The sequence below is a fragment of the Dasypus novemcinctus genome, chromosome 19 (assembly GCF_030445035.2).
Source record: "Dasypus novemcinctus isolate mDasNov1 chromosome 19, mDasNov1.1.hap2, whole genome shotgun sequence".
In the NCBI taxonomy this organism is placed as follows: domain Eukaryota; kingdom Metazoa; phylum Chordata; class Mammalia; order Cingulata; family Dasypodidae; genus Dasypus; species Dasypus novemcinctus.
The window spans coordinates 20,442,699-20,585,696 of NC_080691.1; the positions used below are offsets into that span (position 1 = coordinate 20,442,699).

The 142,998-nt window shown below is 45.6% G+C and overlaps 3 protein-coding genes, 1 long non-coding RNA gene and 1 other non-coding gene across 8 annotated transcripts; 2 read left to right on the forward strand and 3 right to left on the reverse strand.

Moving 5' to 3' along the window:
* Positions 1–4,755: 4,755 nt before the first annotated feature.
* Positions 4,756–43,771, forward strand: TCTN1 (tectonic family member 1). 2 transcript variants are annotated; one of them, XM_058281372.2, is made up of 15 exons: positions 4,756–5,055; positions 19,602–19,722; positions 23,712–23,842; positions 24,921–25,075; positions 27,225–27,312; positions 29,017–29,126; positions 31,316–31,336; positions 35,791–35,928; positions 36,699–36,824; positions 37,218–37,303; positions 37,820–37,960; positions 39,506–39,677; positions 42,040–42,165; positions 42,592–42,736; positions 43,194–43,771. In XM_058281372.2, exons 1-14 carry the CDS (start codon positions 4,845–4,847, stop codon positions 42,733–42,735), a joined length of 1,770 nt encoding a protein of 589 aa, XP_058137355.1. In that variant the 5' UTR covers positions 4,756–4,844; the 3' UTR covers position 42,736; positions 43,194–43,771. The 2 variants fall into 2 exon arrangements, with proteins under 2 accessions (XP_058137355.1, XP_058137354.1); XM_058281371.2 differs by having other exon boundaries at positions 42,592–43,771.
* On the reverse strand, positions 17,954–18,060 carry LOC111761794 (U6 spliceosomal RNA). The gene has a single exon (XR_002795054.1). It is a non-coding gene; the product is annotated as a U6 spliceosomal RNA (small nuclear RNA).
* HVCN1 (hydrogen voltage gated channel 1) lies at positions 43,428–79,213 on the reverse strand. Of its 3 annotated transcripts, none has more exons than XM_058281375.2 (7): positions 79,165–79,213; positions 73,896–73,935; positions 56,302–56,577; positions 52,099–52,203; positions 47,160–47,391; positions 44,525–44,637; positions 43,428–44,142 (listed from the first exon to the last, which is right to left on the reverse strand). In XM_058281375.2, exons 2-7 carry the CDS (start codon positions 73,914–73,916, stop codon positions 44,077–44,079), a joined length of 813 nt encoding a protein of 270 aa, XP_058137358.1. In that variant the 5' UTR covers positions 73,917–73,935; positions 79,165–79,213; the 3' UTR covers positions 43,428–44,076. The 3 variants fall into 3 exon arrangements, with proteins under 3 accessions (XP_058137358.1, XP_058137359.1, XP_071065892.1); XM_058281376.2 differs by lacking the exon at positions 79,165–79,213 and adding an exon at positions 77,336–77,453; XM_071209791.1 differs by lacking the exons at positions 73,896–73,935; positions 79,165–79,213 and adding an exon at positions 62,808–62,898.
* LOC105745149 (uncharacterized) lies at positions 78,627–83,157 on the forward strand. The gene is made up of 2 exons (XR_011646494.1): positions 78,627–78,882; positions 81,717–83,157. It is a non-coding gene; the product is annotated as an uncharacterized lncRNA (long non-coding RNA).
* Positions 83,158–118,412: 35,255 nt separating this feature from the next.
* On the reverse strand, positions 118,413–136,075 carry PPP1CC (protein phosphatase 1 catalytic subunit gamma). Its single transcript, XM_004483010.5, has 8 exons — positions 135,388–136,075; positions 128,276–128,407; positions 127,068–127,298; positions 122,793–122,897; positions 121,134–121,357; positions 120,791–120,925; positions 119,707–119,767; positions 118,413–118,808 (listed from the first exon to the last, which is right to left on the reverse strand). Exons 1-8 carry the CDS (start codon positions 135,440–135,442, stop codon positions 118,738–118,740), a joined length of 1,014 nt encoding a protein of 337 aa, XP_004483067.1. The 5' UTR covers positions 135,443–136,075; the 3' UTR covers positions 118,413–118,737.
* Positions 136,076–142,998: the final 6,923 nt, after the last annotated feature.

The following is a 142,998-nucleotide window of genomic DNA, read 5'->3' on the forward strand; positions in this document are numbered from 1 at the left end:
TTAACTCTCTGAGGAATCCTCAAACTGTTTTCCATTATTTGTAACTGCACTACTTTAGATTCCCACCAACAATGTACAAGAGTTCCTATTCCTCTTCCATTCTGGAAGGTCCCAGGATCATTTCCCAGTGCCATCTAAAGAGAAGACAAGCAGACACAGAAGATGCACAGGAAATGGACACAGACAGCAGACAACGGGGCGGGGGTGGGGCGGGGATAAATAAATCTAAAAAAAAAAAAACAGATCGGATATGGTCAGATGCCCTTACAGAGAGGGTCTTTTGAACATGTTGGAAGTTACATAGCTAGATACTTCTATGGGATAGAAAGGTATCCTGGTCACCATAGGTATGTTTTCTGGATAGACAGAGGCCCACATAGCAGCTAGCAAAATATTAAACTTTCCTTCTGGGGAAGTCCTGCTACTTTCTCAAATATGATGGCAAAAACCTCTGGATTATATAACCCTTGTCTAATAAAAAGAGGCCAATAAGCCAAACCCTTGAACCTAAGGGTTATACTTACAAACCTTATTCTTGAAATAATGAGAGCCTAAGTATAATTAATGCCTAAGAGTTACCTTCTGAAAATCTCCCTGTTACTCAAAGGTGGCCTCTCTCTAAGCCAGACTCTGCAAATAAGCTTACTACCTACCCCCTCTCCCCTGATGTGAGACATGATTTCCAGGGATAAGCCTCCCTGGCACTGAGGGAGATTACCCTGAATGAACCACTGATGCATTTGGAGAAAGATCTTGAGCAAAAGGGGAGAATACTTGGAAGAGGATGTGGCTCAATTGATAGAGAATCTGCCTACCATATAGGAGATCCAGGGTTCAAACCCAGGGCCTCCTGGCCTGTGTGGTGACATGCACAATGCTGCCACATGAAAGGAGTGCCATGCCATGCAGGGATGCCCCTGCATAGGGGTGTCCCATGTGCAAGAAGTGCTCCCTGCAATGAGAGCTGCCCCGTGCAAAAAAAGCAGCAAGATGACACAACAAAAAGAGACACAGATCCCCAGTGCCACTGAGAATGCAAGTGGACACAAAAGAACACACAGGAAGTGGACACAAGAGAGCAGACACCGGGGGGATGTGGGGAAGGGGAGAGAAATAAATAAAAATAAATCTTTTTTAAAAAAGGGGGAAAATACTAAATAAAATAGTTTTTATGGTGAAGAGATTTGAAAATAATTTGGGAGGTTGTAGCAGTTTGATATGGTTATGAATTCCAAAAATAGATTTGGATTATGTTTGTAATCTAGTCTGCACCTGGGTGTGATTAAGTTATGATTAGGGCTTTGATTGGTCCATATCATTAGGGCATTCAGTCCCCATCCCTTGGTGGGTGGGGACTCACAGATAAAAGACATGGCAAAAGACAAAGTTGAGGTGTTTTTTAAACATTTCTCTCCCTGCTCCGGTGTTGTCTGCTCTCTGTGTCCATTCCTGTGTGTTCTTTTGTGTCTGCTTGGCTTCTCGTCAGTGGCACATGGAATCTGTGTCTCTTTTTGTTGCATCATCTTGCTGCATCAGCTCTCCATGTGTGTGGTACCACACCTGGGCAGCTGTGCTTTTTTTGCATGGGGCAGCTCTCCTTATGGGGCACACTCTTTGTGCGTGCGGTTCCCCTATGTGGGGGACACCCCTGCGTGGCACGGCACTCCTTGCGTGCATCAGCACTCTGCGTGGGCCAGCTCACTACAGGGTCAGGAGGCCCTGGCTTTGAACCCTGGACCACCCATGTAGTAGGCAGATGCTCTATCAGTTGAGCCAAATCTGCTTCCCAAGTTGACGGTTTTTGATGTTGGAGTTTTGATGTTAGAATTTGATGCTGAAGTCCTAAGCTGGAGCCCTGGGAAGTAAGCTCACAGAGGAAAGAGAAGCAAGCCCCAGGAAGAGAGGAGCCCTGAACCCAGAGAGAAGCAAGAACCTGGAAGGGAGGAACCCAGGAAGCCTGAACCCTTGCAGATGTCGGCAGCCATTTTGCTCCAACACATGAAAATAAATTTTGTTGAGGGAAGTAACTTATGCTTTATGGCCTGGTATCTGTAAGCTCCTACCCCAAATAAATACCCTTTATGAAAACCAACCAATTTCTGGTATTTTGCCTCAGCACCCCTTTGGCTGACTAATAGAGAATTTGGTACCGAGAGTGGTTTTGTGCTTTTCCAATTACTGAAATGCTGGAATGGTTTTATAAATGGGTAATGGGTATTTCTTGGAGGAATTGTGAGATGCTTCATGGAAAAGGCCTAGATCACTTTGAAGAGACCATTGATAGCAATATGGATGCATAAGAGACTTTTTATGATGCCTTAGAGATAAATGATGAAACTATTATTGGAAATTGGAGGAAAGGCGATCTGTGTTTTAAAGTTGCAGAGAACTTAGCAAGATTAACTCCTGATGTTCTATGGAAGGCAGAATTTGAAAATGGCGAGTCTGGGCATTTAGCTGAAGAAATTTCCAAAGTAAACCTGGAGAAATGTGGCTTGGCTTCTGCTTGCAGCTTATAGCAAAATGCTAGATGAGAGCAATATACTGAGGACTGAAATGTCAGGCTCAAAAAACCAAAGTGATCCTGGAAATTCCAAGCCTCTGGAAATCAAGCTCCCAGAAAAAAGTGCCTCATTGGAGGACTTACCTAAACTTGGAATTTGTAAATCTAGATTAAAGATGCAGTTATCTCGGAAAGACTTCTGGTATTTTGCATCAGGACCCCTTTGGCTGACTAATACAGAGGTCATCCTGGAGGTTTTGGTTACCTAGATCTCAGCCACATTTCACAAACTGCCAGAGTAAACAAAACCTTAAACATAAGTGCTCTTGAGGACTCCAGTCGCCATAGGCAAACCACAGGGCCTCATGAAATCAGCACCACCTCAGTGAGCCCTATCTGAGAATATAAACAAATTTATTTGCCCTATATAACATAGTTATACTCATTTATAAATTCCCTAAGCATGATTCTTTTACTTCTTTTATCTAAACCTATAATTTTCAATTTACCCTGTTAAGTATATTTCTCAGAGACTAAAAGTCTTCAGATTGTCCATATGTCCTTGAGCCCTGAAACCCAGCAGATATGTGGTCAACTCTACTCTCCAGTTCTTCAGGTCTACCCTGGACAACTAACAAAATGACAAGGATGGATCAGCTCCATCCCAAATACAAGGAATATCTTCATCTGCAAGCAAAACAATTCCATTCCTCACCCCTTAATATCTACATGCCTTCTCAGCCTGAAGCAGTTAGAGCAGACATTGCCCCAAACCCCTTAAGTCTGAGGAATGAATAAAAATGGGGGTGGGGTGTGCAGGGGTAGAGAATATAACCACTGACCAAAGCAGATTTGTTAGTGTAGCTATCTTGTGTTTATTGAGCAACTTATAATATTGATATAAATACATTTTTTAAGGTAAAAGAAAAAAAAGAAAGAAACTAGAGCTCTAGAAGTAAATAGTTGTTTTTGTTTTTGTTTTAAAAAAAAACCTCCTGGAACAGAGAGCACACAACAAATAGACACAGAAAGCAGACAGCAAGTGCAAAAGATTACGGGGGAGAAATAAATAAAATAAATCTTAAAAAAAAAGTCCTGGATCTATAATTTAATAGATGAAGGTTTGGAACATATACTTTTTTTTTTTTTAAGGAAAACATTTCATCAGTTATTAAAAGTGGTCTAGAATTTCAGTCAGTTAGTAGAGCAATACTTTGCAGAAATGTGTTTTACACAGTGCAATTATATTTTTTGTTTTTATTTTCAATTATATTATACACTTTCTCTGTAAGGCCATCAGAAAGTCCTAAAAATGGTACTTTGAAGATCTAGTTTTTAATATAAATTTAATAAACTAGGTATATATTGTTTTGGCATTCTTCTAATCGACTTATGTTTCTTTAATAAATATCATTAAGTGTTTAAATTAAGTATTTTGACGTCTAATTCCAAAATATAATGTCAACGGTATAACCAACATTCTTGGGTTCAGGTAGTTCTTCGTAAATAAGTCAGTTTAGAGGGGAAGCGCTTGTTAAATCTCTTGGTCTCGGCAATTTTGTAGAGTTACAGTAGTTGCTTTTTTCCCCTTCTTTATGACTTAAAAATCATTATACTTAATTTTCGTGAGTTTTTTTTTTTTTCCTGTCTGTAAACAAGTTATGTGTTAAGGGACAATCCAATCTATCATAAAAAGTCGGACAGACGTTACTTGGCGACATCCTGCGCCGCTTCTATAACAAAAAAGACACAGCCTGCCACGAGAGCCCCGGATGGTGACGCGATCCTCAGGCTCCTCAACGGACCCACGTTTCGTCAAGTTACAAAAGCGGCTCTCAGATTTCTGCCCGCCCACCGGCTGCGTCAAGACATTTATTAAAAACACTGATTCCTGCCCTATCCCCAGACGTATGCAATCAGAATCCTCTGGGGTGGAACCCAGAAATCCGCCATTTTATAAAGAGGGGCTACGGTCGAATTGGGGAATCAAAACTAGAACCTACAGGGGTCGGGGCCTGCCGGCTTCTCTCTGCCTCTGCTCGCTCCCTCGCGGACCTCAGTCTTTCCTCATCCTAACTCCCGCCGGCCCCGCCTCGCCCCGCCCCGTCCCGTCCCGCCCCGTCCTATTACCCTTGCCCCATGCCCCGCCCCATGCCCCGCCCCGCTCCTTCCCCCGCCCCGCTTCCAGCCTGCCGGCCTCGCCCCGCCCCTCGCCCCCGCCGGCCTCCTGCCAACTCTCGCGGCTTCACCAGTCCTTTCCCGTAATGCTCCGCGCCTGGCCGCCGCGGTTGCCAAGCAACGGACGGTCCACAGCCACCTACCCGAGGGGGTCGCCTGGGTGATGGGGCCACAACGCCTCGGGCCGCTCTTCCTGGTGCTCCTGGCCTGCTGGGACCCCGGGAGCGCCCAGGCCGGTGCGACCTCAGCAGAAGTCATCAGCTCCACCGAGGCAGCCCCCGCGATCCTCGGAGACTCCCGGTCGCCTGGGGTTGTCGGCGCTCGCAGAGCTCCGGATCCCTCCCCTCACCCAAGACCCACCCCAGTCACGGACGGTGGGTACCAAATGCCAGTTCTTGGGCATCCAGAATGATTCAAGTAGGAGGAGGTAACCTCCCTATTACAGGGAGGATGTAATAATAATGATAGCTGACCTTTACTGAACACTTAGGTGTGCCAGACACTGCTCAGTGTTTTGTAGGCATTATTTAATTCTCCTAACAACACTGCGAGGAAGGTATCATTCCCGTTATACAAGTGAAGAAACGGAGGCTCAGAGAGCGTAAGTAGAGCAAAATCAAATCTTTGAAAGTATTTGTGGCGGTCCTGGGCAGTATTAATGCTAAAGGTAATAAATACTGAATGAGGCCTTGCAGCTGAAGATGAAATTTAGTCAAAAGGATGCATTCAACTTTTTACTTATATGAAAGAGTCTCTGGAAATCCAACTTACTAAATGTGACTAAGTCAAGGACCTTGTCTGCAACATGAAAACCCAGGATTCCTCCTGTGTCCCTTGAATGCAGGAAGATACGGGGTAAGGGGTTTTGCCTACTTCTTAGGATTCATATTTAGGGATTATTGACATATTTCTCAGAAAGTGACCCTCTAATCTACATATTTAGTGAAGATTTTATAATCTGATTTGTCATGGATAACTTCAGGGAATGTCTATGACCTTCTGAAATTGAGTGCAACTTTTTGTGAAGATGCATTTTTCTGAGGTTGGGATCCATAGCAGTTAGCAGAGTCTCAACAGGTTTTGTGATATATAAAAAAATTAAAATTTAAATAATCTAACTGTGTGGATTGGAAGTAACCTCAATAAGTTAGCAGTATTTTTTTTAAGAAACAAATCAATTTTTTGTCCTTTTTTAAAAAAAAAATCAATTTTGATACATATTAATAAAGCATACAATTAATCCAAAATATACAATTAATGGTATTAGGTATAGTCACATAGTTGTGCGTTCATCACGTCAATCATTATTAGAACATTTTCATTATATTAATAAGCAAAAAACAAACAAGAAAATTCATCACCTCTCAATATCTCTATATTTCCCCTGCTGTATATAGCTGCTATTTCTGGTTATTCATGCACAATTATTTATTTATTTAGCAGTTTTTTGTTTTTTTTTTAAGATTTATTTTTATTTATTTTTAATTCCCCTTCCCTCCCCCGGTTGTCTGTTTTCTGTGTCTTTTTGCTGCGTCTTGTTTCTTTGTCCGCTTCTGTTGTCGTCAGCCGCACAGGAAGTGTGGGCGGCGCCATTCCTCGGCAGGCTGCTCCCTCCGTCGCGCTGGGCGGCTCTCCTTATGGGTGCACTCCTTGCGCGTGGGGCTCCCCTACGCGGGGGACACCCCTGCGTGGCAGGGCACTCCTTGCGCGCATCAGCACTGCGCATGGGCCAGCTCCACACGGGTCAAGGAGGCCCGGGGCTTGAACCGCGGACCTCCCATGTGGTAGACGGACGCCCTAACCACTGGGCCAAAGTCCATTTCCCCTATTTAGCAGTTTTATTGAGATATATTCACAAACCATATGATCTATCTAAAGTGTGTAATCGTTGACTTTTAGTATAATCACAATGTTGTGCATTCACCATCACAAAAAATTTTAGAATTATTTCATTACTCAAAAAAGAATAACTCCATACCCCTTCCCTAACCCTACATAAGCCCTAATCAAAGATCATTTTTATAAATTTTATATATTTTATATAAATGGAATCATACAATATGCTACACAATATATTTATTTTTCAAAGGTTTATTTTATTATTTATTTCTCTTCCCCCTCCCCTTTGTCTGCTTTCTGTGTCCATTAGCTGTGTGTTCTGTGTCTGCTTGCATTCTCCACAGCACTGGGAATCTGTCACTCTTTTTGTTGCATCATCTTGCTGCTGCGTCAGCTCTCCATGTGTGCGGTGCCACTCCTGGGCGGGCTACACTTTTTTCACAAGGGGTGGCTCAATGCAGGGTGCACTCCTTGTGTGTGGTGCTCCCTTATGTGGGGGATACCCCTGTGTAGCACAGCACTCCTTGTGCACTGCAGTGCTGCGTGTGGGCCAGCTCACCACATGGGCCAGGAGGCCCTGGGTTTGAACCCTGGTCTTCCCATATGGTAGGTGGATGCTCTCAGTTGAGCCACGTCCACTGCCCTACACAATATATTTAGTTCATAGTAACGCAGTCATACAGTATGTGTCCTTTTGTGTCTGGCTTGCTTTATGCAATATAATGTCCTTCAGGTTCATCCATGTTGCCCTCTGCTTTTTGACTTCATTTCTTCTTGCAGCTGCATAATATTCATGGTGTGAATACATCACAGTTTCTTTATCCATTCATCAGTTTATGGACACCTGGGTTGTTCATAATTTTTGGCAATTGTGAATAATGCCGCTATGAACATTGGTGTGTAGATGTCTATTCATGTCACTGCTCTCAGTTCTTCTGGGTATATACCCAGTAGGGGTATTGGAGGATCATGTGGCAAAATTATATTCAGCTTCTTTAGAAACTGCCAACCAGTCCTTCACAGTGGCTGTACCATTCTATATTCCCACCAACAGTGAATAAGTGTTCCTATCTCCACATCCTCTCCAGCACTTGTAGTTCTGTCTTTTTAATAATGGCCATTCTGATAGGTGTGAAATGATATCTCTATGTAGTTTTAATTTGCACTTCCCTAGTCGTTAGTGATATTGAGTATTCATGTATTTTTTTGCCATTTGTATTTCTTCTTTGGACAAATGCCTATTTAAGTCTTTTGCCAATGTTTTTAATTGGTTCGTTTGTCTTCTTATTATTGAATTGTAGCATCTCTTTATATATTCTGTTTATTAAACCCTTATTGGAAATGTGGTTTCCAAATATTTTTTCCCACTGAGTTGGCTGCCTTTTCACCCCTTGACAAAGTCCTGGGAGATACAAAAGTTTTTAAGTGTGACGAGGTACCATTTATCTATTTTTCCTTTTGTTACATGTGCTTTGGGTGTAAGGTCCAAGAAACTACCACCTACTCCAAGATCTTGAAGATGTTTATCTACATTTGTAGGAGGAATAAAAGCGCCCAAGAGCACCCTGTGCACAGCCGACGAGGCATAGCTCATCAGTTGCCGACACGCTGTCTCTAAGGCAACTACACAGCTAAACAAAATGGCTGCTGACCACGAGGTCAGACAGAATGGCAACCAGGCCCTGTCCAGCTACACCAAATCTTCTTCCTCCTCTCCAAGCCCCTTTCCCTTTGTTTAATCCCCACCAATCAGGCAGTATGGCGCGAAAAAGCTCAGCCTACGTGATCAACCTAACCGTCCCCCATAGCTTACCCCTCTCCTTGTTTGGACATATATTCACTCCCACCAATCTAATACGGCCTAGCCCCCCTTTCCTATTGCCCTGAACTATAAATTGCTGTTCCTACATAATAAAGTTAGACTTGGTCCAGAACCCTGTCTCCGGAGTGTGCATAGTCTCCTTATCCGTCCTCACTCCCCCGGGGCCAACTGGTTCGAGCCCACCGGCCTGAGAGATGCCTCAGTCCGGTGAAAAACGGTAGCAGTGTCAAATTGCGACATTTTCTTCTAGTAGTTTTATGGCCTTGGCTTTTATATTTAGGTCTTTGATCCATTTTGAGTTGATTCTTGTATAGGGAGTAAGACAGGGGTCCTTTTTCATTCTTTTGGATTTAGCTACCCACTTCTCCCAGCACCGTTTATTGAAGAGACTGTTTCGTCCCATTAACATTGACTCAATAGATTTGTCAAAAGCCAGTTGACTGGGAAGAGGCTGTGGCTCAATCATTTGGGCTCCCATGTACCATATGGGAGGCCCTGGGTTTGCATCCTGGGGCCTCCTTGTGAAGGCAGGCTGGCCCATGCGCTGCAGAGAGCCACTGGCCTGCAAGCGCTGTGGAGTGCCACCTAGTCTGCAAGTGCTGTGGAGGGCCGACTCAGCAAGGTGACGCAACAGAAAGGGAGATAAGCAAAAACACAGAAGAACATGCATTGAATGGACTTAGAGAGCAGATAGTAAGCAAGCTGCAAGGTGGGGGAAATAAATAAAAATAATAAAAATACAAACACAGAAGAATGCACAGTGAATGGACACAGAAAGCAGACAGCAAGCAAAAAGCTGCAAGGGGGGGGGACGACAAAACCAGTTAACTGTATAGGTTAAGGTTTATTTCTTGGTTCTCAATTTTGTTCCATTGATTGATGTGTCTTTCTTTATGCCAGTACAATGCTGTTTTACCACTGAAGCTTTATAATATGTTTCAAGGTCAGGCAATGAAGTTCCTCCTATGTTGCTCTTCTTTTTTAGAATGCTTTTGGCTATTCAGGTGTACTTTCCCTTCCAAATGAATTTGGCAATTGCCTTTTCTAATTCTGTAAAGTAAGGTGTTGGGATTTTGATTGGTATTGCATTGAATCTGTAAATCAGTTTGGGTAAGATTGACGTCTTCACGATATTTATTCTTCCAATCCATGAACACAGAATGTCTTTGCATTTGTTTAGGTCTTCATTGATTCTTTTAGCATTGTTTTGTAGTTTTCTGCATATAGTTGCTGTACTTCTTTGATTAAATCAATTCCTAGATATTTGGGTCTTTTTGTTGCTATTGAAAAAGGGATTTTCCCCTTAATTTCCTCCTCAGATTGTTCATTACTAGTGTACAAAAACATTACTGATTTTTGCATGTTGATCTTGTATCCTGCCACTTTGCTGAACTCATTTATTAGCTGAAGTAGCTTTGTTGTGGATACTTCAGGATTTTCTAAGTACAGGATCATGTCATCTGCAAACAGTGAGAGTTTTACTTCCCCTTTTCCTGTTTGGATGCCTTTAATTTTTTTTTTTTTCCTCATATCTAATTGCCCCAGCTAGAATTTCTAGTACAATGTTGAATAACAATGGTGACAGTGGGCATCCTTATCTTTTTCCCGATCTTCGAGAGAAAGCCTTCAACCTTTCCCCATTGAGTATGATGTTGACTATGGGTTTTTCATATATGCCTTTTATCATATTGAGGAATTTTCCTTTTATTCCTATCTTATGAAGTGTTTTTATCAAAAACGGATGCTGGATTTTGTCGAATGACTTTTGTATTAGTCAGCTAGAGGGGTGCTGATGCAAAATACCAGAAACTGGTTGGTTTTTATAAAAGGTATTTAGGGTATTTATTTGGGGTAGGAGCTTACAGATACTAGGCTGTAAAGCATAATTTGCTTCCCTCACCAAAGTCTATTTGGAGCAAGATGGCTGCTGATGTCTGTGAGGGTTCAGGCTTCCTGGGTTCCTATGTTCCTGGGGCTTGCTTTTCTCTAGGTTCAAGGTTCCTTCCTTTCTGATGCTGGCTTTTCTTTCTTGACTTCCTGGGTCTTCAGCATCAAACTGTAACATCAAATAATCCCCAACTCTGTTCTTGGTCATGCCTTTTTATCTGTGAGTCCCCACCCACCAAGGGGTGGGGATGCAACACCCTAATCATAACTCAATCATGCCCAGGTACAGATTAGATTACAAGCATAATCCAATATTTCTTTTTGGAATTCATCAATTATATCAAACTGCTACAACTTTTCTGTGTCGATTGAGATGATCATGTGGTTTTTTTCCCTTCAATTTGTTAATGTGCTGTATTACGTTGATTGATTTTATGTTGAATCAGCCTTGCATACCAGGAATAAATCCCACTTGGTCATGATGTATAAGTCGTTTGATGTGCTGTTGGATTTGATTTGCAAATATTTTGTTGAGAAGTTTTGCAACTATGTTCATTAGAGAGATTGATCTATAATTTTCTTTTCTTGTAGTATCTTTACCTGGCTTAGTTATCAGGGTGATGTTGGCTTCATAAAATGTGTTGGGTAATTTTCCCTTTTCAATTTTTTTTAAGAATTTAAACAGGATTGGTGTTTATTTTTTTCAAAATGCTTGGTAGAAATCACCTGTGAAGCCATTTGGTCCTGTATATATAGCTACCCCTGCTCTTTTCTGGTTACTGTTCATGTGGAGTATCTTTTTCCAACATTTCACTTTCAGCCGTTTTGTATCCCTGGGTCTAAGATGAGTTTCTTGTAAGCAGCATGGCTCATGTTATTTTAATCCATTCTGCCACCCTGTATCTTTTTATTGGGAACTTTAATCCGTTCACATTCAATGATATTACTGTAAATGCGCTATTTACTTCCTCAATTTTATTCTTTGTTTTTAATATGTCATATCTTATTTTTGTCTGTCTTTTTACTCTTTTGGTTATCCTTTCTGCTATTCTTTCTTTTCTACTCTCCCCCAAGCCTGTCTCTTTTCTCTTTTTTTTTCAGGTTCTAAGGCTTCCTTTAGTATTTCCAGCAAAGGTGGATTTTTTTTTTTTTTTGGCAAACTCTTAGTTTCTGTCTTTTTTGTGAATGTTTTATACTCACCTTCATATTTGAAGGACAGTTTTGCTTAGATAAAGAATTCTCGGCTGGCAGTTTTTATCTTTCAGTATCCTAATTGTATCATACCATTGTCTTCTCGGCCCTGTGGTTTCTGAAGAGAAATCTGTGCTAAGTCTTATTAGATGTCCCTTGTACATGATTGTTTGCTTCTCTCTTGCTGCTCTGAGAATTTTCTCTCTTTTTTTAAAAAGATTAATTAATTAATTTCTCTTCCCTTCCCTGCCCTCCCCCGGTTGTCTGCTCTATGTGTCCATTCGCTGTGTATTCTTCTGTGTCTGCTTCTATTCTTGTCAGTGGTACACCAAATCTGTGTCTCTCTCTTTTTTTAAAGATTTATTTATTTATTTATTTCTCTCCCCTCCCCCCCTCCACCCCGGTTGTCTGTTCTCTTTGTCTATTTGCTGTGTCTTCTTTGTCAGCTTCTGTTGTTATCAGCGGCACGGGAATCTGTGTTTCTTCTTGTTGCATCATCTTGTGTCAGCTCTTCGTGTGTGTGGCACCATTCCTGGGCAGGCTGCACCTTCTTTCGCGCTGGGCGGCTCTCCTTATGGGGCGCACTCCTTATGTGTGGGGGTCCCCTACACGGGGGACACACCTGCGTGGCATGGCACTCCTTGCGTGCATCAGCCCTGCGCATGAGCTAGCTCTACACAGGTCAAGGAGGCCCTGGGTTTGAACCGCAGATCTCCCATGTGGTAGACGGACACCCTAACCACTGGGCCAAGTCCGCCACCCTGTGTCTCTTTTTGTTGCATCATCTTGCTGCGTCAGCTCTCCGTGTGTGCGGTGCCACTCCTGGGCAACTGCACCTTTTTGCACTGGGCGCTCTCCTTATAGGGCGTACTCCTTGTGCATGGGGCTCCCCTACACGGGGACACCCCTGCATGGTATGGCACTCCTTGCACGCATCAGCGCTGCACGTGGGCCAGCTCATCACACAGGTCAGGAGGCCCTGGGTTTCAACCTTGGACCTCCCATGTGGTAGGCTCTATCCATTGGGCCAAATCCGCTTCCCTCAAATGTGTTTTTGATCTTTGATCTTACCTATTGTGTCTTTCATTCCCATGAGCCTTGCTACTTTTCTGTTCAGGATTTCAAATTCTTCTTTGTGTCTGCTCAATGTCTTCTTGATGTCATTTCTCTTCTAACTGTATTGTCTTTCAACTCGTTAATTTGGTTTTGGAGATTTGTGCATGTCTTGCTGATTAGTTCACCCAAATTCTGCATCCCTTCTGCGTCCTTGATATATTCCTTTTCTTTGGCCATGTCTTCTATTTTCTTAGTATGATCCGTGATTTTTTGCTGGTTATCTAGACATCTGATTAGGATATACTTTAGTGACGGGAGGCTGAGTGTTACTACTGCTCTTTGATTCATGGCTTAACCTGGATTGTTAGGATTGTCCTGCTGGTTGCTCAAAACTGGGCACTGGACCCAGTAATTGGTTGTACGGTTACTTCTTAGGGCCTTAGGGAGGGTGGCTATAGAAGCTAGAAAAAGCCTCTCCTACTTATTTTTTAAATTTTCTTGAGTGCACTTCTTGGTCTTCCAGCAGATGGCTCTCTTTGGCAGTTCTCAGTTCAATGCCTGGTGGGAGTGTATTTGTTGAAATACGACAGGATCAATATGATAGCACTTCCTGACTGGAGGCTTGTAATTCTAACTTTCTCTGAGAGGGTTCTCTAACCTTCTCTGGCAGCCCCCTCCCTTTTCTCAGCTCGGAAATATTTCCACTCCCCTCAGAGTAGTAAACTATCAGCCCCCGTCAGTAGAGGAGGAGATTGGAGTGTCACATATCTTCAGCCCCTTGTCGGCTCCCAAGGCAAGGGCTCCTGGGAAACAGCAGCCCAAATTTGTGGGTCAGAAGCTGAGTCAGCCTTAGCTGTGTCCCTCTCTCCCTTTCCTGATGTGGTAGAGCCTTGAAGCCCCCTTTGTCTGTAGCCGTGGGCCCAGAGGCCTGAGAATTCTAAAGTGTCTTTAGTGTGGGGGATGGTGCCAGCAGCAGTAGCTGCTGATTTTAATTCATAGCTCTGTTGTTGCAATTTCCCTCCTTTGTCCCTCTCTTCTCTGGGTGGTGTTCTGCCTTTGCCTGGTGTCCTAAACCCTAGAAATCTTTTCCTACGCTGTTTTAGCCTGTCCTCTAGCAATTTTTCTGGAGGAGACAAGAGTCCTGTGTCTTTCTAGTCTGCCATTTTCCCAGAAGTCTTTTTTTTTTAAGATTTATTTTATTTATTTCTTCCCACCTCCTTTTTTTTTTTTTTCGCTTACTGTGTCTGTCTTGTTTCTTTAGGAGGCACTGGGAGGCGAAGCCAGCAACTCCAGTGTGGGAGGGAGGTGCTTAATCACTTGAGCCACCTCTGCTCCCTGCTTTGTTGTGTCTGTCATTATGTTTTTACCTCCCCACGTCTCTTGTTGAGTCATCTTGTTGCCTTAGCTTGCCACGCCTAACTGTCATGCCAGCTCACTGTCTTCTATAGAAGGCACTGGGAGCTGATCCAGTGACCTCTCGTGGTAGGCAGCAGCCTAGTCACCTGAGCCACACCTGCTTCTCTCTAATGTGTGGGTGTGTGTGTTTTTTAAGACTTATTTATCTCCCTTTCCCCTCCTCCCGCCCTGCTGTTTTTGCTGTCTGTGTTGTCTTCTCATTTTCTCTCTTCTAGGATTCACCAGGATTAGATCCTGGACACCTCTGATGGGGAGAGAAGTTCCCTGTCAATTGTACTACCTCAGTTCCTGGTTTCTGCTGCACTTCACCTTGACTCTCTCCTTGTCTCTCTTTTGATGTGTCATCATCTTGCTGTGTAACTCACTTGCGCAGGGCACCAGCTCACCATGTAGGCATGCTTTCTCTTCTTCTTTTTCACCAGGAGGCCCCAGGGAATGAACCCAGATCCTCCCATATGGTAGGCGGAAGCTCTGTGGCTTGAGCCATATCGGCTTCCCCCTCTAATGTGTTTTTGATCTCACCTATCATGTCTTTTATTCCCATGAGCTCTGTTACTTTTCTTTTAAGGTTTTCAAATTCTTCTTTGTGCTTGCTCAATGTCTTCTTTTTTTTTTTTAAAGATTTATTTATTTATTTATTTATTTCTTCCCCCTCCCCCAGTTGTCTGCTCTCTGTGTCCATTTGCTGTGTGTTCTTCTGTGACCACTTCTATCCTTATCAGTGGCACCGGGAATCTGTGTTTCTTTTTGTTGCATCATCTTGTTGTGTCTGCGTGTGTGCGGCGCCATTTCTGGGCAGGCTGAACTTTCTTTTGCGCTGGGCGACTCGCCTTATGGGGTGCACTCCTTGTGCGTGGGCTCCCTTACACGGGGGACACCCCTGAGTGGCACAGCACTTCTTGCGTGCATCAGCACTGCCCATGGGCCAACTCCACATGGGTCAAGGAGGCCCGGGGTTTGAACTGTGGACCTCCCATATGGTAGGCGGACACCCTATCCATTGGGCCAAGTCTGCTTCCCTTGTGTACTTTGTTGTTTTTTTAAAGATTTATTTATTTCTCTCCCTTTCCCCCCTGCCCCAGTTTCTGTTCTCTGTGTCTATTTGCTGTGTGTTCTTCTTTGTCTGCTTCTGTTGTTGTCAGTGGCACGGGAATCTGTGTTTCTTTTTGTTGTGTCATCTTGTTGTGTCAGTTCTCCTTGTATGTGGCGCCATTCCTGGGCAGGCTGAACTTTCTTTCGCCTTGGGCGGCTCTCCTTACGGGGCGCACTCCTTGCGTGTGGGGCTCCCCTACGCGGGGACACCCTTGTGTGGCAGGGCACTCCTTGCACGCATCAGCGCTGTGACTGGGCCACCTCCACATGGGTCAGGGAGGCCCAGGGTTTGAACCACGGACCTCCCATGTGGTAGACGGACGCCCTAACCACTGGGCCAAATCCGCTTCCCTCTCAGTGTCTTCTTGATGTCATTTATCTCTTTAGCCATATTGTCTTTCATATGTCTTATTATTTTGATTTTGGATATTTGTATGCATCTCATTAATTAGTTGTCTCAATTCCTGCGTCTCTTTTGGGGCTTTGATATACTCCTTTTCTTGGGCCATGTCTTCTGTTTCCTTAGTATGGCTCCTAATTTTTTGCTGATGTCTAGGCATCTGATTAGGATGGTGAGTTTACTCAGATGCTCAATTTCTCTCTCTCTCATAGGGATTTAGTTACAGGCGGCTGTGTGTTACTGCTGTTTTTTGATTCTTGGTTCAACTTCTGTCATTAGGATTGTGCCTGTTAGTTGCTCAGAACTGGGCTCTGGACCCAGTAATGGGTTCCAGTCCCACTTCCTAAGGCCTTGGAGGGAGAGGCTCTAAATAAGGCAGGAAAAAGCCTCTTACTTATTTACTTTTAATTTCCTCACATGCACTTCCCTGGTCTGCCAGCAGATGGCGCGCTTTGGGGCAGCCCCCTTAGTTCAGTGCCTGGTGTGAGTGTGTTTGTTGCGCCTAGGCCTGGATCCGTGTGATAGAGGTTCCTGCCCGGAGGCTAAGAGCTTTGTAGTTCAGAGGTTCTCCCTCACAGACAGTTCTCCAGTCTTCGCTGGTAGCCCTCTCCTGTTTCTGGGGTAGGAAATACTTCCACTCCCCTCTGTGTCCTCAACAGTCAGTCCCCAGTAGTAGAGAGGGAGGTGGAGAGGGTCTGATCTCTGTCATCCAGAGCCGCCTCCAAGGCAAAGAGTGGCACCTGCCCACCCTGCCCAGAAGGGCTCCTGGGACCCAGCAGGCCAAATTGTGGGTCAGAAGCTGAGTCAGCCTTAGGCTGGGTCCCCCTCTCTTCCCTTTCCTGGGTGGTGGATCCCTGGGGGCCCCTTTGTCTGTAGCCACCAGCCGAGAGGCCTGAGAAGTCTGAGGCGGCTTTAGTGTGCGGCGGGCGCCAGGGGTTGTGAAACTGCCGCCTTTAACTCACGGTTTTGCCGTCGCCTTTCTTTTCCTACGTCCCTCTCTCTTCTGCTCAGTGTCCAGCCTTCCCCTGGTGTCCTAAACCCTAGAAGACTTTTCCCCAGGCCGTTTCTGCCTGTCCTGTAGCTATTTTTCTGCAATAGAAGTGTCCTGTGTCATTCTAGTCTGCCATCTTCCCCGAAGTCTCCGAGTGGTACTTTTCATAAGTTCTTAAGAGAAAAAGATCTTTTCTTAAAGTGGGTAAGACTCAGTGTTAATAACCAGAAAAGTCATCATTGGCTGACATCTTGAGCTCTAGAACCTAACTTCAGTTCCTGAACCATTATTTCTCCAGAGGCCCTCCTTTTAAAAGTATGAGTAGACTAAGAAAAGTACAGTGAAATCTATTTTCTGTTCGAATATACACAAACAAAACTGCTTATATATTTTTTTATTTGTTTTATTTTTTTAGATTTATTTTATTTATTTCTCTCCCCTTCCTACCCCTGCCCCAGTTGTCTGTTCTCTGTGTCCATTTGCTGCGTGTTCTTCTTTTTGTCTGCTTCTGCTGTTGTCAGCGGCACGGGAATCTGTGTTTCTTTTTGTTGCATCATCTTGCTGTGTCAGCTCTCTGTGTGTGTGATGCTATTCCTGGGCAGGCTGCACTTTCTTTCGTTCTGGGCGGCTCTCCTTACGGGGCATACTCCTTGCACATGGGGCTCCCCTACGCGGGGGACACCCCTGCATGGCACAGCACTCCTTGTGCACATCAGCACTGCGCATGGGCCAGCTCCACACGGGTCAAGGAGGCCCGGGGTTTGAACCGCGGACCTCCCATGTGGTAGGCGGATGCCCTATCCATTGGGCCAAGTCTGCTTCCCAAAACTGTTTATATTTAAACCATTAATTTGATGAGCTAGTAAGCAAGTTAAATCAGTGATAAATTGGGACAGAATACAGCAGAGTAGTCAATGTGTGAATTTCTCTAAGGCTTTGGAGCTGGGCTGCCCATGTAAATACTCTATCTGCCAGTGGATTTTGTCCCCAGATGAAGTTATTCCAGAACCATCATTATTAGCACATATGCTCAGGATTGTTTTTCCAGGATGGAGGATGAATTTGTACTACGTTCACCTTTTTAAAGGAGCCCTTTTTACCTGTTATTTTAACTGTCATACTGTGTGGCAGGCACTGTCCTAAGCATTTCACCTGCCATGTAGCTCATTAATCTTCATGACAACCCTGTGATGTGGATACTGTTATCCCCATTTTTCAGGTAGGTGAATTACTGGCTTAATTTAAAGTCGCTTGGCTGGTAAGTGGTGGAGAAGGGGGCCGGCCCCAAGTAGAGAACTGAGCAGCCATTTGCCAAACAGGTTGCAGGCAATGTTGGTGGAAGAGAAGACCTGTAAACGTTCATCCTCAGTCAGCTCAGTTCATTTTACCTATTTGTATGCTGCTCTGCAAGCCAGGCTTGTGGCTGTTGAGAGGGGTGGAAGAGCAGCTGAGTGCTACTTAGGCCCAGCGAGTCGTCAACAAATCCTTGTTGGCTGATTAAGTGTACTCACATCCTAGAGGGAGACCCTTTTTTCCTAAGTGAGATTATTAAACAGTAGTGGTCTTTTTTTTTTTTTTTTTAATCTAGAACACTCCACGAATTTACATGTTATCCTTGCGCAGAGACCGTGCTAATCTTCTCTGTATTGTTCCAATTTTAGTATATGTGCTGCTGAAGCGAGCACCCGTGTAATCTCATAGCTCTTTTCATTTTAAGTTTTGGAAAACAAAGCAGGATTATAATTTTACTCATAAGCCAGGAAAGTTACACCTTCATCTTTGCAATAGCTTGTGCATCACTTTACTAATAATACTGAGGAGTCCTTGGCTAAAGAGAAGCAAGTAATGTGTAAATTTAAGGGGAAAAACTGTGTGTGTGTGTGCCTTTGACTAGGAAAGGAGTGTATTTATTGACAAAACCTTGCACTTCCTCTCACTCATGCACTTTTTTTTTCCATTGTGCCTTTTTTTGGGTACATTTTTTTATAGCTCATTTTTATTGTGAAATAATTCAAACATACAAATGAATCTTTGCATGTACCTTTCACCAGCATTATCAAATCTTAACAGTATACCATATTTGCCTGTGGTCCTTCTTTGAAAAAAGAAACAAAACATTATAGATCAGGTTGAAACCCCCTCATCTTATTTCCTCTCTCCCACCAATAACTCACCATAAATTCAGTATTTATTATTCTCATGCTCTGCTGTGTCTTTAAAAAAGGGGATAAAAACCAGATTATCATTATTAATAAATAAAAGTTTCAAAGTGGGGAGTGTTTCAAAGCATTTGAGCACCTGCCTCCCGCATGGTAGGTTCTGGGTTCAGTTTTCCATACCTCCGAAAGAAGACAAACAATGAGTAAACATCGAGTAAAAACAACGAGCAGGGAGTGGATGTGGCTTAAGCAGTAGAGCACCCACCTCTCACATGAGTGGTCCTGGGTTCAGTTCCTGGTGCTTCCTATAGAAAAAACAACCAGCAATGAGAGAAAAAAACAAACAGAAAAACCCAAAACAACAGTGAGCAGACAATGAACAAAAATAATGAGCAAAAACAATGAGAAAATAGAAGAGGGTGCCATTTGGGGGGCTGGGGGATGTTGTGAAGTGGGGACAAATAAAGCCTTGGTCTAAATTTCTAGGACCTCAAGTCCTAAGATCCTGAATCGGTTTGATTCTTGGCCAATAGCCTGTGAAGACGGGTTCAGCTTCAAGGCTGCAGGTTGCGTATAAGAAGAGGGGCAAGATTGAAAACCCTGTTTCCTGGAAGCCTTATTTGGGTCCAGAGTCTGAAGCAAAGTACCCTGAAGAGGGGACTTGAGATTTGCAGTTTTAAGCGGGTGGTTCTTGTGGTCAGGCAGGTGATTTAGCTGTTGATGTCTATGCCTCTCCTAATTGTCAGCATCCCCTGGAAGGTTTTAAAAAAATACAGATGTCTGGATATCATATTCATCTGAATGAATCAGAGTCCTTGTAGGTAGAGCACAAACGAAAAGAATTTCCCATGTGTGTCACTTTAGCCACTTTGGGGAACCTCTGATGGACGCATGCTCAGAGCCACTAATTTTCATTTCACAAATTTCCCCCAAAGTGCTATAGGAAAAATAAAGTGGACCTTTCATGTGAAATGGGCTTCTGGGGCATTGCAGTGGCGGCAGCAGTCTCTATCTGCTGATGGTGATGCTGGGCATGTCCACCCCCTTCCCCGCTCTCATTCCTGTAGTTGCTGCTCTGTGTGTCTGTGACTTGTCCCCGGCACAGTGTGACGTCAACTGCTGCTGTGATCCTGATTGTGACCCCGCAGATTTCAGTGTTTTCTCTGCCTGCTCAGTTCCAGTTGTCACGTAAGTTTATGACACCTGCAGTTTAGATAAAATTTGACAAAGATATTAATATTTGGGAAAAGAAAGTGATAATTCTCCCCCAGGCAGAAAAACTCAACCCTGATTTCTGAATTTCTGAATTATCATTCAAAGCCATACTGTCTAAACCAACATGTCAGTGAATGTCGGTCTCCTTATTTGGTCCCCTGGTTTAGAAAGTGGTGCTCTCGGGAAAGCAGTTAATAATTTTGTTGAGTTAGTTTTGCTTGCAACAAAAAATGAAGTGTAGAAGTAAACAAAAACTAAAAATCCTAATTGAGTATTAATATTCTAGTTAGGTAAGTTCCAGTTCATAAAAAGGTTTCTTTGTACTTGTTAAACTGTCAATAGTAATTCTGCTATTTAATTTTAAGTTTAGTTGTAAGATTATTGGATTGGTTCCTGTTTTCCCGGTTAGAGGTAGGCTTCTTGAGAGCAAGATTATCTCTCCTGTTTACCTGCAGTGCCTAGCACAGCTCCGACCCTACGGTTGACCCCCATTAAAAATTAGTTGAAGGAATGGATGTGGCTCTAGCAGTTGAGCACCTGCTTCCCACATCGGAGGTCCCAGGTTTGGTGCCTCCTAAAAGCAAAAAACAAACAAGCAAACAAAGGAAAAAAATGAACTCAGGGGAGCCGATGTGGCTCAGTGTTGAGTGCCGGCTTCCCATATAGGAGGTCCGGTACCAAAAAACACAAAACAAATTAGTTAAACGGGGAGTGTGTGTAGCTCAGTGATTTGAGTGCCTGCTTCCCACGTACAAGGTCCTGGGTTCAATTTCCAGTACCTGCTTAAAAAAACAGTTAGTTGAATGGGTAATTGAATTTCTCCCCTCCACCCCTAGTTGACTCTCTAGCTTTTGACTTCCTCTCCCTTTTACTCCTGCCTCTTCCTTGCTTTCTCACTTCTAGGCAGCCACCTTTCTTGATCCCCTTCTAGATGTCAGCATGGGGGTGGGGTATAAAGGTGAATTATATCCTGCCTTCAAAGCTGAGTAGAAGGCAGCTTCCACAGTGAGCACTGGGCTGAGTTGGGTCCTGAAGGACTCGGAGAAGTTGGCCAGCATGGAATCAGGAGCCTTCCAGGGGGTAAGGGTATGGCCTGTTAGCTTCCCTGCTGGGAACTTTGGCCTTTGTCCTGAAATCTGCTGGGGACCCAGGGGAGTGAGCCGATTCTCAGCTGAAGTAAATCTGTGGGAACCGTAGGTCAGAGGGGCCAAGTCTGGTGCCAGGGAGCCAAGTAAGAAGCAACGGTTCATGAGGATGAATGGGCACCTCCCCAAAAGTTGTGCCAGTGGGACTGGAGAAGCACACAGACCTGACAGGCCCAGGCTTGGAGGGCTGACTGACTGACTGTGGGGCAGGCGTGGGGCATCTCATACCTTCCCCATAGCCTCATGGTTGTCGCTTCCACTTTATAAGCTCATACCTCACCTTGTCCCTCTTTTGCTAAAAACCTTTCAGAACCTCGTTACCTACAGACTCTTTAGCCAGGATTCAGATCTGCCTTCACCCTAGAGTCAAGTACATCCTCGACCTTTTTCATACCCTGTTTCCTACTAACCCCAGCCAGCCCCTGGTGCTTTGGATTTCCCAAGCAGGTCAGTGCGTCACCCACCCTCTGCTGATGCCTCCTCGCACTTGGCCTGCATGCCTTCCCTCCGCCTCTGATTCCTACTCAGTATTGGAACTTTTCTTGTAAATACTACTCATGGCCCTGAAAAAATATTCTTTATGTCCACAAGAACAACTGACATCCTATTAGAACCATAGAGAGCGTTGGGAAAGGCAGCTGGTAATAAAATAAATCACTAGCTTCCTTCTGTCTTGGCATTACCCTTCAAAAAATATAATGGAAATAGATTCTGTTCATGCCAACAGAAATATAACATACTTAGAAATAAAGTTAAGCATTCAGAATCTACGTGAAGAAGACTCCAGAATATAGTGAGAGACAGCAAGCATTTGAATAAATGGAGAAACATCCTGTGTATTTGGCTGGAAAGAACCATTATGCAGAGGTACCAATGACTTTATAAAAATGTAACTTATAATAACTGTAATTCTAGTCAGATGGGAGAGGGATGATGATTCTAAAATTTGAATGATTTTAGATTCAAAATGATTCTGAAGTTCATCTGGAGGAGTATACAGATGAGAACAGCCAAGAGGTTATTGAGTAATAATAGCAGAGTACCAGTATTCAAATAGACAGGTAGATCACCAGAAGAGCCTAGAAAGGCCAGATATCAATTGCATGTATTTTTTGGTATTTATATATTTAATCCATGGTAAAGATGTTATTTTTACATCAGTGAAATAAAGGTTGGATTATTCAGTAAATGTAGGATAGTTATTGAAAAACTTTTAAAAAGTTAGGTTATGATGTCATAGCATTACATCAAAATAAATGACAGATGGATTGAAGAGTAGGAGTAAAAAAAAAAAAAAACTTCTCTATGACAAAAAAAAACACCAACACCATAAAATTGAAAGGTAGTAACAAACTGAGAAAACATATTTACAACACATGACACCAAAGAAGTAGATTCATAAAAATAAAAATTCCTACCAATCAATAAGACAACAAAGATTCTAAGAAGAGAAAGGCCAAAAGATATGAACAAAAAATTAACCGAAGAAGAAAAACCAATCATCAGTAAGCATATGGGAGAATGTTTAGCCTCCCTAGTAAATGAGAAAAGTCTAAACGACAATAGTTTTTTTGCCCAGGAGATTGGCAAAGAATGAAAACTGAAGGAAGGGGACCCGTCTTGGCAAGAGCACAGGGAGAAGGACGCTCGTGATACAGTGCTGGTGAGGATGTGCGTGGGACCTTCCTGGAGGGCAGTCTGGCCGTGTGTCTCAGAAGCCTGGCATTATGCACCTGGCTTTTGACTCAGTCATTCCACGTCAGGGCATATATCCTAAGGAGGTAATTGGAGATAGTCATAGAAGGATGTCCTTATAGCCTTCTATGTAATAGGGGGAAATTAGAAACAACCTAATCCAACAGAAGGGAATTGGTTTAACAAATTGGAATAGTTTAATAACCTGGTATGTAGTGAAACCGTTTAGTATAACATTGCAAAAGAATATTTGATGACATGGGGAATATTGGAAAATATAAAGTGAGAAAAGGCTTTAAAACCATATGTACAATCCGCTCCCATTTTTTTTTCCTCCATCTGTTTCTCCATACCATATCTCTTTCTGCCTTCCTTCAAATACAGACTTTAAAACATGAGCAGTGGTTTCATAGGTGTTTTTTATTTGTTTCTTTGTCTTTTCCAGTTTTCTTTTGTAAGCATGTATAACTTCATTCTTAGGAAACAAACTAATAATTTTATTTTAAAACTATTTACTCAGTTTTTAAATTTTCAGTCAATTACTCCATTCTGCTTTTCTGCATCTTCCAAAGATTATATTTGATTCTTCAACCTGTCGAATTGATTGGAGTTCGTTGAGCCTGGCACTGGTTGTAGACTTGATTGTCCATAACTTCTAAGCCCTAAAACTTCTAGATGATTTGACCTTTTCTCATTCTCATAATCCTTTGACAACAAGGATTTTTGGATTCATTCCTGACCTGGTATTTATAAACAATCTGAAGTTCTGCAAAATTTCATATAACTGAATCTAACAGAGTTCACAAGGCCCATTTATATCAAAATTGTACCCTGACCTATATTCCATACCTCACAAGATTTCCTTTAAGGTTATTTTACTAGTCTTAATTTTTTCCATGCTAGGGGAAAAAATTTCAAGTGCCAAAGATTTTTATACTGAATAAACGAAATAAAAATGGATTCAATTCTAACGTCACAGTTTCATAATTATCCTCCCTGTAGCTGTTAAGTACTGTACAGTTAGTACAGTACAAGCATCTGACAGTTTTAAAATAATCTTGCTAAGATTGTGTGCATATGCCTTAAAACTTTGTTGAATCATTCTTGTTTTTTAATTTGCAGGGGTGATAGCCAGTTTTGCAGTCAAAAAGCAGCTATCTATTCTTTGAATTTAACAGCAAATCCACCTCAAAGGGTATTTAAACTCATAGATCAGCTCAATCCATCTATTTTCTGCATTCATATTACAAACTGTAAGTATTTGACATTGACATATTTCGTGAATCTCTGGGAAAAAAATTTATTTTTTAAAGTTCTTTTTGTGGCAAAATTTCCCATTTAGTTAGATTTAAAGCAGCCATTCTTATGGTTTGCCAGGATGGAACTTCTGAGACCATTTCACAGGCAACTTGAAGTTAACCATAGATCTATGGGTACAAACATTTTCTATAAAAATAATTGTGCTTGTGTAGTTGTCTTTTGAAATCTCATACTGGATGATTTCAAAGGTGTTTATAATAGGTAGATATACATAGGAATCTAGATTTACTTATATAATTTTTTTAAACTTTATTTCCTCTTGGTTTAATGGTTGAGAATCAGGTTCAGCCTCTGAACATTACCTGTGGTTTCTATTTCCTTTTTCTCTTTTATTTTTATTAAGAATATTTGCATGAAAACAGGACTTTTATTTTTATCTGAGCATTTCACTCAAATGGGTCTCAAGTACATGTAAGTGTAATCAAGATGCCAAAGAGAAGAGACACTTTTATGGTTTTATCTATTTAACTTCTTTGTCGTCTTTTCAGAATGTGTTTATATTTTAGTTTTGCTCCCTTGTATCTGAAACTTTGGTCATGGGCCACTATTTGCACTATAAAGTAATGTCATTGTCAAGGAACATACCAGGCCGTTGCCTTCTTTTTTCATAGTACTTGATTCTCCAGGGTGTGGAGGCAGCTGCGTGAGGGTAGAAATAGGGTTCTTTCATTCCCTTGGCATCTGGAGAGAGCTTGCTTCCCTTTAGAGGTTTTTGCAGCAGACTCGGCAACCCTTGGCTGGCAGAGGAGGTTGACTGTGGGTGGCTTCTGTTGTGCTGGTCCCTGCTGAGCTCCAGGAGCCACTGCTTCCACGCTGTTAGAGAAGCAGGCTAGTCTGGTGATCCTTTTCATTTAATAAGATTCAGGAAGTCCCGGGGGCCGTGACTACGGAAAAGACCCTTTATTTTTCATATCAGCCTTAGTGCCAGTAAAGACTATTTCTAAAATATTATGTATGTCAAATATAATATACATCTTCTATACTGATTTAAAATACTTTTTCTAAAAACAGATAAACCTGCATTATCCTTTATTAATCCTGAAGTGCCCAATGAAAACAATTTTGATAAATTGATGAAAACATCTGATGGATTTGCATTGAATTCCGAATCAGACGTTTTTTCCACAACCAAACTGGATGCTTCAAATACTTCTGCTAAATATGAGGTGAGCCAAGATGCTGCTGAAGTCCACTCATTCAGTCACAATTGTCCTAACCTTGTAAGTTAATCTTTAAAATATTTTTACCAGCAAAACTGGCTTCCCAAAGACCTAGAATTCATATTATAGACTGAAAAACTTAGTTTGTGTCTATAAATCAAAGATCATGAAAATTAAATTTGAGTAGCTGAATTCTGAATATAGTGTTTTCAGGTCTTTTATTCTGTGGTCAGCTTGAATGCTGTCTCTGTAGAATTCTTTGTTCTTCATCTCAGAAGATGCAGCAAAATGCTTGCTGCCAGGGACATGGAGTGGGTTGGTTGGATGCTTGGCTCTCTTCTCAAAATTATATTTAGTTTTCCACTTTGGGGAGATATGTGCTATATTATATCTTTTCAGTAGTAAACCTTTAAATGTGATATACATTATCTTTGAGTAAACATCCTTTTAACTTTCTTGGAAGCATCTTTTTAAAAGAAGGGTCAAAAGCAACATGTGCTAGTTCAAAAAGTCAAAAGTATAGAGGTACATAATGTGAAAATAGAAATGTCACCAGCCCCAGTTAAACTCCCACTGCAGTTCATGGCAAAGAGGTTGGAGAGAATTCTTACTGATGGTTAAAAGCATGTATAAAAAGATACTTGATAGTATTATTGTATAGAAGTGGGATTTATCTCATTCACATTATTCTGTAAGTTACCTTTCTAAAAATTTTTAAATTTTATTTTTAATTATCTTTTAAAAAAGGTAACGGATCGCAAAAAGCATTACATTAAAAAACATGAGGTTCCCAAATACTCCACTCCCCACCCCCCACTCCCATCAATTTTTTAAATTGTATTTTTTTGAAGATATGTAGATCACAAAAAATGTTATATTCAAAAAATATAAGAGGTTCCCATATATCCCCCACCCTCTCTCAGCCCACTCCTCCCACATTAGCAACCTCTTTCATCAGTGTGACACCTTCATTGCATTTGGTGAATACATTTTGGAGCACTGCTGCACTGCACGGATAATAGTTTACATTGTAGTTTACACTCTCCCCCAGTACATTCAGTGGGTTAAGGCAGGATCTGTAATGCCCAGCATCTGTCCCTGCAGTGTCATTTAGGACAACTCCAAGTCCCGAAAATGCCCCCACATCACATCTCTTGTTCCCTTTCCCTGCCCTCAGCAACTACCATAAGTTACCTTTTAATGCAGTGATAAATCTTGGGCATCTTCCCATGTGGGTATCAGTGTGAGCATTTCCTGAGCATTTTCCATGTTGCAAGTAACACCTCACATAGCCCTGGGGGGAGGCACCATTATCTGCAGGTTGCCTAGGCCCAGGAAAGGAACATTAAAGAGCTAGTAAGTATGGGAGCCCTGTATAACTGATACAAAGCAGTCCTTTCTACATCTATATCATCATTTTTTATTGATCCAGTCCAGTATTAACAGACATTTGGATTATTTCCAGTTGTTTGCTCTTAGAAACCACCCCCAGTGAACATCCTTGTATATATCTATGTCCTTGTATGCTTGTCTGATTAAATGCTTAGGATACATTCCTAGGAAACAGTAGGTCAGAATGAATGGAAATCTTAAATATTGATACTAAATCAACATCCAAAAGATGGCAGTGGTTTAACTGCCATTTCCAGTGAGTGAAAATGCCTGTTTTCCCAAACCCCTGCAGCCACTAGGCATTTGGATAAACTTTGAAATTCAAGAAAATTACCTGTTTGCCCAATAGTTAAAAATTTGTGAATATTGGGGAAGAATTTCATTGCATTTGGTTTTTGGAAAGAAGAAATATCAATTTTAGGATTTTAATGTGTTGTGATCTGTTATTTAAAAAATTCTTGCTAGTGAAAAAATAATTACCTCGACCACCCTGTCCCACAGCCACCCACTTATGGTCTGCTGAGGCCAGCACTTGCATCTGTTTCGCCTTCTGGAGGAATTCCATAATCAAAAAGCCTACAAATACAGTAACTTATATATGCAAAAATACTCACACATCCTGACCAAAAAAAAAAGGGAGGGGGCAGGCAGGTTTGAGCTCCATGCCCCTCCCCAAGTGTGTGGCATGAGGCAGGTGCCCAGCAGTGCTGACGGAATGCCGTTACCACCCCGTCCCAGCTCCTGGTTGTCCTTCTGTTGACAGTACGGGGCTCGCCTGCAGACTCCAGGTTCATTTCTGAGACTTCCTTCTCCCCTCAGCTCCTCTCTCTGCACTGACAACAACCCTGCAGGTAAGCGCGTGGGCATTCTTCCCTCTCCTCAGCCGGGTTCGCTGTTGGCTTAGAGGGACAGGAGTCCTCAGGAAGGGGTTTTCCCATCTCCTCCCGGTGCTCCCTGGAGCTCGGGCTGCTGTCATTTCCATTTCTCAGGGGAGGAAATGGAGAGATGCTCAGTTTCTTGCTGAGGCTCACTCAGGCGGCGGTGGAGCTGGGAGGGAAGCCCTACAGCCGCCCGCAGACCATGTGTGCCTTCTGTCTGCCGCCTCCCAGGGTCCTGCTTCTCCTTTCAAGGGCACCCGCGGACCAGCCCACTGGCTGGTGGAGGGCAGCAGGCATGCTCTCCAGATCCCAAGGTGCCTCACTACGAAGAAGCTATTGAGGTCACAGATGAAAGCTTGTGGCTTAATGAAGACAGTGTTTGATCCATGAAGGCAAATGTATTCTATTGAAAAGACTCGGGAAACGGACTTTGGCCCAGTGGTTAGGGCGTCCGTCTACCACATGGGAGGCCCGCGGTTCAAGCCCCGGGCCTCCTTGACCCGTGTGGAGCTGGCCCATGCGCAGTGCTGATGCGCGCAGGGAGTGCCGCGCCATGCGGGGTGTCCCCCGCGTGGGGGAGCCCCACGCGCAAGGAGTGCACCCATAGGGAGAGCCGCCCAGCGCGAAGGAGGGAGCAGCCTGCCCAGGAATGGCGCCGCCCACACTTCCAGTGCCGCTGACGACAACAGAAGTGGACAAAGAAACAAGAAACAAGACGCAGCAAAAAGACACAGAAAACAGACAACTGGGGGAGGGGAGGGGAATTAAATAAATAAAAAAATAAATTAAAAAAAAAAAAGAAAAGACTCTTAACCCACTCATAGTAGGAACAATGCAAATTAAAACCAAACTGAGGTACCTTTTTCACCTGTTGGCTTGGCAAAGCTCACAAAAATGTTACGGGTCTGTGGTGAAGGCTGTGGGCAAATAGGCACATTTCTGGTGGGACTCTAAAATGATACGGTCTCTGTGAGGGGCAATTTAGCAGCGTCTCTCAAAATTATAAATGAACTGACCTTTTGACCCAGCTGTCCTCCTTCTGGGAGGTGACCCTACAGGAACACCAGCTCAGATACGGAGTAGTCGATTGTGGCACTGTTTGTGATAGCAAAGATGGAGACAACCTCCGGGTCCGTTCCTCGGGAGCTGGTTGAATGAACGATGGCTCATGTAGCATAGAACACCAACTGCCCCTAAAAAGGAGGAAGAAGCGCTTCATGTCCTGAGGCAGACTGAGCTCCAAGTACATCGTTCAGTGACACTCACAAGGGCCAGGGTAGGGGATATGTCATTTGTGCCCCCAGGGGGGGAAATAGATAATTAAAAGTATGCACACCTGTATTCACTTCTCTTTGCAAAGAATATCTCCACAAGGACACACCAGAAACTGGGGTTGGTTGTCTCTGGGGAGGGGAATGGGTGGTAACTGGGGGACAGGAGTTGGAGGGTGACTTTCCTCAAAATCTTCTTGTGCCTTTTGAATTTTGATCCATGTGCATATGTTATTACCTATTTGAAAAAAAGTTTAACTTTATTTTATATATATTGCATATCTGTCTATAGCTTATTTTGCCCTTTTACCTAGAGTACAACTTTTTTTTTTTAGTTCACATCAGACTGCTGAAATTTTCTTCTGTTTTATATTGTTCTTTTTTGGGGGAAATGTTATGATTCCAGCATTTCTGGTGAACCAAGCTGTTACATGTACCAGAAGGATAAATTTGGAACAGTGTAAAGAAATTGAAGCCCTTAGCATGGATTATTACAGCCGCCCTGAAATTTTGAGGGTAAGAATTATTTTGAAGTGAAATTAATTACTTAGGTATGTTTTTTGTTCTTTGTACCTTTTAAAAATATGACAAGTATAGAATTATTTTGGTATATGATTGACACTCAAGTTTAAATTCCTCTTCTTCAGCTTTTTGATATCTGTAATTATTGAGCTCATCACTGAAATTATTCCTATTTTTCTATAGTTAGCTCATATTTTGCTTTCATTCATTTTGGTGGTAACCAGTGTCTACCTCCTGAATTAGAAAAAGCCTTTACAAATAACCAAAAACTTAAGGAATTATAAAAACATATTTAATGTCTGTGACAAAAATAAAAATAATCATACTAGCACCAAGGAAGGGGAGTGGGGAAAAAAAGGGGGGGTGGGAGTGGACGTGGCTCAAGCGATTGAGCACCTGCTTTCCACGTGGGAATCCCAGGTTCCTGGTGCCTCCTAACAACAAAAAAACAAACACCAGGGAAGCGGATGTGGCTCAAGTGATAGAGCTTCCGCCTACCATTTGGGAGGACTGGGGTCCGATCCCTGGGGCCTCCTGGTGAAAAAGAAGAGAAAACGTGTCTACGCAAGTGCCCGCGTGATGATCCAGTGCCCGTGTGAGTGCCCGCATTAGTGCCTGCGTGGTGAGCCGAGTGCCCATGCAGCGAGCCAGTGCCCACGCAAGTGAGTCATGCAGCAAGATGATGACTTATCAAAAGAGAGACGAAGGGGAGTGTCAAGGTGAAGTTCAGCAGAGCCTAGGAACTGAGGTGGTGCAATTGACAGGGACCTTCTCTCCACATCAGAGGTCTCCAGGATCGAATCCCAATGAATCCTAGAGAGAAAATGAGAAGAGAAGACAACACAGACAGCAAAAACAGCAGGGTGGGAGGAGGGGGAGGGGGGAAATAAATAAATCTTTAAAAAAACAAACAACAAACAACAAGCAAACAACTGAATAAAACCACTTAGGGGAGCTGATGTGGCTCAGGGGTTGAGCACCAGCTTCCCGCATACAAGGTCTTGAGTTTAATCCCTGGCTCTGGTTCCAAAAAAAAAAAAGATGACCTCTCTCTCTCAGCAGTTGACCAGAAGAGAAGAAACAGTCTGCTCTCTCATTGGCAGATGAAATGGGCAGCTGGGAAGGCTCGAACCCCAGCTGCTGGAGAAGGGAGTAGAGCTAATGGTAGAAGGGGCCCCTTCTGGTTGCAGTGACCCCTGAAGGAAATAAATGACGAGGCCCCTGGCCCGCTGGGTGGATAAGATGGAGGGTCACAAGAGAGAGGACATTTTTCACATAAAGTTATTGTAAAAGGGCCCTCCTTCCTGATCTACTTTTTTTGGGAGGTGAGGAAAGGATTTTGCATAATAATAATTAACTGTTTTTCATCTGTCGTTCAGTTTTCAGAATCAAGCTTGATCTTCTCCTTTCTCTTTTCCTCTCCCTCTTTTCTCATCAGTCTGTCATCTAGGCCCATAAATTCCTGCAATTAATTTGATTTTTGGAAGTAGCAGTATCCTGAAAGCTGTCCCTCTGGCATCCAGACAGTTCTTTTCCAGCTCAGGTCTCCCCAAACATGAATATGTCTCCCCTTCCCAAAAGCTCTGAATGCCGTAAAAGTGTGTCTTTCTTTTTCATCCGCTCCCTGAGTTGGTTTTCTCGTTTGTTTGCTTTTGTTTTTTTTTTTAAGGAGGCACCAGAGACCGAACCTGGGACCTCCCGTGTGGGAAGCAGGCGCTCACCCCGCTTGAGCCACATCCACTCTGCTAGCAGTGTGTCTTGGATTGGAAAGAGAGGTTGGAGGAAATGGAGACAGAAGTCAGAGAGAGCTCCCGCCATGCCCGGGAGAGGAGCTGTGCCTTGGGTGGAGCCGGGTCTTGCCGTGTTCCGCGCGGCCCCTTGGTGCTCACTCGTTACACGGAAGGAGGGAGGCTTCTTGGGACTCCCTCGGCTGGGTTGGTCTGTTGAGCTTCCAATCTGAAGGAATGATTAGCGAAGGCAAGTGTAAAGGTACCCCTTCCATTATGACATAGATACAAAAATATGCAGAAGGCAAGTCTTGGTTAAGGAGATTCTGTTTTCTTCCCTGCGAGGAAAACCTTTAATGTGCTGAATATACCCTTTACCTCAAGGTCTGAAAAGGCAAATAAAAATGCTTCTCTTTGTTGTACCTAACAATTCTTTTTTTTTTTTATTTGATCTAGGTGCCTAATTCAAGAACAAAGGTAAGAGTATTTCTTAATGGAAAGTAAGGTGGTTTATGGTACAGTGTCTCATTTCTGAGTTCTTTGAAATGAACACATTCGTGATTAGAAGGGTACTTTTGTTGCTAGGAATGAGCAAACGTGAAGCAAAAGCAAAACAGGGCAGCTCTTTAGTGGAAACCCTTTTGTGGTCCCATTGCAGATTTTCAGTCTCCCTCAGTTTTTGTGCTTCCACACTTTTTCCTGTTTAAAGGCCCCAACTGTTTTGATTGACATGGAGGGGAACGGCTTCTGTTTTCAGGATATCGCCTTGGTGGTCAGGAAAGCTAGTGAGCCCCAGGTGCTGTGCAGCCGACGGAGAAGCGAAAAGCATCTTACTCAGGGAATTTGCTCTGTGCAGCCTCCAGAGGTTGACTCGAGGGGAGGTTCTCGTGGAAGCCTGATGGCCCCCAGCCAGGGCGTCTGTCTGGCTGTGGTCAGGAGTCCGAGGTCTCTTGGGTTGTGGATCTGTCAGAGAGAAAAGGAGCGGAGGTCCTGTACTGCTCATTCTAGGAACCGTGTCCTCAGCGGACCTGTGGCTGCCATCCCCACGGAAGGCGACATTCTCCTCAAGCCTGAGGGTTCGGCCTGCCTTGGTTCAGAACCAGCTCTCCTGTGCTTTTCTCTCTGCCCTGTACCCCCCAGGCTCCTTGTTTGTCAGGTGGGCTGGAAAGGGTCTGCCTGGGAGGGCTGGCAGCAGGCTGATGGGAGAAGGCACAGAGGTGCTGTGCAGCGCTGGGCTGAGAAGGTGCTCCCTGAGATGAACTGGAATTTTCCTCCTTAACACTCGGGACATAAGCACGTTTGAGGCAGATAGTTGAAAAAAATAGTAATGTGTCTTTAAAGGGTTTTACCTGTCTGGGCCGAGATTTCCTCATTTGGGAAGGTGCTTTTCAAAATTGTTTCAATTTAGAGCCCCTTTTCAGATGATGTCTCAAGCAGAACGCTCCCTAGTTTGTAACACCGATCGACTGCAGAGCTGTGCTGGAGGGGGCCCTCCACCTGCCAGGCCTCCCCTCACTCTCTTTGGTTCCTCTGGGGTACCCTGGGGTTCCCAGGAACCCAGTTTGAAAGCCACATAATGGACTGGCTCTGAAATCCTTCCACTCATTAGAGAGTGCTTTGATTCTCCCTTCGAAACGTGAAGGCTGTTGGGGCAGCGACCCTGTCTCCCTCGTTTGGGATCTGACCTGGGCCCTGGGACAGCACCCAGTAGGTATTGGGCACCTGAAGGATATGTGTTAAGTCAGTGAATGGCCTGGGTATTGGTTCAGACCTATTAGGAGGAGAGGAATGGTGGGATATTACCGAAAGGCAGGGAGTGGGCTCCAGGCATTGTTCTAAGTGCTGGATGTCTGTAGCAGTTTGATATGGTTATGGATTCCAAAAATAGATATTGGGTTATTCTTGTAATCTGATCTGTACCTGGGCATGATTGAGTTATGATTAGGGCATTGAGTCCCCACCCCTTGGTAGGTGGGACTCACAGATAAAAGGCATGGCGAAGAACAGAGTTGGGGGTTTCTGATGTTGGAGTTTTGATGTTGGAGTTTGATGCTGGAGACTTAATCTGGAGCCCCGGGAAATCAGCATGCAGAGGAAAGAGAAGCCAGCCCCTGGAAGAAAGGAACCTTAAACCCAGAGAAAAGCAAGTCCCAGGAACATAGGAACCCAGGAAGCCTGAACCCTTGTAGCCATCAGCAGCCATCTTGTTCCAAATAGATTTTAGTGAGGGAAGTAACTTATGCTTTATGGACTGGTATCTGTAAGCTCCTACCCCAAATAAATACCCTTTATAAAAACCAGCCAATTTTTGGCATTTTGCATTAGCACCCCTTTAGCTAACTAACACAGCGTCTGAGGCCATTTAACCCCCCTAGCAACCTAGAGGTAGGTCCTGTTCTTGTCACTCTCGGGCAGGTGAGTCACTGAAGGTGAGTTAGCTTGGCCACGGTTACCCAGTTGAGAAGCAGCAGAGCCGAGCCATGAATCCAGGCCGCCTGGCCCCGGAGATGCCCTCTGAACACTGGGCTGGCTGTGTGTGCCCAGCCCCGGACTAGAAGCTTTATACACGTTCTCTCCGTGTCGGGAGGCCATGCAGTGTCAGAGCTGGGTCACACCAGCGCGTGTGCTCTCAAGGACAAGGATAGCAACTGACACTAGGGATTTGGTTTTTTGTTTGTGTTTTAAAAAGCAACTTCCAGGGTCCGCTGGAGGATCACGACTGTAGTCTTCCCATTAGTGAAGTCTGCAGCAGTTGCCCGAGTCATTGTCAGTATCCATGGGCCCATCAGGGATAGAGCAAACTGTGGCCTGAAGTTTAGCTGTGAAGCGTGTCTTGGTTCTTTACTAGTCGGTAGTTGGGGGATGGGATAGAACTGCATAGGCCATCGAGGAAACCAGAACAACCCAACCATGTCCAGCTCGGGACTGCTCCTGGGAGGTGACGATGGACTAGTGCAGTGCTTACCCTTAGGCTGCTGCCACCTGCCCCACGCCCCAGGGAAGGGCTTGTCAAAGGCGGGCATGGAAGGAGCACTTTCCTGGAGCCCAGCGTCACTCCTGCATCGGGAATCAGAAGGTTCAGGTGAACGAATCCAGGGGGATTTGCTGACTTAAGAGCTAGTTGCATAACCCTTAAATGTACCTCTTGGGCACTGGTGCAGCTTGGTAGGCAGAGGGCGTGTGATGATTGGTTCTGCCCTCCTGCCACGCTGGGCACCATGTTTCTTGATCGTGGGAGCAGATGCATAGGGAATACTTGTTTGTAAAATAACAGCTTAAATATTTAGCAATTTTGAATTATGAACCTCATGGTACATGACCAAGGACAAAGTTCAAAGCAATATAAACAAGTAGATGCAAGTTAGATTCTTTCCTAGCTTGTTGGTTTCTAAGAGCTGAAATTCAGAGCAAACGTCAGATATATCTCACTAAACCGAGAGGCCTTGCTCTCTTTACAAGTTCAAGCCATTTACAGGATTGCTTGCTGCTTTGTCACTCTGCCTACAATGGCCATAAATGAAAGATGGTCCTTAAGTAGCATAGGGCGAACCAGAGCTTCCTGATTCTGCTTAAAAGCTTTGTCTATCTTCTGTGTTCTTTTGTCCATAGTCCTCTCACCCAGAAATAACCAGTTTTTAAAAAAGATTTATTTACTTTTCTTTTTCAATTGTTTTAATTCATCTCCCACCCCTTCCCCAGATGGTTCTCTTGTCTGTCTGCTCACTGTTTGCTCACCTTTCTCCAGGAGGCAACAGAAACCAAACCCAGGACCTCCCACATGGGCGGTGACTGCCGAATGGCCTGAGCCACATCTGCTTCCTGCAGGCTGTGGCACCCACTGGCTTTATGGCATCTGCACATTTAGGCTTCTGCTTGTTGCTGCGGGCTGTGGCACCTAGCTCTTTGAGGCAGGTTGTCGTGTCTAGCTCTTGTTGCGGTAGGTGTGGGCATCTAGCTCTCACTGAGGCAGGTTTGGGCATCTGCCCGTCCTCCCCAGGAGGCACCAGGACCCGAACCTGGGACCTCCCATGTGGTAGGTGGGAGCTCAATCACTTGAGCCACATATGCTTCCTAATAACCACTTTTGTTGGGGAATTTGTGTTCTGTATTCAGGGTATGTGTTGAAGTTGTGAATACATTGGGTCAGGTGTATATTCAGGATTTTGGGGGGATATAGGGGATATGTATTTTGGTGCTGTTCGTGGGATGTATATATATAGAGAGAAGCTTTATCTGTAGGGGTTGTGTTTTAGATATGAGAGTATGTGTGTATATGTGTGTTTGATGGTGGAATGGGTTTTTGTGCATATTTTTTGAGATACAATTTACATACCATAAAATTCATCCTTTCAAAGTATACAATTCAATGGCTTTTAATATATGCACAAGATTGTACAATCATCGCTATCTAATTCCAGAATATTTTCATCACTCCAAAAAGAAATCCCATACCCATTAGCAGGCACTCCATTTGCCTCTCCCCTCGGCCCCTGGTAACCACCAACCTACTTCCTGTCTCTATGGATAGGTCTGTTCCGGACATTTCATGTAAATGGAATCAGAATATGTGGCCTTTTGTGTCTGGCTTCTTTCATTTATCCTAATGTTTTCAAGGTTCATCTATACTGTAGCAGGTATCAGAACTTCATTCCTTTTTATGACTGAATAATATTCCATTGTGCAGATACAACCGCACTTTACTTATCCATTCATCAGTTGATGGATATTTGCTTTTTTATTTTTTTCCCCATTTTTTGGCTATTGTGCATAATACTGCTATGAACACTTACATAGAGGTTTTTGTGTGAACATGTTTTCAGAGATAACCACTTTAAAAGTTTTGGTTATATCCTTCCTGAGTGTTTTCCATGTGAATGTATTTACATGTAAGTATCTATACTTTCACACATGTGGAATCATTCACTTTGCAGGTTCCAATCACCGTGCAGACCGTCATCATTCAATCTCTAAATAAAACGCTAACCCAACTAGAGGATGCTCATGTCATTTTGCAGCCTGTTCTTAACAATTCTGGAAATTTTAAAGTCTGCACTAATGTTGTTCTTGAGGTAGGTACCCACCATGGCTTTGAAAGCTCGATCTGGGGAGGGGATGTGGCTCGAGTGGTTGAGCGCCTACTTCCCACGTAGGAGGTCCCGGGTTTGGTCCCTGGTGTCTCTTTAAAAAAACCCAAAAACAAACAACAAGCAAACAAATGAGAAAACCAACTCAGGGGAGCCAATGTGGCTCAGTGGTTGAGTGCTGGCTTCCTACATTCGAGGTCCCGGTTCAGGCCCTGGTTTGGTACCTCAAAAAAAAAAGCTCCATCCGCTTGAGGCAGACTCAGGCTGCAGGTGCTGAGGGGGTAGTTACACACCCTCCGGGGCGGGTCCTGGCCCATCCTGTGGCTTGTGCTTTTCTCGGCTTGGCCTCTGGCTGGCTTTTATGTTGCTTCATCAGAGGATGGTGCTTGTCCCTGGAGCAGCCATGTCATTTTCCTCTACCAATTAGTGACTTAAAAGAGTATGTCAAAATGTCATTTGCTGTTGCTTTTGTTTAACATGTTTCCTCTGCAGAGAGAGGCTAATTGCATGCAGCTTGGGCCAGCTGGTTGGGAACCCTGTAACTGGGTCCTCAGAGGCTCAGATGCCCTGGAGAGTAAACGGGGGGTGACATGTAGATGGTAACCCCTCTCAATCCTGTTGGGCAAGAGAGAAACCTTCAACAGGTGGAGAAAGGGGAAAGGATTTGCCTCCGAAGTCTATTTTATATGAGATAGTAATTCAGCTGTTGAAGTGTAATGGAAACAAGTGTATTTAGAGTATGATTTGGTTTTTAGGTCAAATACAGCATCACACACACAGATGGAGGTGAAATAACAAAAGCAGGTCTCGCTCTCCTTCTGGGGACAGTTAGCAATGCAATGATTCCGATCCAGCAAAAGTTTGAAATTCATTTCATTCAGGTAAGTTTGGGCAATTTTGTGCAAGTATTGAATTGCCAAGTTAAAAAGAAACCATGACTTCTTTAGTGAAAAAAAAAAACCACCTTCAATTGAAAAGTATTAGCCTGTCTAACCCTCTGTACTGAACAAAGGGCCTTCCACATGAGGTTCGTGATAAAATCCTGCATCCTCCTCATATCTTTTTCTATTTGGGAATTAGATTCACTTCCATGTTAGCTTGTTCTTTTACAGCATGATATACTCCTACATTTAGAAGATATATTTATAGTCTGAGTAGGGGAAGACATTCTTTTATTGGTTGGTAATTTTATTATGAAAAGCATTTCATTTTCTTCTCTGCCATTTCCTTATTAAATGAGAATGACCGGGGGACATTTCTGCCTTGTCTTTCAGCAAAACTCGAAGCCAGTTCCTCTCAGTGGAAACCCCGGTTATGTTGTGGGGCTCCCGTTAGCTGCTGGCTTTCGGCCTCAGAAGGGATATCCTTTTTGGTTCTGTGCAGGTTGATCTCCCTGTCCATAGGCAGGGTCCTCCTCTCTATCGAGGAGGATGCTGTGGGCTGCTTCTGGGGCGGAGAAGCCGGGGCTCCCCCGGAGCATCCTCGGGCTGCTGTGGTGGGCGGGGGGACTGGAGGCCGTGGGTGAAGAGCATGTCCTGGGGAAATGTCAGTGTTTGAAAATGAAAACCGTAAGACAGAACAGTCGCCAGACACCTGGATGGGTTTAACGTCACATTTAAGCAGCCTCCTCAGCAAGTTGAGGGATTTTGAAAATTTGTAATTAATTTTGAAATTTCCAGTTTCTGAGGAGCTACTTATCAGGGAAATTAGTTAGAACTATTTTTGCCCTTCTGGGAAACAAGTATCAAAATTCCAGAGGCCCAGAGAAGGGGTTTTTGGGTCTCACTGATACCTCAGGTCACATCAGTGGCACTATCTTCCCACCCAAGTGTCAGGCTGCTCGAGGACTGGGCCGTTGCCCCTTAACTTCGTGAATGTCTGGGATCGTTCAGACTGGGAACAGATATGGACAGCTCACTATTCTTCATAGCACAGCTGAGCAAGACTGCTTAGCGATAGAGGGGATCCGGACCCCAGTCTTATTTGGCTACAACATGCAATCAGGCTGTAAACTAAGGTAAGAGTAACTTGTTTCTATTTGAACTTGTGTTGATCAAAACACAATACATTCCTACCCTTCCTTATCTGTATCGAATGTCTTCATCTGCTAATATGCTCTATGAGGGCCTAATGTTAACTCATTACCATTATTAATGAATAGTAGCAATACCTTATAATATCATTTTTCATTTTCTCATTTTAATTTTCATAATAACAAACCATTTGCCAATATCCAAAGGAAAACTATTACGACCATTTTTATGTCATGTTCTCCTCCCCCTGCCCCCTGCAAGATGGCTCCCTTGTCTGTTTGCTCAGTTTTTTTTGCTTGTTGTTTTGTGTGCGTTCTCTGCTTGTTTTTGCTAGATGTTTGCTTGTTGTTTGCTCATTGTTTTTCTTCTTTAGGAGGCACTGGGAATAGAACCTGGGACCTTGCATGTGGGAGGTGGGCACTCAACTGCTTGAGCCACATCCGCCCCCTGCTTGCTTGTTTTTGCTAATTGTCTGCTTGTTGTTTTTGCTCTGTTTTTTCTTGATGTCTGCTTGTTTTTGCTCAGTGTCTGCTCATTGTCTGTCTTCTTTCAGAGACACCAGAATTGAATCCAGACCTCCCATTAGGAAGGCACTCATCTGCTTGAGCCACATTGCTCCTGTCATGTTTTTAATTTATCTTTGAATTGTTCTTAAACACAGACATAACATAAAAAGCCAAGTAGATCTCCATGCTTACTATAAAAAAACAGCAGTTCTTATTCTCATTTCCCCCACCCCACACAATAACTTTCAACTTTTGTAGCTGATGTTTTAGAAATTTATACCTCCAAATGTTTAAATAACTGGCATATAATGCTACTTCTTGATTTTTGAGTTTTATGAATTATTTATTGACTTTCCACTAAGGAAGATGAAGATTTAGGCCTTCTCCTTTAAATCCCACCTTCTCTGTTCCCCACCCCACCCCATGCATACACTTCCCAACTGTCTATCTCCCCAGTATAGTTGAGTAGATCATTATTTTGGTTAGACCAGTAGTCACCATTTGATTTCTTTAGACCAGCATTTTTAAAAGGGGTTTCCATGGAATACAAATACGTGCCAACATTTTCAGAGGTGTAGGTCTTTGATCCGAAACATTTGGGAAGCACGACTTAATCCAAGGAATCCAACACGATTCCTTCCTGTAGGACTTTTCAGAGCCTTTACTAGGCTGATGTGCTTCGGGTGGGTATCGGGTCTGCAGCATTGACCTACATTTGACCATGGAACCTTCTTAAACAGCCTCTCAGTGGAACAGATTGGGAAACACTGTTTTGAACTCATCTCTCTTCCAACTACACAAATATCACAAAGTTAGAGACACTATAGCTCTGTCTAATAATCCCCATTTGGAGAGTGAGAATATTAAGAAACTGGATGGAAAGTATGTGTCCTTGAGGCCTTTAAAAACTGGGGGGAGAGAAGTACGTCTGAGTTCTCTGGGTGGGGTTTATATTATTTTCGCAATGCTCCTGTAAGTTTGGAAGTATGTCAGAGTAAAACGTTGAGCCTTTTTCCTTCCCAGCCTGCCCGGAGCTCTCGCGTGTCGGCTGGCGGCGCAGAAGGTGCAGAGCCTGCTGAAGGGCCAGGGCTTCCCGGACTACGTGGCCCCTTTCGGAAACTCCCACGCCCAGGATGTGCTGGACTGGGTGCCCATCCACGTCGTCACCCAGTCATCCAGCGTAAAGGCGAAGGGGGTGAGGTTGAGGCCAGACTCGCACCTGTCCCCATCCCAGGAGCCCGAGAACGTTCCTGTTCAGGAGGAGCGGCAGCTCCGTGTGGGCCCCAGGCTTGATCAGATTGCCCTGGATTCGGGATTCTGCTTTGCCCCTTATCAGCACTGTCACCTTGGGCCAGTGATTCCCAGGTCTGAGCCTCCATTTCTTCCCTGTGAACCAGGAATGACAGTCTTGGTATCCGCCTCCTGGGGTGCTGAGTGGGCTCAGGGAATCACTGCCTTTGGCCCTTGGCATCATGGAGCCTGGTGGTTGCTCCATTTTGCGGGTCCCGCTGCTGTCACCCTCCCTTTACCACCCCTTGTTGGTGTCACACAGTCCTGGAGGCTTCCTGCCATAAGACTGACAAACGCAGGGACATTTCAAGATGACGGTGATTTCTCAGCCACCTAGCTGTCCCACTCAGTGTTCCTGGGCTGCAGAGGCAGCCCACACATGCGCGCTTTCAATTCAGAAGTTCCCCAAAGAGTGTAATGGAAGTTGACATCCTACAAACAGGTGTGGGTCCCACGCGACTCCCCTGCCCCCCTTTCTTTTGTGTAGGCCGGCAGAGTATGGGCCGGGCCCACCTCCATGGCATGCTCTCCCTCAGCCTGTAATTGCCCGGCTTGTTCTTGTCACAGTTTCCTCAGGCCTTCATTACCCGCTTAGCGTATTTATAGCACGGGGACAGGGCGAGCGAGGACTCCTCCTGGCTCTGATGCCATCCTCCCCACCCGAGTCTCCAGCAGGGACCAGCAATGACAGTCCCCGCCACCCAGCTGCCAATCTTGGCCCCACTCTGCCACCTGAGTGGCACCTCGGGCTCACCAGGCAGGTGACTTCCGGCCTCCTGGAGATGGGTGACATCATCAGTTATGGAGGCAACCTCATGCGGGGAGGGGAAGCAGAAGTGTTAGCCTTAGCATCGCAGCCTGGAGCTTGGAGGGCCTGGGGCCGACTTTGTACTGACCTGCCGGCAAGCCAGGTAGGAGCAGACACGAGAAGGCATCTTCTCCTGGTAACAGGATATGCTCAAGGGCTGTTCTGCCTGTGTGTATCTTAAAAGGCAGATGCTGGACATTGTATGTCCTGCCATGGCCCACTGGGTGGACTGAGGGAGAGTGTAAACTACAATGTAAACCATTATCCATGGGGTGCAGCAGTGCTCCAAAATGTATTCACCAAATGCAATGAATGTCCCATGATGATTAAAGAGGTTGTTGATGTAGGAGGAGTGGGGTGAGGGGGGTGGGGACCTCTTATATTTTTTGAATGTAACATGTAAAAAAAAAAAAAAAGGCAGCTCCAGGCTCTGGACTCCCATCAGCGCCTTGTAGGCAGGCACCAGATGTGATGGGCCTGATAGCTTGCCATGCCCTAAAGGTGCATTTTTTTATTATGGAAAATTTTCAAATAGACACAAAAGTAGACTTGTACAATGGAATCCCCGCCTACCCATCGTGGACCCTCAGGAGTTACCACTTTGCCAGCTGAAGAGACGCTAAAGGCAGGAGAAAGTCTGGAAGGCACACTTCATACTTTCCCCCCTTGGGGATGCCCAAACTCAGGCCTGCAGCCGAGCTGTCAGGCCTGACTCCTACCCTGACCTGCTCCCGGTCTCTGCCAGCATCTACATCCTGCCTGGGTGCCCCAGTGGAACATCTCAGCTGCCAGCTGATGAACTAGAGCATTGAAAAGAAAGCATGCACATTTCCTCTAAGTGCATTTTAACACGATGACCGATCAGGTTTAATTTCTATCTGTTAATATCATCCTGGGAGCGGATGTAGCTCAAGTGGTTGAGTACAAGGCCCTGGGTTCAATCCCCAGTACTTCCCAAAAACAAACAAATGGAAAAATCAGCTCTCATTCTCACTCCATGGTTGAGCACCTGCTTCCCATGTATGAGGTCCTGGGTTCATTCCCTGTATACCTCCTAAAAAAAAAAAGATTAAAAAAAATAATACCATCCTCTCTCCAATGCTGATTTCTTTTCTAAAATATTTCCAAGGTAGGACTTTGCTCATTTTGAAGACAGAACAGTTAAGGTCCTGTAGGGTGTGCAGTGGGTATTGGGATCATCACAACTCCTGGTGATGGTGGCTGTAGAAATATGAGGGGATTTAAAAATTGTGCTTTAATGTTTTTGGAGTACGGAGTACTTTAAAATGTGCATTTTCTTTAAGCTGTTTTTATCACAACTTCGAAAATCTTTTCATTCTTTTGTTCAGAATATGTTGCAGTGTGTGAAACATTTTATAATTAGGACTCTGAACTGCAGGTTCACTTTGACTTTAAGTTGTATAATATTTAAGCTGACTAGTAGCACTTTGTTTTGCAGGATTCATGCCAGGTCCCGGTGGCTTTGGTTATAGAAGTGAAGTGGACTAAATATGGATCCTTAGTGAACCCACAGGCTAAAATAGTCAACGTAACTGCAAATCTGATTTCATCTTCATTTCCTGAGGTAGGCTAAGCTTTAGTTTAAAGGCATTGGTTAAGACACATGTCTCAGAATACTCAAGTGTGATAAGTGACATTTATTACTTTGTGGAAAAGATTATAATTAAACTGGATTCTTAAAACAATTCAGCAGTCATTCTTTATCTTTTACTTAGAGGAAAAAAGTTCCCCTGACAATGATTTTATTCAGGTTAGCAAGTCTGGTTTAGATTTGATCCTTAAATTTGTTATGAAATTTAAATTGTGATTGTTATTGATGTGTTAATCAGGACAACTTGGGTAAAAATTGTCTCTTGTCCGTGGCTGTGGCTGATTAGTTCCCCACATCCCTCCTGGAGTCACGTCTGGTCCAGTCAGGAGACCGCCCATGTCCCATTCCCCGTGCCCTGGTACGTGGAGGGGGCTTGTGTAACTCTCCTTCTTGTTACAGAGCAACACAGTGAGCGACAGGACGGTCCTTATTTCTACTACGGTTGCTTTTGTGGATGTGTCTGCACCTGCAGAGGCAGGTTTCAGGGCTCGGCCAAGCATCGACGCCAAGCTGCCTTTTAATTTCTTCTTCCCATTTGTTTGATGTAAGTTGTTAATGAAAGAAATTGCACCTGAACTCGAAGGCCTTTCCCTCTACGGCGCTCAGACTGTGCTAGGACGTGTGCACGTGGGGCCAGCGGGGCCTCCTCGACACCCCACCTTATACGTCTCCCATCTCCTAACCTTGAGGCGGCCCCCAACCCACACACCTCCCTCTCCTCTCACTCCTTCTCGACTTTTCTTGGAGGGTGGGGAGCATAGAGTTTTACTCTACTTTGTTTGAATTTAGAATGGGAAAACATCTGGCCTTAGTCATTTTTAACACTCAGCACATTGGTCATATATGGAAACCAGATGGCCTTGGGGGAGACAGTAAAGGAGAACAGACCTTGAAGTAGTGTGGGTGGCGAGGGGCCAGCCAGTTTACTCATCCCACTCTTTTAGTTTGAGTTATTCTTAAAGTATTAGTTTTGCTCAGTTCAGGTTTTATTTCCTTTTCAGGTCCTGCTGAAATGAGTATTAAAATAGCAGAAGGCTGTATAAAATGCTGCAAGGAGAGTATAAAGCCTCACGAGGGGATCTTTCCCCAAATATCACATTAATTACAGTGCAGTCTTGGGTCTAATTGCCATTTCTGAACCAGGCACGTCACTAGCTCTCCAGCTGGGGGGCCGGTGTTGGATGCCACAAAGCAGCACCAGGCAGTTGAAGCTGGAAAGAATACAGTAGGAGGGCCTGAGAGAAGGAGAGAGTTTATTTTATACATTAATTGTACAGTAATTGAAAAAAAGAAGTCCTCAGGTGGCAGAGCTAGGTGGAGTCACTTGAAGCTGTGCAAGGCCGTGGGCGGAGGCAGAGGAGGGCCTGGGACCCGGACAGCCTCCCTGGGCAAGCCGCAGCAAGAGGCACTATTCTAGGACTTTCCTAGAATCGGCTGGCAGCTAAGGTAGCTTCTCGATATATATATATATATTTGTCTTTAGAATGTTCCTTTGAAAGGATATGCTGGTCCCTAAATATACATGCGAAATTTGAAAACTGTACATTTGATGAGAATAAATTTTATATACAGCTGGCAATTGTCCTACTTTCTTGCTCATTTTCAAGCAGAGTAAAGTGTTTGACATGAGAAAATAGAGTTTATGATACACTTGTATACAGGGAGGGCTGAAAATGGGATATGAAGCTCTTGGCCATGCCTAGGAACAGACAAAACCTTCAGAAAAACTGTGTCCAGAATCGAAGCTGGGTGAAGGGAGTCAAAAGGACGGAACCAAACCTCTTCCCAAATGGCCCAGGAAAGCCTGTGGGCTGTGTCCCCGCTGGCGCGAGTGCGGACTCTGCGAGGCAGGGGTCTTCTCCTTGGGTTTGAGCAGGCACACGTCTAGTTCACCTCACCGAGAAGCCCATGCTGTTTTAATAGCTTGTTCAGTCTTTCGATCTCTTGTTCCTATTAGGAAAGCACACACCCAGCCGCGTTTACCTTCTGAACCTCACCAGTGACAGGACAGTCACTGACTGAGCCCCAAGCACAAGGGACACACAAGTGAGGGACAGACCCCCGTGCGCTTCGTCCTGCTGAAGGGGACCACTGCTTCCAGACAGGCCAGTGAGCAGCAGTGACAGGAGATACCCAGGGCAGGGGCCCTGGCATGGCTCTGGGGTGCGGATGGCTTCAGGGAGGGGGTGACGCTGAAGCTGAAGTAGTAAGGACAAGGGTGACGGGGCCAAGAGCAGGGCGCTCAGGGCACAGCAGGAACAAAGGCATGGCAGGGCGAGGTGCCACGCGGAGGGGGGGACTGCAGGCAGATGGCATCCCCCCAGGGTCTTACCTTCTCAGAGCAGCTGAATTCAAGGTGTTGGATCTTGCTGGCCAGTTGCGTATTGATCTGTTTTAACCTTAAGAGTTGCCGTTCTGAACGTGTCTTAACTGAGATGATGATCCCTGAAAAATAATTGTGGGGCTCAGTGCCACCGGTTTCTGCTTTCACTACTTAATAATAGAGTATTCCTTATAGACACACGTAGCTGGGGGGAGTGGAGCCAGCAGGGCACACTAGTCATTAGCACTCAAAGGCAGCAGGGATGGAGGGTCCGTTTCCTTTTGGAGCTACTCGGGATCCGGTTGTGAGATGTTCTCTTTGGGCTCCCTTAGAAACAATCACTGGCCAGGGGCGTGTCCTGCTCGTTGATTCAGGGCTTGCTCACAACAGTCTAGTTACTTGGCAGCAGTGGTCACCACTGCCCTGGAAGTCCAAGGATACTGGACTCAGGCTTGCGGCCAGGTCATCACCTTCCCCAGCGCCCTGCCTCCCATAGCCGTGGCCAAGTCACTTGTCAGGTAACGGCCACCCCTCGGCTAATGGACGGGTCCTCAGCCTCATCTGAGGGCTCCCGGATGCCCACACAGTGGGGCCCCTGCCCCCAAGGCTGTGCCTTTGACCCTGGGGATGTGCCGTCCTTTTCCTAGTAGGAATGACCAGTCTCCACCCGCTGCCCACGGCCTGCGGGGCCTGCGGGTGGGACCTGGGGGGTGGGTCCCTGGTCCCCACGTCCTCTTGGCTGTTTCACTGAATTTGGTTTAGACTTTGGTTGCCTTTTCAGAGATTTATGTCAGGCTGCCACAATGGACCTAAGCCAGTCCTTATGTGCTCTGGTAACATGTAGACAAAGAAACTGCACAAATCCTTTGGATTCATCTGCAAAAGCACATTTCATAGTGGTGGGAGAAGAAGATAATGGATCGTAACTGTGGTTGAGCAGGCATTTACACTCAGTAATGATTTATCTCCTTCAATTGTGCTCAACTCCGTGCAGAGTATTTTCCTGTACATTTAATGAGTCAATTAGCAGTGAGCAGCATCTTCAGTAACAACTGACTCCCCCGACAGAGTCCAAAAGCTTGTTCCTAATGGGCTTGATTTGAGCCTCTAGGCCTGACCTTGCTGCTCGCTGACCCTTAAAGCACCGCTCGCTGGCCCTGGAGACTCCAGGGGGAGGGCAGGCCGGCCTCCAGCGGCAGCCTCGAACTCAAGCCCCAGTAAGGGACCTGGGAGCACTTCAAAAATAAAGGCCTCGTGAAATAGGAACATGAGTAAAACCGCACCTGTCTGAACCACTGACACGCGTTGCGCCTCCAGGGAGGTTTCCTGACCCCCCCCCCCCAGCAATTGGCAGCTCAACACCTGACCCTTCAGGCACCCTTTCTTCCCTGGTCTTCCCCCCCCCACTCACGTGCTAGTGCTTCCTCGGCTGTCCCCCAAGTAAACTGCTTGCACCCTCAAAAAAAAAACAAAAAAAAAAAAAACCCGGGAGAATAAAGGCCTTGTGCTCTGCTCCAGGTCCTGTGCCTCAGGCTCGCCTTGTCTTTTTTTAAAGTCTTGGATGGCAATTCTGCTGCAGCAGGTCAGGGGCGTTTGAGCAGCTCTGACCCGTTCGCTCGGGCTTGAACAATTAACCAGCCCCCAGGGCCACTATGGCAACAGGAACTCCCAGCAGAAACAGGGCTTCCCTGAAACCCAGGCTACCCTCGCGAGCTGCGTGTGCGAGGACCCGGGCTCCTCCCTGAAGTCGCCCAAAGCAGGGTTCCCCCACGCGTGTCCCAGAACCAGAGGAATGTGGCAAGTTAATAGAAGTTATTTCCCCCGGGAAGTTTTCCATGGCCAATGTACCAAGTTCTCAGAGCCTTTATTAGGCTAACCTGGGCTGTAATTCTCTCAAAGGGGGAAGATTCAGCTCCCTCGGCATTTCTTCACTTGTTTGCACCTTCTTGGATAGTGGGGTCGAATTTGGTAAGAATGCCTTGCATGAAACACCAAATTAAAAAACAAAGATGGCATTATTCACAATAGTCAAAAGGGATCCACGGATAAACAGGAAGAATGTGGTCTGGCCATACAATGGAATATTATTCAGCCCTAAAAAGGAATGAAGTGTTGATTCATGCTATGACATTGATGAACCTTGAAAACGTAATGCTGAGTGAAGGAAGCCAGGCACAAAAAGACAAATATTGTACGATTCCACTTACATGAAATAACCTGAATAAGCAAATTCATAGAGACAGAAAGTAGATCAGAGGTTATGGGAAGTGGAGTGGACTGGAAGATAATCCCTTTGTGGGCACCAAGTTTCTCTTTAGGGTGATGGGAAGTTTTAGTAATGGAAGGTGGTGATGGTTGCACAATATTGTAACTAACGCCACTGAACTGTAGACTTAAAAATGGCAAGTTTGCTGTTATGTATATGTTAGCACCATAACAAGCAAAATGAAGATGCGAAGATGCTAAGCAGGGGTTGGACAAACCCTTTTCATAATTATCCCTGGAAACTCATAAGAAGACGGCCTAAAGGAGAAATGAGTCTGCTCAAAGCCCATGCCACGGACTCATGGAGCGGGAGGAGGAGGCGTTCCACGGGGACCGCGATGGCCGGCTTCGGCCCACTCCCTGCCCCTCGGCCACCTACCGTTGATGATGCGGGCCACCCGCCACAGCCGCAGCAGGATCAGCAGGCCCAGGGCTTCGAACTCGTGCTCGCGGAACAGGAGGAAGATGTCCAGCACGAAAGACACCACCACCACGATGGCGTCCAGGATCTCAAACTTGTGGTGGAAGAACTCCAGGCGGAAGACATGTATTTTAAAGCAAATTTCCATCATGAAAAAGGTTAAGATGGCGACGCTCATGTAGTGGAACACCTGAAGGGACAACGAGGCAGGGTCAGAGCAGACCAGGGCCGGTGGCTGCCCGCGCACCTGCCCTGGCCGCCAGGAAGGGAGTCCATTCCTTCAGGGGACACCGCCTCCTCCCGAGCCCCAAGCAGCTCTGGGGTCCGGAGCACAGCGTGAGCCCCACGTGCCCTCCCAGCTCTTTAAGGGCAGTTAGGCATGTCTAGCAGAATTAAAAACATACACATCCTGGGCCCAGCAATTCCACTGTAGGAATTTGTCCTACAGCTGAGCTCACGTGTGCACAAAGACGTGTTAGAAGGATATTTGCTGAAGCATTGTTAGCAGAAAAGAGAAGGCACAACAAACACCCATCCGAAGGCACTTGTCAACTGAATTAAGGTATCTCCCTGCAGAGCACCCTACGACTGTTCAAAAGACCGAGGCAGAGCTCAGATAGAGACAGGGACCGACTAGGAATGGTCACCAAGGTAGGTGGAAGGTCTTGCTTTATACATGCCAGTGCTCACTAAAGAAACCATCTCCAGTTCTGGGGCAGGGGAAGTACAAAGTGAGCTGGGACATCTTGGGCCAGAAAGCAAGGAAATGCTCAAAGATATAGGAAGTCATGTCAAAAGGACACAGCTTGAAGAGGCTCAAGGACCAAACTTGGGACAACTAAGCATCACAGAGAATGACTATGATTGATTAGAACTCATTGATTTTAAAAATCCACAAGTCCATTGTGGTACCTGCATGCACATGCACACATACAGGATAAAAGGAGAGCTCCTTTTTATAGAAGAATTTCAATGCCAAGTTTAGAGCAAAAGAGAGGATTAGAGGGAAGTGGATTTGGCTCAACTGATAGAGCATCTGCCTACAACATGGGAGGTCCAGAGTTCAAACCCAAGGCCTCCTGACCCGTGTGGTGAGCTGGCCCATGCATAGAGCTGATGCACACAAGGAGTGCCGTGCCACACAGGGGTGTGCCCCATATAGGGGAGCCCCATGTGCAAGGAGTGCGCCCCCACAAGGAAAGCTGCCCCTCACGAAAAAAGCACAGCCTGCCCAGGAGTGGGGCCGCACACACGGAGAGCTGATGCAGCAAGATGATGCAACAAAGAGAGACGCAAATTCCCGGTGCCGCTAACAAGAATACAAGCGGATACAGAAGAACACACAGCGAATGGACACAGAGAGCAGACAATGTGGGGGAGAGGAGGGGAAGGGGAGAGAGAAAAAAAACGGATTAGAAAATCATCCTTTGCATCCCATGTAGTCATTGACTCAGGCAAGAGTCATCACTAGATGCCAAAACCCTGATGTAGAGGTTGTTGGAGAAGAGATTTGCATGGACCAAAGAATCACCTGGTAGATGACTTACAACTGCAAAGAGAAAAGTGTCTTGGGACAGCGGAGCGGCCCAGCACCCCCACGCCAAGTGATGCGACTCAGCAGCTCTAACAGCGGGAGCCGACCCCGACGACGGCCTGCAGGATGAGGGCCGCAGCCCAGCAGGAAGGAATTCCTCTGACATAAAGGAAATGCACGGGATAAAGGGACAGATTTCATGCCCATCAGGAAATAATCAGACAAACCTAGGACATGGGCCATTCTACTGGAAGACTGTCTTGGATGCTTCAGAAAGCCAGTGTCATGAGAGAGGAAAAAATGGGTGGTGGGCAACTCTTCTAGATGAAAGAGACTGAGAAGGGCTAACCAAACATAGTATTGGAAGTCTGGATCCTGGTTTGGAAAAAAAAAATGCTACAAAAGGCATTCTTGGAGGCATGAGGAAATGTGAGTATGAACTGGTTATTAGATATTATGGAATTATTGATCATTTTCTTAAGTGTGATCATTGAGGTTATGCTGAAGTATTTACTTAGGGGTGAAGTGTTGGTGATGTCTGTAACTTAAATAGTCAAGCAAAATGAAATATGTGTGGGTCTGTGGGTTTATAGAGAGATAAAGCAAATATGGTAAGCAAATATGGTATGTGTATTCCACATTGCTTGTTACAAAAACTTTAAAAGGGAAGTGGATGTGGCTCAGGCAACTGGGCTCTTGCCTACCACACGGGAGGCCATGATTCAGTTCCCAGTGCCTCCTAAAGAAGACGGCGAGCTGGCGCAACACGCTGACCCATCAAGAGACACAAGAAAAGAGCATAATGGGAGACACAACAAAGCAGAGAGCAGAGGTTCCTGGTGCCTCCTCAAGAAGACAGAGACCTGACGTGATGGGCAGGTGCGGCAAGCTGATGCAACAAGAGATGTGGGAGCAGGATCCACAGAATGGAGGAGTGTTGTATGGATTGGAGTGGACTTGCTGATGCTCTATTCTGGAATTGGTGTGATTAGTGATGGAAGAAAATGTGGCGTTGAGGTGGAGAAAGTGGCCATGGTGGCTGCTGGGGGTGGGGAGTAGGAAGAAGAGATGTGATGTGGGGCATTTTCAGGACTTGGGGTTGTCTTGGGTGGTACTGCAGGGACAGTTACTGGACATTGTGTGTCCTCCCATGGCCCACTGGGTGGACTGGGGGAACGTGTAAGCTTAAGTGTGGACCATTGACCATGTGGTACAGCAGTGCTCAGAGAGGTGTTCACTGAGTGCAGTGAGTGTCCCATGATGTTGGAGGAGGTTGTTGTGGGAGGAGTGGGGTGAGGAGGGTGGGGGGATATATGAGGACCTCATATTTTCTGAATGTAACATTAAAAAAAATTAAAAAAAAAGATGCGGGGAGGAAAGCCATAATGAGACACACAACAAAGTAGGGAGTGGAGGTGGCTCAAGTGATGAGGTGCCTCCCTCCCGTATCAGAGGTCATCCCTTTTTGCAGAGTCTGGGTCTGCACCCAGGAGGAAGCTGGGAAGGGCAGTAGGACGGGGCGGGGTATTTCTGAACATCTCAGTAACCACTAAAAGACTCTGCTCCCAGGAAATGATTCTCCATTGTTTGGAAAGGAAGACATTTGCTCTGCTCTTTGACCAGGCAAAGCCCTCCCTTTCCAAAAGGCCTGGAACCCAGCAGGCCACCGGCCAGCAGCCTTCCTGAGGCCTGTTAGAACGCAGCGCCTGTCCAGCCCAGGCCAGCCTACCCCAAGCAAGACCCTACGGGTTCGGGGACGCATCATGGTTTAAGAAATGCTGGCTTAAGGTGCTCCCATCTTATCACTTAGTTACAACAGTAAGTGCTAATAAAGTCGCACTAAGTGAATGACCCAGGCCCCCAGGCCAGAGCACCCCAATCTCAGAAGAAGAGACCACAGGGAGCATGCCTGGGGTGACACTTTGGAGTGTCCTGGCTGAATCCTGACCTGTGTGTCCTGAATCCCAAGCTGAGAGTGTGTCCTGAATGCCAACCTGTGAGCAAGTCCTGAATCCCAACCTGAGCGTGTCCTGAATCCCAACCTGTGAGCGTGTCCTGAATCCCAACCTGTGAGCGTGTCCTGAATCCCAACCTGTGTGTCCTGAATGCCACCCTGTGAGTGTGTCCTGGCACAGACACCCCTCCTGCCCCCGCCTTGGGCCCGCATACAGTGGCCTCGGGACCACACAAGAGCCCCCACAGGGGAGGGGGTGCCGGGGGAACCGGGTGTCAGCCAGATGGACTCGGGTCCGGATGGGCTTGCTCTCCTGACTTCTCCGGACGAGGCCTTGCTACCGAGGGCTCCAGGCTGCTGCAGGACTGGCTGAGAGCAGATGCAGCCCGGAAACATTCTGAACACCTACTGTGCGCTAGGTGCAGTAGGGCAACAAAGGCATTCAGGGCCCTGCCCTCAAGGAGCTTATCAAGTGGGAGGGACAGGTAGAGACCTGAGCCTGACGGCGAGAAGCCTCTCTCCTGCTGCACCCACGGTGGGCCAGGGGCTGCTCCTCCCTGCTCCCAGCTCCCCCGGGGGCCCCCGCCCCCACCCTGCATTCCCAAGGGCCTGTCTGTCAGCCTCCCCTCCTGGACTACGCACTTTAGGCCCAGAACCTTCCTGATGGACCCGGGGGCCAGCACCTGGCGGGGCTCAATGGGCACGCAGGTAATGGAGGGGTGGGGTGGGGCTCTCCGTGCCGCTCCCATGGGGCTCCCCACGGCTGGCGCAGCCCGGCACCCGCCCGCAGGGGCTGTGGTTCTTCCGACGGAGAGCGAGGCACAAGCGGACAGAGAGAAAAGTAGCCGCATGACAAACGGCAGGTTTTAGGGGCAGGGGTGGGAGGTGGGGAGTGTCACCCGCACCACCCTGCCAGCCTCAGGGCAGATAACGCAAGTGGGGCCTGGCGCTAAAAACCCCAAGAGCGGGAAGCGGACATGGCTCAACGGATAGAGCAGCCGCCTCCCACATGGAGGGTCCAGGGTTCAAACCCAGGGCCTCCTGACCTGTGTGGAGCTGGCCCACGTGCAGTGCTGCCACCACATGCAAGGAGTGCCGTGCCATGCTGGAGTGTCCCCTGCGTAGGGGTCCCCCATGTGCAAGGAGTGCACCCCCTGAGGACAGCCGCGCAGTGTGAAGAAAGCACAGCCTGCCCAGGAGTGGCGCTGCACACACAGCGAGCTGACGCAACAAAGAGACACAGATTCCTGGTGCCGCTGACAGGAATGCAAGCGGACGCAGAAGAACACACAGCGAATGGACAGAGAGAGCAGACGACGGGGGGGAAAGGGGAGAGGAATAAATAAAATAAATCTTTAAAAAATAGAAAATAATAAAATAAAACCCCCCAAGAGCCGTGGGCACGCTACCCGGGGAGCGTAGTTGTTCTTGTCGGGCTGGATGATCTTCAGGTCCAGAATCAGCTCGGCGAGCACCAGCAGCGCGTCCAGCACCACCAGGCAGATGACGATGACCTGCGGGCCGAGGGAGGACGCGGCCTGTGAGCCTTCCAGGGACCCAGGGACCCACTGGAGACGTCTGCGTCAAACCAGGGACTGGAGGCCACCACCAAGGCCTAGTGCTCCGCCAGGGAGCCCTGGGGGGCTCCGATAGGGACGCCCCTTGCCCTCCAGGCAGGCTTCCCTCTCCTCAACAGCTCTGGATGGCACAGCTACCGACGCCTTGGTCGCTCCTCGTTCAGTCACTCCACGGGCCACGTGAAGAGGGAGGGGAGAGGAAGTGACGCGTCTACCAGCCAAGGACTCCCAAGGCCCAGCAGCCCCAGGCGCCAGGGGGGCTTGGAGCAGATTCTTCCCAGAACCTTCCGAAGGAGCGCGCCCCCGCCAACACCTTGATTTTGGATTTCTGGGCTCCAGAGCTGAGAGAATCAATGCCTGTTGTTTCCAGCCACCAATTCGTGTCATTTGTTATGGCAACCCCAGGAAACTGACATATTTGGTCATGTCTGCAGAGGAAGGTTTAAATTAGAGCGGTGCAGGCCTATGCCAGAACAGACTATGAAGTCTCGTGCCCATTTCGATCTTCAGCTCTTATTATTCAGTAATTGAGGCACTGGATGACGCGGCTTATGGTGCGAGTTGCATGGTAAATTGCTATGTGATTAAGTTTTCACACGCATCTCAATTCAGGAGCTTCCTGAGGATTCAGGCTTCTGGTGTGTCCCGGCCCCCTTCGCCCTTGGCTTATATGAGGGCTCACGGGCTCTGTGCGTGCGCCATCAAGGCAAGATATTAAGAGACAGACCCGAGGGCACACAGCCCCCCGCCGCCCCACCCCTGGGGACTGAGCGAGGACCTGGCTGCGCTGGCGCAGGTGGCAGTTCTCTTTCTGAAGGAGCCACGTCACAAAGGAAAACGCCGAGCATTCAGAGAAGCTGCTTAATTCCAAATCCTCCCCTGGCAGTGAAAGCCTCATGGGAAAAGTGGGCCGGCCACGTTCCTAGCCCACGGCACGGTGACACCCTTACAGGAGGTAACCTGAGAAGCACTGAGCCCAGGGTGGCAGGTGGTAAGAAGAAATTGTAGCATTGAGGAGGAGAGGAAAGTGACCGCAGGAGATGCTGAGGGCAGGGACAAAAAAAAAAAAAAAAAAAGAAACTTTGGGGGCAGATGTGGCTCAAGCGGTTGAGCGCCTGCTTCCCACGAGAGGCCCTGGGTTCAGTTTCCTAGGCCTCCTAAAAACAACAATAACAAGCCAACAAAAATCCAACTCAGAGGAGCCGATGTGGCTCAGTGGTTGAACACTGGCTTCCACTTACAAGGTCCTAGGTTTATCGATCTCCAGCCGCGGTACCTCAAAAAATCAAAATAAAATTACAAAAAGAAGAGATGTCGTGATGTGGGGGGCATTTTCAGGACTTTGAGTTGTCCTAAATCATACTGCAGGGACAGATGCTGGACTTCATATAACCTGCCATCACCCACTGAATGTACCGGGGGAGAGTGTGCACTACAGGGTAAACTATTATCCGCGTGGTGCAGCAGTGTATTCACCCAATGCAATGAATGTGCCACGATGATGGAGGAGGTTGTTGGTGTGGGAGGAGTGGGGTGGGGAGGTGGGGGGTATACGGGAACCTCTTACATTTTTTAATGTAACTTTTTATGGTGATGTATATATCTTCAAAAAAATACAATTTACAAAAATGATGGGGTGGGGTGGAGTGGGGTATATGGGGAACCTCTTATGTTTTTCATGTTTTTTAAAGTAACATTCTTTGTGATCTACTAACTTTAATTTTAAAAAAGTGTAAAAAAAATTACAGAAGCCAAAAAAAAAAAAAAAAGGAGGCGGCTCCTGGGATCGGGGACTGTCTTCGGGGGCCCGGCTCCAGGCCTTCCCTCTGTAGCTTCCAGAAGGCCCAAGACAGCCCGTATCCCCCCGGCCGTGCCCTCCCCAGGAGAGAAGTCACAGCACGTCCAGTGCAGGCCCGGCTCTATCTCGCTACCTCTGTGCGTCTCTACTTATACATCATGTCCTCTTGGTCACGCCACCCAACCGCAGCGTGCACTCAGGAAAGGAATTCCAGAACTTTCTTGTATGCGGATCCTACTTGGGGAGAACCAGCAACCCCCGAACCCTTCTTCTCTCCTGCGGCCTGGGCTCCCTGCGTCCTCCCCGGGCCTGTCCACAGAGCGGGTGGCGCTGCCCGCTCCCCCCCCTCCCACACACCGAGGCCCCCCAGAGGCCACCGGGGCCCGGCCACGCAGCCCAGCGCGACCGTTCCTGCCTTCGCCTCCCGCCTGCCCAGCTTGCGCAGGCTCTGCTCGCTGCCCGGGCCACGCGCGCCCTCCCGGGTCCTCGAACCTTCCAGTGCCTGCCCCGCGCGGCGCCCTCCCTGGAGGCGGGGCTCCCTGACACTCACCCTTCAGGGGGCTGCTGGCAGGTGCCCTCCTCCCTGGCGTCCCCGGACCCCCCAGTCCTCAATAGCCCCCCCCACCCCGTTCCCCTGCGGAGCGTCTCCCTTGGCAGCCGGCGTCGGTCTGGGTGAGGAGCCCTTTGACACGAGCCACCCACAGGCCACCAGACCCACACTTGCCACAGTGCCCCGGCACCCAGTAGGTGCCCGATCAGCAGCTCACTTATTTTACAAAACTCGGTCCTCTCTTTTCCCAGGGGGGAGTCTGGGGGAGGGCTCAGGGTGCTTCCCCAGCCTCCCGCAGGCCAAGCGGCCCCAGGGGCCCAGGCTGGGCGGGGGACCCCGAGGAGGCTGGCTCAGGGCTCCGTCTTGCAGCTGGGAGGAAGCGGGCTCCTTCCTGCTCCTGAAATTGTGGGTTTGGGATTTCAACCCCAACAACTTAATCCCACGTTTCCTTTCCTGTCACAGAGACAAGGAGCTGGCGAGGAGGGCTGGCTGTCAGCGCCTTTCATCTCTTTAAGCCACACGGGGGAGGGGAGGGCGTTATTATGTGTTTTTCTCTTTTACCCGGGGACAAAGTCAGTGATGGGAGAGGCAAGGGCTGCTCCTCTGCTTCAAAGAAGGACCATGGGCCCCAGGGAGGAGCCGGTTGATTCGGGTGCAGGAGGCGGCCTGCTATCGCGTCCACGAGGTGGCTCGTGTCACTGGGCCTCGCACGCTCTCGGGGCTCGGGACCTGCTCCGCACACCTGCCTGCCCAGCTCAGGGCTCGGGCACGGGGGTGGGGGCGGTCTGGGGAGGGCTGGCCAGACCCCAGCTGCATTCGTCCTTCGCAAGCCGAGATGTCGGGCAACCTCGGAACCCCATAGTCCCTCGGCCGTCCCTCCAAGTCCACGTGGCCACTCGTGTTCGCCCCCACCTCGCCTGCGGGACCCATTAGCAACGGCAGATGCTGCCGGCACCGCTTCCCAGGGGAAGAGCCCGAGCCCCTGACGGTCTCCCCGAGGCACGGGCCGCTGGCCTGGTTCGCCTCACCGAGCAGGCGCTCAATTCTTGTTGAATGAATGGATGCTTTTTCTGCCTCCAACGTTTACTCTTTAATTTACTTTCTAAAAAACCGTGATAAAACGCACATCACATAACACTTACCATCGTCATCACGGTATCATTCTAAAGTGAATAATTCAGTGGCAATTAGCTGATTTGCAATGTTGTGCAACCATCCGCTCTGTCTGGTTCCAGAACATTTACATCACCCCAAAAAGAAACGCTGTAAGCACTGCACTGGTGTTCATTCTCCATTCCTCTCCTACCAGCCCCGGGGAACCTCTAAGCTACTTTCTGTTTCTATGAATTTCCCTTTTCTAGATAATTCATATAAATGGAGTCAGACAGTACGTGGCCTTTTGTGGCTGGTGTCTCGCCAAGCACGACGTTCTCAAGGTTTGTCCACATCGTACCAGTGCCTCATTCCTTTTGATGGCTGACTAATATTCCACTGTGTGACATTCCGCTCACCCGCTGGTGGGACTTGACCTTTGGATGATGATTCATCTTACCTTGACATCACGGGATCTGCCCTCTGCACCCCGGGGGCCGCACCGGGCGCCTGGGCGAAGCCGCGGCCCGGGCCTCATGCCCCTGGCTGAGCCCCTGCCCCCACCCCCCGCGTCCTGTGCTTCTGCCCCACCTACCTGAAACCTGTGGGAGCTGAAGAGCTTCCTCAGCATACTCCTGAAGTCCACGGGGGGCCTGGGCGCCGCCTCGGGGCCGGCGGTGGGGTCGGCGGCCCTGCCCTCCTCGCTGGAGGCCGGCCCCGGCGGCGGCTCCTGGTCCTCCTCGTCCTCCTCGTTCTCCCACTTCTTGTAGTTGACGTTCCAGGCGTGGTAGTCGTCGCCGACGACGGTGAAGTGCTTCAAGAACTTGCTCATCCTCTCACCGGAAGCCCCCTTGGGCCTGCGGGTGACGGTCTGGGGAGGGGGAGACAGAGGGCAAGCGCTCTGGGCGGGTGGGCCTGTGGGGGCCACGTGGCTCCGGCTGGGGAGACGGGCCCAGGTCGGCCCGGCCCCGGGAGGGGGGAGGCGGGCCCAGGGCGCCGTGAGGTCACAGTGGTTTCTGGTGCTTTTATTTTTGGAATCCGGGGTCTCTGAACCGGTGAGGCCACAGGAAACCCCAGGGCTCCTCAGGCCCGGCCCCGAGGCCCGCCCGGCGGGAACCAACGGCCTCGGGTCTGCAGCCCCGTGGCAGCGGAGGGGCTGGCCTCGGGGCTCAGGGACAGCAGGCCCCGAACGCTGGGGGTGAGAGCCGGCTGCGTGGGGGCGCGGAAGCGAAAAGTAAAAGTACCCCGAGTTTCAGAGGAGAGCAGCGAGACTCGACTTCGGGCTGTGCATCCGTTCTTGGAAGTGGAGTGGCAAGTGGATTTTTAAAATAATGTTGGCTAGTGCCATTTTAAATGTCCTACGGGCAGTTGTTTAAAAAGATACGGCTTCAAAGTAAAAGCAAATGATGTCCCCTTTGCCCAGCTTACCCCACCAGATAGCAAATGTTATAAAGGTAAATAATGAGAACGTTCTAGCATGCATCCAAGGACAGGCAAGGCAACTAGCATAACAGGAAAGAGCCACAAGCAGCCCCTGTCCTGGGGGAAACCTGGGCTGTGATAGTGGAGGCATTACAAGTCAACAGGGAAAGGCTGGACATCTGGTGTTCCCAACAGGATAAAAAAAATCTGAGCCTTACCTCTCGCCACATAAAATAAATTCCAGATTCATTAATGTTAATCTATATAAATGAGCTGAGCTGGTGCAGCTCAGTGGTTGAACACCTGCTTCCCATGTACGAGGTCCCGGGTACATTCCCCGGCACCTCCTAAAAAACAAGCAAGCAAACAAACAAAAAACACATTAATGTATATAAATGAATAAAAGAGAACTTTGAAATTCCCATAGGGAAATATGGGCAAATATCTTCATGACCTCGGGATAGGGAAAGATGACTTAAATAAGCACAAACCCCAAAAGAAATTGATAGATTTGACTACATAAAAGCTAAAAGCATCTGTATGACAAAAAATAACCTTACAAAGTTTAAAGACATACTACGGCTTGGGAGAAAATATTTGCTATGTATTTAATAGACAAAGATTTAGTGCCCAGAATATAAAAAAGAAATCTTACAAATCAAAATGAAAAAGTCAACTCCACAGAAAAATGGGCAATGAATATTAACAGGCAGGTCATAGAAGAGGAAACCCAAATGGGCAAGATGCTCGATCTCACTGGTACTCAGGAAAATGCAAAGTGAAGTAACAATCACCCTCCTCTTCGTTCTACGGTATCAAGCGCTGTGGCGCGTGAAGCAGGGGGTCTCCTGAACACCGGCTGTAGGAACGGATATTGGCACAAGCCCCTTGGGAAGCAATTTGGCATCATCTTGTCAAGTTGAAGACTCCATCCCTAGATACGCTCCAAAGAGAAACTTGTCCACATGTGCTCAAACCTGTGGCTTGTGCAGGAATGTTCGCTGCAACACTGGGAACTGGAAGAGTATACTTTCAAAAACACCTAAATGCCCGTCCTTGGGAAATAGATGAGTGATCTTTCTATTCATGTGACAGAATTCTCTACAGCAATTAAATGAGTGAACTATGTCTCTACATAGCACCGATAACTTCCGCGTTTTCCCTCTCAGCGGCACTGAACACAGCAGATCGCTCCTTTCTTCTTCAAGCGCTGCCTTCACTCGGCTTCTGGGATGTCACACTTGCCTGGCTTTCTTCCTGCCTCACTGGTGGCTGCTTGCCAGTCTCCCCTTTGGGGATCCCTTCAGAGGAAGAGCCTCCATTTAAGTCCTGGGATTCCCAGGCCACAGGCTTTCAGTCACTTCTCTTCTCCACACTAAGTCCCTGCACTGATGCTGCTCAAATCCTGTCTCCAGCCCCAGGCTCTCACCTGACCTCCAGACACGACACCCAGTTGCTTCTGGGACATTGCCTTAGATACCCACTAGCTAGCGTATACCTAGCACGTCCGAAGGGCAACTATCCATTTGCCCCCAAACCTTCCCTATCTCATTTGTCCAATACCTTAGCTAAAGATGCCTTGGCACCATTCTCGATCCTCTTTCTTACTTAACACATGCCCAGCAGTCAATTCTGTTTGGCTCTGTCATTAGACTACTTTCCCAACAGGGCCAGCTCTCCATTGCTCATCCCTGGTCCCAGCCCATCACCGCTTGCCATCTCTTGCCTGGGTTACTGCAGTAGCTTCCTCCTCTTCCCCCAGTACCAGTGTCCACACAGCAACCAGAAAGAACTTCCTAAAGCAGAAACGAGATCGTGTCATGCCCTTGCTGAAAACCTTCAGACGGCTTTCAGTACGCTTAGTCCTTCTCCTAGGAATGATCTTCCCCCAGAAAACTGCACAGCTCACACCCTCACTTAACTCAGACTTCTGCTCATCTTCTCATGGTCATGCTCCATCCCCTAAGCCTGCCTCATTTTTCTTGATTGCACTTATTGTTGTCTGACATTACAAATGTTTACCTCTTCATGATTAGACTCGATTAGACTCTAAGCTCCATGAGAGTGGGACTTTCTCTGTCTTGTGCAACTGTAAACCCAGAGCCCAGAACAGGGCCTTGCACTTAACATACACTCAAAAGTCCTAAAATGTTTGCTAAGTGACAATGGATATGGCAATGAATTGAATTCATAGCAAAACTATGAACAGTGTAAAACTGTTTAAATGAAAAATTTAAAATACATGTAGAATATTTCTATATATTGCTTTTGGAATGTATCATAATGTGAGTGCAAACATACAAAATAATGGAATTTCAGCTTCTGAACATGATGGAGTAACTGCTATTGACTAGCCTTCCTGCCTAAGCAACAATACAACCGGGTAAAACACACGAAATACTGTGATCCACTAGAGAAGGAAATACACTGGGATCCTGAGCAAAGAGAAACAAATGAGTTGAGTCCCACCCTGCCCTTTCAGCTGGAGGTACTTTCTGGACTGTGGAGGCAAAACGGTAGTCCTGGGCCATTGAGGCTCCCTCCCCCAGGAATTTGCATAGTAGGGTACCGGAGAGAAGAGAGAGATGCAGAAGAGGAGCTCCAAAAATCTGTACAGAGGTCCCCTTGAAACTTTGGCCAAGACTTAAATTGTATTTGTGCAGAGCAAGGCTCCATGAGGCAGGGTCTAGAATAGAACATTCAAGCAAAGAAAGTTTTTGGGGCACTGTCAGCTGAACAACGAGACCTGACACGGGCCTGGGAGATAAGGGAGTTCCAAACAGCCGGAGTAGAGAGCCCTTGTTGCACACCCCCAGCATGCAGTAGAAACTCAAGAAAATCCAGGCCTAGAAGTAGAAATAATCTACTCCTGGAGTAAAGGCTACCTTGGGCTCCTCCTCCCAATCCCAGCTAATTTTCAAAATAAGCCTTGGAAGGAACAACACAATCTGCAAGTAAATTCACTGCCTGCTGAAACAAAACTCAAAACTCTATTAGTGAAGACAACAAAATATACTCAATAACATAACATTCATAAAGTCCAGTAGAGAATGAAAAATTACTAGACAGATAAAGGAGCAGAAAAAGGGGACTCATAACTAGTAGAAAACCAGTTAATAGAAAAGACTCAAAGTGGACAGAGATAAAGGAATTAGCAGAGAAAGACTTAAAAGAGCTATTATAAATACATTCAAGTATTTCAAAGAAAACATGAACTTAATGAAGGAACAAATAGGGCATCTCAATAGAGAGACGGAAAAGATACATATATACATATATATATACACACACACCCCAAATGAATATTCTGTAACTGAAGATAGAACATATGAAATGTAAAAGAAAAATCACTGGGTGGGCTTAACAGCTGATTAGATACTGCAGAAGGAAAGATCAGTGAACTTAGACAATAGAAAACACCCAAGTGGAAGCACAGAGGGGAAAAACACTGGAAAAAAAAAAAAAGGACAGAGTTTCAGGGACGATAACAAGTGGTCTAACATAGATGTCCCTGGAGTCCAGAAGGAACTGTGAGAGAGGGATTAGAGCAGAAAGATTTTTTGAAGAAATAGTGGCTGAAAAAATGTCCAAATTTGATAGAAAAATATAAAACAGAGAGATGCAAAAGGGTGGTGAATGAACCTCGAGCAGAATAGACAAAAAAAGGCTGCCTCAGAAAGGGGCGAGGACTGTGAGAGTGCAAGCGGGGAAGGTGGGTGGTCAGAAAGCACTTGAACTCTGTCGGAAACGATTTTTTTAATTACGAAGAGATGAGAAAAATATGCCAAAACATTAACAGCTGTCAATTCGAGATGATGGTTCCCTGAGAACCTGACAAATTTTGACTCTCCTGTAGTTTTTACATTTTTCGAAGCAAAATAAAACTCTCTCCATCAAGACACCTTTGGCGCATGTTCAGACTTTTTCATCACAGGGTTCCCAAGCTCAGGAGTGGGCAGAGGCCCCAGTGGTTGCCTGTCTGACCTCCCACTCTTTCAGAGAGGGGAGCATTTGCAAATGGGGCCTCAGGCAGCTGCAGCTCGCTGGGGAGCAGGGCTCCAGCCTCAGGGCTCCCAGCGCGCTGTCCTTTCCTCTGTTCAGGGGTGCTTTGGAGGGTCCCAAGGTCCAAATTTGATCCATGGGTACCACCCCTTTCCCTAAGCCTCCCGTGAGCCCCAACGTTTTCTTGTCAAGTGCCCTGGGACAGATGCTGGTTCTACAAAGACTGCAGGGCCAGGCTGGGGGAGGGACCTTGACATTCTGTACCCAGCAAGCCAGTGGTTGGTTAGTAGCACAGAGGTGAGTTACCAGCAAACTCAGAACCGGCCGGCTCTCGGGCCTCCACCCTGGTGGGCTCTCGGGCTCCGCCCCGGCTGCTCCCAGGGCTGGGAGGCTCTTCTCCACACTCTGAGCCTGAAGCCTCCACGGAAATGTCACTTCCTCAAAGAGGCCCTCCCCGGCCCCTCAGATCTAAATCAGTCCCCCAGTTACGGTCTCTCATATTTTTTACTTGCTCTTCCAGGGCCCTTATCACGGTTTGTAACTGACCGTTGAGTTTTGCTCTCTCTCCTCACTAGCATTTAAGCTCTAGGAAGGCAGGGTCTGTGTCGCCAGGCTCCCCGGAGGCACGAACCTGGGGCAGGAGCCCATCAAGCGCCCGCTGCTGGAGGGCAGCGCTGCCCTTCCTCCCATGGGCCAGGCCACCCGGCCCCGGGCTGCCTGGGCAGCTGCTGGCCATAAATCCCCCTGCGACGCCTCACGGGGAGGATGCGGGCCTCCTGGGCCTCTTCTCAGCCCGGTGGGAGCCTCGGGGTACACGGCCCAAACCGCATTTCTATTTTACAAGAGAGGAAATTTTGCTCTCTGAAACTCTGCAACCAGTAAAGAAGCAACTTTGAGTAACTGGGGATGAAAATATTCACGGCACCCAGTGGAGCAGAACACGAGTCTGGTTTTAAGTCAAGAGCGGATCAGGAAAATGCCGTGGGCCTCAGCAGCTTCGCCACCCGCCCTGGACTCTGGGCTTCTGAGCCGCCCCACCCTTCCCGGCTGATGGAAGGAGGGACGCAGGGAGCTCAGGCCCCTGAGCACGGAGCCCCTCCCTGGGCACCCACTCTCATGACTCCTTAACCACCCTCCTGCCTCCCCGACTCCAACTTCATCCCCCTTTGTGGATCTTTCTTTTCGCTTCATCTCTCTCCAGCCTCTGCAACCCCCAGTCTTTTCAGCGACGTGAACCGATTCATTTCCTTCGTTGCTTGAGCGAGATTGAGTGTGTTCCTGTCCCCTGCAATCCCAAGAGCCTACCCCAGTGGAAGCAGGGACACTTCGCACCTGACCAAAGCCCAGAAGCCTGTTTGGCTAAAATCTGCCCGACCGACTGCCCTTTGTCATCTGACGCCTGCTGACGCTGGTTCTGCTTGACAGTCCCTCCCCGTTTTTCGCCCGCTCTCTGGCTGCCCCTTCTCCTGTACCAGGTCCCCGCTCCCACATCAGTCCTTGAGGCCCTGACCCTGACCTTGTGTTTGGAGACTCACCCCCTTTGGTGGCCTCAGCACTCCCGTGTTTTCAGTGCTGCCCATGCTCCAGTCAAAATCTCCTGCCTAATCTCTGACATCCTGCCAGAGAATTACACTTGATTCTCATCGTTAATGGACTCTGCATTGCAAATTCACCTACTTTCTAAAAAAATCAGGGGAGTGGATGGGGCTCGAGCAGTTGAGTGCCCGCCTCCCACATCGAACGTCCCGGGTTCAGTTCCCGCTGCCTCCTAAAGAAAAAAAACCAAACAGACAATGAACATAAAACAAGCAAAGAACAACGAGCAAAAACAACGAGCAAACAGATGAAGGGGCCAGCTCGGAAGGGGGGACTCGATGCTCGAAGTGCGTTCACTGTCACTCGCTGAGCAGTGAAAACTTTGAGCCGCTCAGGGCATGTGTTCCTGTCTAAGGGCAAACGAGGCGATGGTTTGTCTTCTTGTTTCAGTTCTCATACTGGAAGTGGCTTTTGCACGGTACAGTTAGCCACATTTCTGGGCTTCTTGGTGGTGGTTTTGCTGCTTAAAATGGCCCCCGAGTGTAGTGCTGGGTGCTGGCTGGCGCTCCCTAGCACAGAAAGGCCGTGATGTGCCTTACGGAGACAAGGGGTTAGAAAGGCTTTGTTCGTGCGTGAATTGTAATGCTGTTGGCCATGAGTTCAATGTTAAGGAATCAACAACATATATTAAATAAGCTGTCTTTAAACACACAGGGACATAAAACGTGGTCACGTATGGCTAGGTTGATGAAAACATGGCTGGAGGCTCGCAGGAGCCTAGCCCTGTCTTGCCCCTGGGAGCAAACGTCCAGGGCTCAGGGATTCTTTAGACAAGATGACTGCTGTGAGTTACGAGCATCGGCCGTAGTTTGGTCCACGCTGAACTCACTCTATCTTCCCCCATGTCCATTCTTCCTCTCCGTCCTCCTGGGGAAAAGTCCCCCGTCGACCTGGCTGCCCCAGGCGGGAGCCCAAGCAGCCACCTTGGCTTTCTCTCTGCCACAAGCCCCATCAAGTCCCGCTCACGCTCCACCTTCTCTTCCCCATCATTTCCCACCACCACCTCTGGCCTGGACACCTGCAGAAGCCTCTGGCCCCAACTCTGCTTTCTCCAGTCTCAGCCAGAGGCATCTTTCTCAAATGCAAATTTGGCTGTATCCCTCCCCTCCAGTCCCCCAGGCTGAAAAGCCCCTCCCATCAACCCTTCTCCCCACCTTCTGCATAAAGGTGCAGCTCTCAGTTACCTGAGCCCCCACCTCCTCTCCAACCTCATTTCTGCTCCGCCCCCTGGCCTTCTCCCGCTCCCCTGGACTTGGCGCTTTTGCCACTTGCTGGGCCTCTGTCCATCCTGGCTCCACTGGCTGGACTATGCATTGTCTGTCTTGTCCTCTTATCTTGGAGGTCTCCTGCCTCTTCTGACCTCCCCTGGAGGCCTTCCGTCACCAGGCCTCCACCCCACCCCCAGCTGGGGGCCGGTCCTTCCTCTACCTCCCCATCACGCCACTTATTAGTTGAGCACTGGGACATCTCGGTCTTGTCTGTCTCTCGCACTCGTCCGAAAACTCTGAGGGCAGAAACTCTTCCTACCGTGGGGGGGCTCAGTAAACATTTAATAAATGAACACAACAAAATCACAGTCGCTCCCCCTCCAAGGTGGATGGGCCGCCGACTTCTCTTGAAGCATGAGAGATTTTACTCCAGAAGAATGACCAGGGAGAGGGCGTGAAATGAGAAAAACAGACCTAGGAGAGATGGAGAAAACATGCTCTCTGGAAAGTTTATTTTTGCAGGTTCTCTGAAGCCATGCTGCCTGCCGGAGGGCAAGTCCCTATCTGGTGGGCATCCAACAACCAGAGAAAAGGCACTTTTTCAGAAATTCAGCGAGCTCCCATTCCCTGAATCTCCTAAGATATTCCCCTAAGAATCTCTTGAATTATTTGTTCTGCTCCATTGCTTTGGCTTTCTTATTTGCACTGATAAGAAAGTGCTGATGAATCGCCTAAGAAGTGGACAGGGCAGGGAGGAGCATTCTCTCCTTTTTACAGGAGGGGAAATAGAGGCACAGAGAGAGGAGACCACTTTCCCCAAGGTCACACTGTGTCACGAATCAGTGGAGATGACAGAGGCTCAGAGAAGTGGGCGCTATTCCATAGGGCCTGGTAGCTTGTAAATGGATACACCCCATTCATTCATTCATTCATTCATTCATTTATATCGCCCCCCCCCTCCCCCCCCCCCGTTGTCTGTTCTCTGTGTCTGTTTGCTGCGTAGTCTTTGTCTGCTTCTGTTGTTGTCAGGGGCACGGGAATCTGTGTTTCTTTTTGTTGCGGCATCTTGTGTCAGCTCTCCGTGTGGGCGGCGCCATTCCTGGGCAGGCTGCACTTTCTTTTGACCTGGGAGGCTCTCCTTACGGGGTGCACTCCTTGCGCGTGGGGCTCCCCTACGCGGGGGACACCCCTGCGTGGCAGGGCACTCCTTGCGCGCATCAGCACTGCGCATGGCCAGCTCCACACGGGTCAAGGAGGCCCGGGGTTTGAACTGTGGACCTCCCATGTGGTAGGCGGACGCGCTAACCACTGGGCCAAGTCCGCCACCCACACCCCCTTTTTTGGAGGGCAACTAGGCAGTTTCTTTCATCTTTTCAAAATATGTTTGAGTCTCTCTGACATGCCAGGGAGGGGTGTGTGTGTCTGTGTGTGATCAGTCTTAAACCACTTTCTATCTAAGAAAGTCCCTGTCCTCTGACCTGGCTAAACGCGCCCAAGTGTGCCTGCCTGCTCACTGCAGTCCTGCCACCACAGCCCCAAACCAGCCTCAACCCGGGAAAACGGGAAACCGTCCCAGCCCCTTCCCAGCCCCAGGAACCACCCAGGCTGGAGCCCCCCAGGGCAGCAGCAGCACCGGGATGGGATGGGCTGGCTGGGAAGGTCCACCGCCTTAGAAACGGGTCCTTGCCGTGGGGGGTTCAGTGAAACCAGCTAGAATGTAGCATATAATTGCATTTTTGTTAAAAGTGACAAAATTAACAACCAAATGACTCTCTCTGAGAAAGGGTGGGGGGTGAAGAGAAACTTTCACTTGTTATTCTATTAGGTTTAACCTTAAAAAGAAATGGGTCATTGGGGTGAGAGCCAGCTTGCGGGCTATTGAAGGGGTGGGGGAGGGGGAGAGAGAAAGAAGAGGTGGGGAGAAAGGGGGGAGGGGGCAGGGAGAGAAGGGGGAGAAGACGAACCAATCAGGCACAACTGGAAGTGCGGATAAGAAAGCCGAAGCAACGGAGCAGAACAAATAATTCAAGTTCTAATTCAAGAAAACTTTCCTGAAATAAGACTTTTAAAAAACGCCACTTTTGTAGGTCAAAACTGACAGAAATTGGCAATTTCATATAATTCAAACTAATATATACCTGTTGTTCTAATTTCATACACCAGGAATTTGTTTATGTAGGGTTTTAAAAACCAAACTGACAAATACAACCTAAGGGAGTTGTTTGACAGATACAGAATATTTGTACATTTTGGAAATTAAAAACAAAACAACCTAAGTAAGTGGTGAAGGTGGCACATGACCTCAAGCCTCCCTGCTTTGTTTTTCCCAGGACACTCTGCCAACAAGGGGAAAACATGACCGAAAAGCTGACTCTCCAAGCACCAAAAATGATATTGTAAGAGATGGAATCAAGATTCTGAGATGCAATCTCCCCTCCCTTTGCAGATGGGGAAACTGAGGCCTTGTAAGATGGCAACTGCCACCAGTTCCACAGACAGTCCTTGGACTTGCCCCTGGGTCTCCTGGCCCAAGGTCTGCAGCCCCCCCCAGGTGGGACCAGAGTTGTCCCCAAGGCCGGCCTTTCCTCCTCTCCCAGGCACAGCCCTCACTAAGCCCTGCACCTTTTAGCGTCTCTCTGGAGCCGGCACCTACTTCTCCCCCCTCTGCTCCACCTTGGCCCCAGCCTCCACTCTCTCGCTTGGGGGATGTACCAGTTCCTTAGTGCTCTCCGGTCACATCTGCGTTCTCTACCAGCAGCCAGAGGACACCTCTGGAAACATGTCATGCTGCTGCCCGTGCAGAAAAGTTGACCCAGTGGGCCAGAGACTCCGGTCCTTAGAAAGGCCTGCTTGGCCCTCACCTGGATTGTGGCAGGGCTCCCACCTTTCCCGGGTGAGAGGGGCTCGCCTGCCTAGACTGTTGGCACACAGTGTGCTTTACACTGAACACCTGCTCTCTTTCTGAAAGTCCAGAATCTCAGCAGATACCAGGCTGAGGAAGCCTACGGGAGCAGCCCCCAGCAAAAACTGGGCTCCGAGTCTCTAAGGGGCTTCCCTGGGAGACATCTCCCGCGTGTTGTCACAACTCATTCCTGGAGGAAATAAGTGCGCCCCGCGTGCCTCCATCAGGAGAGGACTCTGGAAGCTTGTGTGTGTTTCTCCGGGGCTGAGCCTCTCGCCCCTGTGCCCTCTGTGGTTTTGTCTGTCTTCTTTCACAGCAGTAAGGCCCAGCTATGAGTACAACCACACGCCGAGTCTTCGGTGAACCCGGGGAAGGGCCTCAGGGACCCCCACCACTCTCCCTTCCTTGCAGGTCTTATCTGGCTTCCCCGTGCTTTTAAAAATCCAGACCGAGACCAAAGCGCCCTTCTGAGGCCCACGCCTGACGCTGCACGACGTGGCCCTCAGCTGCCTATGTGACCTTGCCTTTCGCCGCGCTCTCCGCTCTGCCCACAGGGCCTCCTCCATTCAGCCCTTTGTGCTGGGCAGGTTCCTCCCACACAGGGCCTTTGCACATGCTTCTGCCACGAATGCTTCCCGCTGCCCATCCCCTCGCCGCTTTCAGCTGGTCACCCATCTTCTTTTCCTCCTTCAGGTCTCCCGTCAGCATCCCAGCTCAGGGAGGCCCCCTCCGACGCCCGAGCAGGTGCCTCTCCCCTCCCACCTGCACACGACCCCACACCCCTCCCCGCTGGAGACTTGCTCATGTGACTCTTTGGGTCTGCCCCACCCCCGGCCCCCCAGACTGAGCACCCACTGGGCAGACTGGGTGATTGCCGCGCACACCACCCCCCTCCACGGCCGCGGAGCCCAGGCTTCCACTACACACGGGTGGGCGGGTGCAGTGACCCCCTCGAGCACCCCTCTCCTCCGCCGCTGCGGGGCTGTGGGAAGGTGGGCTGTGGGAAGGTGGGCCCTCTTCCTCCCCCGTCCCCTGGGGATGCGTGTTCTGAGGAATGCCTATTTTTAAAATCAGGGAAGTCTTTAAATAAACGTAGAAGTTTTCCCTTCTCTAGGGTGGAGAGGAAGTTTGAGGTTCACAAAAACAACCGCTGTGACGCGGCCGGCTCAGGTGGGCGGGGGAGGGGCGGCTTGCGGGCCCAGGAGCCGACGGGACCCGCGCCCGGCCGGAGCCTGGAGGTCAAGGTCCCCGAGAGCCGGGCTCTCCTGCGGGTCAGGACCCTCCTTACTCTACAGGCGAGTGTGCCGGCCTGCAAGGTGGCTGCGGCTGGGTGCCGATGGCGGGGGCCAGAGCATCCCCAGGGGCAGACAGCGTTCTCGTGGGGACAGCAGCCTCACGACAGCCCCGCGGGGTGGGGACGGCACCCTCTGCACCTACAGGTGAGGACACTGTGCCCAGGGGTCACAGGCGGGCAGAGGCAGAGCCGCCCTCCTGCCCAGCTCCCCTCCCCGCAACACGCCCGCACTGCGCCCCGCGGTCAGCAGCACACCTCACGCCATGCGTCTTCGCACACCCTTACGTGTACACATTCTAGAACCAACCCTCAAGTTACTATGTGCGATGCCCTCCTACACTTTCTACTTCTTTCTATTTCAGTTCTTTAAGGGCTGGTTGCAAGTCATTGCATGGATTTCCTGACCCACTGATGGTGGGAACCCTTAGCTTGAAGGGCACAGGTATGGGGTGGACACGCCCTGCCTCTTTCCCTGGAGGAGGGGAAATGATGACAGTCCTGTCTAAAGTCTGTGACATCTCTCTTGTCATCTGGGAAGGGTCAGTCTTGCTGTTTGTTAAACAGAAGCCAGCGATCAACCACTGGCTGTCCTGCTAGAAATGAAGACCCAGTGCTGTGTGGCTGAGTTGTCTGTGCCATTCCACAGTCTTCCTGATGCGTCTGCCGTGGGAAGGGCAGGCTCCGCAGGGGAAAGGGCGCCCCTCTCTCCTGCCTCACTGTGCTGAGCCCGTCTCACCAGGGGCGCTCAGCACGGGGAGCTTGGCAACAGCACTGACGCCTGGGCCCCAGGCCCACGAGCCTGCTCAGTTGGCCCGGTGTGGCCGGGTGCTGACAGTTCATTTCAGAGCTGCAAATGAAGCGCAGCTGCAACCCACAGGCTCCAGATGCCTCGTGAGAAGGGAGCCAAGGGCCACAGGGGGAGCTGAGCGCAGCCGGCTCCCAAGTCCCCCACGTGCGGCTGGCCGAATGCAGCCGTCTGCCCTGAGGACAAAGGTCAGTGCACTGGCTGAACACCCGCCGTGGGTCACGCGAGTCGACACCTGCGCGGGGCGTCTGCCGAGGGCGGGGCACCTGTTAGGTGCTTCCCAGGCTCGATCGGGTTTAGTCCTCACGGCGGCCCTGCAAGGCAGTGTTACTGCACCCAACTCACCCAGGGGGGCTACTGAGGCTCGGAGAGGTGGGCTCCCCTCCCAGTGGTCACCCAGGCAGAAGGGACGGAGGGAGATGCCCACGGCCTGCTGACGCACCTCAGGGGAAAGGGTGACCGCCACCAGAACCTGAACCACGCCTTTAAAAAGCCCACCAGTTTCTACGACAACACAGTTGCTTTCCACTCAAAAACGAGGGGAGCTGGGCAATTTTTAAAGCTCCTAAAAGCAACCTCCTTGGAACAATTTTTAAACACACGGAACTCCATAAGGGCAGCGTATTAAAAAGGAGCTTGTTCTTTCAACCGTTCAGGGGCTTATTTGCTGCAAGGCCCTGGCTCGATCTCCCTGGTGTCCCCACAAAGCCGAAGCCAGGCCAGCCTCTTGCATCACCCGCTGTGTGATGACAAACAGGCTCCTGCCACCCAGGCGTGTCCTTGGACCTCCATTCCAGCCCTCTGCCTCCCCTGCTGTTTCTTTGCAGGCCTTGGGACACGGCCTCAGCCCCCACGCATTCTGACCTGTCCCTGCACCTCCCCGCCTCATCAGAGCCCCCAAGACTCCTCAGGGCTGTCCCCCAGCTTTACCTGCTGTCATTCACTCCCAAAAACAGACCTTTACCCTGGATCTATTTCTGTTCGTATTACTATTGCAAAAGCATGAGCAGAATAAAGGGAAACACATTCGTACTTGTACAACCCAACACCCCAAACTTACCTGTCCTCTACCTGACTACCTACCTACTTACCTACTCTAGCTATCCACCCATCCATCCACCTACCTATATTTTTCACAATTTTATCCAGAGACCACAGACCATCTTGAATCTTATTTCTTCCCACAAATTCTTTGCATGAGACTTTTGTCTTTTTAATGGTCAAGAAACTTTCCAAGAAGTCAATGCTTTTCTTGCACTTTTGATTGCTCTTCATTTTTAGCACCTCTATCACCAATTCTAAGGCCACTTTTTCTCACATTTTAATGTCTCTGAAATCTGGATGTGTATTACAACAGCATCTGATGGTGTTTCAGCATTGGATCATGAGTAAATGGCAGGACAGTTTTTTCTTCATAGTACCTAAAAAAGTGGGGTGCCTGTACAGTCACTGGCATCTCAGATGCTAAGCAACATGGCACTGTAAGTGACACTTTCTCCTTTTTATGGATTATTCCCGTTCCCCAAGTGAGATGACCAGGCTCGATTAGAAGCATCCTTGTGGTTCTTGATACGCATTGCCAAATTTCTTTCCAAGAGCTGTTCTGCTCCATCTCGTCCCTTGCAATAGGTACAAATGAGCCAGTTCCACCACAGTATAACCAGCACTGAGCAGGCCTGCTTGCTGTTCTGGTTTGCCTAGCTAAACAGGGAACTGCAAATGAAGGAAAGTACTGGTGGTTTCCATTTTTCTTTGATTACTAACAACAGCTGGACTTTATGGAGCGCTCCCGTGGGCTGGTGGGCTCTTTGAGTCCCATCCCGCCTCCAGGATGGTCACCACAACCCCGTGTGCAGGTCATCAGCAGCCCCACTTCGCAGCAGAGGTCACTGTGGCGTGGGCTGAATAGGGAGCGTCCCCCAATTCATGTCGCCCCGGAACCTCAGAATGTGACCTTATTTGGAAATGGGGTCTTTGCAAACGGAATGAGTCAAGGGGAGGTCAGCCTGGATGGGGGTGGGGTCTTGTAAGAGGAGAGGACACGCAGAGACACAGGGAAGGTGACCACGTGCGGATGGAGGCAGGGCCTGGAGGGAAGCAGCCACCAGCCAAGGACGCCAAGGATGGCCGGCGGCTACCAGAAGCCGGGACAGAGGCAAGGAATGGATTCTCCCTCACAGCCCCCTGCAGGAGCCAACCCTGCTGATAGCTCGATTCCAGACTCGGGCCTCCCGAGCGGTGCGGGAATAACTGTCTGTTGTTTTGAGTCAAGGTCACTTGTTACAGCAGTCTGAAGGGACTAATACAGAAGGTTAGGAAACTGGTCCAAGGTCACGAAGGCAGAAAGGGGCAGAGGCAGGATTTGAACGCAGGCCGCCTGGCTCCTGAGCCTGCTGCTCTCACTCACTTCCTACAGCTCCTTCCTCACCGCGACAGAAACCCGCTGTCCCCCTGGAGGCACGGAGCATCCCAAGGCAGGTGCTCGCAGGCTGGGTGCTAGATTCTCCCTTCCCTTTGCTGGAAATCCGCCCTCCTTGGCTGGGCAGTCAAGGCCCTTTGCCATCTGGCCTCAAGCTTGTGCCTCCCGCTCCCCTCCTCAGTGGAAAACCCGCCTGGAGCCCACCTCTGGGCCTCTGCCCATGCTGTTCCCTCTGCTAGAAACACCCGTTCCCACAGCCCCGCACGTCCCAATCTCAAGGTCAGCTCAAAGGCTGCCTTACAGACCCACCAGTGACCCTTCCTCCTGTGAACGGGGGTCCCAAATCCTGTAGGTGTTCCACTGTCATCTCCCCAGGCCTGTGCCCTGTGCCTGTAAATCCCCAAACCCTCACTTCCTTCAGTGCTGCCCCCCCCCCACTGCCCTGGAGGATGACCTCCCTGCCTGGCAGGTCCCCTTGCGTCCATTTGGGTCCCTCCATCCATTCTCCATACAGAAGCAGAGAGACTTTCGAATCCAGACCCGGTCCAGCCACAGCCCTGCCTACAACTGTCCGCTGCCTGCCCACTGCTCTCAGGACCACTGGGCCCTCCAGTGTCCTCCAGGCTCTGCACGGCCTCGCCTCCCCCTGCACCACCTCCACCCCTTCCTCCCAGCACACAGCCTCAGCTCTGCCTCACTCCCTTCTGCCTCTTGACCTCAGCACAGGCTGCTTCCTCTGCCAGGTAACACCTTTCCTGGCCTCCTCCTGCACCCAGTGACTTCCAACAGCCCTGCAGGTATTAGGTCGGAGGGGCCTTCCTGATCCAGAGGTCTCAGTGGCCCCTGTGAAGCTCCCGTATTACGCCATTCTCTGTCATAGCTCTCCCCACCATGTGCCTTCATCTGTTCAGTTTGCGACTTTCTGAAAAGAGTCTGTCTCCCCAGCTGGAGAGGAAGCCACAGGTGGACAGGGAGCAGAGTCTGTTGGCTAACGAAGCCCAAGTGGCTAGGTCGGTGCAAGGCGCATAGCTACTGCTCAATAAATATGGGGTAGATGAATGACTGAATGAGTGAGGCACTCTCTGAGCCTGTGCTGCCCCAGTCCTTCCCAGAGTCCTTGCTGCCTCCTTGCTCCCCTCTTGCCCAGGCTGGACACTTCCTCCACTCTTCCCCCTCGAGAACTCTCCCATCTGTGGAATGGATTGTTTTGCCAAGTGCACACAGCACAGAGAGTCTATGTGACTGAGCAAGTTGCTTAACTCTCTGTGCCTCAGTCTCCCTATCTGTAAATCGGGGGAATAATACTTACTACATAGGGTTATTGTGTGGGTTTAAAAACTATTAAGTTAGCCCTCAGCACATGCCTGGCACAGAGTAAGTACCCAATGGGGGTTAGCTGTTGTTAATACTGTGATTGCTACAACCATATTCCATAGTTTCAAAGCTGAACACTTTCCCCACATTTCAACATTTCTGAAATCAGAAAGACTGGAGGTACCTACAAGTGCCACTGGCCATTCCCTGCCACCCCTACCCCCCCACATTTTAAACATTTCTAAAATCAGAATGGCTTTAACAATCAAAGCGGTCATCAGTGTGATGAACTGCAACGTCCTTCATTATTCTGCGGTCCTCTCTGGGCTGGGGACTCACATTTGCTTCTTGGACTCTGCCCCTCAGTCCTGCCCCTACCTTGAGCTTCTAGAATTGCCCTGGGCAGATTTACCTGGCCAGGTCCCCGGAGCCTCCACGCTGACAGTTGACAATGGAAGCCAACCCTTCCTTTCCACTTTGCCCTGATCCGTTCACAAGCAATGGCCCCCAAACCCAACAAACCTGCACCCTGGATATCAGCAAAAGTTTATGAGTCCTGCCTGGGGATGGTCACGTGATACAGGAGGCAAGGCACTAGTTTTAGAGTCAGGCCAGAGGTGGAATTCCACTGCGGCAGCTTCCTAGCTGCGTGCTCTTGGGCAGGTGCCTTTCCGTCTCTGAGCCCAAGTTTCTTTATCTATAAAATGAGCGGCTGGTAAAAGCCCCTCTTGCCTAGTACTCCATGGGCATTTTCTAATTGAATCCTCCCAATAAGACCTAGGGGTGGAGCTGATGAATCAGCTTTTCCCATTTTTCAAAGAGGGAAACTGAGGCTCAGGGAGATGAAGGGCCTGACTTGATGACGCTTGGTCATTAAAATGCAGAGCTCAGATTAAAATGGTCTGATTTCAGATTATCAACAAATCTTGAGGTTTTCTGAAGTTCTTCTGAAGTTTTTCACCTTGGTGACGTCAAAAACTTCAGTATGATGGAAACATCCTCTACTCTGAGTTCTCCTCTAGCCTTCTGAAAACACTAAACAAGATTATCTTTGCAAGGCTGAGGGGTCTTTTAACCCTGCCAGTCCCTCGGAATCAAAGTTTAGCTTAGTTGTTTTTTTTTTTTTTAGGAGGTACCGGGGATTGAACCCAGGACCTTGTACGTTGGAAGCAGGTGCTCAACCACTGAGCTACGCCCGCTTCCCCCAGTCCCCCAGAATCAAATTACCTTTTCATCCCAGGTGGCCATTTTTCTGCTGCCTCTGGATCTGGAAAATAAGAGAACATTGGTCCAAATATGCCATCCCGTTGCTACTTGCCTTAGTAACATGGCTTTGCAATATACTTTCCAACAAATCGTTTTTAAACTTGCTTAGGTTAACAATGTCTGAAGAGTGTAAAGGCTCAAAGTGTAAGTAGAAGAATGCGTATCACAGCATTGGGATTATCCTGGAGAGCAGCAAACAGTCAAAACGTGCACTAACAAGAGTCTGGTCACATCAGTTAAAGTACACCCGAACAGCAGAAGATTCTAGTGCTGTTAGAGGCTGATAGTAAACCTTCATATATGGGTGTGGAAAGAAACCAATAGAGTAAGCCAAAAAAAAAGAAAAAAAAGCATATTACAATAGTGCGTACAGGATTATATATGCATTTTCTAAATCTGGAAGGACATAGCCAAACTTCATAGTGGTTATTTCTGGGGGAAAGAGGTTGCTTTCTTAACGGGAGGGTATTTTCCTTCTCTTCGTCTCTGGAAGGTCTGATCTTTTATGATGACTATGAGTTGCTTTTTTAAAAAAATTTTTATTTCTACCTCCCTCCCCTCATTGTTTGTGCTTATTGTCTGCTCATCTTCTTTTTAGGAGGTACTGGGAATGGAACATGGGACCTCCCATATGGGACGGAGGTGCCCAGTGGTTTGAGCCACATCCGTTCCCACTTGTTATATCTCATTGTGTTTCCTTGTTGTGTCTCTTCGTTGCATCAGCTCATTTCATCAGCTTGCCATGTCAGCTCGCTGTCTTGTTCACCTTTAGGAGGCACCAGGAACCAAACCCTGGACCTCCCATGTGGTAGGCAGGTGCCCAACTGCTTGAGCCACATCTGCTTCCCTATGTGCTGCTTTTTATTTTTATTTTAAAGATTTATTTATTTTTTATTTATTTCTCTCCCCTTCCCCTCCCCCCTCCAGTTGTCTGCTCTCTGTATTCATCCACTGTGTGTTCTTCTGTGACCACTTCTATCCTTAGCAGCAGTACCGGGAATCTGTTTTTCTTTTTTGTTGCGTCATCTTGTTGTGTCAGCTGTGTGTGCGGTGCCATTCCTGGGCGGGCTGCACTTTCTTTCGCACTGGGTGGTTCTCTTTACGGGGCGCACTCCTTGTGCGTAGGGCTCCCCTACGCAGGGGACACTCCTGTGTGGCATGGCACTCCTTGCACACATCAGCACTGTGCATGGGCCAGCTGCACACGGGTCAAGGAGGCCCGGGGTCTGAAACACGGACCTCCCATGTGGTAGGCGGATGCCCTAACCACTGGGCCAAGTCCGCTTCCCTATGTGCTGCTTTTTAAAGTTATTTTTAACTTAGGTGACATGCATTTAGTAAAAATGTAAATAATCCAAAAAGACTTGCCATGACAAGTGTCCATTCCACCCCTGCTCTCCTTCCGAAAGGCAACCGCTCTTACCAGTTTTCTGTATAGCCTTCTGGGGTATTCTATGTCTTTGCAAGCACATACGTACATACACATTCCTTAACGTACCTGTGGTAGGCTGACTAATGGCCCCCCAAGATGTCTGTGTCCTAATCCCTGAAATCTGTGAATAGGGGACTTTGCAGATGGGATTAGGTTAAGGATCTGGAGATGGGGAGATAGTCCTGGATTATGTGGGTGGACCCAATGGCATCACAAGGGTCCTTATGAGTGGAGGCAGGAGAGTCAGAGATCTAGAAGGAAATACGATGATGGCAGCTCAGGCTGCAGATGCTGCGCTGCTGGCTTTGAAGATGGAGGCAGGGGCCATGAGTCAAGGAATGTGGGTGGCTTCTAGAAGCTGGAAAAGGTAAGGAAACAGAGTCTCCTCTGGAGCCTGAAGAAGGAAAACAGCCCAGTCACACCTTGATAACTGAGCAAGACTTGATTTTGGCCTCTGACCTCCAGAACTATACGATTATAAATTTGTGTATTAAGCCACCAAGTTTGTGGCAATTTGTTGAAAAGCATTCAGAGAAAGTGGATGTTGCTCAAGTGATTGGGCTTCTTTTACCATATAGCAAGTCCAGGGTTCAATTCCCGGGGCCTCCTTGTGAAGGTAAACTGGCCCGTGCAGCAAGCTGGCCTGTGCAGGAAAGCTAGCCCATGTGCAGCACGATGACACAACAAAAAGAGAGACAGAGGAGAGGCAATAAGAGACACGGCAGATCAGGGAGCTGAGGTGGCGCAAGAGATTGAGCGCCTCCCTCTCACTCCAGATGGTCCTGGGATTTGTTCCCGGTGCCCTAAAGAGAAGACAAGCAGACACAGAAGAAAGCAGGGCAAATGGACACAGAGAGCAGACAGCGAGCACAAACCAACAAGGGGTGGGGAGAGAAATAAATAAATCTTAAAAAAAAAAAAAAAAAAAACAGCAGCCAGAGGAGACTCCAGAGTATCTCCAAGACTGTTCCGTGCCCAGTGTTCTAGATCCAGTCCACCTTGCAGTGGCTGCCCAGGACTCCCCAGGACTCCACGGTGGAAGGCACTGTCATCTGTTTAGATCTGCTAGTGACAAGCATTTGGGTGGCCTGGAAAGCTTTTGTTGCACCAACGTTTCAATAAATAACCCTGCACAGCATGTGTTACTGTAATTTAAAAATAAAATATTACCATTTTGGAAAAAAATTTTTCCAAAGACTTAAAAAAAAAAAAGGAGAGTCTCTCCTCCCAGTATCTAACCCATGCTGTGGGCCCCGCAGAGTGTCTTGCTGGTTGATGGAGAGAAGCTTCTGCCACCAGAGTGTGGCTCAGTGTGTTCTGTTCCAGGTCCCTGGGACCCTGCTCTCACAATGATGGGCTCAAGTGGGACCATCACCACCAGCAAAAGTGAAAGGAAGAACTCAAGTGCCCTAGAATTTTCCTTCCTTCTCAAGACAGGAAAGAGAAACAGCAAACACACTTGGAAAAGCATCCAGCTTCACTAATTCAAGCAACAGAAAATTGAAATCTACCATGCCCTTCCCATTAAAGTAGCCAAAACAAATAAAAAGGATAAAACCCAGCGCTTGTGGGGCTGTAGGGAAACCTGCATGCTTTGCTAGGGGTCATCTTTCTGAACAGCCATCTGATAATAAGCAGGAGTTGCTTTCAAAATGACTGTGGTCCTAGCTTGAACACATAAGCCTGGGAACTATGTCTCAAAGAAATCCTTTGAAATAAAAAACTATGTAGTTTGGACAAAAATATTTAAAGCTAAACTGGATGTAATGGCTTAACCTGGGAAATAGCTCTGACGCCCCACTTCAGAGAAAAGCTGAGGAAGACAGTGGTCTTTTAGGGGGAATGAGACACTTCTGAGGCCTATGCAGAAATGAAGAAAGAATACTGTTAAGCAACTGTAAATTAAAAAAGTAGAACTCAGAAGGTTGCATACACTGCTAGCAATGTACAGAATTATCTCAACACTTACTGTGTGGCAGGCACTGTGGTGGGTGCTCTGGGGAATCAGAGTGAAGAGGCAAGAAAAAGGTCAGGGCTGCGGTGGGCTGAGGTGTAAGCCAGGGAGACAAATAAGAAACTGAGGAAACAAACACATAAACCTCAACAAGATAACACCGAAAGGAAAACAGAATACAATAGTGTGGCCGCTTCACAGCTGGCATAGCCAGGGAAGACTTCTGGGGGCTTGGTAGACAATGCTGAAGATCTGAGGGTCAGAGGCAGTGGCAGGGAGATGAGAAAAGAGTCAAGAGATGATGGCGGCCTGGACTTAGGGACAAGGTGGGGATGCAGGACTGGCCTGACGGGCAATATGCTTAGGGGTGGAACTTGCTACTGGCCTAGATGTGGAGACAGGAGACGCAGCAGCGTGGAGGATAGGCTCTAAGGCTTCACGCTGAGCGACTAGGAGAGCAACAGTTTTGGGGTCAAAATACCCCGGGCTTCCTCCTTGCTAAACCAGTGGCGGGAGGACTCGGGGTGGCCGAGCTGTTCTGGAATTGCGCAAGCCTCAGAGCAAAGATTTTCAAAACCCTGCCCCTACTCGGGCTGAACTCAGAGGCCAGGCCAGCCTTTCCCCAGGGGGAGTCAGACAAGGAGAAGTTGCTGCGCCCCCTTGGTCTTACTCAAGACGCTTCCAGCTGGTGGTGGGGCTGTCCGGAAACACTGCAGATCTCAGGCGGCTCTGAGCAACCCGAGGCTAAGAGGTCCCAGGAGAGGGAAGGGCTGCCCGAGGGGTGGCGATGGCGGGGAGGGGACACGCAGTGGGAGGACCTGGTTCCAGGCAAGGCGCCGGGCCTCTCCTGGAAGCTTGGGCTCAGTCCTGGAAGGTGGGTGCTCTGTTTCACCCCCCGGGGGGGGCAGATGAGGAAGCCGAGCTGAGGTCACATCCCTAAGCCTGCAAGAACTCCTGCGCCCAGCAGATGCCTGGGCACTGCCAGCATTCCCTGTTCTTCTCGGTCCGCCTGGACTTGAACCCTTGGCGCCAACGCACCACTTTTACTCCTCAGCAGCCCTGGCCCCACCAGGTGGGTGCTGTCAGGGTTTCCAGGTGAAGGATGTCTGCAGGGCCAGCGCCCACCCCCCCAGAGGGGCGCCCCGCTCATGTCGCCTCCCCTGGGGTGCCCGCTCTGCTCTTCCTTCCCGCAGGCAGGCTGCCCGGGAGAGCAGGGCGGGGCGGGGCGGGGCGCATGACCCATCAAAGGCTCCCGAGTCACGCAGCCCCAGACCCCCAAAGCCCCAGCCCCCCGCAGCCCCGTAGCCCCGTAGCCCCGGGGGCGGCCGGGCACCGGCTCCTCAGGCTGGGTGTGACCCAAGGTAGGTCACGGGGCCGTCTGAGGCGGGGTGTCCTCCCCTCTCAGAAGGAGCTGATGGCACCCACGACCCCGCGGCAGCAGGGTGCTGAGGGGACGGCCCCAGCCCTTGAGGCGCACTCACTGCAGAAGGGGGGCTCTAGTCCACGCTCCCACTTTCGAGGAGAGATGACTGAGGCCTAAGGGGGCTGCCTTCCCAGGGCTGGTAAGCGCGTGCCCGCCCGCTCCTCCGCCGGGGCCCACCCCGACCCCCGGGAGGGCAGGGCCCGGGGCACCCCCAGCCCCAGTGCCCCCCTGCGTGGGCCGCGGCGGGAAACGCAAGGCCTGGGGTCAGCTGGGGTCGGGGGGCCGGGCTGGGGCTCCGCGTGTCTCAGGCAGGACGGGGGGCGGCGGGGAGGGGGGTCCTCGGCAGGGACTGGGCGGCGCGCAGAGGGGGCCGCGCGCCCCGAGCCGCCCCCGCGCGCCACCCCGGCCCCGGAGCACTTACCCTGCGCTCCGCCCGCGGCCACCGCAGCAACTGCGAGCCCCGCGGTCCCCGCCGCCAGCCCCGCCTCCCCGCCCCGCCGCCCCCGTGCCCGCCCCGCCCGGCTCCCCTCCCCGTCCCGCCTCTCGCCTCCCGCGCTCTCAGGCCGCGCTCGGGGCCCCGGAGCGCTTGCTTGGGTGACTGTGCCCCTGGTTCTGGTTCTTGCCTGTCTGGCGAGCTCCCTGACTCTGTTGGTCTCCAGCTGCCCCCACCCGGTGCTGTCCCCCTCCCTTTCCCAGGGAAGCCTCCCCGGGTCCTCAGAGGGACAAAGGTCCCGCCTGTGGGAAGGAATCACGAGAACCCGTCCAGGCGAGCCCATGGGAAGGGACGGGGGAGGGAACCACTTCCTTCCTCCGCGGGAGCCAGGCCACCCGTCCTGCACCCCCTCAGCCCCGCTGGAGTGCGGGGCCTGGTCCCGGGCAGCCCACCACTCCCTGCCCGCGCCCCCTGCCTGAGACGCCCCAGTCCTTACCCGAGGCTCCCGGTGGCCTGGCCTGCCCCTGCACGGGGTCCGCTGGGGGTGGCCAGAACGTCCTAGGAGGGCAGTCAACCTTAAGGCGCTCAGGGCTGCCCTGGATGGGGTGCTGGGGCAGAGGTAAGGGGGGTCCCTGCTCGAGGGCCGGTGGCCACAAGAGGTGGGCGCCCCTCGCCTGGAGGCTGAGGAGCCTGGGCTGAGCGTCTCTGCTCGCTCCCCTCCTGGCCACCCTCCACGGCCACCTCCTGCACCCTTGGGGTAGGGGGCTCTGCCTTACCTGGACCTCCCAGGACCGTGTTCCCACCTCACTTCTGGCACTGCTCCCACAGAGGCTCCATCAGCCTCTGTCCCAGAAAGACCACTTGTCCCAGGTTTCCCAAGGGCAGAAGCCATCTCTTACACACCTCGGATCTGATGAGCTGCAGAGAGGAGGCTCATCTTCTTGGGGACTATTAGTTTCCTTCTGCTTCTGTAACAAATTATCACAAATTTAGGGGCTTAAAGCAACCCAAATGTCTAATCTTACAGTTCTGGAGGTCAGATTCCAAAAATGGGCAAAGCCAGGTGTTGGCAGGACAGTGCTCCTTCTACAGGCTCTAGGGGAAAATCAGTTCCTTGACTTTCCCAGCTGTTGGATGCCACCTGAAATTCCCTGGCTCGGGGCCACATCATTCTGTCCTCATAGCTCTGACTCCTGCCTCGGTCCTGTCTTATAAGGACACTTGTGTGACGTTGGGCCCACCCAACTAATCCAGGATAATGTCCTCAGGTCAAGATCTTAACTTAATCATATCCACACACTCACACATTTCAGGGATTGGGGCCATCATTTGGCCTGCCCCAGGGGTATTGTTTCCATCATCTGCTCCTGGCTGCTCTTCCTCCCCTCCTCCTGGGCAGCAGGCTTTGTTTTGTTATCACAACAGTCCCATCCCAGTCCCCAAGGCAGAGTCTGATCCACTGTAAACTTCAGCCTTTGATTAAAAACTCTCCCCGTGGCCCCCAGTGCCAGCTCAGGATGTGTGGCCTGCTCCCGCCACCCCTCCTCTGCACTCACTCCCCTTGTGTTGGGAAGGGAGGAGGGGAGGGAACAGGCATCCCCTCAGCTAACTGCCCCCTCTAAGCTGCAGTCCTCTGCTGGTTGTAATAATGGTCCTGTCCTGGCTTTAAGCTCCAGACAAGCAGGGGGTGGCCTTAACTCTCCTAAAGTTGGCTCTACTGAAACAAGGTTCAAACTCTGGCTTGGCCCTCTGGCTGACCCCGTGCTGCAGACATCATTCAGTATTTCTCCCATATGCTTACCTCTTTACCCCACACTGCAGTGGACCTGGGAAAGCCTGCAGCCCCCAGCCTTATACTCTGGCAGGGTCACCAGCAGGCACCTATTTCCGTAGTTGTGGGAGCCAGGATCTTGAGGAAGCAGCTCAGCACATCTGGAGAATTTAGCAATGTTCTCAACAGTGCTGCTATCTTCACTGAAATCTCTCTACTATTCTGTCTTCTCAGTAGATAGGAAAATATTTCAATTTTGTTATATCTTTATGCCCAGCACTCAGCACAGGGTCGACATGTAGTATTGAATACATTTTTTAAAAAACTGAATAAATTAACTTACTGAATACATGAATGTTGAGAATAATAATGATGCCTACCATCACTGCCACAATTCGACATTATATCGACAACCCCAGCCAATGCAATAAGATAAGAAACAGGAGGTATAAAGATAGAAAAGAGAAAAACTATTTCATTTTGCTAAAAGTTGCTGGGAATTTATTAGGTTAAAAGCTTAGTTCTGGGGAGCAGATGGGGCTCCAGCAGTTGAGCTCCCACCTCCCACAAAGGAGGGCCTAGGTTCAGTTCCGATGCCTCTTAGAAACAAAAAAAACAAACAGGTAAACAAATGAAAAAAACCAACTCAGGGGACTTTCCTCCCAGGCGTGGTCCAGGCTACAGTCAGTGGCAGGTTCCCCACTGAACTCTCAGTCTGCCAATTGTTACGTCTGATAACCTGTCTCAGAGCAGTCTCTTTGTCGCTCAGGCTCAGGTGTTCAGCTGATTTCCAGAAAAATGACGGCATCTTCCTTGCCGCACAGGGCGTTTCTCTGCTGCTGCGAGAGTCCCTTTCCTTCCCGATCCTCCCTCGGACCCCTGCTGGTGACCCTGGTGCTGCTCCTGCTAAATGCAGTCTCCGATTCCTGTGATGAACCACCAAGGTTTTCAACTATGAAGCTGGCGAATAATTCTCAAGCCAATTATGTTCCTGGGGACAGAATAGTTTATACATGCCGCCTGGGATATACTCATAAGCACACTTTCCCCCTCAGCACTGTTTGCCAGAGTGATAACACATGGGCACCTCTCCAAGAGGCTTGTAAAAAAAAAGTGTGTAGCCATCCAGCAGAACCTGCAAATGGCAGGATAAATGTAGTAAATGGAACGCTCGAGTTTGGCTCACAGATCGAATATGTTTGTGACGAAGGTTATAACTTAATTGGTGAACGAATTTTATATTGCGAGATTTCTGGAAACACTGTTGATTGGAGTGATTTCCCTCCAGTTTGTCAAGTGGTTTTGTGTTTACCACCTCCAGGTATAACAAATGGACAATACACAAATAGTGGAAAGGACACATATTCATATAATGAAGTAGTGACTTATAGTTGTAACCCCGTAAGTGGACCAAATTCATATTCACTCATTGGAAATAGAAGTCTTATTTGTACTGCCTCAGGAGAATGGGACAGTGCTCCTCCTCAGTGCAAAATGGTCAGATGTAGCCGTCCAGTAGTTGCAAATGGCAGGCAGACATCGGGATTTGGATCAACGTATAGCTACAAAGCGACAGTCACGTTTGAATGCAATGAGGATTTTGTCCTTGAAGGCAGCAGCAGAGTTGTCTGTGAAGAGAATAGTACTTGGCACCCCCCACTTCCAACATGTATGAGACCTTCTAGTCTTCCTACTTCTAAATTACCACCTTCAAGTCATCCAGGATCTGCTCCCACTTCTACACCTCCAGGTTCAAGTCATCCAGGGTTTGTTTCCACTCCTACACCTCCAGGTTCAAGTCCGGGGTTTGTGCCTATTCCCTCAAGGCGACCAAGTCCAAGACCTTTAGGCCCCGACCTCATTGCTATGATCGTTACCACTACACTTGTTGCAGCTACTATAGTTGCCATCTTATTTTGGAAATTACTTCAAAAAAGGAAGAGAGAGTTGGAATAAAACTGATGGGGTTAAAATTGCTGAGAGGGAAAAAGAGAAATTAGAACTGACTATACCACTTGCCAGATATATCAACCATGCCAACCAAGAAGAGCTAAACGGTTTCTACAAGCCGGTTCATCAATTTATCTTTTGCTTCTGTTTAAATGTTAAGATCTACAAAATTGACTATAGTTTCTTTGATTTGCATGAATGCAACTGTTAAGTTTTAATGCTCACCTTTTTTTAAAAAAGATATTTATTCCCCCTCCCTCCCCACCCCCCCATTGTCTGCTCTCTGTACCCATGCGCCGTGTGTTCTTCTGTATCTGCTTGTATTCTCATTAGGCGGCTCCGGGAACTGATCCTGGGACCTTCCAGAATGGGAGAGAGGCAATCATTCTATTGCGCCACCACTGCTCCCTGTTCTGCTACATCTTTTTATTGTCTCTCCTCTGTGTCTCTTGTTGCGTCATCTTGCTGCGCCAGCTCTCTGCGTCAGCTGGTACTCTTACTCGGGGTGGCATTCCCATAGGGGTGGCACTCCCATGTGGGCTGGCACTCTGCGTGGGCCAGCTTGGCGCAGGACAGCTCGCCTTCACCAGGAGGCCCTGGGCATTGAACCCTGGACCTATATGGTAAACGGGAGCCCAACAGCTTGAGCCACATCCGTTTCCTGATGTTCACCTTTTAATGAGGCTTGAACATCCTTTGATGCTTCTTTGAAATGGATATGAATTTGGGGATAAACATACTGCCTATTTCCTTTAAACAGTATTTGTATTTATAGGGCAAAAAAGTGACTTTGAAGTCTTTTTTTGTTCAAAGATTAACGCCAACCCCCAAGATTTGTTCTTTTCACAACTCTGTGATGTGCCTTATATATTGTTTATTGTAAAAGCCTTACAAATATGTGTATACTGCTGCACTCCTTAACCAGTAAAAAGATGAACATGAAAATTGAGATTTTGGACATGTTTGACTTTCCTAACTAAGCATATTACTAGAAAATTCTCTTAAAGTTAAGAGGATAAAATTCTTTCTAATAACTTCTGTGGTAATTTAAAGGTAAGCTAAAAAAAAAAGATAAGCTAGAAAGTTTATGTATTTGTTTTTCACCTTTAAAAAGTTAGTAAATCTGTCTTAAGAAATCAACAAGAATTCAGAATTCTGTCAGAAGTTAGGGGATTCTGATACCCATACCAAGAATGCCAGCTCACAGCATGAGGTAGGCACACTGTAGCCTTGGTAAGAGAATTCCACATGGTAACTTGGCCATAGGTGATTTTCTTTCCCTATTTGAATAATCATGTCGTCTAAAAATAGGCAGTTTTGTAGGGAATATATTTATCAGATGACCTCAAATCATGTCAGAATCTTAGCCCATTTAAGTTGCCCTTGCTAGGATAACCTTCTTATCTTTCATTGTGTGCATCTCTCCATGTCGCCATAAAGGCAGAGTCAGGGGAGCTGATGTGGCTCAAGCTGCTGAGTGCCTGCTTCCCACATGGGAGGTCCCAGGTTTGGTCCCTGGTGCCTCCTGAAAACAAAAAATCAAACAAGCAAACAAACAAAAAAACCGACTCAGGGGAGCCCATGAGGCTCAGTGGCTGAGCTTCCCACAAACAAGTTCCTGGGTGCAATCCCCAGCCCTGGTACCTCGGGGAGAAAAAAAAAAGTTGGAGTCATAATGAAGCCATGTATTTCAGAGAAGGTAATATAATTTGCATGTTTGTTGTTGGTTGTACTAAGGGACAAAAAAGGTTGACATAGCTTAGGTGTACTTCAGGAATGGATCTCTGCCCCTACTGTGTGCTGTGACCCAGGCAGATTCCCTTTCAATTAAGTCAGTGGGCAAAGAGAAAGAGAGCTATTCTAATTCAGATGACATATTTAAAGCTTTGTTTTAACTCAGATATATAGAAGCATAAATTGGGCCAAAGAATATTACTGGGCAATCAAGAGTAGATCAGAATAAATATCGTTTTACTCTACAAAGATGTTTAGAGTGCACTGCAATCTCTGCTGAGATACTTTAGGAAGACAAAATTTGAGCTGAAATAATCAGGAGTTCAGAATTAAGTACACTTAGAGTTGAAGTTTTTACATCCATTTTCACATATGTTTTAAGAAGCAGGAGATGGCTGTATTATATAAATAAGTTGTCAAATATGTGGGGAGAGTTTGCCAGGAAAGGAAGCATACGAGAAATTTTAGGTTGTATGTATGTTACCCCAAGTCAAAGTTTGAAAAAAAATAAATAAAAGAAAAAACTACAAAAATATCTATGCAGTAAAACAAGAAGCTATAGGGGGTCTTTATTGATCACTTTTTGAAAATTGGCTTTTCAAATTTTGTAAAAAATTTTGTACATTTAGAGATGCCTAAAAGGAGGGGGAAAAAAAACCAATTTAGGGGAACTAATGTGGTTCAGTGGTTGAGCATCAGCTTCCTATATATGAGGTCTGGGGTTCAATCCCCGGCCCCAGTACCTCAAAAAAAAAAAAAAAAAGTCATTTAAGAAAGTGAAAAGACAGCATATAGAATGACAGAACGGAAAAAAATAGTTGCAAATCTTATATCTATAAGGGTTTAATATCTAGGATATGTAAAGGACTGTAACTCAACAATAAAAAATGAACAAAGGCCTTGAAAAGACATTTCTCTAAAGAAAATATACAATGGTCAGTAAGCACATGAAAAGATGCTCAACATCATTAGCCATTAGGGAAATACAAATCAAAACCAGAATAAGATATCACCTCACACTCTCTAGGATGGCTATTAAACAAATAAAGAAAAAGAAAATAATGAGTGTTAGTGAGGAGGCAGAGAAATAGGAATCCTTGTACATTGTTGGTGAGAAGGTAAAATGGTACAGCCACTGTGGAAATTAGTTTGGCAGTTCCTCAGAAAGTTAAACATAGAATGACCATATGACCCAGCAATTCCACTTCTAGACATAAACCCCGAAGAACTGAAAACAGGAACTCGGACTTGGATATTGTTCATAGCAGCATCATTCACAATCGCTAAAAGGTAGAAGCAACCCTAGATGTCCACTGACAAATGAATGGATAAACAAAATGTGATACAGTCATACAAAGGAATATTATTCAACTACAGAAAGGAATGAAGTGCTGATACATGTCACAACATAAATAACCTTGAATGCATGATGCTAAATAAAAGAAGCCAGACACAAAAGGAAAATATTGTATGATTTCACTTATGTGAAGTATCTGGAATAAACAAATTCATAGAGACAGAAAGTAGATTAGAGGTGTTACCAGGGGCCAGGGGTAGAGGGGGATGATGAGAAGTTATTGCTTAATGGGTGCAGGGTTTCTGTTTGAGGTGGTAAACATGGTTTTGGTCATGGAAGGTGGTGATGATAGCATAAAATTGTGAATGTAATTAATACATTTTTTAAAGATTTATTTATTTTTTATTTATTTCTCTACCCCTCCCCCAGTTGTCTGCTCTTCTGTGTCCATTCGCTATGTGTTCATCTGTGACCGCTTCCATCCTTATCAGCGGCACCAGGAATGTGTTTCTTTTTGTTGCGTCATCTTGTTGTATCAACTCTCCATGTGTGCGGCGCCATTCCCGGGCAGGCTGCACCTTCTTTCGTGCTGGGTCGCTCTCCTTACGGGGTGCACTCCTTGTGCGTGGGGCTCCCCTACGCGGGGGACAGCCCTGCGTGGCAGGGCACTCCTTGCGCGCATCAGCACTGTGCATGGGCCAGCTCCACACGGGTCAAGGAGGCCCAGGGTTTGAATTGCAGACCTCCCTTGTGGTAGGCGGACGCCCTATCCATTGGGCCAAGTCTGCTTCCCGTGAATGTAATTAATATCACTGGATTGTACACATGAAAACTGACAGAATGGGAAATTCTGTGTTGTATATATGCTGTATATATGTTACTACAATAAACCAAAACAAAATAAAAGCACCTTACTCTGAGAAGTCCAGAGGCTTCATCAGAAGTCAAAGGACCCATGTTACAAAGATTTGAAAGTTCTGCTCTAGAGGAAGCACAACGGTTTGGAGAGGAAGGACAACGGTTTGGGCTATGCCAGCACAGTTCTCTTGCACAAGAGCACCCCTGTTTCTCCCTCTATCTCTCACATTTCCCACCAAGCAATCAGCCCAGCCTCCTTGAATACGTGTCAGGCATTGTCCCAGGAGCTTCCTTGGTGTCCTCCTTTCAGATGCCCACAGACCTTAGCACTGCCCTTGGGGTGTGGTCCTGCACACGCCCCAGGGCAGCAGCTGGTTCTGGCTTCACCCAGACCAGGGTCTGCCTCTGCTGGTTTTGGTTCCTCCAGGGCAGTGTTGTCAGCTGCTGCAGTTAACCACTTCCCTTCCTATGGCAAAAGCCAGGCCCTGGCTCTAGGAGAATGTGAGAAAGAGGAAAGAAGGATGGAGAAGTAGATGTGATCTCAGCCAGAGGATGGCAAAGGGGCTTTGTTTGGATTTCCCAGAGTTACACCTGCTACCTGGGTCCAGAAGCTCCTTTCCCAGCAGAAATGACTCATCTTACAGCAGTGACAGCCAGACAAGGGTACTGGCACAAGGCTTGAGTACTTATGATACGTATTTAATATGTACATGATAATGTAACTACATGAAAAGTTATGGCTAACTCTGACTCCCCTCTGAGACAACTGGCTCAAACTTCTGCTTCAAGGTTAGAGTCATGGGGAAGAAAAGAAAGAACATAGGATTTGATGAGAGACCCGGTTTGAATCCTATCTCTATCCTTTTAGTAATTTAGCAAATGGCGACTGAGTGTCAACTGTAGGGCAGGCACTGAGAATGCAGAGGTGAACAGGATAGGCAGGTCCCCAGTAGGGGTGTGTGCAAAGGTTAAATTTCAAATTGCAGTAAGTACTTTGAAAGAAATAAGCAGAGGGTTATGGCAGATAAAAGTGGCTGGGATAGAGACAAGGACCACTGAGGGGGGAGAGTTGGGGAAGGCCTCTCTGAGAGGTGACATTTCCATTAATCTGAAAGCTGAGGTAGAACTGGCCATGAAAAAAGAGGGAGAAACCTTCTAAGCAGGGAAAAGAGAACATGCAAAGTCCTAAGGTAGGAAATATTTGGCCTGATTAGAAACTGAAAGGAGGCCAGAATTACTGGAACATGGTGGAAGGGGAACAGAGTGGTGAGAGAGAAGGAAGGTCAGAGAACAGGGCAGAGGGCAATAGAAAGGGTCAGAGTTCATACTAAACGTCAGTAGGGGACTGGCATGGTGTGATTTTTTTTTTTATTGTGGCAAAATAGAACATAACATTTAACATTTTCACCATTATAAAATATACAATCCAGTGGCATTAAGTACATTCATTCACTGTGTTGTATTACCTCTACTGCTATCTAGTTCTAGAACTTTTTCATTACCCTAAAAGGAAACCCATACCCTTTAGCAGTCATACTCCATTATCCCCTCCCCCAGTCCCTGACAACCCAGAAAATCTACTTTTTGTCTGTATGGATTTACCTACAACAGGCTTCTTTCATTTAGCATAAATGTTTTCAAGGTTCATTCATGTTGTACCATGTAGCAGTACTTCATTCTTTTTTATGGCTGAATAACATTCCCTTTATTTTCCCATTGATGCTTTTATAGTTTGATTCTAAACGATATTTCAGGTTCCTGTATAGAGAATGAATTACAGGGAAAGTGAAAATTGAATGGAAGCGCAGGCATTTGATACCGAGGGCTTGGACTATAAGCTGGGAGTGGGGAAGGAAAAGAGGGTATGGATTTGGGATCCATTTTGACAAAGAACAGTCAGCCGGGAATTGCAGGTATATTGGACATGGAGGAGAAGGAAGAGCCTGGAGCACCTGGGTGCACAGTGGTGCTAAGATGGTGAAGTGGGCAGTGGGACTTGAGCCTGCATCTTGGCAGAAAGGTTTGGGGAGTGTCGGCACACAGCTGGTATTGACACCATGCGCCAGGATGAGGTCCCCCTTCTAGGAGTGTAAATGAAGGGGCCTGGGACTAACAGTTTGAGCAGGTAAGGAAGAGGCTGCAAAGAAAAAAGAAAGAGGAACCAGGGATGCAGAAGGAAAAGCCAAGGCAATGTGGTGTCCTGGAGAGCGAGAGAGGAGAATGTTTTGAGGAAGGAGGAGGAATGAATGGTGTCAAAAGCTGATGGGCATGGGCTGAAGAGTACAGACAGGGAGGGAAGCAGAGGACACAGAGACACAGGACGCTAGCTAGAGGGGCTGGAGGGCAAGGGCAGAGTCCATAATGGAGGCCCTTCCGGCCTAGCACAGGGACTGGGAACTCCCACTTCCTCAGCTCGTACTATACGCCAGGCACAGTGGTAAGCATCTTGTCCCCATTTCACAGATGAGACTGATCCTCAGAGAGCCGAAGCTGATTTCAAGGCCACAGGGTTGGTCAGAGGCAGAGCTAGACCATGAATGTTGCTCCAGACATAGGATTCTCAACACACTCCTTCCCTACACATAGCCAGAGTAGTGGGTGCCAACATTTGTGGGTCAAGGTCCCCAGTTCTCTTGAATCTTTCATGTCTACTGAAGATGGTAAGACTTCCACGGGGAGGAGGGAGGCAGAAGACAATGGAAATATTTTCTGACTTGCAGTTTGGTAAGCAGAACCTCAAACTAAAGGATTTAGCAGCATTACATTGTCCCACCTGCTGGGAGCTCATGGAAACTACTCTCCACAATGTGGTCAGGCCCTCCTGACCAGCTGAGGATCCGTCAACCAAATGAGTCCACCACTAGTCAAATAACGACCTGGGGTAGACTCCCCAGCTTCTGTCCACCCCAGGAAAGAAGTCGAAACCAGTCTTGGAGGTTCTATCCTCCCATGCCAGTGTCTGTTTCAGGAAAGGGCGTGTGACCCAATTCTCTGGCCAGTGAGATGCCAGGGGAAGCTTGCTGAGGCTTCTGGAAAGTGTCCTCCTTCCCCAGAGTCACAGGAGGGACTCATGCTCATGCCTGTGCCTGCTGTTGCCACTCGGCGACCAGCCTTGGGAGGGCAGGACTGAGGTGGAGAGTGCCTGGGCCTCTGACGTTCTGAGTCACCCAGGCCACCAGCCCTGGCACAGCCCCATATCCACACTTTTGTTTTTGAGGTGATACATTTCATTATTGCTTGGGTCAGGGTTTCTGTTACTTACTGTCAAGAACATTCAGACCCTGTCCCTACAGAGACGCCATTGGGTTTTGGCTCCTGCTCGGCACCCATTTCACCCTCCACTGTTTGAGGAACGACTGACTGTTGGATCCAGGTTGGTGCTCATTGAGCTGTCCCCCTCTTCTAGCTGAGGGGTAGATATGTGACCCTAGACTATAACCCCACCCAATCTGCTGCCAGAAGGTGTGGGCTGGGTTGAAGCACAAAGGTGATTTGTGAAGGTTTTTCCTGAGAAGAATCAAGATACAGCTACTTGAAAGATGCAACTGTTGGTATTTGGTGGCAATTTTAAGCCACTATGTTGAGAAGATGCTTTTGTTTCCTATCACTGTACTGAGTAAATTGATGGAAAACCCAGAAGCCCATTTTGGTTCCAAGTAGTAGAAAACTCAATTCAAAATGACCTAAATAATAAAGGAAATTTGTCATTTAACTGATATTCCAGTGGTAGGATAGGCTTCCGGTATAGCCTAATCAGGGCTCTGGGCTTTGTTTCTCTACCATTCTCTTGGCTATTCTCTTTTTTCTTGGGTTGGTTTTGTCTTCAGACTAGTTTCCCTTTATTTTAGGTTGCTAAAGGCTGCAAATGCAAAATACCAGAAACGGGTTGGCTTTTATAATGGGAATTTATTAAGGTAAAATCTTACGGTTCCAAGGCTGTGAAAATATCCAGACCGAGGCATCATCAGAGACCTCTATCTCACCAAAGGCTGGCTGCTGGCGATCCTGCATTCCTGCCATGAGGCAAGGCAAAATGGTGGCCGGTCTCTGCCTTCTCCTCCAGGCTCACTTCCTCCCTGAGCTCCTCACGCAGATAGCGTGTCCCTTCCCAGGTCTCCTCTCTTCAGTTTTGGGCCGCTTTGCTGATTCCAGCCTCCAACCTCTCTCTCTCTGTCTCTCTGGTTTGCTCCTTCTGCAGCTGTAGGCAATCCTGGAATCTTCTCTCACATGGCAAGGTAAAAATGGCAGCTCTCTTCCTGTGTTTCTCTGCATGTTTCTCCCAGTTATAGAGGACTTGAGCAAGAGGGTCAAGACCCACCCTGGGTTTCTCCTTACTGAAGTACTCCAAAGGCCTCCAACTTAATTCAGTCCAATCAAAGGGTCCCACGCCCACAGGAATGGATTAATTCCATGAACATGATCTTTTCTGGGATTCACAAAAAAAGCTTCAAACTGTCACACTCCACCCTCTGGATCGCCAAAAGACATGCTCTTTCTATAGGCAAAATACATTCATTCCATTACAATATTTCAAAAAAGCTTAAATCATTTCAAAAGAACCGCTAGGTACAAAATCTCATAAAAATTGGTTATAGGTATGCAGTCTGTCTTAGGGAAAAATTCCTCTCTGGCTGTAGACCTGTGAAACTCAGAAAACACATATTTTGCTTTCAATATACAAAGAAGAGACTGTCACAGGATAAATGTTTCCATTACCTTAGGAAGAAATTGAAAGGATAACCGGGGTCACAGACCCCAAACAATTCTAAAAACTTGCAGGGCAGACTCCGTGAGATTCCAAAGGCTGAGAGGCATCTACATAATGATGGTTTCTTCTACTCAGGGCCTCAGAGAGGCCCACCCCTTCCAAGGGCTTGCCTGGCAGCCAGCTTCTCAGTTCCACCCTCATCAAGCATCTGGGTGGTGGCTGAGCTTTAAGCCTCACCCTCTAAGAACACTGGAGTGATAGCCACACTCTCCCCAATCCTCGGGGCACAGGCCCAACCTCCTCAGAACAGTGGGGTGGTGACCTAATTCTCCCCAATACCCAGGGAATGTGCCCCACCCTCTCTGAACCCTGGGGTGGTAACATTCTCCCTGCACAAGAGGACAAGAGGCCAACCCTCTTCAAATGCTGGGGCAAAGTCACCCAGTCTCAGACTGGTACCCCTCTTCCAGTCTGAGAAGACGTCTTATATCCAGACCTCAGCTTCCACAGTTTGGTCCTTGAAGTCGTTTTTCCTTCAAGCTCTCCCTTTTCTGTCTCTTTCAGTCTAGGCTGATAGTGGTTTCATTCATACGGATTTCACAAAAAGCTTATTGGTTTTGCATGTAGTTCACAGGGGTACCAACCATCTGACAATAGGACTTTCCACAAATCCTCTCGGATAACGGCATTTTCAACCCTGAATTGCAAGGAACTGGCTGGAGGTGAGGGCAGAATGTCCTGGTTTGAGTCTTACTCCTATGCCTGTAAACCCATTGTGTGTGGGGCCTTTTGATTAGATCACTTTTGTTTCGCTTGCTTCAGTTAAGGACTTTTGATTAGACTGTGGGACCCAAGGTGAGTCCTAATCCTTTACTGAAGAGAGGGGAGAAGAAAAGTGCCATTTTTACTCTGCCACGTGAGAGAGGATTCCAGGACTACCTGTAGCTCCAGAAAGACTAAGAAACCTCAAGTGAGAGACAGACTGGAGGCTGGAATCAGCAGAGCAGCTGAAGATGAAGAAGCAACAAAGCCTTGAAGAGAGGAGGGAGATGAGCCATATGTGTGATTGCCCACTGCAGAGCTCAGGGAGGAAGTGAGCTTGGAGGAGAAGGCATAGCCTGGCTGTCATTTTGCTTTACCACATGGCAGGAGGCCAGGATTGCCAGTAGCTAACCCTTGATGCGATCGCATCTCTGGTGATGTCTTAACTTAGACATTTTCACAGCCTTGAAACTGTATAATTTTAACCTAATAAATTCCCATGAAAAAAGCCAAACCATTTCCAGTATTTTGCATTGGCAGCTCTGGAAAACTAACACATCTTTCTTGTTGCATAATGCATGTAGCAGTTTTAGCCTTCACCTCAGTATACACGTTCCAGAGAAAAGAGGGCTTTTGGGGCTCCTCCTTCCCATCAAAGAGTGTCTCTGGGCTTCCTTCAGATTGGACCAACCTGGCTTGCCTTTGCACTCCTGAACAATACACTTTGGCAGGGGAATACCATGTACTGGATAGCTTAGGCTGGGATTGCCCAACTCTAGACCAATCTCCATGCCAAGGAGTGACGGCCAACAGCAGGGTTAACTCCACGCAAACCTTTGCTTCTACGTACCAAGGAAGGGTCAGGTGAAGTTAAGGAGGCGACCGTACAGAACAAAATGTCCCCAACGAATTTGGATTATGTAAGTCTTAAAGTTGGAGAATATTTAAATGTGGGCAACAGAGCTTCTCGAAGTAGACCTTGAGTAGAAAAGGGCTACTTAAGCCCAGTTAACACATAAGTAATACTTCACATAGGGTTCTGAATCCATGGACATTTTCACAGGCTTCTTCAGCCTGAAATCCTCATTCAGACTGGCTGTGGAAGGCCTTGTTTCCCAATCATTTCCAGCTTCAATCTCACAGACATGGTCCCAGAGACCAAGAAAGGGAAAAATCTGTATTGGCACCTTATTGTCCACTGAGAACTTATTAGACAGTCAATAAATATTTGTCTTTGAATGAAGAAAATGAATGTGTGTTGACCTATAATTAGAAGACATTTATTGAAAAATCATTTAAATTTGATTCCTCTTGGGGATTGAATCACAGCCACAAAAAAGGCATGTTGAGGTCCAGCCCCTGTCCTGTGAGTGTGAACCCACTGGTAAACAGAACCTATGAAGATGTTATCAGTGAAGATGTGCCCAAACTGAATGCAGGTGGGCCTCAATCCAAAAGGGCAGAAGTTCTTATAAGCAAAGGAAACTGGACACAGACAGAAGAAGCATGGGTAGCAGCCAGAAGCTGGAAGTCAAAGAACTTGGAAGAGAAAGAAGACATTGCAATGTGCACTGTCACGTGACAGAAAAGCCAAGAACCAAGGATCACCAGCAGCCAGCCCCAGAACACCACAGTCTTTGGGGAGAAATCTCTGCGTTTCCGATGCCTCGATTTTTGGACTTTAATAGCCTCAAAACCATGAGCCAACCCACTGTATGGTGTTTGTTTTAGCAGCTGGGAAACTAAAACAATGTTGACGCAGACAGGTCCTCACAGACAAAAATACACATATATGCTCATAGTTACAGAAATGATCAAGAACACAAAATGGCCCTGGGTTTTTGTTCTCAATCAGCACAGCTCCACCTAACCTTCCTTGTCCGAGTCTGGTCTAGGTGGTCCCCAATCTACCTTCTATGAAAAAGGTCATGAATCAGGGGCTCCGGGGGTCAAGCAAAGATACAATTAATATGCAGGGACACTGAGCTGAGTGCCACTGCTTTGCAAACAATCATGTAAAAAGGACCAATGTACTCATGCTGTTCCCTGAAGGCAGACAAGGTGACAGGGTTCTCTTTGCAAGGCAGGTGGTAAGTTAATAATATTAAAAAATGTATACACACTTCCCCTTTTGGAAATACGTCTTCTCCTCCGAGCCTATCCCAAAGATACCCACCAACAACATGAAGAGTTGTACAAGCGAGTTATTCACCGCAGCATTACTTGTGACAGTATAAGCTAGAAACTGCTGTAATGTTCATGAATAGAGAACTGAGTGAATAAACTGCAATCTCTGCCCGGAAGTACATGAAGCTGTAAAAAGGCACAAGAAACACAGATACAGCCATGGACTGGCCTCTGAGAGAAAATGTTAAGGGAAAAAGCAAGCAGGAAACAAGTGTGCCGGATAGGATTTCCATTCTCCAAGAAAGGAGGGGGTGTCTAGGAATAGACATACACACACATATTTACGTATATTAAAACACAAACAGGAAGTGGACTTGGCCCAGCGGTTAGGGCGTCTGTCTACCACATGGGAGGTCCACGGTTCAAACCCCGGGCCTCCTTGACCCGTGTGGAGCTGGCCCCTGCACAATGCTGATGCGCAAGGAGTGCCCTGCCACACAGGGGTGTCCCCCGCGTAGGGGAGCCCCATGCGCAAGGAGTGCGCCCCATAAGGAGAGGCGCCCAGCACCAAAGAAAGTGTACCCTGCCTAAGAATGGCGCTGCCCACACAGAGAAATGACACAACAAGATGACGCAGCAAAAGAAACACAGATTCCCGTGCTGCTGACGACAACAGAAATAGACAAAGAAGACGTAGCAAATAGACACAAAGAACAGACAACCAGGGTGGGAGGGAAGGGGAGAGAAATAAACAAATAAATAAATCTTAAAAAAAAAAAACACAAACAGGGAAGAATAAGATAAACAAAAAGGGTAGGTAAGGACAGGGTGGGAAAGGCAGGGAGTGAAGCTAGATATCTCTGAACCCCCCTTGCTTTCTACATTTCACTTTGGTAATGTTTTACACTTAGTATGTAAATGTAATATGTAATGTAAATGTTTTACACTTAGTATGAAAGCAAATTTAGGGAAGCAGATGTGGCTTAGGCAACTGGATTCCTGCCTACCACATGGGAAGTCCCTGGTTTGGTTCCCAGTGCCTCCTAAAGAAGACAGTGAGCTGGCGTGATGGGCAGCCACGGCAAGCTGATGCAACAAGGGACACATGAAGAAAAACATAACACGAGATACAACAAAGCAGGGAGCAGAGGTTCCCGGTGTCTCCTAAAGAAGACAATGAGTGGCACAACGGACAGGCCTTGTGAGCTGATGCAACAGAATGACGTAATAAGTAGACACAAAGGAAATACAATGAGAGACACAACAAAGCAAGGAGCAGAGGTGACTCAAGCAACTGAGTGCCTCCCTCCCACATGGGAGGTCCCGGGCTCAGTTCCTGGTGTCTCCTAAAGAGAAGAGCAGACAGAGAGCATGCACAACAAATGGACAGAGAGAGCAGAGGCAAGCGCAAACAACAAAGGGGGAGGGGTAAGAAATAAATAAATAAGATAAATCTTAGGGGAAAAAAAAAGAACTTCTTACAAAGCCACAATAATCAAAACAGCATGGTGCTGGCACAAGGACATACATATAGAACAAGGGAATTGAACTGAAAGCTCAGAAATCAACTCTCACATTTATGGCCAACTGACTTTTGAAAAGGGGACAAAGTCGACTCGATTGGGAAAGAAAGGTCTCTTCAACAAATGATGTGGCGGAAACTGGATCTCCATTTGCAAAAGAATGAGAGGATCCCAACTTCACACCTTATACAAAAATCAATCTGAAATGGATCCAAGATCTAAAAATAAGAACCAGAACTATTAAACTCCTACAAGAAAAGGTAGGGAAGCAACTTCAGAACCTTGTGTTAAGCAACGGACTCTCCCCCCCCCCCAAAGAATACAATCAGTGGTATTTGGTATAATCACATAGTTGTGCATTCATCATTTCCATCATTATTACTGCATTTTCATTATTTCAGTACTACTACTACTACTGAAAAACAAACCCAGACAAACAATGAAGAAACTCCTTCACACCTCAGTCTGTTTCCCCTGCTGTGCCCAGCTGTCATTTCTGGTTATTCTTGCACAATTATTTGTTTATTAAGCAGTTTTATTCTGATATACTCACATAGCATAGAATCTATCTGAAGGGTATAACCAATGTCTTTTAGTATAATCAGTGTTGGGCATTCATCATAACAAAAAGTTCTAGGATTATTTCATGACTTCAAAATGGAAAACTCCACACTGCTTAGCATGTCTTCCCTAGCCCTACAGAACCACTAATCAAAGTTCATCTTTATAAATGGATTTATATTTACATTTTATATAAATGGAATCATACAATATATCACACAATATATTTGGCTCATAATAATGCAGTCAGACAGTATTTTTCCTTTTGTGTCTGGCTTGCTTTGCCCTCTAGGTTCACTCATGTTGTCATATGCTTTAAGTATTTCTTTTTACAGCTGTATAATATTCCATCGTGTGAACACACAACAGTTTGCTTATCCATTCATCACTTGATGGACACCTGGTTGTTTCCAACTTTTGGCAATCGTGAATAAAGGTGCTATGAGCACAGGTGTGCAATGTCTGTGTCACTGCTCTCAGTTCTTCTCAGTATATACTCATTAGTGATATTGCAGGGTCACATGGTAAATTTATATTCAACTTCTTTAGGAACTGCTAAATAGTCCTCCACAGTGGCTGTACCATTCTGTATTCCAACCAACAGTGAGTAAGTGTTCCTATCTCTCCACATCCTCTCCAACACTTGTAGTTCTGTCTTTAATAGTGGCCATTCTGATAGGTGTGAAATGATATCTCATTGTAGTTTTGATTTGCATTTCCTTACTTGTTAGTGATGTTGAGCATTTCTTCATGTGTTTTTTTGCTATTTGTATTTCTTCTTTGGACAAATGTCTATTCAAGTCTTTTGCCATTTTTTTTTTAAAGGTTTATTTATTTATTCCCCCCGCCCCCCTCCCCCCGCAGTTGTCTGCTCTCCGTGTCCATTGGCTGTGTGTTCTTCTGTGACTGCTTCTATCCTTACCAGGGGCACCGGGAATCTGTGTTTCTTTTTGTTGTGCCATCTTGTTGTGTCAGCTCTCCACGTGTGCGGCAACATTCCTGGGCAGGCTGCACTTTCTTTCGTGCTGGGCGGCTCTCCTTACAGGGTGCACTCCTTGCGCGTGGGGCTCCCCTACGTGGAGACACCCCTGCGTGGCACGGCACTCCTTGGGCGCATCAGCACTGCGACTGGGCCAGCTCCACATGGGTCAAGGAGGCCCGGGGTTTGAACCGCGGACCTCCCATGTGGTAGATGGACGCCCGAACCACTAGGCCAAGTCTGCCACCTTTTCCCATTTTTTAATTGGGTCATTTGTCTTTTTATTATTGAGTTATAACATCTCTTTATATATCCTGGATATTAAACCCTTATTGGACATATGATTTCCAAATATTTTCTCCCATTGAATCAGCTGCCTTTTCTCCCTTTTGACGAAAGTTCCATGAGAAGCAAAAGTTTTTGTTTTGAGGAGGTCCCATTTATCTAGTTTTTCTTTTGTTCCATGTGTTTTGGGTGTAAGGTTCAATAAACCACCACCTACCACAAGGTCTTTAATGTTTCCCTACATTTTCTTCTGGTAGATTTATGGTCCTATCTTTTATATTTAGGTCTTTGATACATTTTGAGTTGATTCTTCTAGAAGGAGTGAGATAGGGGTCCTCTTTCATTCTTTTGGCTATAAATATTCAGTGCTCTCAGCATTATTTGTTGAAGAAACTGTTTTGTCCTATTAACATGAACTTGGTAGGTTTGTCAAAAACCAGTTGACCATATAGGTGAGGGTTTATCTCTGGACTCTCAATTCTATTCCACTGATTGATGTCTTTTTAAAAATATGTATTTATTTATTCCCCTTCCACACCCCTGTTGTCTGCTCTCTGTGTCCATTTGCTGTGTGTTCTTCTGTGTCTGCTTGTCTTCTCTTTTAGGCAGCACCGGGAACCAATCCTGGGACCTTCTGGAGTAGGAGAGAGGCGCTCAATCTCTTGCGCGACCTCAGCTCCCTGATCTGCCATGTCCCTTATTGTCTCTCCTGTGTCTCTTTATGTTGCATCATCTTGCTGTGCCATCTCTCTGCTCAGGCCAGTTTGCTGCATGGGCCAGCACTCCTCTGAAGCCAGCTCACCACATGGGTCAACTCACCTTCACCAGGAGAAATCGAACCCTGGACCTCCCATATGGTAGATGAGAGCGTAATTGCTTGAGCCACATCTGCTTGCCTGATGTGTCTATCTTTATGCTAGTACCATGCTGTTTTGGTCACTGTAGCTGTAATATGTTTCAAGGTCAGACAGTGAAATTCCTTCCATGTCGCTCTGTTGTTTAGAATACTTTTGGCTATTCAGGTACACTTTCCCTTCCAAATGAATTTGGTAATTGCCTTTTCTATTTCTTTAAACAAGCTGTTGGAATTTTGATGGGTATTGCATTGAATCTATAAATCAGTTGGGGTAGGACTGACATCTCCACAATACCCAATCCATGAACATGGAATGTCTTTCCATTTGTTTAGGTCTTCACTGATTTCTTTCAGCATTATTTGTAGTTTTATAGGTCCTGTACCTCTTTGGTTAAATTAATTCCTAGGTATTTGTGTCTTTTCGTTGCTATTGCAAATAGAATTCTTCCCCCGATTTCCTCCTCAGATATTCAATACTAGCGTACAAATACATTACTGACTTTTGCAAGTTAATCTTGTATTCTCCCACTTTGCTTTGTGGTAGACATTTCAGAACTTTTAAAATATAGGATCATGTCATCTGCAAATCGTGAGAATTTTACTTCCTCCTTTCCTATCTGGATGCCTTTACTTTTTTCCTCTTGTCTAACTGCCCTAGCTAGAACTTCCAGTACAATGACTAACAGTGGTGACAGTGGGCATCCTTGTCTTGTTCCCCATCTTAGAGGGAAAGCTTTCAACCTTTCCCCATTGAGTACTATGTTGGCTGTGGATTTTTCATATATGCCTTTTACTATATTAAGGAATGGTTCTTCTATTCCTACTTTTTGAAGTGTTTTTTGTCAAGAAAGGATGCTGAATTTTATGAAATGCCTCTTCTGTGTAGATTGAGATGATCATGTAGTTTCTTTTTCCTTTAATTTGTTACTGTGGTCTTATGTTGAAACAGCCTTGTATACCTGGGGTAAATCCTAATTAGTCATGCTGTATAAATCTTTTTATATGATGTTGGGTTCAATTTGCAACTATTTTGTTGAGAATTTTTGCATCTATATTCATTAGAGAGATTGGTCTGTAATTTTCTTTTCTTGTAGTGTCTTTATCTGGGTTTGGTATTAGGGTAATGTTGGTTTCATAAAATGTGTTGGGTAATTTTCCTCCTCTTCAATTTTTTTGGAAGAGTATAAACAGGATTGGTGTTCTTTTTGAAATGCTTGGTAGAATTTACCTGTGCCACCATCTGGTCCTTAACTTTTCTTTGCTGGGAAATTTTTGATGATGGATTCAATCTCTTTAAAGGTTATTGGTTTGTTAAGTTCTTCTATTTCTTGCAGCATCAATGCAGGTTGTTTGTGAATTTCTAGGAATTTGTCCATTTCATCTAGGTTGTCTACTTTGGTGGCATACAGTTTCTCATAATATTTTTTTTAAAATTAATTTCTCTTCCCTCCCCTGCCCTCCCCCCATCTGTTCTCTGTGTCCATTCGCTATGTGTTCTTCTGTGTCCACTAGCATTCTTGTCATGCAGTACCAGGAAACTGTCACTTTTTTGTTGTGTCATCTTGCTGCATCAGCTCTCCATGTATGCAGTGCCACTCCTGAGTGGGCTGCACTTTTTTCACACAGGGCAGATCTCCTTGCGAGGTACACTCCTTGCATGGGGCACCTCTATGCGGGGGACAACCCTGCATGGCACGGCACTCCTTGAGAGGAGCATTACTGCATGTGGGCCAGCTCACCACATAGGTCAGGAGGCCCTGGGTATCGACTCCTGGACCCTCCATATGGTAGGCAGACACTCTATCAGTTGAGCCACCACAACAGCCTCCCTCATAATATCCTCTTAATGATCCTTTTTATTTCTGTGGGGTCAGTCATAACTTCCCTTTCATTTCTGATGCTATTTGTTAGGATTTGTCAATTTTATTGATCTTCTCGAAGAACCAGGGCTTTTGGTTTTGTTGACTTTCTCTATTGTTTTCTGTTGTTTTTGTTCTCAATTTCATTTATTTCTGCTCTAAGCTTTATTATTTCTTTCCTTCTGCTTGTTTGGGATTGGTTTGCACTTTTTCTAGTTTCTCAAGTTGTTTGAGACTGGTTTGCTCTTCTTTTTCTAGTTTCTCAAGTTGTTCAGTTAGATTTTGACTTTAGGTCTTTTTTCTTTATAAAGATTTATTTTTATTTATTTATCTGCCCCCCCCCCCATAGCCACTTGCTTGCTGTCTGCTTTCTGTGTCCATCTCCTGTGCTTTCTTCTGTGTCTGCTTGTTTCCCTTTGTTACGTCATCTTGCTCCATCAGCTCTCTGTGGGCGCAGGCCAGCCTGCCTTCACAAGGAGGTCCTGGGAAGCGAACCCAGGGCCTCCCATATGGTAGATAGGAGTCCAATCACCTGAGCCATATCTGATTAATATAGGCATTTAGGGCTATAAATTTCCCTTTCAAGACTGCCTTTGCTATATCCCATAAGTTTTGGTAAGTTGTGTTCTCATTTTCAATGGTCTCAATATATTTACTGATTTCACCTACAATTTCTTCTTTGACTCGCTGATTATTTAGGAGTGTGTTGTTTAGGCTCCACACATTTGTATATTTACCTCTTTCATATTGATTTCCGGTTTCATTTCATGTACAATCTGAGAAGTTGCTTTGTATAATTTCATTCTTTTTATATTTATTGAGAGCTGCATTGTGCCCAAATATGTGGTCTCTCCTAGAGAAAGCTCCGTGGGCACTTGAGAATTTATAACCCTCTGAATTTGGGTGTAATGTTCTGTATATGGGTGTTAGGTCTAAATTGTTTATCATATTGTTCAGCTGTTTCCTTGCTGATCTTCTGGCTGGTTGTTCTATCTAACGTTGTGAGTGGTATGTTGAAGTGTCCAATGATTATTGTAGAGATGTCTATTTCTCCCTTCAGTTTTGCCAAAGTTTGTCTCATGTATTTTGGGGCACCCTGGTTAGATACATAGAGTTATGAGTGTTACATTTTCCTGGCGGACTGTCTTTTTTATTTATACATAATGGCCTTCCATATCTCTTATAACTTTTTTGCACTTAAAAGTCTGTTTTGTCCAATATTAGTATAGCTATACCTGCTCTTTTTGGTATTTGGTATTCCATTACAATTTGCATGGAATATCTTTTTCCAAACTTTCACTTCCAGCCAGTTTGTATCCCTGGGTCTAAAGTGAGTCTCTTGTAAGCTGCATATAGGTGGCGCATGTTTTTTTATCCATTTTGTCAGCCTGTATCTTTTGATTGCGCAGTTTAATCCATTCACATTCAATGATAATACTATAAATGCATTTTATTCTTTGGTTTTCATGTCTTATCATATATATTTTTAAATATTTATTTATATATTTCTCCCCCCCCCCCCATTGTCTGCTTCCTGCATCCATTGTGTGTTCTTGTGTCGGCTTGTATTCTCATTAGGTGGCTCCAGGAACTGATCCTGGCACTTCCCAGAGTGGGAGAGAGGCGATCATTCTCTTGCGTCACCTCAGTTCCCTGATCTGCTGTCTCTTATTGTCTCTCCTTTGTCTCTTTTTGTGTGTGTCATCTTGCTGTGCCAGCTCTCCATGTGGGCTGGCACTCCTGTGTGGGGCAGCACTCTTTGCACAGGGCTGCACTCTGTGTGGGCAGCTCACCACATGGTCAAACTTAACTTCACCCGGAAGCCCTGGGCATTGAACCCTGGACCTCCTATATGGTAAACGGGAGCCCAATTGCGTGAGTCACATCTGTTTCCTTCATATTTTTGTCTGTCTTTTTACTCTTTTGGTTATCCTTTCTGCTATTCTTTCTTCTATTCTCTCCTCCAGGCCTCTCTTTCCTGTTTTTCTTTCAGGCTCTAAGGCTTCCTTTAATATTTCCTGCAAAGTTTGATTCTTTTTTATGAACTTTTACTTTGTTTGTTTGTGAATGTTTTAAACTCACCTTCATATCTGATGAACAATTTTGCTGGATAAAAAATTCTTGACTGGCAGTTTTTTTCTTTCAGCATCCTAATTTTATCATACCACTGTCTTCTTTTGTCCATGGTTTCTGAGGAGAAATCTGTGCAGTCTTACTGGCTGTTCCTTGTATGTGATGGTTTTCTTCTCCATTGCTGCTCTCAGAATTTTCTCTTTATCTTTGACATTAAAAAAAAAAAGATTTATTTCTCTCCCCTCTCCCCACCCCAGTTGTCTGTTCTCTGTGTCTATTTGCTGTGTGTCCTTCTTTGTCCGCTTCTGTTGTCAGCGGCACGGGAATCTGTGTTTCTTTTTGTTGCGTCATCTTGTGTCAGGTCTCCGTGTGGGCGGCACCATTCCTGGGCAGGCTGAACTTCCTTTCGCGCTGGGCGGCTCTCCTTACAGGGCGCACTCCTTGTGCGTGGGGCTCCCCTACGTGGGGGACAACCCAGTGGGGCATGGCACTCCTTGCGCGCATCAGCACTGCGTGTGGGCCAGCTCCACATGGGTCAAGGAGGCCCAGGGTTTGAACCGCGTATCTCCCATGTGGTAGACGGATGCCCTAACCACTGGGCCAAGACCGCTTCCCTATCTTTGACAGCTGACATTATGATTTGTACTTGTCTTGGGGTAGGTCTATTTGGATTTATTCTGATTGGGTTATGATGTGCTTCTTGGACATTTATTTCTTTCATGAGAGTTGGGAAATTTTCAGCTATTATTTCCTCAAATACTCTTTCTGCCCTTTTTTCCTTTTCTTCTTCTGGAACTACCATGACATCTATGTTGTTGTCTTTCATGATATCATTCAACTCCCTGAGTCCATGCTCAATTTTTTCCATTCTTTTCTCTCCAATTTCAGCTGTTGTCTTTGGTATCACTTACTCTTCTACTTCTATCATTTTGAGTCTGCTGTTTTATGCCTTTAATGTATTTTTGGAATTTTTAAAACTTTTTTTGGAGGTCCTAGGTATTGAACCCAGGACCTTGTACTTGGGAAGCAGGTAGCCAACCACTTGCACTATATCTGCTCCCTCTAAAGTGTTTTTTATCCCATCTATTGTCTTTCATTCCCACGAGCTCTGTTACTTTTCTACCCAGGATTTCAAATTCTTCTTGTTCAATCAATGCCTTTTTTTTTTTGTCTTTATTTTTTTTTAATGTTACATTAAAAAAATATGAGGTCCCCATATACCCCCCACCCACCTCACCCCATTTCTCCCATAACAACAACCTCCTCCATCACCATGGGACATTCATCGCACTCGGTGAATACATCTCTGATCGCTGCTGCACCACATGGTCAATGGTCCACATTATAGTTTACACTCTCCCCCAGTCCACCCAGTGGGCCATGGGAGGACATACAATGTCCAGTAACTGTGCCTGCAGTACCACCCAGGACAACTCCAAGCCCTGAAAATGCCCCATCACATCTCTTCTTCCCACTCCCTACTCTCAGCAGCTACCGCGTCCACTTTCTCCACATCAGTGCTACATTTACTTCCATTACTAATCACAATAGTTCCAGAAGAGAATATCAGTAAGTCCGCTCTAATCCATACTCTATTCCTCCATTCTGTGGGCCCTGGGGTGGTTATGTCCATGTCTTCGTGATGTCAATGTCTTCTTGACATCAATTTTCTCCTTATCCATATTCTTTCAACACATTAATTTGATTTTGGAAGTTTGTGTGCATCTCGTTAGTTCTCTCAAATCCTGCGTCTCTTCTGGGGCTTTGATATATTCCTTTCCTTGGGCCACGTCCTCCATTTTCTTAGTATGGTTCATAATTATGGCTGATGTCCAAGCATTTGGTCAGGATGTAGTTTACTCAGGTGCTCACTTTCTTTCTCTTTCATAGGGATTTAGTGGCAGGAGCCTGTGTGCTACTACTGCTCTGATTCTTGGTTCAACCTGGATTGTTAGGATTGTCCCTGTTAGCTGCTCAAAACTGGGCTCTGTACCCATTAATTGGTTGTAGTCCCACTTTCTAGAGCCTTGGAGGAGGTGGTTATGAGGGCAGGAAAAAGTCTTTCTTAAATTTTCTCACATGCACTTCCTTGATCTGCCAGCAGATGGTGCTCTTTTACAGCTCTCTCAGTTTAATGCCAGGTTGAAGAGTGTCTGTTGCAACACAGACCAGATCAATGTGAGAGAGGTTATTGCCTGGAGGCTAAGAGCCTTGTAATTCACACTTTTCCAGAGATAGTTCTCCAGCCTTCTCTCGCAGGCCCCTCTTTTTTCCAGGATAGGAAATATTTCCACTCCCCTCTGCATCCTCAACAGTTAGTAAAGAAGGAGATTGGGAAGATTCTATCTCTTTAGTCCCTAAGGGGCTCCCAAGGCCAACAATGGTGTGGCCCCATCTAGCCTGAAAGGGCTTGTGGGACACAGCAGACCAAATTTGTGGGCCAAAAGCTGAGTCTGCTTTAGTCTGTGTCCCTCTCTCTCCCCTTTCCTGGGAAAGTGCATCCTCAACAATCGCCTCGGCTAGAAGAGAGGGAGACTGAGGGTCGGGTTGCTCCAGTCCAGTGCTGGCTCTCAGGACAAAGGCTTGGTCCCACCCAGCTTGGAAGGGATGGTGGGACTCAGCAGACCAAATTTGTGGGTCAGAAGCTGAGACATCCTTAGTCTGTGTCCCTCTCTCTCCCCTTTCCTAGGGTGGTGGATCTCTGGAGCCCCTTTTGTAGTAGCAGGCCCAGAGGTCTGGTTATTTTAAAGTGTCTTTAGTGTAGGGGAGGATGCCAGCAGCAGCAGATGCTGCTGGTTTCAACTCATAGTTCTGCCATCGTGAGTCCCCACCTTTGTTCCTCACTCCTGTAACTCCTGTAGGCAGTATCCAGCCTTTGTCTGGTGTCCTAAACTCTAGAAGATCTTTTTCCAGGTGTTTCAGCCTGTCCTCTATTTTTCCAGAGGAGAAGAGAGTCCCATGTCTTTCTAGTCCGCCATCTTCCTGGAAGTCAGCAATGGACTCTTAGGAAACAACATATCCAATAATATCCAGAGTATACAGAGAAAGACTCCAATTCAACAACAAAAAGACCAACAACGCAGTTAAAAAATGGGCGAACACTGCGTATTTTGGACAGATTGTATGTTATGTGAATATATCTCAATAAAACTGCTTTTTAAATAATGGGCAAAAGACCTGAATAGACATTTCTTCAAAAACAGAAAATTACAAGCATTGGAGAGGATGTGGAGAAAGAAACATTCATTCACTGCTGGTGGGAATGTGAAATGGTGCATCTGCTATGGAAAACAGTTTGGCAGTTCCTCAGAAAATTATAATTACCATATTACCTGGAGATCCCACTTCTAGGTATACAGCCAAAATAAATGAAAGCAGGGACTCAAGCAGTTATTTATACACAGTGGCATTATTCACAATTGTCAAAAGATAGAAGCAAGCTAAGTATCCATTAACCAATGAATGGACAAAACAAAATGTGGTATACACACATTGGAATATTGTTCAGCTGTAAAATGGAATGACATTCTCATACATGTGACAACGTGGATGGCCCTTGAAGACATCATGCTGAGTGAAATAAGCCAGACACAAAAGGGAAAATACTGTATTATCTCACTGACATGAAATAATTAAAAGAAGCAAATTCTTCTAATTACTCCAGAAATCTAGACTACAGTTTACTAGGGAATGGGGTGAGGATAGGGAGTGGGAAGTTAAGGCTAAATAATGTTCAAAATTTCTACTTGGGGCAACGAACAATTTTGTTAGTTGATGGTGGTAATGGTAGCACAATATTGTGAATGTAATTAACAGCATTGAATTATATATTTGAATGTGGGTAAAGGGGAGATTTGGGAAATTTCAGGTTGTATGTATGGTACTAAAATAAATTTAAAAATCTATGGAACTGCACAACACAGTGAGCCCTAAGTTAAACCACAGACTATAAGTTAATAGTACAATTATAAAAATGTGCTTTCATTAATTGTAAGAAAGGTTCCACACCAATGTAAGGTGTTGGTGGTGGACTGGTATATGGGAATCCTGTATTTTATGCATGATTGTTCTGTAACCCACATCTTTTCTAATTAAAAACAAACAAACAACATATTGTCAATGTTATTGATATTATTCTGAAACTAATTATAAGATGAAACAAAAAATTATGTTAATATTTCCAGGAACTATGATTTTCTCTGAAAGCCAAAAGAGACAAATATAAACTCAAAGAAATAGAAATTGTGTAATCCTAAATTTGGATTGGAAAAATCAGCATGAATTAATGATTTATTTTCTTTTAAAAATATGTATTTTAAACAACTCAGTAGCAATGAGCAACCACCCCTAACACCCAGACTCAAAACCATTTCCCACTAAAAGGAATCACACTTCTCTGGAGAAAAGGAGACAAATTAAAAATGAAGTAGACTTTCCCTTAGATACATATATTACTAGAAAGAAAGCTAAAAAAGGTAACATTGGAGTGTACAGCAGCATAGTGAAACCTCATATGAAATAGGAATTTGGGTAATACTGCGTACTTAAAAGAGTGTTTTTCTTTGAAACTGAACAAATGTACGTTAATGTTACAAGATGCTAGTATCAGGCAAAAATATAACCCAAACTATAGATAGTAGATATATTAAGTGGAAGAAACTAGACAAAAGATGCTACATATTGTTTGACTCCATCTAAACAAAATATAAATTAGAGATAGAAACAGAATATCTGCTATGTATGCCAGGGGAAGGATAGAGATTGAGTAGAGATTATTAAACTGAGTTTTTTTGTCTCCTATTATTATTATTATTAATAAAAATCTCTAATAATAATTGAAGTAATGAATGCACAACTTTGTGACAATACATGATACCACTGATTGTACTCATTGGATAGTATGCTTCATGAATATGTATAATAAGATTGACTAAAACAAAAAATGAACTGAGAATGACTTGAGAGAGTAGGCAAGGAAACTGATTACTAGGGTCATATCAAAAGGACAAATGAACCAGGGAAGCAGATTTGGCTCATGTGATAGAGCGTCTGCCTATCACATGGGAGGTCCAGGGTTCAAACCCATGGCCTCCTGACCCATGTGGAGCTGGCCCACGCGCAGCGCTGATGTGCGCAAGGAGTGCTGTGCCATGCAGGGGTGTTTCCCATGTAGGGAAGCCCCACGCACAAGGTCTCCCGGGCAAAAAAGGTGAAGCCTGCCCAGGAGTGGCACTGCACACAAGGAGAGCTGACAGAGCAAGATGACGCAACAACAAAAAAAGAGACACAGTATCCCAATGTCACTGACAAGAATGCAAGCAGACACAGAAGAACACACAGCGAATGGACACAGAGCAGATGACTGGCAGGGGGGTGGGAAGTGGGGGAAGGGAACAGAAATTTTAAAAAATTGAAAAAAAAAAAAAAGGACACATCAGCCAAGCCTCTGACTGGCCAAGATGGCAAAATTGAACATCAATAAAAAATATGAATCACAAGGGACAGCAACATTTCAAATATACTGAAATCCACAAGTTCAAAATGAGGCAAAAACAGTGAAATAAATGCTCACTGGTCACTTTTGAGAGACTACTAGCAATCTCATTTCCTCATTTAACTGGTAAATAAAGGTAAAGAATCATTTATCCTGTCTTTCCTGGATGTATTGTACAGCACAGTAATCAAATAGCAGATGTTTCAGTATAGCTATATTCTACCTAATAAATGAAGAAGGAATGATAGAATCAGTATAGACAGTTTGCAATCTCTAATTTAAGAATACCACTAATGAAATACACCCCCCCCAAAGAAAAAAGGGAACCTGCATCTGATCCAGTCTATAGATTCAACTATTGGTTTAGAGGAAACACAGTGTTCAGAGGGGAAGGGAAAATCCAGAATGTGCCAAACATTAGACAGCCAGTTTCTTCAAAAAGGAGAACCTAAGATAAAAAAGATTTAGGAGATATATTTGGATCCTTGTTCAGGCTAACTAAAACCATCTAGGAAATTTGAACTCTGACTAAATATTAGGTGCAATAATGGTATTGTCCCTAAAAAACTCCTTTTAGAACCACAACTTGAAATATGTACTGATGAAATGACACGTAGGATTTACTTTAAATAATAACGGTGGGGGAGTGAAGTGTAGAGGACACAAGCTTGGCCCAAAGTTGAGGACCGTGAAGCTGAGTGATGAGCACGTGAGGTTCAGGGGTCTTCTGTGTACTTGTATGATGTTTGAAAGATCTTTAGTGGAACAGTTAAAAAGTTAAAAAAAAATTGTTATGCCTTGCCCCTGACCCTTGATCAACAATTCTACTTCATGAAATTTATCCAACAGATAACACTTGAATACATATACATGTATGTCGTGATTTGATGCTTTATGTACCCCAGAAAAGTATCTCTTAAACATCTCTTATATCTAATCCATTCCTGTGGGTGTGAACCCATTTTAAGTAAGACCTTTTGATGGGTTACTTAAATTGAGGTGTGGCCCAGCCTAATCAAGATAGATCCTAATTCTATTACTGGAGTCCTGTATAAGCAGAATGGAATTCAGACAGAGAGAGAAAGTCGTAGAAAGCAAGAAGCAGAATATCAATGGAACCCAGGAACGAAGGGAGAGATCAGGAAACACCACCATGTGCCTTGCCATGTGACAAACTAAGACCAAGAATTGTCGGCAGACAGCCCCAGAATGTCAGTCTTCAGGAAGAAAGCGTCACCTTGACGACGCCTTGATTTGGACTTTTCCCCTGCCTTAAATAAATTTGAGTGAATAAATTCCCACTGTTTAACCTAACCCACTCCATGGTAGTTGCCTGAGCGGCCCAGGAAACTAAAACAACATACGATGGGCAAGGATTTTTATTCCAGCACTATTTACAGCAGCAAACATAGGCCAAACAACCTAAATGTCCATCCACAGTGGGCTGATTGATTAAATTATGATAAAAACACACAAAGGAATACTGTTTAGTTCTTAAAAAGAGTAAGGCAGCACTATGCACACCTAATAGAGTGTATGTTAATATACTTATACTAGGAAAGATGTAGAAGCGTGTACAAAATTAGACTGTAAGGGAAAAAGGATCAACATTATCCTTACCAACACTCAGAATTGGAAAGTCATTGTCTCCAGGTAGGAATCCTGGGACTTAGGTGACATCTTTAACTGTATATCCTTTTCTATCGTCAGAAAAAATTTTTTTAAAATCACATGCCTGAGCATTACTTAGCACATAAAAACAATTTAAAAACTCTGATGAGCCTGCTCAAGGTTACATGAACACAGGGGAAGCAGGTCAAGAACCTACCCTGCAAGTGAATGTACCTGCCCAGCAGGCCCACTGGGACCCTTCCTGCCCTGCCCTGGCACAGTGTGAGGGTGGCTCCTGCTGCTTCCCCATGGCCCGCCAGAGATGAGAGGGGCTCGGCCAGATTCACTTCCTTCTCTTGCCACAAACTCAGTAGGCACTCCTCAACTCTTTGAGGGACTAGACCTGGGAATGGCTTGTCACAAAAAATAAATATTCCCAGGTTAACATATCCAGGTAAACAGTGTCAGTTCTGTTGGCATAAAACAGGCCCCATGTCTGATCATGATAGGTTATTCCCTCACACACCCTTCTTCTATTGTTCTCCAGAGTTTGGACTTCCCTAAATATGCTTTAAATAAGCTTTTTGAAAAATGAGAATCAAGAGTGAATTTAAAGCATGAGGCAGCTCTAGACCATGGTAATAGCTACAGATATGTCAATAATGAAAGCAATGTTTAAATGCCATTTGTGATAAAAAGAAAAAAAAAAAAAGATGGATTAAGTTCCCCCATACACGTACCAGCTGGTATATGCATAGTTCATCTCTGAAAGAATGGAAAAAAAATGGGAACAGCATCATCTGGAGAGAATGGCCAGGGGTTAGAGCTGAAGTTTAGAGTAGCTGGATCTTTAAAAATGATTTATGTCTATTATATCTATTCAAAATAGAAAATTAATTTTAAAATAAAAAAATACATATATTAAAAAAAGGAATTAATCAAAGCCTGAAGTATTCAGTTCCTGTTTTGTAACTTATTTGTTGAAACAGAGAATGTGTGTGAAATTACTTTTCCTTTAATTTCATGATTGGCTTGGTTGTGGAAAGTTCTTGGATCTTTGTTGAATTTTCTAACAGGAAACTTCTAATTTTTGCAGACTAATTCCATTTTTGGTTATCAACTAACTAACTACATGACGGTAGGGGAATTTTTTTATTTTTTAACTTTAACTGTTTTACACCTTTCATTCATATCTGGATTTGGTGGCAGGAAGTGACCAAACAATAATAATACCTAATATTTGCTGTACAGTTATTATGGGTCTGGGTCTAAGTTCTTTATATGTACTAGTTTATTTAATCTTCACAGCAATTACTGATATAAACTGCTGTCTCTACCATTTTCACCAAGAAAACAGCGAGGCACAAAGCCAAACAACTAGATGTGGCAGTTAGGCTTCCCACCCTGGCCATGTGCCGCGGGGCACATGCTCCCACCATTACTGAGCAAAGCCTCTCACGAAGAGAAGCTGAGCGCCTATCAGTGCTGCTCCTGGGGACTCAGAGGCTAGTGTGAACAGCCAGAGGTTCCCTATGCCCACAAACTCAGAAACGGAGACCCCTCTACATTTTTATGTAAGAGCTAACATGAGTTTGGTTTGCAGAAAACCTTATAATTTTGGGTTAGTTTTCCTATTTCTTTACAGCAAATGAGTCTAGAGGAAAAGAAAGCTTAACTTGAGCCTATATTGTTTGTTTCTTCGAAACTATTTGCACAGAAAGGTCCCTTATGCCTGGAAAATATATGATTCTACTGTTTATTCACCAAAGGGAACTCAGATGTGCACAACATAAGTCCTAAAGTTATTATCAAGGGGATCTGCAGTACTCTTGCAAAGAAACCATGGACGAGGTAATTACCAGCAAGAGTGTATAAATGTCATTCTAAAACACAAGACTAAAAAAATGAGAGTTAAATTCCAGGCTTGGGGATTTGTCTTGATATCTTAGAAACCCTCCCTAGAATTAAAGTAATAATTAGAATGGCTGCCTTCAAGTCAAATGAAGTTTGAGGTAGGACTCAGGCTCACTCACTCATTTCAAACCACCACTTACCCTCTCTTAACAATTTAAATAAGAAGTAAAGGAAATTAATTCATATTTGAAGTGAGATCCATGATCAAAGGATGAACCTAATAAAGACAAAGCTGATGGGTCCCTGAATTCCAGAGTCTCTGTGTTTCAGTGGCAGTTTTTGTTTTAATTCATAAAACAACAAAAACAATACCAAGGATTCAACTTAACTTGACCAAAAATTGAAACAGAAATGAATTAGAGACTTGGACAGACCAAAGTATTAAGATCCTGAAAGGTCCTTCTGATTAATACAGCTAAAATGCTGGATATACTAAAGGGCTGGCATGAAAACAATTAAAAGACTGATCCTAAAATAAAGTAGAAACAGTAATCTTGGGTGGTACGTGCGCACCAAGATGGCTTAAACCTTAAAGGTTCCTGCAAAGTCCTGGAGGCCTTCTGCTTCAGTTTTTCCACTATCTAGGGGTATTGGAACTGGAGATAAAGCCCAGGGCCTACTCAAGGTGGGAAATCTACTGCAAAACTGCTGCTTTTGTAGCCTAAAACCCCAGGACATCGTTAAAATTTGGGCATTTTCATATGGCTCAACCTAATCACAGCAGCCCCCTGAATCAGTTGGGTATAATAAGGTATAAAGATAAAGGAGAAACAACACTGCCACACAGAAGGGGATAGCAAACAAACTCAAATAGCTTGACCCTGGCACTGGGTAGAGGGGTAAAAATAGCTGTCTCCTGAGAATTCACAACTAGGTGCTGCAGGTTTGTAATCTAGTTTCATTATCTGTATGATCTGAAAAACGTCAAGTGAAGAACTCAAAGACAGCAAACTCTAATCTTCTATGGAGGAACATAACTTCAACTCAAGCCACAGAGAGTCCCACAGTGAAAGATCCAAGGAAAACAGGCAACTCTCAGTTAAAAATCACAAAACACATGGAATAAACAAGAACCAGTAAGAACAAAGGAGAGCAACAGATACACAAAGACTTCAGATATTGGAGTAACCAGACAGAATATAAACTAACCATGTTTATTATATTTAAAGAAATAAAACAAGTTTAAAAAGATCTGCAGGGAAGAAAGACTATGAAGAATAACCAAGTAGATTGGGGAGGGGGGAGAGATAACAGAACTAAAAAAATTCAAAGGATGCATTATGCCTGATTGTTTCGTAAGCTCACAACTTCTCTAATTAAAAAAAAAAGGAAAAAAAATTTCAGTGGCTGAATTAGACAGATTAGGCACAGCTGAAGAGAAAATTAGTAAATGAGAAAAAGCTGAAGGTATTTTCCAGACTGTAGTCCATAGACACAGATGTGAGAAAAAAGGGAAATTAAAAGCAAAACAGGGAGGCGGATGTGGCTCAGGTAACTGCGCTCCCCTCTACCATACAGGAGGCCCTGAGTTTGATTTCTGGGGCCTCCTGGTGAAGGCAAGTTGGTCCAGGCCGCCATGGAGAGCTGATAGCCCGTGGTACCATGGAAAGCTGACAGCCCACATCGACACAGTGAGCTGACAGCAGACAGCGAGCCCAAAACAACAAGGTGGGGGGAAGGGTGGAGAATAAATAAAAGAAAAAATAAAAAAGTAAAATGTAAGAATTGGGTCCAACACACATCTAATTATAATTCCAAAAAAAGGAAAGAGCAACGATAATAACTTCTAACATTAATAATGAGAAAATTGCTACGGTCACACTAGCAGTCATAAAGACTATAACTTCAAACAAGAAGAGAAAAAAGTTGAGAGGAAAAATGCCAAAAAAAACCCAACCCCATTCCCTAAAAACATAAAATGGGAACTGAGCACATCGACGTGGATAAATCTCTAAAAAACTAAATGCCGAAAGAAATCATCCACAGAAGAAAACATATAATTTAATTCCCTTTATATAAAGTTCAAAAACTGGCAAAATTCAACAATACCATATTGTTTAGGGACACACACACAAACACACACACACTACAAGGGAATGAATAAACTCAAATTCAAAATAGTGGTTAACTCTGGAGAGGAAGAGAAGTATGACACTGGCAGGTATATGCAGAGGGCTGCTAAGGCATTTTAATAGTCTATTTCTTAACCCAAGTCAGGGGTCCTTGGATGTTTGTTTTATATATTCTTTTGTATTAACATAAACTGTCAAAATGTTAAAAATAAATAGTATAAAAAACATAGCAAACCTATCAAGATGCCTTATACACCCATACAATTATAGAAATATGTATCAGTTATATAAACTATTAGTATGTATTATATCATACATATATTTGTACATTTATATATATATACACACACTTTTTTTTTAAGAGGCACTAGCATACAGGGAGCAGACAATTGGGGAGGGGGAAGGGGAGAGAGATTTAAAAAAAAAAAAGAGGCACTCGCTATTCTGGAACCCTCACAATGAAAAACCCTGGTCTCCGACTAAAGGAAGCTTTGTTCAAATTGGCAGAATGCTTTCCTAATGTGCTGTGTCCCCTAATGCAATGCTAAGAAGTGAAAAACAGCTAAACAAATCTGAAAGGGGGTTACGCTTGACTTTCTAGCCAGTGTACTGGGATTTAATTCCTTAGCTATCTGGTTCTTAGACATGGCATCATAAAGTCTAGGAAGACTCTAACAGAAGAAGGTTGTGCTGCTGCCATCTTACCGATGCTGGTCTGCAGAGAATAGACCTGTAAATAGCAGCCAGTACTTCTCTTAGAGCAGTGGTCTTGACCTTTAGGGGCTGAAGCAGATGGGGGTAAGCACTCCCCAGCCCCTGCTTCTAACAGAGCTGTTTTGATTTTATTCATTTTATATATGATGCCTTTGGTATGATTTTGTTGAAGGGTTCTACCTGTCAAAAAGTTTGAACAGCATTGTCTTAGAGCAGGGATTCTTAACAAGGGGTCTGTTAAAAAAAACCAGTGTTCTCGGGATATATTGGTGCAGGTGTGATATATTTATTAAATAATACACAATATAGTGTGGACTTAGTAATGGGTCCGTGGTTTTCACCTGACTGGCAAAGGGGTCTGTGGAACAAAAAAGGTGAAGGACCCATTTAACAGTACTCCTAGCTTTTTGGAGTCAAGAGAATGCACATCACCATCCTCAATCCTTTCATTCTATAAATGCCGAAACAGGTTTTAAAATTAAATAGTGTTGATCTAAGCAAGACATAGATTTTGTTTTTATAATCTTATAAAAACATGCCATTCATGGTGACCAGAATGTGCACCCAATAAGCAGTTTGCACTAGAGCAAATCTTAAGATTGTCTGCTTTCTATTCTCTCTTGCTCTTACCCCAGTGCCATGAGATACCCTCACTGGCCCCAAAAACATGTACACGGAGCAGCCCTGAAACCAACCTATGCCAAACTGAGATCAGCAAAGCCCGGAGACCCATCAATCCATGCTAGGTGCGTACATTTTATTATGCACACTGTTCCAGTTCCCAAATCGAACAGTTGAGTCTACTGTTTCAGTCAAGCCCAGCTATCCCTTAATTTGAAGGGATAGCAGTACTTCACACAGAAAGGAAGATATTAGGTGTCTGTGGGTGGCTAATCAAAACGTGGAAAGAACTGATTTCATTTTGGGAATGAACAGGTATAGACTTTGACTCCTCTAAAGGCTTGTGGAACTGGCGAGTAAGCAAGACCCCAGCTGATGGCACAGTAACTTCTGCCAACCTCAGCAAGAACATCCTTCGTCCCACCCGCGCTCTCTGGCACACCTACCTAACTTGCCAGGGTTTGTGCTGAAAGGTCAAGCAGCCAGTTTGTCCAAGAACATAATGACTGGTTTACTGTTCTCCTGTTCACCAGTTCTGAACAACTGGTGTGTGGGCTGGTCTTCTCTGTGAGACATATTATTTGACACTGTGCTAACTGGATAGCTAGAAGGAAAAAGGAATATGCATTTCAAAATGGCTTTTTAACATTTCTTCTAGACCTGCACCAAATACATATCTTGGCTGAATGACTGGGTATTAAAATTAGTATTTGGTTAAAGCAAAATATCAGTTAGAGAACTATCTTTTAGCACACAACAACGAATTTGAAATGTTATCCAAAAATTTTAAGTATGAAGATTTAATTAAGAGAATTGTCAGAATCTTCAAAAGTTTGACACTGGGCAGGAATGAACACTTCCTTAGCACTGCCAGCAGCTTCACTGCTCTTATGGACAGTATTTGCTCATTAGCAACACTAAAGCAGAGTGCACTTTTACCTGAAGTTGATGGAAGGACGTTTTTTGGCTGGCCCCACAACCAAATTGAGTGTCAAACAGCAAATTTTTAAAACTAGGGTTGTTTCATTTACTCCCATAACATACATTTTATACTGATATAAACTACCACATATATGCACATATATGACCATTTAAGCATAGCTAAAATGCTTACCTGTACTTGCCATTATTCAGATGTTTGCAATAAATCCAAATTCCAAGCCTTGTTCAATCTGTTGAAGCTGTGGTGTTGATTAGATGTGATGGCAGCAATTAACCTCTTTACCACACAATATTTCATCAGGCACTAAAAGTAAATGATGCCAAGGATTTTGTGCAAATCTTCATTCTGAATGGGAGTTTGAAGCTGAATTTGATAGCAATTCATTTTAGATATTGATCTGGAGCTCACACAATTCAGCAAGGATGATTGAAAAGACTTTTGCCTATATCTGGGCCAAGTTCTCTAATGTACTTCGAAGTTCCTTTGTTCCAGCATTGGTTTAAATCTTAGAAATACTCTTTGGTGTCTCATAACTTCCCATTATTTTCTCATATTGGGAAATTTAGGTGATTGCTTTTCCTTTCCATCAGCCTGAATCCTGTACCTTCTTCATGGCTCAGCACTCAAAACTTTGTTCCTAGTTCCCATGCCCCATATCCAGAGTATGTTACTTGAATAGTCTTCTACTCTTTGAATCAAGTGGCTCAAAGACAAGGATGCTATGTTGGCTTCTGTGCTATCAACCACAGCTAGATGAGGACAGGCCAAGTAGGTAGCAAGTGATTTTGACAAATGGGTTTAAACGGTATTATACAAACTTTCTAAATACATACAATGGTTGCCACCTTTCTGTATGGCTTTGTCCTGGTGCTATCACCTTGGGAACAGTACTTTAAAAACTATAATCTAAAACATCACAAACTGATTTTTAGCCTTTTTTTTTTTTAGGAGGTTATCAGGGATCGAACTTGGACCTTACACACGCGAAGCACATGCTCAACCACTGAGCTACATAACACTCCACAAATATCGTGATTTTAATCGCACCCCCCCCAACTTTTAAGGAGGTACAGCAATTGTACCTGGGACTTTATATGCAAAGCAGGCACTCAACCACTGAGCTACACCCACTCCCCACAAGTGATTTTTAAAACTTTATTTTTTTATATATCTGCTCAGAAACATCCATTTATAATGATGTTCCATATGCAGTTAAGTAATAGAAATGCTTAGCCTGTCCACAGCTCAGTGTCAAGACATAAGAACTACAACTGGGATTAATTGCGAAGCAATAAATAGTGAACGTTTTACTGAATTATATCATGGGTCAAGGATAGTCTTCTAAGCACAACAAATTATTTCCTTCAAGCCTCAAAAGAAAAGGCATTTAACACCGCCCCTGTGGTCACAGCTCAAGTCACTTGTTCAAATCACATAGCTAGGAAGGGAGCCGGGACTTGGACCAAGAGTTTATAACCTTTAGGTTATAATGGCAGATGTGATCTTGCCTGCAGAGGTGAATGAAAAAAGAGCAAAAGAAAAGATGAGCCTGGAGTTGGATTATAGGACAAGGCCTCAAGTTGTCTTCACATGCATTCAAATCAATTAGGTTTCTCCTAAGGAGCTCATGTCCTAAAAAAGAGTAGGTTTGTTCTCTACTTAATCAGTGCTGAAGACCTATGTTTTCTTCGAAAGAATTTTGTAACTATACCACCCTCCAGGGACAGTGTAACCCCAGCATTTCAGAGCTCTGCAGGCTTGTAGAATCCTACAAGACAAACAAATGACAATGCCCAGGGCATGAAGGTTCATGAAACTTGCCTTTGACATGATCAACTATTACCCATCTTTTTCTTCACATACTCAAGAGATGTGGAAGATTATGGAAAAATAAAGTAACCTTCTGACGTACACATCTCACAAAATGTGAAGGCAGGCTAGGGAGGTCATGAGGTCCGAGCTCCCACACTGAACACACTGAGGGCCAGAGAAGCAGGCAGATGCCTCAGGGTGAGAACCTGTTAGTACAGACATGACAGGCTCCTCATCTTGTCCCTCTACTCTTTCCAAACATTTCCTCACAAGGAAATTTCCTCTCCCAACATTCTAACGGAAACTAATTTTTAATAGAGGTGCTTTTCAAATGGCATGCTCTTCACCCACTTTTAATATGCACTTGACACACTTGTGACAAATACTGTTCCATATGAAATGGGGAAAGGGGAAAAAGATTCAAATAATTGTCAATGAAAATAGTGGTTGAGTCAGAATAATAAAGAAGGTAGCCTTTAAATTTACCACCAAGTCTGACCGAACCCAGGCAACAAGGAAGAGCATGGCTGCAGATTATGCCATAAGGATTTGGAAAGATCACAGCTCAAGCCCCTTCTCTCCAAGTAAGTCTTGTACCGTAATAGGATAGTTCAATACTCGATTTTAGACTTTCAGAAATTTAGTTATATCCAGGTCAAGGCTCATTCTTGGAAAACAAGAATGTTTGAAGGAAGACAAATCCAAGGTGAGATTATGGTTTCCAGAGCAATTTATTCATTAAATTCTACTCAATATGCCATCAACAGTTCTCCTGTGTGTATTGTGCCGACAAACAGACACTGAGAGGATTTAACAAGTTCTTCATTTAATAAGTCTGAATTCATTTTCACCACATGGTATTGTACACTGTCATCTGTTGAAACAGATTTCTTTTTAACAGATCTCAGTTTAAAAAAGTCATAGATACTGTGAGTTTTGTATAAACTGGTGGATAGTAAGTTAGTTCCTTTCTTTTGACTTATAAGCCTCAACTTCACCGTAGAATAAAGAATGTAGGCCAAAGAAAGCATTATCGGTCACTCGTATAGAACAGTATTGTTTCTATAATTTGAAGCTTTCTGAATGGTCGAGTTCAGGCCTGATGCAACTGTAAAAAGATTACTTAATGAATAGACAATATGGAAATTGTACAAAATGTTATTAACTTTAATCATTAACAGCTTAAACAGCACTATACTACTAACTACTATTCGAAATAAAAAACCTGTTTTGAATTCCCTAGAAGACAGCATGTGTACATGACCATCCCACCTAGTATCAATACAGAGATCCCAAAAGAAAATTTGGCTTTAGGAAAGAGTCACAAACATTTAAAACAATGGCTTTAATCGTCATTTTAAGTATACGGAGGGGAAGAATGTGCTTTAATTAAATATACATCATACCAGCAATGCTGGCAAGGTTGAAAGTTACTCCTAATATTGATAGCTATAAAAAAACTAGTTTGTACATAACAAGACAATGAGAGAAAAAAAAGCAATCCCTTTGAAACAAATTTTTAAAATAAAAAAAAAGTTCACAGTGGTTTGTTTTGACAGTATGCATTTTATGACAATAACACGTACAGATTCAGAGCACCCTAGGGCTCTCTTTATCTCCTAAAGAAAACAAGCATTTACATTATTCATGAGTAGCACTGGATTAAAAAAAAAATCAATGGTACACTTACCCCTCAGACAGGTTAAACTGCCCTGGGGTGGACAGCTTTAACACCATCATTGAAGTTTGCAAAAGGAATAGAGAATTAAAAAACAAAATACTATTCTTGGGAATGGAAAAGTCTTTCATTTGCTGTTATAACCAGCAAATGCCATTCATTAAACCAAAACTGGGAGGGGTGGAGCCCCACAAACACAGATCTATTTGAGCAAGCTGACCGGTACACATTACAGTTTTAAAAATGAAGGTTATATACTATATGTTACAAGTCCCAACTAAGCAGTGTCAAAATGACATCTATTTCTTTGCTTGCTTTGTGATCATACCCCTTGGTGGTGTTACAGGTCTAGTGGCATTTGGCTTCTTTTTCTCTGCAGGCTTTAAAATCTGAAAAGATTGCAAAGACAGTGCATTTTAGAAAACATTGTCAATCCGAAATCTTAAGATTCCTTAAATCTCCCTCAAATCTTCTGTTTGAAAGGTTTTTGATTTGACTATTTAAAATTGCTTCAGGAATTATGAAAGCCCCACTAACATATTAATACAAACCAAACAGACATGTAAACGTTTTTGTAATAATGTTAGGATGAACAGATAAAATAAAAGATCTGGACAAACTATTTTGCTTCTGGTTAAAATAATTTTCTTAAGTATATATTTGGTATTATCATTAGGCTACCCCTTCTGACCTAACGGGGAGCAGGGGGAGTTCATAGAGCAATGCTTCTCAACCCCCAAGGGATCCTCTCTCACAATCTCAGGGAGCTGCAAGTCCTCCGTGGTAACTGGTAGTGTTTTAATTTATTTAACTGATGACTACCACGTGACTTCAGTGGCTGTATTTATATTTACAACTGAGCTGACTTAAAGCTGTACAAGTTTAATCCTGATACACAAATGAGAAAAAGATTGAAGCAGACTAATGTATAAATGAATGCTTTTGTGCCAACTGAATGCCAAATGATGTCATGGTGAACCAACAAAGGTTCTATACAGAAATGAGATGAGAACAAAGTGATGGGAGAATGGAGTCATCACGTGGCACACCTGGCACTAGTACTACTTCACAGGCAAGTGGTGATTTATTTGTATGGAACATTACATACTACAGTTTAGACTTACAATAGAAGAACTATAAGCATAAGGAGCTAAGGTGTTGTCTAATGTTTTTCCTATTTAAGTAATACAGAAACAGTTAAATTCAACGCTGGAAGAAGGAACCATGATAATTTTTTCTTTTAAGGAGGAGTTCACATAGAATTCAAATTGAAGAAACACTGATCAGGGAGAAATAAAAATTTTAGCCTACTCAACATAAATGAACAGAGGCAGAAAGTAGCATTTTTTTAAAACCAGCAAAACTGAGATATGTTAATAGTAAAAGGAAATAAAGCTGAAAACCTGTTATACCTGAAAAGAACACATTAGCGTTTCATCCACACTCATCATGGCACCTGCATTGTCAAACTCTCCACAATAATTGGGTGCAGAAAACAGAGTGACCAACTGCCTCTTGGCAAAAAACTCATAGCCATCTTCAACCACCTTGGAGAGAAAATTTTTTCATTATAAAAAGGTACAAATTTTAGATGAGTAAAACCACTCTTCAGTTTCCCATTGAGCCTGATACCCTATAGGTTTTTTCCAGAGACATTTTGTATAAATAAGCAATACCTACCCACCAAAATCAACAAGGAGAATCTGTGCTCACACACATGCTCTTAAGGGTACATGTAAAATTCAAAATCAATACCTGATGGGCTCTACATATAAGATCCAAATCATGCTTATGGAGAAATTTTGCAACCACTTCTGCACCAAATGTGAAGGACACTCCTCTGTCATTTTCACCCCAGCCTAAGACATCTTTATCGGGGTCAGACCACAAAAGATCACAAAGAAGACCTTGATCTGGTACATCAGTTGGTCGCATAATTCGCCGAATCTGCTCCATAGATTGAAGATCTGGTGATAAACCTATTAAATGGGGGAGGGGGGGAGAAAAAAACAGAACTTTAAAAAAAGGTCATTATCACTGTAATAGATATACAACTACAGTTTATAGAGAGACTCAATGACTACATACTAGGCTCAGATCTACGGTTATGTTTTGCCAACAACCCATACTTCAGGGTGTTTTTTTTTTTAGTTTTGGTTAAAAAAATCAAACAAGAGAAGTGGCTCAAGCATTGGGTGCCCGCCTACCACATGGGAAGTCCCAGGTTTGGTTCTTGATGACTCCTAAAGAAGGTGAGCAAGACAGCGAGCTCAAGCAACAGGCTGGTATCACGTGCTGACTTAACAAGATGACGCAACAAGGAGACACAATGAGGAAACACAATGAGACACAATAAACAGTGAGTGGATATGGCTCAAGCAATTGGGCACCTCCCCCTTCTGGGTTGGGTTCCTTGTGCCTCCCAAAAAGAAGACATACAGACGCAGAGAGCGAGTGCAAACAACGAAACGAGGAGGGAGTGGGAGAGATAAATAAATCTTTAAAACAAAAGTCTCAATTGAATAAGCACTGGAATTTACGTGCACTAGTTCATAGGACACAATTATGTTCAAATGGTAGACAGAGACAGCTACTGCAACATTACAGAACTCTATAAAATTAAAATCTAGTGACTTGTGAAACTACTTCTTTGCCCAACCCCCTCAGCTGATGAGGAGAATAATAGGCAATGTATATACTATATTTCATTACTGACCATATGTAACGCCTGGGCATAGAAGACGCAAAGGCTCAGGTGCGATGTAACTCATTAGTGAGTCTTAAATCTACTGGACTAATACAGATGTAGTTTATGCTCATTTGAGTTAAAAACCACATGCCCGACTCTGGCAAAACCCATATAAGTCTCGGAGGGCAGGGATAATGCTTATACTAAAATACATTAACTTGCTCTTTGATGGTTGCCTAATTTTTGACCACAAATGAAAAGAAACCTCTACCCCACTTGCAATTACTGTTTTAATATAAAGTACAACCACTGAACAAAGCAATTCGAATTCCCTTCAGAGGCAGAAGATATTCTGGAATTAATGGAGAAAAGTACTTGCCTTTAAAATTCAAGTCAGAAAAATTACTCAAAGGGAAGCATCAAAATAGATTTTAAGACAAAGTCCGTTTACATTTTCAGTATTCTAGAGGATCTGTGGAACAGCAAATTTATTGTTCATTTCATACTTTAAAATATTTAGTTTGATTTTCAAATGAAACAGTTACATTGTCTGAAATTCTCTTCAACTTCTATCCAAATTATCCTGGGTATACCAGAGTAAAGCCATGATGTAACAAAGAGTCACCTGACAGAGGAAGTCCTCATAACAATTACTCATGAATGTCAAAGTATCCATCATTTGGAAGGAATTATAATCTACATGGAACTAAAATCAGCCTGCATACCTCCATGACAGCAGAATATTTTCTCATCCACGATGGCTGCTATCGGTAAACAGTTAAAGCAGTCTGTGAAAGTTTTCCATAGTTTAATGTTGTATCTTCTTTTACCTATAAAAAGTTTAGAGTGGTTAAAGAGTTTGCTCTAATGATAACTGTCCCAAAAACCAAGGCTCTGGTTACTTTTTTTTAAAGGAAGTACCAGGGATTAAAACGGGACTTTGTACATGGGAAGCAGGTGCTTAACCACTGAGCTACATCTGCTCCCCCTGATGACTTTTAAATATTGAAACCTAGCCTGTTCCATACAGCCTCAACTATAAGGTAGCTATTTCTACAGGCAATTTACAAACAACCTCTGAGAGCGAAAGCTCATCCTGTGCCCATCCTTAACAATCTACTGAGACCAGATAACCCCAGTCCCTTAATCCTCAAGAAGAGGCATGTGAGTATAGCTTCTTGCAGGCCCTACAGGCTATCTGTTCCTAACATTCTAAAGAAACTCAGAAGGTTCCTACAGAAGCCATGTTACAATGCAACTAAACTGCCCTCACCAGCCCTGGATTCCAGGTGTGCTAGAATCAGAGTACCATTCTGAAAGAAGTACTACCAATTCTTTAAGGCACTGTTTTCACAGGAAAAGTGTGTTCTGAGTTAAAAACCACTCAAACAGGTGAAGAACAAATCTGTCTGAACTGGTTGGGAACTGCTAAATTATTGGGGTGCCCACGTCTCCTATACCCCACCATCATGCTAAGGAAACCAAAGGTCAGAGCACCACCTCCATTCCTAAACCAAGACTTTGTCCTTAGCCTTTTTACCTTTCTTATCCTGGGGGAGGAACACCTCAAGGTTGAGAGCTACCCCTCTCCTTGGAGTTAGAGCTGGCCGAAGCAATGGGCTTCCTGAACCAAACTGCCCCCCTCTACTGCAAATCAAGTTTGTTGTTTCACAAGGCTTGAAACAACACATAGCAGTGGATTTCTCCCACTGTTGGGGGAGGACTGCTGTCTTTCTTAATAGTTTCTGGTTTCTCTGTGACTGGTATAACTCACCATGATTCATCAGTTTTGCATTTCTTTGGGGAGCACTGTAATTCCTTCTGACCCACATCTTCCTTTCCGGGAAGGAACCCTCATTCTGGAGGTTTAACAGAAATCCCCCCAAAGATGACGACTGAAGGACCCATGTACAATCACCAACTCTAATTTCAAAGAACAACAATAGTCATAATACAACAGAGGGGCCAGACTGTCTTAATCCCACTTAAAATGTGATTTAGTTTTGGCCTCTACTGTTGTATTGATTTATCTTGCTTGATGCTTCTATCTGAGCAATAGCTTACTGCCTCTATTTTTCCTTTCCCTCTATACTTGCCATTGCCGACTGAACCTCTTCCTTCTCGAAGCCTACCCATGCTCCTTGATTCTTTCATCACACAACATGCTCCAGCTTCTTTTGCATATTCCTTTGCTATCTACTTGGCCCCTCCATCAAAAACTAGGATTCTTCTTCTGTTTTCTTCAAACATCTTAACTAAATCCTGGACCCCTGCTTTCTCTTCTTGCTATGCTTTCCTCTCTAAGGTCACTTCAGACAACTAAGATTATCTGGCTCCAGAAAAATTTAGCCTTGGTAATTGCCCAAGGTCCCATGAATCCTCCAAAGTCCATGATGCTGAACCACAGCTCCTAATGTAATTTCCTACTAATTCAGACCAGACAGTCTGTTTATCAGAAAAGGATCAACCACTCATATTTTATCCAACAAGATGCCTCAGCCTTCCCTACACCACATTTCTAAAGCTCAAAAATATGAAATGGTATGAAGTGTGCTGCTTTAACTTGGGAACTAAGCCTATCACTTAAATCAAGGGTTTTAAATTGATCTGTGAAGATCTACACTTAAACTTTCACTTTTAGTAAGATGATCAATGGATTTTAAAAGAAGTCTCCAAACCACAAATTTAAAGCCCTCTAAGCAAAGGACACTTTTATGCCCACAAGTACGTTGGATGGCAAACTATATTTGCCTGATGGGAGGAGAAACTTGAGGACAGGGACTAGAAATGTATCATGATGACCAATCAAGAGTCAAAGGTGAGACCAAAGTTGACCTTTCAAATCACTTTGAATGGCCTCTGCATTAAATATAAACCAAAATTGTGCAGACAGTATTGTCACATCAGGATATATGCCACAATACTTAAAGTATTTGGATTTGAACTTCATCACATCAAGTACTTGCCAAGCTATCAGTTCTTAACCCCTTTAAGTAGCCCCTATACCGAAATACCCAAAACACAAAAAATTCTTGCCTCCCTCTCATTTCACTGCCTAAAGAGCAATGGCCTTACCAGGACTTCTCTGATAACAGTCTCTTTCTCAATGTCAATTGAGAATGCCAATGTCTTTCTTGCCACAGACCAGAGTCCAAAACCCACAGGGATTCCCTGGTGATCCCTCCTACCTCGTCTTCCAGGGGCATTAATCTCATCAGCTAGACTGATGGGTCTCAAGGCCAAAGACCAAGGAAACATCCAATTGTGGGAGGCGGTGGTGGTGGGAGGGCTCTGTCTATAAATGTAACCTTTTTAGCACTGCACTTCTAATAACTGGCTGAAGACATCTTTGTCAAAGTGAGATGGAAAATCATACCCAGAGACATCAGAGGTTACAACTACAGCCAGGAAAAGGCCACGGTGCTTTACTGGTCTAGTGGTTATTCTACTAGTGCTAGGAACTCAAGTCACTAGCCTAAGTTACCTTAGGCACCCCTCCCCACAACCAGAACCCTCTCCTGGCAGAAGTTATTAACACAAAAGGAGAAGAGAGCCAAGGACTCAAGACATGCCCCCCCCTTTTCTGCCATTACAGTCACTTAAGACAACAAGTCTTTTCAGGGTTTAAGAATACAGTTTCTACCTGTTATCAACTAAATAATTACTAACTTTCAACTGAACAACTCAAAGTGGGTCATAAATAAAATGTGCAGGGGAGCAGATGTGGCTCAAGCACTTGAGTGCCTGCTTCCCACATGGGAGCTTCAAGGTTCCATCACTAGTGCCTCTTAAAAAAAACAAAACAAAACAAAAACAAAAAAACAACAACAAACTCAGGGGCGCTGATGTGGCTCAGTGGTTGAGCGCCAGCTTCCCACATGTCCCAGTACCTAAAAAAGTGCAAAATACTGTAGAAATAAAAATGATTATTACTTTTATACCATTTTGTTTTCCCTTTTCAGCAAATTTCCTAGGATAGTAACTGCCACTTTTCCTGGACCAGATGTGCCAGAAGGAAAACATTATAAATTTCAAATGCAACTTATTTTGTAATATTTTAAGAGTCCATTTATATGAAATGTCCAAAGGGAAAATTTCTAGACAAAAAGTAGACTAGTGGTTGCCTGGGGCTGTAGTGATGGTTGCACTACTCTATAAATTTTCTAGGGAAGCGGACTTGGCCCAGTGGTTAGGGCGTCCGTCTACCACACGGGAGGTCCGCGGTTCAAACCCCGGGCCTCCTTGACCCGTGTGGAGCTGGCCCATGCGCAGTGCTGATGCGCGCAAGGAGTGCCCTGCCATGCAGGGGTGTCCCCGCATAGGGGAGCCCCACGCACAAAGAGCGTGCCCTGTAATGAGAGCCACCCAGCGCGAAATAAAGTGCAGCCTGCCCAGGAATGGCACCGCACACACGGAGAGCTGAGGCAACAAAAAGAAACACGGATACCCATGCCGCTGACAACAACAGAAATGGACAAAGATGTAGCAAAGACACAGAGAACAGACAACAGGCGGGTGGACGGGGGGAAAGGGAGAGAAATAAATAAATAAATCTTTCAAAAAATTTTTCTGAGTCACTGAATTATGCACTTAGATGAATTTTATGGAATAAAATTATTTCTCAGTAAAGCTGTTAAAGGCAAAACTACATACTGACAGGTTATCAGAGCTGTAGGAAGAATTTAGTTTTATCTGAGCATATTCACAACAACTCCCCTGAAGAAATGAACACTGTGATCGTTATTTCCTCAGCTGACCCATCACACTTCATAAGAGAAATCAGGACATATACTGCAGAGACAATGTTATTTTCCCACCCTTTCTCTTTTAGAAAGAAAGAGAAAAAACTAAGATAAAAGCAAGGTAATGAAGCAGAACACATAACAGTATAATATGCATCTACACTACTACAAACTCTAACAACAGAAGTATATGACAGTTCAGTTTATGACAAAGTATCTTAGTATCAGTAACTCTCTATAGACAGGGAAAAAACTTACATTCATCATAAAATCCGTAAATTCTATTGATGCTGGCACATTCATGGTTTCCTCGGAGAAGAAAAAAATTCTCGGGATATTTGATTTTGTAGGCCAATAAGAGGCAGATAGTCTCCAAAGACTGCTTCCCTCTGTCCACATAGTCCCCGAGAAACAAGTAGTTGCTTTCTGGTGGGAAACCACCATACTCAAAAAGTCGAAGTAAATCATAGTATTGCCCATGGATATCACCTAGAACCAAGAATTTTGTTAAACAGCGTTTCCACACTTACAGCTCAATGGACTAACAAAGCTTTGGAAAGACATTCTTTACACATATTACGCAATGGCATTAACCTCTAATGAATGTCTAATTTGAAAGTCAACAGTAATTTTCAATCTTGGATCATAATTAGCTCAACTGGGCTTAATAAAAATTTTAATTGTATGTGTCCACCCTGCACCTCACACAAAACTCAACTAATGAAGAATTCATTTTGTGAAAAGGAGTATCAATGCCTTTGCCTGCCTTCTTGCCAAGTAACATGGTTTTCCTTTCAGGCTGGCTGATCAGTATCAGAGCTCTGACAATTTCAGCAATGGGCACTATGTCAGCAAGTGGTTGCACTCTAGGGAGTCCTATCCTGTGTGAACAAAGGCCCATACTATCCCTGCCATGGCGTGAGGTTTTGAATTTCTCCCTGCTAGAATGCCAAAAATCATTTTACTTTTAAAACATACATACAAATTTTATCAATGTAGCCAAATATGCTAGAATAGATCGTTACTTAGATGGAAGTATTTACAACGTTGTTGAGTTAAAAACACTGATTATCTGCATCTAACCTGTAGGAAATGGAGAACTACAAAGCTAGAATCAAGGAGTTGTTTTTCTTAACCAGTATCGTTTTAAGATTAAATAGAATTCCCTACATATCCATGTAGTTCAGACCTTTTCTTAAGCTATCCATTCTTGGTTTCAGTCTATTTTTCCGCAATCTTTATATTCCTTCAATGAAATCATTCTAAGAAAATCTGAAGGACATCTAAGTAAACCAAGTCCATTCAAGGTATTGACTCTAAAAAGCCACAATTACTTAATTTTGACTACTTCCAGGTTATTCATAAAGGAGACGGTTCTGCTGGCTAAACCAAGGTCATCAACAAGATCATGACTTACATGCCCAATCAAGAAATCAGAGATAACCACTAAATGTGCCAAAACTTACCACATATTTTGAGTGGTGCTTCAAGTTCTAGTAGGATAGGCTGACTGAGAAAGATCTCACGAGACTTTAAGCACAGTCCTCTGATTTCATTCTCCTGTAGCTGGACATTCTTACCAGGCTTGGACCCTCTCACTGTAAGGGATGAAAACACCAATTAGTCAAATGAAGTTACTACACAATTTTCTGTAAAATTAAATATCTGAAAAGTTTCAGATGGGGTGGGGGCAGAAACATTGTTTAACTAAGCTTTCTGACTGGCTTTATTTTCAGGACTCTTATTTTTTTTAAAATGGTGTTTCATGACTAATCAGATTCTTATTCTCTTAGACAGGACTTCAGAGATTTAGTTGGATCTTCCACACCAAGTAAGACTCCCGTATAGTATTTGGAACAAGGGGTGGCCATTCTGTTTGTGTATGAATATTAATTGCTGGAAAGGCCTTCCTTTTACTACTGGCTGAAATCAGACTACCGATGGCACAGCTCAAGGCCTCAGTTCTGCATTCAAGCCACGCAATCAGCCTTGCTCACCTACAGCCGCCCACCAGGACAGCGCTTTTCGCCTCCAGTCTTCTCTTCTCCAGCCTTATAAAAGAATTAGTATTTGTACAGCAGTTAGGAGAGTTTTAGAGACTGCCACATTACCAAATTTGTCCCAAGAATTCTTGTCTTAAAATGTGGGGTGAGAAATGCTAGGAACCCTCCCCACATGAGTGTTTTTCAGAGGACCAAGGGTATCTCTCTCAGCGACCCCTTATTCATCTAAGAAAAACATTTAAATGCTTTCATTTCATGAAGAATTATGTAAGCTCACTGCACATATTTTGCTGTGCGTGTGTTTTCTGGGCCTGCATTTGTGTTTACAATCCTGACTGTAGAGGGTAAAGGATGTCAGCATGTGCTCTAAGAAAGAAGGTCTCCAGGTAATTTGGACACATGAAAGTGACCAAAGACAGGACTCCTCACAGAGCAAAGGGGAATGCTGAACTCAAAGTGTTTGCACTAAGGCACAGTTCTAATCATTATCAAAGTGGAAGCACAAGAGAGCCCTCTGTCCTTGTAACAGTTCATTTATCAGCAGCTAGTAGCAATAAATGAAGAAATCTTTGATTCCAGTTCTCACATAGCAGATAGCATTTAATACCGATTAAATAACATTAAAATACAAAAGTCATCTTAACTTTATAGTTATTATGTGATGACCCCCACCTCCATCATTAAACTGGCAATCCAGAATTACTTCCCAGCAGTTTGATTAAGTACAAGGCCTGATTATCCTCAACTTGCAATCAAAGTTGTAATGCTTGTTTTGTGTAAAAGATTTCATAAAACAGGCAATTCTGAGTTAGAACTGAAGTAAAAATATAGAACCAGACTACATATAGAACCAGAAGCTATATCATTCCACCATTAAACTCAGTATCAAGTGATTCAGCTTTAGCAAAACCACAAAATACATCAGACTAAATCAATGTTACTAATATAAACATCATCGGTTTTCGGGGTTTTGTTTGTATTCAAATCATAAAATTTTGTCTAATGAATAAAAACAATAAGCACAACTAGTTTGTATCTAGCTTTGGTCTGTAAATATTTAAGAACATTAAAGAGTAATTATTATTCAAGTAAAAAAACCTGATGGATGTGAATTTTTTTTTCATTAAAAGGGCTGCTTTTATTACCAAGTTTGAGAAATACTGCTCTAGGTGGAGCCATCCTTTAGCCTGAATGGCCTCTGAAACGGAATTCTCTGAAGAAACAAGTTCTGAAGAGAATACTGTATAAAGGGTATGATTTTTTCAATGAAAAATAATAAGAAAGGACGGCAATAGAGAAGGAACAAACAAAGCACACAATGAAGGAAAAATGGTAAGAGAACAGTTTTGCACCAGGGTGGGTGGAGGTTGGCCAGGAGCCCCAAATTTCTTTATTGGTTCTATGGCACCCTTGGGCAAATCACTTCACTACTATGGACCCAAGAAAATGTTATTGAAATTAAAAGACTAACCAAGTTACTTCGTGATCAAAGTGTTACGAGATGAGAAGCAATAAAAGGGAAAGCAGAGCGATGATACTCTTTGAGGGAAGATGTGAAACGAATGCATATGTAATACTACAGCAACCGAACAAAATGGTTTTTTTTCCCCCCAGAAGAGCCACATTAATTTTTCTTCTCAACAACACACATGCTTTAGAAACACACCAGTGGGAAAATGGGGTCCCTGCTTCACTAGCCAGAGAACCCTGATCATTACTGATTTCACCAGAAGTCCCCCAGAAGCTTGAGTAGATGACCCAGGAGGACAGTTTACTTTTGGCTAAGAGGGGACGGAATCCTAGAAGCTTCTGGTTTCAACCAGTTATCTTTATCAGCAGTCTCACACTTGTGAAAAAGTACCCCACTCTACGTCTTTCAGAAGAGTATTTCTGCAATAAATGGCTTACACCCATATAAACCAGTCAACACTTAAGAGAGATTTAAAGTTCTGACCCTGCTCTAGGAATGATGGGAGAAACTAACACAAAAAGGAGACTCTAGGAAGGAAATTCAAGTCTGTTGCTACATGATACCTTCAGAGTAGTTCAAATAATAGACATCACATTAGCTCAATGGAATTAAAAATATTTCAACGTATAAGAATTCTATTCTCCAGTATGGGGTGTTTCTAAGAAATCCAGGTACTAGGCGTGGAAATTAAGTCTGGAGACATTTTGAACAAGTAGATTAGGAACTAATACATTAAAATATCAACTTAGATATTAAACGTGACCTTAGTTTTTTTTTTAGCTAAAGTATTTCTTTATCGGGCTAGAAGGATAAATTCAGAAAAGTCAGCGGAGGCTGCCCTGTAGAAAATCTGATTTTAGTTATCTGAAAAAGCATTAACATGAACATATAAAAACTTCAATGCAATTTTACTGAAAATAAACCACAAAAACCTGAAGGAAAAAAAAGGTTCGGCTACTATTTGCAATGTCTGCTTTTCTCATCAGCAGCAAGCCAGGCAACAAGCAAAGAGATGAAAAATATGAAAGAAGTTTAAGACTACTTTGGGGGTTATTTACAAGGAACAAAAAAGAACTCTTGCCTCCTAGTTGATCCCTTCTTGGGGGAAAAAAGGCCATGGTAAAGAACAACACACATATACAAAGTCTCAGCTGAATAATAATGAGGTTTTGGAACCTAAATTAGAATGGTACAACCAGTATAAAAATCCGTCAACAGAGAATTTGCTGTTTTAAGATAATCCTACTGAAGTAGGCCGTAATCTTAAGAATATGCCCCATCATATTCACCTCAGTGGCAGAATCAGTAACCTCATGATATCTGACAGATTTAGGAAAATGAGACCTTCAGGTGAAACAAAATTAAACTACCAGTGAATATTTGCAACATGAAATTTTCTCATGAACTTATTCTTTTCTAGGAAAAAATATAAACCACAAAGATATTATCTTTTGGGTTTCACTGTAAAGACACCAGCAGGAAGACTTCTACTTTACTAATAATCCCAATTGTAAATTAAGTGAAATATTTAAGTCCACATTATTTCCCTGCTGCAGGATCAGCAACCCTCACCTAATCAAGCTGAATGACTGGCACATGCTTTTGCAACAGTCTCATAATGAAGAGTGTAGTTTCAAAGTCATAAAACATTCTCACAAACTTCTCTTGCTCAGGAGCTACTTCGCAGAGCTGTCCCCATTTTCCCTAATCTGGTGTAGAAAGCCTGGACCTCTGGCTCTGTTCATGTACATAACACTCCTTCAAGCAAAGTGAATGACATACATGACCCTGTTAGATTTCACTACTGCTTCCTGCCTTTGGCAGACATGGGGGCACTGCAGGCACAAGAGTAATAATTTTGAAGCTGGGGTTTAAAACACGGATTCATCAAACTCTCAAGCCGCAGATCATCTGTCACTAGTCCAGCTTTCCTCAATTTACCGAGGAGGAGAGGATGTGGGCATACACTATTATACTGCAGGAGGGGAGGGCAGGGGGCTCAGACTTCTTGTAAGTTAAGAGAATTAGAAACATCCGACTGACATTACTGTTCTTTTCAACGAAATTCCTATAAGAGATTCTAAGAAAAGCTTCAAATTATTAAAATCATCTGACTTGCAACAAAATAATTGCAGATGCTCATTAGGAAAGATTACTGTTGTTCTTCTTTGGTCAGTACTTTAAGAACTCTTTCTGCCATTATGCCTGTCCTTCATTATCTCTAGGAGCAGGGAGGGGCCTCTGCCTTTTAATCCAAGAACATGAATATTTCCTATCACACCAAAAAAGCTGAAAACAGGTTTTGAAATATCTGAATACTCACTATCTTAAAAACCCTCATTAGTGAACACTTTCCACGAGGCAGGGCAGAGGTCATATTTAGATCACTAAAACTAGGTAGGCAGTGATACAGAGCCTGGCATAAACTTGCCATTTGACAATGCCATCTTCAGAACAAAGATGCTTCTTGCAAACCAAATATGAAATAATTTACAAATGCTTGCTATACTAGAAAAGTGCCAGCCATCACTGATGCTTGAGTGAGATCACTTACAAGGTTTAACTCTGCCCCAAATCTGACTTTTTCTCCAAGGCAGAATATCAGATCAGATCAACAGTGGATTTCTTTTCTCTCTAAATTCCCCAAGTTTTACTGCGTAGTTATTTAAATACTAAGGAAAAATTTATGGATCTTATCATCAACAAGGAACAGCTTGGACAAAGCTTTCAAAGTAGGATGCAGAAGTGATGTCTCACTTAAGGAAAAACTTCTAAAGGTTTATAGAAGAAAAGAACTGCAAAGCTGTAGTGAGTAAAGCCTAAACCAGGATGCTGTTTTTCTTAAATCGGACTTAAATTATCTCAGCTAGTTTGTACAGTCCTCGACCTTAAAGATCAGATAATTCTGACCACAATAAAAATGTCTAACAAGGTCAAAATACCTCGTTTTCAAATACTTTAATTAAAATTTTTAGGGAAAAAGTCTTTTTGGGGCATTACAAAATTCACCAACTTTATCAACCTCTCCCAGCTTGGATGGATACATATCCTCAATGAATCCTCCTCAACTGTTTCTCTGCCAATTTAACATCCATGAGAGGAATTTCTGTTGTACAGCTAGACTATTCCTGAGGCATTAAAATGCACTGCTTTATTCTATTATTGGCAATGAAAATTTAAAAATCTGGTTTTCAAGTACAACATTTTAAGAGGAATTAAGAAACAGTGATTGATGTTATTTTAGATGAGCCAAGTTCATCAAGGCAACAAGATTAAAAGAACAAAACCTGTTATGTGACTACAGAGATGGCTACGGGCAAAGCAAAACTTCAGTTAACAAGACCTAAATGATGTTAAAATTTTCATGTTTCTAATTCATGAGGATTCCAATTTTTCCTGTTTTCTCAGAGAAATAAAGCCCAGCCTAATCTAGCCACATACAGCCCTGCGCAAATACACAGAATTAAAATTTTAATGAAAATATTTAATAAAAAGTTCCTTTCCCACTGTAAAACTGTTTTAATTGGTTTCTAACCAAATGTTGCTTTGTATAAATCAAAGAACTGTATTAACTAGCATGAAAAGGATCCGATGTTGTATTAGAGCCTAAAGTTCTTCTAATAAATGCCAGGCACTGAACAACAAGGTTTTCACCCACAAATGGCAGGGACATTAAGAGCATCTCAGGGATCCTTATATACATCTTGTGGGTTTTTCTTTTAAGAAAGCTAGAAAAGTACTGTAAAAGGGGAAGGAAAAAGGCACTTACTAACAGAAAGACTTTTTTTTAGGAGTTTCACTTTAGGAGCACGAGAGCTGTCCAACTGTTCATGCTCTCCTCCATCACACACACTATATATTCCAACAATATTTTAGGAGGACAGCATAAAGATGAGAAACAGTTAAACCTCAGCCAAATCCACATTAAGTGTCCAAATCAAGAAAGGGAATTATCTGAATTCTTCCAAAGTCTGGGAAAGATGTTTGCATTAGGAGATGGGCTGTGGAATCCCCGCGGTAGCTCAGTTCTGCTTGCCTCTTTAAAATCGGAAGCTCACCCTTCTCCCATACCAACATGAATCAACTGCCAGGCCCCTCACAAGTCTTAGGTCACCAACATTAAAGCTTTATTCTAACTTCTGCTTAGCCATTGGGCACCTTTTTCCATTTTCCTTCACACACAGGCTGATCTAGGGTGAGAGATGAGTGTTTGAAACCTGCCTGTCACTTTCTAGCTATGTGACCTTGGGCAAGTGACTTCACTTGTCTTAGTTACTTACGTAAAACGGGAAAGAAAAAAAAAATAGCACCTACCTCATAAGGTTCTTGTGAGAATTAAATTAAATCTGTAAAAAGATGCCTGACATACAGCAAGCTCTTTAGAAGTGTTAGCTATTATTATTGTTAGAATGTGATGAACGCAAAGCGCCTAACACAGAGCCTGGCACATTGGAAAGATGATAACGATACAGTCATCATCGCTGGTTTCAAGTTCAGATGCACGTTCACGAAAAGAGCGCGGAGACCTCTTGAAGGTAAGGAAGGATAACTTAAAAAAGATTATCTGGGGTACGGGGGAGATGAGCTCTTACATCCCTGGGAGATATGAATGTTCACCAAGTAACAAGAATTGGATCCCCGAGCCCAACACACAAAAGCAAGGTAGGAAGAAAGCTTCCAAACACGGGGGGAACGAACACCCCCACCAAACTGCTTTTTGAGAGGACGAGTATAAGAAACTCGATCCTGGCCGAAGGAAAGTACGGAACACGCTGTCCTGCAGGTTCGACGGGGTCCCCCAACCTTCTCTCCTCCCAAGACTGGTCCAGTTTGCGGGCTGGGGGTGGGGGTTAGAGGGTAAGGGTGGGAAACGTGGGGGTAGGCAGCGGGGTTTTCAAATTTCACGGTCAGGAGAAAGGATGCAGCCTCGTGCCTTGAATGAGCCGAGCCGGCCCGTGGCTTGGGGCAAGTTCGGGACCCCGGCCGGGCCTCCCTCGGGCCGCAGCCCCCGGCCTCGCGGGGCTCGCTCCCGTCGGCGCTGCAAGCCAACCGGCTTCCCAACTCCCCGCCCGCGAGCCCCGGGGCCGCCCGCCGCCCCCCTCACCTTCCAGCAGCCGTTGGATGATGCTGTCGATGTTGAGTTTATCGATATCCGCCATCGCCTTCCCACCGCCGACCCTCCCGCAGCGGCGCCGCCGCCGGCTCGCGCCCGGGACTCACACCTCCTTCCCCACGCCACGAGCACAGAGGCGGTGGTGGCGGCGGTGGCAGCAGCCGCGGCGGGTTCCCCCCCCCCAGCCGCCCCGCTCCCTGCTTCCTCCTTCTCTCCCCGCTGGAACCACGAGAAGAACAAAATGGCCGCCGACTCCTGAGCCAGCCTCGGGCGGCGCACGGATGCGCGCGGGGGAGTGCAGCGGCCCGGCCGGGACTTCTTTATGGGCCAGAGGGCGCGCGGAAGGGGGCGGATCCAGGGCGCGGGGAGGGGGAGGAGACGGTTGAGCGGCACTGCCAGAGCCCGGGATCCCTCCGCCGAGCGGACCGAGCAAGTAGGCCCTACCGGCCCGAGCGGGAGTTGCAAAGTTGCTCGTGGGAGTGGGAGCTGCAGGGGCCAGCCCAGATAGGCGTCCTGACGACTGTGGCCTCCGTCGGAGATTAGGTTCGTGGGGGCCGGATATCTTTAGACCTGGCCGTTTGGCGTTTCAGGGTCTCCTGAAATTTACCCTTTAAGGTGAATCTGGTGTAGGAGTGGAGAGGGAGTTAGTAGAGAAGTAGGTGGACGACTTTGCATTCCCATTTCCTGGGATTTGGGAGAGAAACGCAGGTGTGTTTGCTGGCTTCAAAACTCCTCTCCCAGGCAGTCCCAGCTCTTCATTCTAAGTGAGAATATTGGTGGCTGTATATTGTGTGTCACTTCTGTGACTTTTACATTTTTTTAAAAAGGGGTTTAAAGATTCATCTTCCCAAAAAATAAAATAAAATCCATCATCCCTATCGTTAGGTAAAACCCGGGAAGTTATATAATCATGGGAACGGTAACCCTGAATCTAGCCGGAGCCAAGTTTGCAGGAGATAAAGAGAAATTGGGCCGACGTCGCGCGTGCGAGCCCGCGGCCCGAAGAACGAGCTGGCCGCGGCCCGAGCTCTGCAGCCGCCCCGGGCCCTTGGGTCCTCCGCCTCCGGCCTCCCAAGCTCCCCAGCGGGCTTCCCTCTGCAGGGCCCGGCAAAAGCCGTGCCACCTCCGGGGGCCGCGCGCCGCCCTTGGCTGGGTTCGAAAGGGCAGCCCACGCCCAGCAAACGCGTCCGCGCTCTCTCCTGACCTTTCCAGGGAGCCCCTCTTTCCTGCAGCGCTTTACAGTTTGCAAAACCCTTTTCCTCCCTCCGAGAAATGAATTTATTTGGTTTCTCAAGGCACTCAGGGATACGCGAATTCCCATCCCCAAATGCCGTCGAGGTGATCGAGCCACCCGGGGCATTTGGCTCCGGGAGCGGTGCCCTTCGGGGCCCAGGCGGGCCCCCTGCGTCCTGGCGTGCGCTGCGCCCAGGAGTTACTGTCCAGAGCTCCCTGGCTCCGCTCAGCCACTAACTCCACTCAGTCCCCCATCCTGTGCCTCTGTCCACCAGAAGCCACCCAGGTGCCGTTTATCAGCTCAGGGCACCGAGCCCAGTTGGTGACATTCCAAGTCGGTGCCCAGCGCTGCTGTGAACAGCTGGCTGTCGAGGGCTGGATGGCTCACCCGGGAGTCCAGGAGACTTTGGACTCCTCCCGGGCAGTGCATGGCATCGCGATGGCAATTACAGCAGGGCTAAGAAAGACAGCGATTCATTCAGCAGACAAATATTTATGGAGCATCTACTCTGTGCCAAGCATTGTTCTGGGCGGGCAGGCAGGAGTGAGAAAGACAGACAAGCTCCTTCTCTCGTGGACAGTCATCTAGTAAGCCAGACAGACAATAAACCGACTCCAATAAAAATATCAGCTTCTGATAAGTGCAGTGGAGAAAAACAAACACTTGCACTCCTTTTCTTCGGAGGTGCCAAAAATGATCTCACCCAACGACCAAGACAACTTTACGAATTTTGTACTGTTCCTATCAACCCCATTCTACAGATGAAGAAGTGGGGCCTGGAGGGGCTAGGTCACTTGCTGAAGGTCACCCAGCTAGTAAGTTAGAGGGCCAGGGCTGGAGGTCAGGAGAGCCCTTGTCAGGTTCATTAAGTCCCCGTTGTGAATCGCAACTCCGGGACACACTTGAATGCGGAACCCGGTGGAGTGACCCACGTGTGTATCTACCCACAGTGAGAGCGCCGCGATCCTCCATCTGCAGAACGGCGGGTGTTTTAACCTCTGTTGCCATCAGCGGGGCTGGAGGAGGACTTCAGACTGGGTGGGATGTAGGCGGGGCCTCTGCCCGCACCCATTCCCCGCCTGGGACACACCCCTCCAGAGTCCAGTTTTGCTGGCACGCCTAAGCCAGTTAGCCAGCCCTGGAGCCTGCCAGTAGGGGCTCAAGGGGGAAAGCTCCCAGGAACCAGCTTGTGCTCCCACCCTTATCGACCTAAGGACCAAGGGGCTCAAGCGTTTTGCCAGATGGGCTGCTGCCCAAGAGAGGCTAATTGGGGCCTACCCCTCCCTAGGCCTCAGTTTGCCTCTCTGTAAAATGAGCAGAGTGGCTTGACATTTGCTTCTTCTTGGGCTGTCTTCCACGGATGGCCTGAACTTATCTAAGGGGCTACTGAGGAGCGTGGGAAGCTAACGGGGCTCTGGTCCCCAATGCCTTGAGTCAGCCGAAGCCGAATCGTAGCCCTCAGTAAGCACTCAATCTGTCACTGTGATTGCTCTTAGCTGTTGTATACACTGAACTTCCACAGGGGATTTAAAGAGAGGGCCTGTGGTTGAAATATTTGAAAAACAAGAATATCTCTCAGGACCCTGTAGACTTTGAGGGAAATCCCGCAGCTTGCACGGACCAGGCCTACAACAAGAAAGAATTTAGCTGGCTGGGTGGGGACTGTTGGGAGACGGAGAGCCCACTCTCCAGGGAAGGGGTGGCCGCTTCCCTCCTCCAGTCTGTGGGAGCCAGATGGGGCACGTCATGAGCCCAGAGTGGCCAGAGCCTCTGATTTTTCAGAAGATCTTGGACATAGGGGTTTTATGTGAAATGTTCCAATTTTTAAGAATATGGTCACAATTCAAATGCTTTAAAACATGGGGTAATGAAGGATGTTGTTAATGTGGGAAAGTGTGGGAGGGGTAGGGAGTGGGCATATGGGAACCCCCTATATTTTTTATGTAATATTTATGGAATCTAAAGTATTGTTTTTAAGTATTAAAAAAAAAATAACATCTTCTAGGTGATTCATGTCCTCATTAAAGTTTGAGAAACCCCGGTCAAAAACAAGCAAACAAGGTGTGAGGCAGAAGAAGCATATATGTTGGCTACATTTGACCCCTAGGCCAATAATTTGGAACTCCCATGTAGAAATTTGGGAATTAACTCTTTCCCCCTTCCATCCCCTGCTGAACATGCAAGAATTATTGCTAAATGATTGAAAAAATGTTGATGATGAGGTTTGCCGGGAACTTGGGCTACTTGGATCTTCTGGAAGCTGTGTATAAGGGAGTTGAGGCCCTCTGATCAAATCTGCAGCTTTATTTCAACATCCTGTGGTATTTTTTAAATATATTTTTTTATTAAAGCATAGCATTCATAAATGAACATACATAAACAATAAGTATATAGTGAAAGTTGTGAGCTTACAGAATAAACATGCATAACATCATACAGGCATCCACCACCAACACCTTATATTGTTGTGAAATATTTGTTACAAACTATGCAAGAGCATCATCAAAATATTACTACTAAATCTATCTTACATTTGGTGTATTTCCTCCCAACCCACCCTATTATTTTTTAAAATGTTTTTATTACAGAGGTTATGAACTTGCAAAACAATCATGCAAATGTGTACAATTCCCATACAACACCCCTTCACCAGCATACTACACCATGGTGGAATATTTGTTACAGATTATGAGATAATATCAGACTATTACCACCAACCATGGTCCATAGTGTACATTGGCACACTTTTTCCATACACCTCCATTATTAACACAGTACAATTTGGCATTGATCTAAGAATATTACTGTATTGCTGTTAACTATAGTCCATAGGTTACATTAGTTGTTTTTTCCCATGCTTCTTCACTTTCCCATCACCCTGCAGTAGTGATGTACATCTGCTCTAGCTCGCAGAAGGATGCTCTGGCATCTGTACCCTCAACTACAATTCTCATCCACTTCTGGGTTCACTGTGTTCACTGTGTTATTCAGTACCTAGATTATTCTCTAGCTTTCTTCCAGTTGACATTTACATCCCTAGACTACTCTTTTCAAAAGCCACAATCCCATTTATAAACCAGCTGCTACTCACTACAATATGTTACCATCAACTCTATCCATTTCCACACTTTTATAGTCAAGGTAATTGAAAGTTCTACATACATTAAGCATCAGTAGTTTTTCTGCACCCTCTTCTTATCTCCTAATAACTATACTCTAGATTTTAACTCCATGTGTTTATTTTTCATATTGAGTTCATATTACTGAGACCATGCAATATTCTGTGGTAGTCTTTTGGCAAATGTTTACTGAGGCTTTGCCAGGTGCCAGGCCCTCTGCAAGAAGCCAGGGACAGAGCAGTACACAAAGCAAACAGTCCTTTCCCACATGGACCTCCCAGTCTAGTGGAAGAAATGGAAAGGAATAGACAAGCTAGTCAAAGAAGATAATTTCCAGAAGTGATAAGTGCTATGAGAGAATTAGAAGGGGTCAGGTGACCACATAGGGGGAGGGACTCTGAGGGGGTAACATTTGAATCAGGACCTGCAGGATGAGAAAGAGGAAGTCATGGGAAGAGCGACAATGGGGAAAAGCATTCCCAGCAGGGGGAACAGCCACTGCAAAGGCCCTGGGGCAGGACCTTTGGAAGAATGGAAAGAGGGCCAGAGGGGCTGGAGTGTAGAGTGAAGCAGGGAGTATTAGGAGGTGAGTTTGCAGAAGTGGACAGGGGTCAGGTGACTCAGGGCCTTGTAGACAGGAAGGCATTTGCATCTTATTCTAAGCCAGATGGGAGGGCACTACAGGATTTGGGGCAGAGAAGTAATATGATCTGATTTCATTTCTTTAAAGAAATTTCTTATTTTGGAATAATTTTAGATTTACAGAAAAATTTCAAAAATAGTACAGAGAGGTCCCTCATACCCTTGATTCAGTTTTTCCTAATGTTGACATCTTATATAACCATGTCATTACTCTTTTTTTTTTTTCATGACACCTAAATCATAAAGAAAGTTAACACCGAGAAATATCAGGTAACATCAGTACTCCGAGAGCTCCTAAATGAGATCTGATTTCACTTTTAAAAGATCCCTTTGGTTGTGTGGGCAGCAGTAGAAGCCCCCAGACCAGGGAGGCAGCTTCGTTGCTCTTGGCCTCAGTTTCTTCATCTGCAAAATAGGAATGACACCCATCTCAGAAGGCTGTTGTTAGAATTTACCTTCCAGGGTGCTTGGGAAATACTAGAAATAATGATGACAATGATGATGATGGTAATTGGCATGTACTGAGGGCTCACTATGTGCCAGTTTCTGTGCTCATGGTTTTTCATGCAGGATCTTATCTAATTCTCACACCATGTCAGGAGTTAGGTTTATTTATTTTTTATTTTTATTTTTTTTAAGATTTCTTTATTTTTATTTTATTTCTCTCCCCTTCCCTGCCCACACCCCGCCCCCCTCCAGTTGTCTGCTCTCTGTGTCCATTCGCTGTGTGTTCTTCTGTGTCCGCTTGTATTCTTGTCAGTGGCACTGGGAATCTGTGTCTCTTTTTGTTGCGTCATCTTGCTGCGTCAGCTCTCGGGGTGTGTGGTGTCCCTCCTGGGCAGGCTGCACTTTTTTCACGCTGGGCGGCTCTCCTTATGGGGCGCACCCCTTGCGTGTGGGGCTCCCCTATGCGGGGGACACCCCTGAGTGGCAGGGCACTCCTTGTGCGCATGAGCGCTGTGCGTGGGCCAGCTCATCACATGGATCAGGAGGCCAGGGTTTCAACCGCGGACCTCCCATGTGGTAGGCAGACGCCCTATCCATTGGGCCAAGTCCACTTCCCAGGAGTTAGGTTTAGAGAGAGGAAATCATTTTAACCCAGCCAGGAAAGGACAAGGCTCGGATTTGTCTGACTTGACACCTTTTACCATCAAACCGAGGGAGGAGGGAGAGTGAATTCTTTGGGCCAGGAGTTCAGATGTTTCCAGAATCCTTCTCCAAGGAGGGGGATTTAAAGGGATCTTTCAAAACCTCTTGAACCATCCTTGGTCCTGCTGAGACCTGGTTGGCGTTGGGTGTGTCTCTCTTTGAGAAGGTCCCAAACGCCTTTCCATCTCTCCTTACCCAACAGAGAAATTAGGATGATTACGGCCTTGCTAAATGCTCCTAAGTGTCATAAAATGACTCACTCCACAGTCAGGAAAACAGCTGTCCAGTGTCCGGAGTGGGCATGACTGCCATTTGGAATTTACTCTGGCGGAGGGGAGTCCCTGGCCTCTATCCACTAGATGCAGGCAGCACACACTCCCCCCCACCGACACGTCAATCAAAAAGGACTCCAGACAGTGCCACGTGTTCCCTGGGGAGCAAAATCGGCCGGGATTTAGAACGACTGCTTTAGAGCATTTGGGGCCTGTGGGAAAATGGCTTTGAAATTGTTCTGTTCTTCTGTCACTTTTTTTTTTTTTTTTTTAAGGTATGGGACTGGGGATCGAACCCACGACCTCTTATGTGGTATGTGGGAAGCTGGACTCAACCGCTGAGCCATATCGGCTCCTCTCTCCTGTCACTTTTAACCCTGGGTGTTAAATGGTTTGTTTAATTTCGGCCTTAGGAAGACATAATTCCCTGATGAAGACGATACCCCTTTTTTTCCTTACGCAGGCTTGCGGCTTGCATCCCATCCTCTCTTCAGCTGCTAATACAGCCACCATTTACTGAGTATTTACTACGTGCTATGCACTGACCTAATACCCACTTTACGTAGAGATTCCAGTTTTACGTGCAGTTACCATTCCCATTTTACAGATGGGAAGCCAAGCATCACAGAGGTTAGGTGATTTGCCCAAACACACACAGTTAAGAAATAAAGGAGCCTGAATTTGAACCCAGGTCTGTCCTTCACCAGAAGCCGTGCTCCCCAACCATGGTGCCATGCTGCGCCTCTGAAGCCAGGGATGTTGGAATATCATATGGGTAAACGTGTTTTATAAACTGTAAAGTGCTGTTCAAGTATCAAGTAGGGGCAGCAGCATGGATCCTTGCTGTGGATTCATAGATGGTAAAACTGAGTTCTAGTGCATAGTCCACAAATGACTCACTGTGTGGCCTTGGGCAAGTCACTCATTTGCCTTAGTAGGTGAAACATGCTCAGCCAGTTCAGCCCCTCTCCTTCCCCAATGGCCAAGAAGGCTCTTTGAACAACAATGAAATCACTGAGGCACAGGGCTGGGGACGTGGTGTGTTCTTGTCTAATTTCATCCTCAGTACTCTAAGGGGCTCACGCCCTTTATTTCCAGTGTGGGACCTGAGACCTAGCAAAGAGAAATTACTTTCCCAAGACTCTAGAGTACGCAGACCGGCTGGCAATACTGGGTTTTAAACTAG

Coding starts and splice junctions, on each gene's coding strand:
- TCTN1 (XM_058281371.2), top strand. CDS start 4,845: ATGGGGCCACAACGCCTCGGGCCGCTCTTCCTGGTGCTCCTGGCCTGC. Junction 5,056..19,601: donor ACCCACCCCAGTCACGGACG/GTGGGTACCAAA, acceptor TCATTCCTGTAG/TTGCTGCTCTGTGTGTCTGT. Junction 29,127..31,315: donor GCCGCCCTGAAATTTTGAGG/GTAAGAATTATT, acceptor TATTTGATCTAG/GTGCCTAATTCAAGAACAAA.
- HVCN1 (XM_058281375.2), bottom strand. CDS start 73,916: ATGGCCACCTGGGATGAAAAG. Junction 52,204..56,301: donor TCAGCTCCCACAGGTTTCAG/GTAGGTGGGGCA, acceptor CTCGGCCCGCAG/GTCATCGTCATCTGCCTGGT. Junction 47,392..52,098: donor AGAACAACTACGCTCCCCGG/GTAGCGTGCCCA, acceptor TTGTCCCTTCAG/GTGTTCCACTACATGAGCGT.
- PPP1CC (XM_004483010.5), bottom strand. CDS start 135,442: ATGGCGGATATCGATAAACTCAACATCGACAGCATCATCCAACGGCTG. Junction 128,408..135,387: donor CATCCAACGGCTGCTGGAAG/GTGAGGGGGGCG, acceptor CATCCCTTACAG/TGAGAGGGTCCAAGCCTGGT. Junction 119,768..120,790: donor CGCTAATGTGTTCTTTTCAG/GTATAACAGGTT, acceptor CAATCTTTTCAG/ATTTTAAAGCCTGCAGAGAA.